The 144,179-nt window shown below is 40.1% G+C and overlaps 1 long non-coding RNA gene across 1 annotated transcript; it reads right to left on the bottom strand.

Annotated features, from left to right (window-relative positions):
* Positions 1-24,918: 24,918 nt before the first annotated feature.
* On the bottom strand, positions 24,919-96,511 carry LOC131408237 (uncharacterized). Its single transcript, XR_009220728.1, has 3 exons — positions 96,419-96,511; positions 31,063-31,150; positions 24,919-25,032 (listed from the first exon to the last, which is right to left on the bottom strand). It is a non-coding gene; the product is annotated as an uncharacterized LOC131408237 (long non-coding RNA).
* Positions 96,512-144,179: the final 47,668 nt, after the last annotated feature.

Raw genomic sequence — 144,179 nt, 5'->3', positions numbered from 1 at the left:
TTTAATTTTTTTTTATTGATGTTTTAATGGTTTCTAACATTGTGAAATTTTGGGTTGTACATTTTTGTGTGTCCATCACCATATATATGACTCCCTTCACCCCTTGTGGCCCCCCCCACCCCCACTGCCCCTGGTAACCACAGTCCAGTTTTCTCTGTCCATGTGTTGGTTTATATTCCACATATGAGTGAGATCATACAGTGTTTGTCTTTCTCTTTCTGGCTTATTTCACTTAACATAATACGCTCCAGGCCCATCCATGTTGTTGCAAATGGGACAATTTTGTCTTTTTTTATGGCTGAGTAGTATTCCATTGTATATATATACCACATTTTCTTAATCCAACCCAAGGATAATTTTGATTGTATGATTTTTACCTTATCCACTGACTTTATCCCTAGTATGGCCACCATGTTTCTTATCAACATCTATTTTCCCCTGCCCACAAAATACCAGTATTTTTCATGGAAGCAAAGTGCCCAGCTAAATAATCATTTTCCCAAACTCCCTTGAAGCTAAGGGTGGCCATATGACCTAGGTTTGTCTAATGAGATGTAAGTAGAAGTCTACTGGAGAGGGGCATTGGGCAAGCTTTTACTGTCCTAATAGGAAGGTACAGATGCGGCTGGTTCCACTCTTTCCTACCTGAATATCAACATAATATCTGGAGCTGTAAGAGCCATCTGCCGACCACGAGGGAAAGGCCAAGAGGATTCAGATATGTTGACCCAGATACCATAAGCCACCAGCAACTGTCTACTATTGGACTTCTTATGGGAGAAAAACGAATCCCTAGTTATTATTTGTTTGAGCCACGTTATGAGAATTCTGTTACTCATCCTTGTCTAAGTGTCAATACCATTCTACCCAAGACCAAGGATAGAGAAGCAAACCGACCCTTTAAGAGGGTCATATTCTTCACCTAACATTTTTGCCGTAAGACAAATGACCAAAAGTTGAAAATCACTCTTACTGTACCTTTATACTCTACTGAAGTATCTTTTCATTGATTGCTGAGTGTAGTTGGGTCTTCCCACATCCTTGCCTTTGCTCAGATGTTTTTAGCCAGAAAGTACTTTTCTTTCCTTTTCAGTGCATCGAATCCTTTAAGGCCCAGCTCAAATGCCATCTTCATAATGAAGCCTGCCCTGGTCCTCTCTCAGTTATCACTAATTGCTCCCTCTTTTGTGCTTCCACATTACATAACTGGTATCTTGGATGAGCATTCATTTCATTCTATCTTGTGAGATGGTGCATTGAGTGTTTCGCCTACACCATAATGTGTGTTACTTCAAGTCAAGGACCATGTCATGAGAGTCTTTGTGCTTTTCTAGACAAGCAGCTAAAAATGAACTTACATGATTTGAATTTAATCTTACTTAAGCAGGAAACGCTGCAGGATGAAAAAGAAGCTTCTGGAGGAGAGAAGTCTGAGCTGCTCAGCATCAGCTATACTACATTGTGACAGCCTTACAATTTTTTGTCCAGGAAAGTAAATGGTTAAGGCTTAGCTACATGGTCTCAGTGGGATGGCCTCCAACAGATCTTCTTTCTAACAGCTCTCTTGTAACCTCTCCAATTTACTGCAGTCAATGCAACTTCCCAGAGCCCAAGTGTAACAGGTTTCTTGTCTGGTTTAAAACCTTTGATGAGTTCCTCTTTCCTACAATAAAAATCACAACTTTTTAACATGACACGATCAGGCTTAACCTACCTTTGTAGCTTCATGGCTTGATAATTTTTAAAAATATTGTGTTTGTCCTCCCCATATTTTTCTCTCTTCTCAATTTCAAGCAGATAGCCAGGCCCTTTGCATATCTTTGATGTTTGTTTGTTTCCATAAGTAAAATGTACTCTTTGTAGTATATAGTTCTACCAGTTTTGATAAATACACAGAGTCAGGTATAAGCAACATAAGCAAACACAGCACCATTTTATCACTCTAAAAATTCCCTTATGCTACCCTTTTGTAGTCAATCTCTCTCCAAGCCCTAACTCTTGGCTCCCACTGATCTCAGGTCTTATAGTGTTGCCTTTTCTAGAATGTCATATAAATGGAATCATTCAGTAGAGAGTTTTGGGTTTGGCTTCTTGCACTTAGCAAAATGCATTTGCATTTCATGATGGAAGGTTTTCAGTGGATTAAAGCAGAATTGCCTTAAATCAACAGCTATTCTGCCCTTTGTCAAGGCCTAACCCCAGTGGAGAGTATGCTGGCTATCCTCCAGGGGAAGAGAAAGAGAAGAGTACCTTAGAAGGAAGCCAACGAGAGAGGCAGATTTTGCCCCTGATTTAGAAAAATTGAGAAATCTAAGGTCATTTGAGGACCACAGTTACCCCTAGGGAAGTGCCAAATTCTCAGAAGCCACAGCTGTGTCTTGGCCATAGCAGTCAGGACCCTTGGCACAGGGGCATAAGCCTTAGCAAAGATTCCTAGGTCCTCTCTATGGCTTGAAAGTTGAGAGTCAGCATACTTTCAATGACTTCACAGCCTGGGAAAATTAGGATAGCAGAGGTGATCTTAATAGGCCAAGGATTAGCAGGCTTGCCCATATTTTCTTGACACATTATATGCTTCCTCCGTTCTTGAGCAACCCAGTAATGATGGAGATGGAATTTGCTACCAGATTATTGTGGGAGCTCGGAGTCACAGTTAGGAAATAAAAGTCATATCAGAGCCAACCTCGATGGCCTAGCGGTTAAAGTTTGCCACGCTCCACTTTGGTGGCCCGGGTTTGGTTCCCAGGTGCAGAACCACACCACCCCTCTCTCAGTACCCGTGCTGTGGTGGCGCTCACATAGAAGAATCAGAAGAACTTACAACTATCCACAACCATATACTGGGGCTTTGGGGGGAAAAAAGAAGAAAAAGAAAAAGGAAGAAGATTGGCAACAGATATTAGCTTAGGGCGAATCTTCCCCTGCCAAAAAACAAAAAAAAAAAAAGTCATATCAATAGCTGACATCTATTAATTGCTTACTATTTGCCAGGGATTTTTCTAAGCACTTCACATGGAGGAACATTTAATTCTCACTGCACCCCTATGAGGTACATGATATTACTATTCCCTATTTTGAGATGACAAACTCAAGTGCAGACAGGTTTCACAGAGGGCGAGTGTGGGGACCAGGATCTGAACTCAAGCAAATCTAGCCGCAGAGCCCATGTTCTCAACTCCCTGCTGAACGTGTTATTTCTTCCATCATGAGTTTGGGAATTATGAGTCATGCTCCAAAAATCTCCTCCTCCAGGAAAAGACCCCCACAGAGTCATAATGTTTGCTTGTACACTTCCTATTCACAGCCACTTCCCCGTTGAAGGGTCATCTAGGTGGTCCTGTTTGAATTGCTACTTGTCCACACCTGACCAGTCAGATTCCAGCTTGAGAACTGAAACTAAGCAACACAGAGGGCAGTGGCGGTGAGTGACAGGTACTGCACAACCACAACCGACACTTACTGAGAAGCAAGCTTAGTGCTTTTACAGATAGAGTCCCTTTCATCTTCATGACAACCCAATGAGTGGAGAAACACGAGACTTAGGCAGGTTAAGCAATAACTTATCCTCTGCTACAAAGCTAGTTAGGAATAGAGCTGGGATAAGAACTCAGATAAACTAGTTCCCCAGCTTACATTTTTAACCTTCAAACACAGATTTGGGGCTGGCAGCCATTTTGAAAGGTATGTAAGTAGTAGCAGCTCCATGAGAAAATGTGACAGAGCAGAGAAAAAAGAGGTCACATGGCCCCTGAGGGGCAGAGGGAACATCTGCATTCTAGGAACTTCCCTGCTGCAGATCTGATGACACTTGACTGAATGTAGATAAGCAGCCTTAAATGAGCTCAGCCTCTTTGAGGAGAAAATACCACTCAGTAGACAGTTCTTCAGTGAATGGAGGTGGAGGTTTTCCGGTTCCCTTAGTTCACTACATTGAGCCCAAGCCACAGCAATTGTAATAGTCTTGAGTTCCCACTTCCCTTCGTCTCCAACATTTGATAACAGGCATCAAACCCTGGCTTGGTACTCAACCAGGATTAGGGAATACAGTGATGGAGAAAAGATATGGCAAAAAAAAAGAAGTTTCATTTTCAACTGTGTCCTTTATCATTGCAAATCTTTGAGACTTAGCAAGAAACAAAGTCTGAAGAAAGAACTTCAAAATAAGATGTCACATCTGTATATGAGGCAAGGGAAGAAGGTCGAACAGTTATAATGTCTTTGCCTTTTTAACATTCCTTCACTCTCCTTTCCATACTAGAACTATTATTTGCTTTGAGGAAACCTACTGGGGCTAACAATTACGTGTTCCTCCTCCCTCCCCCTACCAACATACAGAAGGGAATGTGACCCAGGCTGGCCAATCTGAATATCTGCCTCCCCAGAAAGAGTGTTTACTCCAAGAGCATGGGACCCAAGCAAGGCCAATCAGTTCTTTCCAGGGATTGCCATGGCTGCCTGGACAAGGGTCTTTCTCCTTCTGAGATAATATCTGCTAAGGAGCTGCCTGAAGTAAACCTGTGCAGGAGGAGAGATGTTATTAAAAGCACCAGACCGCCGGCCCCGTGGCTTAGCGGTTAAGTGCGCGCGCTCCGCTGCTGGTGGCCTGGGTTCAGATCCCGGGCGCGCACCGACGCACGGCTTCTCGGGCCATGCTGAGGCCGCGTCCCACATACAGCAGCTAGAAGGATGTGCAGCTATGACATACAACTATCTACTGGGGCTTTGGGGAGAAAAAATAAATAAATAAAATCTCAAAAAAAAAGCACCAGAGTTTGCCATATCTGGAATTTTCAATTATATGAATGAGCACTTTCCCATCTTTCTCCTTTTTAAAAACATATTTTCCTTAAGTCTGATTGACTTTGTTTTCTTCCTTATGATTGGAAGCACCCTGATTAATGCGTTATTTTCCTCATGGGGTGGGGGTTTCTATATCATGGCTGTCTGTCCCTAACACTCCATGTCACTAAAGCAAGGAGAACTGCTCTCTGGAGCCCACAATCAAGTCTGTCTTTCGAGAGAGATCGTTATTCCTATATGACTTCACTTCAAACACCTGCTCAATACGAAATGGAAATCCACAGGGCAACAGAAGCCAGTCAATTTTCACTACGAGACAAGAGTCGTGAAAGCGAGTACGTTCAAAAGCGTCCTTCCGGTCTGAACTGGTGTAAGACACCGTTGAGGGCATTCAGCATCTCTCTCTCTGTTTAACAATCCCGGGGCAAGCACATTTTGTGAGCATTTTATAGCTTTTCTCTCTATTCCTATAAACAGTGCCAATGTCACACAGTAAGAAAAAAGCAGTGTCTATGAGGTCTGAATTATTCAATGCCAAAGAGTACGTTCTTAGATGTTGAACTGATTATCTTTTAAAGAAAAAGAAAAGCAAGTGTCAAAACCCAAATCTGCAGAGCTTTATAGCTCGATTTGGGTATTTGCTAAGTGTATTGTGTGCTGCTTTGTCAATCCAAGTGACAGTTAATCAATACTAATCTGATGCCAGTTGATTCTTCCCTTTCCCTAAACAGGATTAAGGTAGACTATCTATGAATACATTTTATCCCAGTCTGTAAATCCATATGCTTTAACATAAATGCATTAGCATCTCTTTTTAAAAGGAATGCACTGTGTATACAAGGAAATAAGGATGAATTACCAAGTTATTCTGAAAAATGCCTTTCTAATCCATTATGAAAATGTTTCCGCTTTCAAGGCAGTAGTAAGTAGCTCAGGCATTTCTCATTATTTTATATTGTGATCTACATCCCCATCTCTGGGAGGAACTATTAAGTTAACACTCGAATATCTCACAGACATATTGCCCTTTCTGGGCTGAGGCAGGTGGATTTTTCATTTATTTTTTCCTCTGTTTGTTAGTTTGTTTATCCCTTCAGTCAATATTTATTTAGTGCCTGCTGTGGGTTAGGCAATGTCCTAGGTACCAGAGATATAATGGTGAACAACAGTAATAATATCCCACAATTTGCCCTAATATTTTCCAATTTGTCCACAGCCAATTGGGCCAATACACACCTAGAATCAAGCCTTCTTATCCTGGATATCTCAGCATGTTCATACACACCAGAGCTGGGTTGAAGCAACAATGATAATCTTTGAATATCACTTAACAGTTTATGGGGATTTTCATACATACTTTTTTTTTTTTTGCTTGAGGAAGATTCACCCTAAGCTAACATCTGTGCCAATCTTCCTCTATTTTGTGTATGAGTCACTGCCACAGCACGGCCACTGGCAAGTGGTATAGGTCCACGCCTGGGATCCGAACTCGCAAACCTGGGCCACTGAAACGGAGTGCACTGAACTTAACCACTAGGCCATGGGGCTGGTCCTTCATGCATATTTTTAAATTATCATAAACACCTTTATGAAGGGAGCAGGGGAGATGAGCATAAGTGACTCATTTAAGGTTTAGCATCTAACAAGTCCAGGACTATACCATACTACTAATACCTAACGGGCTATGATAATATCTACCTCAGAGGTTGTTGTAAAGCTTCAATGAGAGAACACAGGTAAAGCACTCAGAACAGTTCCTGGCATACAGTAAGAGTGTAATAAATGTTAACTGTGATGATGATGATGTTCTTGTTTAGAAACAGACATAAACCACTATCAATTTTTCCATCCACGTGTTGGTCCATCCATTGGTCCACCCATTTTTTTACCCATCCATCATTTAATGTGTGTCAGGCACTACAAAAGATGCTGAAGATTCAGTGTGGAACAAGCCCATGCTTTCACACCACTCCCAGTCCAGGGAAAGATTTTCAGCCTTTGGAATTTGTATTTGGTATCAGATTTCACAGACTGAATGATGAAAAAGTAACAGAACCAAAGCCTAGAGAAGGGATCTGCAAACTACAATCCAAGGGACAAAGCTAGCTCTCCGTTTTTGTAAATAAAGTTTTATTAGAACACAGCCATACAAATTTGATCATGTGTTGTCTGTGGTTACTTTCCCACTACAATGGCAGAGTTGAGTAGCTGTGACAGAGATCCTGTGGTCCACAAACCTAAAATATTTACAATCTGGCCTTTTACAGAAAAAAGAGCCCTGGCCTAGATTATTACGTCTTTGCATTCTGTTAGCTGTTCCACCTTGTCATCCCTTGGAATTTAAGAAATAAAAGTAATGGTTTGCCTGTATGGGCTAATCTGCTTGTTTATATCTGATGATATGCCCTAAATGCAGAAAAATACTTTATGATTTGGACGTTACGATTTTCTCGGGGGAATTCTTTCTATTGCTCTCTACTGGCAGCTGGATAACCTTGTGAACATATTCTTCCAAGGCATGAACTCACTCTTCTGTGGTCCTACTGCTCTCTTCCTATTTATTGTCTCCTTATTATGTCCCAAATGTTTTCAGCAATCCTTGGCTCCCTTATGATCTCATGCTTGGCCTGATTTTTTCCCCATTATGTGACTCACTGGCAGAGAACACCATTCTTGTGTTTTTTTTGCTAGAATTCTTTTTTATCGGTATTACTTTGGCTTTTATTGCTCAAATCTGTGCTGGTTGATACATTATCAGGCAGTTAGAATTTTTCTTTTTTAAATCTTATTTTGCGTGAGTGTTTTAAACATTCATTTAACTATTGGCTTATAGGAAGCATCCAAGATTGTAACAAGAACAATGATAGACCCTAACATTAAAATCCAGGCACTTTAAATGTATTATGTTATTCAATCATTGTAACAACCCACAAGTTACACACTATTATCATCTCCATTTGCAGATGAAGAAACTAAGGTTTTGAGAGAGTTAATTAATTTTTAAAATGATAAAAAATAGTTAATTTATCGAGAACTTAGTACATATGAGGAACTGTGATAAGCTTTACATGAGTTGTCTTATTTAATTCCCACAATGAATCTCTAGGAAAGCAGTGCTGACCCCTACATTGTGCACAAAAGGCTCGGTAAGGTTGCTGACTTGCTTATGATCCCACCTCAAGTAAGTGGGGTACCACGACTTGATACTGCAATTTGACTGAGATCAGAAAGGTGTGTTCTAAGCGCTCCCACTTGAAGTCTATCCTGTGGTTCATTCATAGGGACACTTATCTCCTCCCTCTGCCTCTCCCTTGAATCAAATGTGGTACCTGCATGCAGCTCTCTTATGGAGTAAATGACTTTAAATGTTCTGGTTATTTGTTTCTGTGGTTTGGTGATTAGAATGGTAGAAGGAGAAGACAAAAGCTGTCATGGTGATGCCTTCTGCTCAATGTAAATCAGCTTTAAGCTCTCAAAGGATGCCTGATTCCAATTATTTCTTTACTACCTCCTATTTTAAAAACAAACCCTAGTCCAAGTTCTGATCAATAGTGGAAGATAAATATTGGAACTCCTATACCTTAAGAAATATATTGTCTAAATGAGAAGTTACCAATGGGTTACTGAAGTTGGCTAAAGACATTCCCAAGAGATAGCCCTTTACATCTTAAACTTCTAAGGTATTTCATACCCTACATTTTGGTAACTGAACCAAACCACTCTTGGCTCTTGCCACTTCATCTTGTACGTGATGGGATGTAGTCTTTCCATATTGCAAATTTTGCTTCTATACTTTACCAAGCAGTGACACAGCGTTAATTTTTAGTAGTGTGGATACTAAAACCTGGGTCTCTAAACTCAGTGTTTAGTTTTTTTCTATTACATGTTGTAGCGTAGGTATTGTTAATATGTTCAAATATTGGGGCTCTTAGCTTGAATTTCTCACCAAACTTACCGTGTGATTCTATGCCTTTTAACTGCTCTGGGCTTAGTTTCTGCATCTATAAAGTGGGCATAATCCACTGCCCAATCTATGGCTCAGGTTTATCATGAAGATCAAATGAGAAGTGAATGAGCTTTTCAACCTGCACAGTAAAATACAAATGCTAGTGACAGTGGTGCTACTCAGCGAATCTCCCCGGATCAAATAAAGACTCCCTTTTAATCTTTAAAAGCCGTGCCTTGAATAAGTAGGTCCCCTTAAAATCAGATTAGTAAGCTAAATATGATTAACTTACAATTAAAGGCAAGACTTCCATCTAGGTCTGTTAAACTCTCTCTCTCTGTTTTTATAGCTCTCGAAAATCCCACTCTAAGGTCCAATTTTAGAGACACTGGACACTAACAAATCAATGATCCCAGTCTCATTTTTCTGAATCTTCTTACTCAGGCAATGCAAAAACTCCTTCCAGATATTCATGACAAATGGAAACAGTTCAAAGAGAAGGCTCACTAAATGGATGAAGCTGACATCCCCTCTAATCCATTAGAGCAAAGGATTTTCAGAGACCCAGGGACCCCACAGAAATCATCCTCCCACCAGGCAATTGATCATAACTTGAGGAATCATTTCAGTATTGGGCCAAATCAGCCTTAAAGGAAGAAAAGGAAATGCCACCAATTTTGGCACATCTCCAAATTTTAAAGAAAGAGATTCAACTATGAGATCACGCCTGTGTTACTGTAGTAGCCTACAAGGCATGCTTGTAAGACTTAACACACAACTTAGCCTTTGCCATTTTAAATGCCTGGGATGACAGGTGCAGCCTGTTCTTTGCCCCAGTAAGAGTAGGTTTCTGTAACTGAGGAAACAATACTGCTTCTCAATGGAAAGGGGTATGGAGGAAGCAACAGAAACAAGTGATGTAATAAATGTAAGGGGTATAAAGCAGTGCTAAATACATGTTAGGCACTCAACATATGTCAGTAATGTCATAAATGCCTTTTAATAATGCCTTATAGTTTCAACTATAAGATGATATAAATAAAAGAATGGATATCCATCCTACAGGACAGGCATAATTTATGCTGTATCAAGAAGTAATGGAACTTCCTATTAGCAATGCCTTGCCCAGGCTGCTACATTCCTTACTTCACAGACAAAGGTAGTGCATCACGCTTCTCTGAATGGGAGGCAGAGATTCAAACCTCTACACGTCACTTCTGTTTTCCCCACTCCAAAGAACCATCTCCTGCAGAGCTCCCATCTTGAGTTTCTTGCTTCTGCCACTACTGTAGGGCCAAGTCTCAGGCTAGAGAGACAGCAGAGTCACTCCTTACTAGTGGCTAACATTAATTATGCACCTGCTGTGTGTATGGCCTGACATCAGGCACTATGGAGGGGGAAAGAACATAATCTACAACCTCAAGAAATCAGAATGAAAGACACAACCTTCCAAGGGGACGGAGGGCACAGAAGCAGAGACACAAGAGTTTAGTTACAGTGAGACTTCACTCAGTATTCTGTATGCCCTCCCTCTGGTCCAGAGCTTCTCAAACTTGGTATTATTAACATTTGGGGCCAGATATTTCTTTGTTGTGAGGGCTGTCGTGTGCATTGTAGGATATTGAGCAGCATCCCTGCCCTTTACCCATTAGATGTCAGTAGTAACACCCCAGTCCCCATAACTTTGAAGTTGTAAAGATCAAAGATATCTCTAGACATTGCCAAGCGTCCTCTGGGGGGCAAAATTGCTCCAGTTGAGAACCATTGTCTGGTCCTAGTGTGTTGTAACATCCTCCCCCTACCAGCTCCAGGCTAACCCCATCCTCAGAATTTAATGATAGAGCTCCACAAGAAACAGGAGGCCCTTTCACCTGATTCATGATATTAAACATGAAATAATATAGACATAACTCAGGGTTTGCAATTACATTATATTCTAGATGAATCCCCAGCTTAACGTAGAGATCATACGTAAGTGCTCACTGAGCCCTTACATTAGGACAGGAGAGCTCACCTGAGGACAATGGACACCAGGGATTCACGGATAGAATTCAACGGGTCTGTGAACTTTGAAGGGGCAGATTTTACATCATTTTCACTAATTTTTAACTGAAATCTAGCATTTCCTTTGATTAAAGTGTAGAAAATGGTCTGTAGTAATTATTATCCTGGGACTTGACCAGTAACAGAAATCACAGATTATTTCATATTAGGGTAAAGTTGTTGCATACTTCTCAAAATATTATTTACATTCAACTACAACTAGATCTTTTTAGATGTTTATAACAAAGACAGACATATATCACAGAATTGTTTTTTATATGTTGATAACTGCACATTGATTTTCTTTGGTAATCTTGAGCATTCTGAATGAGTTAAAAATATAATTCTGAGAAGGGGTCCAGATTCTTCAACAGCCTGACAAAGGGGTCCATGGCAGAAAGAAGAACCCCTGCCTCAGAATGACCGCCTAACATAAATATCAGGCAAGTGTCCAGGGATTACAGCCAACATCTTAGAACTTTCTGTATCATCCCCATGGTGCTTGGGGGAGGGCCCTACTCACAGCAGGGGGCTTAATTTATAATTTATCTTTTATCTTTCAACTGTTCTGGTGACAAGACTAAGTTGTAAACTAAAGTTCAGTTCCCAGGCTGTACCACAAGAGTAGGAGTAGCTTTCAATGTTATCTCCTTCCAATGGGAACAGCGTCTCCTGCTTCCTGTAACTCCACCCACTGATGTCCTTCAAGGGCTAACTCAAATCTCCACTTCTCAGCGAAGGCCTCTCCTTGGAATTTGTGTGGCCCCAATGCTCTGGGCCACTGTTAGTGTACACAGCCTTGTATGAATTTCTCTGGTACATTTCTCATATTTCATACTCCAGCTTAAATTCCCAAAGGAAGGTAGAGACCACGCCTTATAAATCCAAGGCCCTGGCACCTTTTCTTCCTCCACCAGAAATCTTTGATCAGAATTTGCTAAGGAGAGACATATTTTCAGAGTCCTGGGAGGAAGAATCAGGCCAGAGGAACTTGTTCAGGCTGCCATGCAAGGATGCCCTCATTAAACACACAGCTGAATCACCAGAGCCTGAACACTCCCCAATAACCACTCAGCAAGACAGATAGGAAGCCGAGAGGGAAAGTCATTTTCCTTGGCAGCTGAGATGCATTTAACAACCAAAGAAGAAAAGCACATTACCTTCCTCCATAGCTCATAGGCACCCTGCATATTGATTTCATATTAGCTCTCTGCTTTGGTTAAATGCAATCTCTTCCACAAGCCTATGATACAGTACAAGTACTTTAAGTGTGCTTTGACCTCCAATCAGTTCTCATCAAGCAACTAAGTGGGAAGAACAATGCACTGCACTCAGAACTCACGGCCATGTTTGTGCTCTTTCCAACCGGGATAATCCTGACTTTCTCATATGCTCAGCCCATTTCCTTTGGGCTGAGAGTAAAAAAGAGCAAAGTGAGCTGTCTGTGAGCACTGCCAGTCTTGTAGAGCAGGCTGCATAAGTTTCTTTTGGGAATGTCTTTTTTTAATTAAACCACCAAGCACAGACCTCATGGACACACAGGGTCCCATGATTAGTGTATTTGTCCAACCCATACCCCAGCTGATCCTCCTCCCAGCATCCTGTAAATCACAAGTCAGATTTTGTCACTCCCCAGTTTAAAGCCCTTCAATGTCTCTCCATTACCCTTAAGTCTAAACACCTTAATATGATACACAGTACTCACTATAGTATTATGATTTTATATAATAGATTCATATACACAGATATCTCTATAATGATCCATGTATACATAATATTTATCTATATACACATATCATATGACATACATAACTAATATACATACCATACATACATATGAAATATATACTATAGAAATGCACGTGTATATCTGTAGCTATGGGTATGCGATATACGTTAAAAGCATAGGCTCTTTACACTAAAATACTGAATTGCACACTTTAAATGAGTGAATTTTATCATATGTGAATTATATCTCAACAAAGTCATAAAGCACTAACAAACAAAATACAGGCTCTAGAGTCTGCTTATTTGGGTTTGCTTCTCACTTCTGCCATTTAACTTGCTACATAATATTGGGGAACTTACCTCTCTATTTGTCAGTTTGCTCATATAATAATAAAACTTATCTCAGAGGGCTGTCATGAGAAGTGAGTTAACTCACATAAAGAGATTCGAACAGTACCCAGCATAGAGTGAGCATTTAATAAATGTTAGCTATTTATTAAATTACAGCCCATCTCTTTTCATGTCTGGGCACTCTGCTCCTTGATTTTTCTAAAATGTCTTGCTTCCCCAGGACATCGTACGTGCTGCTCCACACATAGCCCTTCCAACTCCCTTTTCCTTGACTAACTCCTATTTATCCTTCCAGTCTCAACTTCATCACTATTTCCTTTGGCAAGCTTCCCTGACTTGCAGAATTAGGTTAAAATCTCCTCATTTTATGTTTCCCTGACATCTTGCACTTCCCTAGGGATAAGACACATTCTTCTCATGTAAATGTTGAAAATATCTGTCTTTCTTGCTTGGCTGTGGATTCCAGAAAGGCAGGGGCCCAGGGGTCCCTTTGGTCAGCACAGCAGTTAGCCGGAGTAAGTGTTCAATTAATATTTGTTGAACGTACTAAATTTCTTAAGTGAGAACTGCCTGTTCCATGGCTTAAACAATGCCAAGAACCTCCCTGTTGATGTCACTTCCATTCTTTTTTGACTCGTGAAAATTCTCGCATCATAAATAACTTCTAAGTGTCTAACTACACTTGACTTTTCTCTGGCTTACAGCATCAAAATCATATCAGATGTTCTCATTTACATTTCAGCCACATCCCGCACAGCTCACTGACAAGAGGGGAAAACCCCTGGGAGGCTCTAGCAGAATCTTGAGATGTTGCCCTAACTCAGGCTTGTGGGAAAGCAAGCAATTCCTTTTTACTCTGTGCTGATAATGACAATCTCGTCCAAAAGATAAATCCACATGTGCTTATTTGCTGAAGAAACAATGGCAGCTCATCCCACTTCCTCTGTGCTCACGGTTCTGCCATCTTGCTGTCTAGGAGGCTGCTGCTTACTCCATTGCATCTGCTAAGTCAACCTCCGCCCCCTCCCCTTACACTTTCCCTCAATTTTTCCTCCGGGAAGTTTCTCTGGGCCGCCTCTGTAGCCTGGGTCTCCTACCCTTGTCTCGAGTGCTTACTGTCAAGTCCTCTCAGCAGAAACTGCAGCCAAGCACTATCTTAAAAACGTTGTTTTTTTTTTTTTTTTTGTGAGGGAGATCAGCCCTGAGCTAACATCCGATGCCAATCCTCCTCTTTTTGCTGAGGAAGATTGGCCCTGGGCTAACATGCGTGCCCATCTTCCTCTACTTTATATAGGATACCGCCACAGCATGGCTTGACAAGTGGTGCATCAGTACGCGCCGGGGATCCGAACCTGCGAACCCTCGGGCCGCTGAAGGGGAGCGTGTGCACTTAACCGCTACGCCACCGGGCTGGCCCCTATATTTAACTTTTTAAGAAACATTTTCACTGCTATTTAATATTTCACTGAGTATGTGTTTTGACATCCCTACTAGACTATAACCTATTTGAGATCATGGAACTTTTATGCTATGTCCTTACATCTTTGCCTTGAGCTTCGGCTGGTGATAGTTGCACAAATGGTGCTCAATAGGAATTTGTAGAAGGAACACTAGTCATAGGCATCAATATACGGGGTGCTTATGATGTGCTTAGCACTGTGCCAAGTACTTTACATACTATATTATGTAGGTACTCTTATTACCCCTATTGCACAGTGAGCAACCTGAGGCTTTCAGCGCTTTAGAAAGTTGCCCAAGGTTGTACCACTAAAGCCAAGAGTGGAAGCCAGTGTGTCTGCCAACTCCATACTCATTTAGCCATTCTGCTTTCCTACACTTGTCCCAAAGGGAAGAAACAGGTATTTGCTTCTATCCTGTGCCCTGAGAGTTCTGGATATTTTCTCCTCTCTGTCTCTCTATTTCTTTTGTTTGGATTCACCCGTGCATAGGGCAGGGTGGGAGGGAAAGCATAAGGAGCTGAAGAAAGTACTTTTAGCCCTCTTTTCTCCCACTCAAATAAGCATAATTAAATTCAAGTCCGTCCAATATAGGAGAGTAAAGTTAATTTCCTTCCTTTTTCCGCACACTGAGAGTTTCTTATTCACATTGTCATCTCATTAAATTCCTAGTGTCACTGTGGAATACCAACATCTCCCTTGGCCTCTGCCAGGAAGAAAGGAAAAGAAAAAGTTCAACTTGGGTGACTTTGGTTACGTAAGAATCTTCTGAAATAGTGACTATAATTAATGAGAAAGGAGACCATATAGCTAGACTGTATGGAAAGTCTCTTTGCGTTGAAGACGGTCTGGTAGAAGTTTATCTCCTCGTTTAAAATACTTTGTTCTTGGTATTAACTGGCAAGAAGAAAACTTTAATGATAAAAACAAACCAACAGATGCTTGAAAGTACATTAGCTGTAGCTTGATAGAGAAATTAAACTTGTGTCAGTTCCACAAACAAAAAACCCAAAACACATCCCTCTCACAGTAAGTGCCGGAATTGGATTTCTTCAAAGCAGCCAAATAGTGAACCTCATCAACTCTCTAATCAAACGAGAGAGCTGACAAACGTCCCCAACTGCCTTTTCTCCTCCTCTCACCCACCACGTGCAACTGAGCGAGACAATGACTGAGCAACTGGGGAGGTCTACTGAGGCAATGCTGCTGGGACAAGCTGGCAACGTTTACACAGAACCAGGAATCCATCATGCTGATATTAAATCACATCTCCCCCTTGCCAAAAGGAAAAGTGTGCGGGGTCCAGCAAATGCCTTTTCCTCCTGCATCAGGAATCAACCCTAAACTTGGGGGGAAAAGCTGAACCATGGAAGCTTATGATGCCTGTGCACAGGGGTGGATGAGGGCATGGAACTAGGCAGTGGACTCACCTAGGCTTTTGGACTGGCTCTTTTTTATTTTTTGGAGAATTATGAGTTGTACTCCCAGGAGCATTTCAGATGAAACCCTATTATTATTTCTCTATTGTAGAACTGTGCTTTTTCTCATTAAGTATCTCTGGTTTATTAAGGTTGAGGTTGTTCATCTGAGACTCTTTTATATTTGGCTTTCTCGCTACATTATTTATGGGAAATGTATCTTTATGATCTAATACATTATTCCTGTATTTCTGTAAATAATAAACTTTGGAGGTGCCAAAGAAGAACTCTACAACTAGCAATTCTTTTCAAATAGTTGAATCCCCAACAGATTGTCTCTGCTGGTGATAACAGAGAGCAGAATAAGGGCACTGGCAAGTTTCAGGTTCCTCTGACTTGTTACCCAAATGTTCCTATTAGATTGGTAAATTCTTGTCTCCTAAGGATCAATGTCTGAATTGTTCAGTTTTCACCAGCACATAGAGGAACTGTGCTCCACTTTCTTCTATAATCCCTCAGTCTCTCTCATGCTTCCTTCCACTCACGGATGAGATACTTCAGAAAGGAAGAGAAAGAAGAGAAAAAGTTGGAGGCAAAGGAAAAGGAAAGAGGAAGAGGTTGTTTATTTAGAACCTACTCTCATTGCCTAAGTGATTCGAGTAACAAAGCCAATAACAGGTAACTGATGGCAAAACACAGCTTAGTCACATCCTAAAGCCATGGGTTCATTCTCATTGCCATGGTGAAACGCAGAGTGGCTTGTGAAAAGCATAAGAATGTGGGATAGGGCCCTCAACTTCTGAGGATGCCTCCAGGGCAGTCATGGCCTCAGGAAGCAGCCCTGGAGCCTCCTTCAGAGAAAGAAATGGGCTGGGGGCTGGGGGCTGTTTGGCTGGCACTGTACTGATGAGCTCCTTTAAGTTCTTGTTCCAGGACACCGTCCTGGGCCATCTCTTCTCCAGAGTCCATCTGTTCGATCTGTGTAGATGACTCTCTGACCCCTCTGCTCAGCGGGGCATCTCTTGTGGGCTTTTTTGCTGGAATTTCCCACTGGACCTTTGGCCTCTCCCTTAGAGAAGTCCTCAGGCAGTAAGACCCAGTGCATCTAAAGCTGAACTATTCATCTCTGATCCCAAACCTGCTGTTGTTCCTATAATTTCTGTTAATGATGCCACAACTGTTTGACTGACAAGGTGCACAACACCAGAGCCTTCCCGACTTCCCTCTCTCTTGACCCTCCACATCCAGTTAGTTGCCAAGTTTCATCAGTTCTACTTTAAGGTGATCTTTCTCATTCATTTTCTCTTTTCTTTCTATCCTAGTTCAGGCCCTTATGAATCCTCAACAAAGGTATTATAATATTCTCTTAACTAAGGTGTAAGGTCTCCCTCCCTCCTTTTCTCTATACTATCAGATTGGTTATAAAATATTCCAACGTTCAAAATCTTTCAATCCTTTCATGCAGCAAATATTACTGAGCACTTACTATGCACCAGGCGCTATTCTAGACTCTGAAGAACAAAATTCCTGCTGTCATGAAGCTTACATTCTAATGAGGAGGGTAGGATGAGAATAAACATACATACACACACTATGTCATGTTATGATAACTGCTCTGAAGAGGAATAAAGCAGAGTAAAGCTACAGACCAGGAATCAAAAAACTTTTTCTGTAAAGTGCCAAATAATAAATATTTTAGGCTTTATGGGCCATGTGATCTGAGTCAACTACTCAACTCTGATGTTGTCGTGTGAAAGCAACAACAGACAATACAAATGAGCATGGCTGGGTTCCAATAAAACATTATTTACAAAACCAGGCAGTGGCTTTACTTCGCCAACTCTTGGTATAGACATTGATAGCAGAAACACGCTCTTTTTATCAGATGGTCAAGGAAGACCTCTGTGATGAAGTGATACTTGAGCCATAAGGGAAGCGGTTCTTTATGCATAGACTGGAAAAGAGGATTCTATGCAGAAGGAAGAGTAAGTACAAATGCTGGGAAGTGAAAATATGCTTAGTGATGAAGCAAGGAGGCCAGTGGATCTGGAGCTGAGCAAGCAAGGGAGAGAGAACTTGCAGAGTATCTCGCATTAATACTTTCACAATCCTGGGTTCCACTTTCTCATGCACAGCGGTCATGATTTTCCATGATATACCTTTGCTTATTATAAGGAATATTTGCTATCTTCTTTGCTCAGCATCCATTCCCTCTCCTGGTAACAATAGCCCGATTTTCCTTTTGAGAACTGACCCCTCTGTCTCACTCTCAGTCATTTCCAACCTTAGCTCTGGCAGTGGGGCTATGACCCAGGCCTTGCTAACCAGCATATCTCATCATCCTGGTCACAATGACTCATTCAGGGATGAGCATATGGCCCCAGTCAGTCCAGTCAGAGTAAAACCCTAGACTTTGCTGGGTTTATATTAGGAAGATAAGCACTCTTTCTGCTCAGAAGCAGAGTTGAAGATAGAATACAAGATTGGAAAACAGAGCTGAGAGATGGTAAGGGAAAGAGAGAGATTGAATTTTGGTCACATTTGAGCCACTGAATTTAGCCTGAAGCTGGCTACCACTGAAGTCTTTCATCACATGAGGCAGTATATCTCCCCACCTCTGGCTCTGAGTTGGATTTACATCGTTTATAACCAACTGAATCCTGACTGATACACATGTGCTATTCCATTTACCAAGCAAGCACTCTCCCTATGTATATTTTTTTCCCTAATCCATACTCAATTTCTAGTTCAAATGCTCCTTTCATTTAAGAAGCTTTCTAAACTCTCTCTTGGATAACACCCCACCACAGATGGATTTTATAATTCTGTAGTCACTTTGTTTCTATCCTTCAAAACAGCTTGTTTCCTGCTTGCGCGCTCAGATTTCTGTATGTGTATGTCATCTCCCCGATGAGACAGACAGCTCCCTGAGAATGCAGGAACGGTGACATTCATCTCTGTATCTCCATGACGCCAGTAGTAGTGATTTGGAGATATCGTACATATATATAAACGTATATATATGACACACACACACACATTTAATGAATGAACACTACGAAGAACACCCTACTCTTTTCATCATAATTATCAATTGCCAGGTTGCAGTAGAGAATTTCATCAAAAACTAATTCAAAAGCCTAAATACATCATCTGATGTGGTCCTAAAAAAGAAGCATCAGACCACATTTAAATTTCTATAAATCTCATGCTAATTCAAATGGCTTTAGATTTAATTAAAAATGTTTTTCAATTGATAATAATGTAACTTGGATAATTAGCATCTAGTGGCATGTAGAGGACATATTTAAAAAACTAATCTAGAGTATAAATAGACCTAATTAACAATTAGAGTAACACTTTATAATTATGCTTTGTTTATAAATGTTATAATGTCCAATTCATTGTTCAATGAAACTGGTCATTAATTAAAATCAAAATTATGTTTTCCCTGGTGTCTCCATGAAGATGCTTCTTAGATGTACTGGCTTTTTCATTGCCTATTTTCTTGCTACTTTTTAAAGACCATTCCTGTCTGATATTTAATAACTTTGTTCTGTAATTAAAGCTAAACTATATCATGCCTCATCTTGCACACTAATTTTACACCTTTTTGGTAATGAAATGGATGGGCCTGACTACAAACCTAAATTCTCTTGTGTCAGACCTAAATAGATACCTTTGTAAAAATGGAAAACCCAAGGCTGGCAAAGACATTCCTGTCCATATGAAGAAAGACAGGGTCTGGTCCCTGAATGAAAGCAAGGTCTTGAAAACTAGGGGAATGGTGGCCCCATACCGACAATTAGGGAAGTGGGTTCTGGAGGGGCAGGGAGTTTGGTAGGAGACATAAGTTCAGCTGTAGGTGATGAAGTGGAAGTGATGGAAAGACACCCATGCAGAAAAGTCCAGGCTGTTGGGAATTTGGAACTAGAATTGAGAAGACAGTTCAAGGCAAATACAGATTTGGGGGTCACCTGAAAAGAGCAAATGTTGAAACTGTATGTAAGTGTGGGATTGCCTCTAGAAAATGTGAAAGGAGAAAAACAAGGACTGAACCTGGGGGGAGTCCACATGTGATGCCAAGTGTGAATCCACGTCATTTACTAGGTGAAAGAAGCGTTAGTGATGGAAGCAGAGAACAGTCAGAAATGTGGGAGAATTGTGGGAATAGCAAGGTCCCCAGAAGCCAAAAAGGAGAGGAATAGCTGGAAAACTTGCTCAGCTTTCATTCATTCTTATGATGATGCCAACATGCCATGGAGTTCGGGGAAGCTGAAGACGACTATGATAGAGGTCATAGAATATAGTGGGTAAGATGCCTGGATTCAGACCCTGACTCCACTAGCTTCTCTCTGTGGAACTTTGGGCAAGTTTTACATCACTCTGTGCCAGTTTGCTCGTCTATATATGAAAGTGATAAGCCAGTGTCCTCTTTGTAAGGTTGTTGTGAGGATCAAATGCATTTATTCGTGGTAAGTGAGTAGTTCAGCATCTTGCATAAAGGAAGCCCTCAATGTATGTTAGCTGTATTTATATTGTAGTTTTTCTAGAGCAAAGTGGTAAAAGCTGAGCCTGAATTCAACTGAGAGCTACCAGCAAAGCTGTGGCAAAATGATTTAGTTGTGATTGTCTTAGGTCAGTCGTTTGCGAACTTGAGTGAGCATCAGAATCCCCTGAAGGGCTAGTGTAAACACCTCGTGCAGGGCCCGCCCCAGAGTTATTCAGTAGGTCTGGGGTAGGGCTTAAGAGTTTCCATGAATAACAAGAAGATCATAGTTGATGCTTCTCATCCAAAAACCATACTTGGAAAACCACTGTCTTAGTAAGTGGAGGGAGAGACCCTACAATTTTGGGAATTTAACCCAGGCCTTCAATCTCTCCATTACCTCAGTCCAACTTGAGAACACACATGTTAGTAAGACGAGCGTTACATGAACCCAGGTTAGTGGGCACTGTAGTACTTTCCAGCCTGTAAAGGTGTTTTCTATTCTGGCCCTAGCTATGTCCAGGAAATCCACTAGTCCAAACTTATCTGATATATGAATACTCCTACAAGTCCTAGCCAATTTCTGAGTATCTTCTTTTGTGAACACACAGGGCTGCATAAAATCTTAAGACTTCTTGGGTCCCCTGAAGCCTGACTGAACCAACAGAAACCATCACTAACACAACAATAGTTAGCACATACTGAGTGATACTGAGTACTATGTGCCACACACTGCTATTCACTCTGCATACATTGTACCATCCAGTTCTCTCCACCACTGTGAGAGCCAGCATTAGTACACTACGTCACAGAGTAGAAGCAAGCCTAGAAAGGTGCAGTGACATATCCAAAGGCACCCGCTGATGAATGACAGAAACCAGGATTATAGGCCAGTGACAACTACAAAACCTGTGCTCTAGGCCTTTCATCTACATAGCTCTTGCCTGCTCTCTTTCTCCCAGAAAAGATGCACATACGTGATAGATCAGCAACTACAGTCCACCTACATTGATTCCCCCACATCTTTTCCTGGATAAAAGTTTCCCGATGGTTGAACCATTCTTTAGGGCTTCTAGTCCCTTTACCATACTATTTAGCGTCCTTTGTGCTCAAGGTAGTCATTGTCCTGATAACTGAATAGGTGGGTGTGGTCATCCAGAGAAGAATTTAAACAACTGAGTTAACCTATTACATTCAAGAGGCATTACCTTCTTAAGCTTATTCCTTATTATTTTTTACTGCTTATTCCTATTCAACTATTAACTAAAATAACTGATTTATTTACATGTTTATTTATATTCATTCATCCTTACTTCCATTCTTTATTTTGCGCCTCTCTCTTTGTCTCATATATGTGGAAACTAAAGCTTATAGAGAAAAATAGACTTGGATAGGGTCACTCAGATCCTAAATGTTTGAGCAAGGATTCAAACCCAGGTATGTTAGACTCCACCATGAAATATGCATCCAGATTCAAACCACCCAAGAGCTTGCACAGCTCAAAAAGACAAACTTCTCATTAAGCTGAAAACGGAATTGCCTAAACTTCTTGTTCCACACCATATGGCTGAATCCCAGCTGACAGGAAGCTCATTTCTGCAACACACTAGGCTCATTTCACTGAGCAGGCTGATGTGAGATTTGTGGGGTGGTCATTTCCCCATCGTTTTAGCATTGGTAGCAGCAGTGGTATTTATTATGATGCTTCCTTTCTGCATTTTTACATAAAAAAGCAAACGTTCTTAATGATGGAGACAGAGAGAGATTTTATCCTAAATTGTTCTCTAAGTGAAATATCACAAGCATAAGCAACAATAACAACAAAAATATCCACCTGCCTTCAAGCGACCAAAAGCTACAATAATCTTCCAGCCCTCAGTCTATGTAATGGTAGGGTGGGGTGGGGGAAAGTTCTTAACTGATACCATCATAGAGTTTTGTACGCTAAGATTAAATTGAAACGTTTGGACATCTAAATTATCCTGTACCTTTGCAAAGTCAGATTTTAAAGCAGTGAGGTGACTCACAAAGCACCAGAGAACTAATGGAAGTGCCAACACCATTTGTACAAAACGATCTTGGCAGGAGATACCACCACTCTTTCCCCTGGGCAATTATTTTAGAGCTGGTATAGCAAGTACTCTTGAACAAGAGGATAACCTGAAGTTTTTGTGTTTTTTCCTCCCCTCCCCAAACTAGAACTAAGGTGGAAAGTGCCATTTCTACAAATAATAGAGAAAAACATTAACTGTTGAGTTGGCAAAGGTCTCAGAATTAACATATTTACATGCAGTTTTGTGCACTGAGGGTGGAACCCACAGTCAAGGACTTGAACATCAGTCCCACTACTTCCTGGCACTTGATCTTGCAAGTTTCTTCATTCTTTCAAACCTTAGTTTACTCATCTGAAAATGGGACAAATTTGAGGAGGCAGCAAAGTAAAGTGCTTGAAAGTGAAGCAGTCTACATTCAAACTACCCGGCAGGAATCCTGGCTCTTACCCTTTACTATGGCTCAATCCTTCCTGTGGCTCAGTTCTGTCACCTGTAAAATGGGGATGATAAAAATGGTGCCCACCTCCCAAGGTGCTGGTGAGGTGTAAATGTAACAATGCATATAAAGCATGGTACCTGGATCATAGCAAGTGGTCATTAGACTTTATTTTAAAGACTATCCACCTAAGAGGTTTTAAAAATAAGTTCTAAGAGGTCTCCAAAGGACATAGAAGGGAAAGAATGAAACTACACAGCTAAGACTCCAATCTCTGACCTCTCCCTTCCAAAGCGCCAGCCACAACCCAGACCAGTCTTGGTCTTTTATATATTTTATTTATGGGGGTTCAGTGTAAAATTTTATTTTTGAAAGTTTCTGTTGCTGAATTCAAAAAATTTATCCTCTAGACAACTGTCATTTTACAGAGAGAAAAAAGCAAGGCCCTGACAGATAAAGGGAACTGTTCTAGATCATGCCATAAGTGAGCGCCTGACCAGAGATTCGACTGCCCCCTGGCTCGCTGCTTCCGCACTCTGCGTACTCACTTCCATCGAGCCCCCTCAGGATGGTCACTTCCATCTTCTGACTCTGCTGAGCCTGATGCTGGTCAAGATGCTGCTGAAGTTTTGAGACTGACAGAAAGGAGCACAGTGGGGCCAGTAAGAGTGACAGGGAAGTCAGGGTGGGAGAGGAGAAGGTGAGGGTGATGAAATGTGTGTATGTGTGTATGTGCGTGTGTATGTTTGACTATGCCAGGCACTCAATATCCACTAAGTTTGAGAGGCTGGTGGAATATCTAGATGAAAAAGAAGACCTAGAACTCAGGCAAGATGCCAGGGCTGGGGATGGAGACCTAGGAGTCACCCAGCAAGGAAGATAGCTATGATCGGGCATTACGTGAGAGAGAGAGAGAGAGACAGATAGACAGTTCAGACAAACTGATTGACTGAGGGTGGAGATGATGACCAGGAGGAGGACAGCAGTAATAGAGAAGAGAGAAGGTGCAGAGTGCAACTAATAATGCAGAGAACAAATAATAATTCCAAGTAAAAATAACTTATAATAATAATAACAATTTAAGATGACAACAGCTAGCACTTAGTGAACACTTACTATTTTTTAGCCAAGCTACTAACCACTTTACATAGATTATTTCATTCAATCCTTCCAACAATCTCAGAATGTAGATACTTCTATTACCTCCATGTTATAGATGAGCAAGCATAGGCACAGAGATGTTAGATAATTTGCTTAAGGTCACATAGCTAGTAAAAGATAGAGATGGGGTTAAAATCTTAGTGGGTTAATTCTGGAGTCTGAGCTTTTAACCACTACGTTTCAGTGACTCTTAGGGAGCAAGAGAAGGAAAAGTCATATTAGTGTTAATTGTAGTAGTGGTGTGAGCAAGAGCAACACCAGCAGCTGCCATTGACTGAGTACTATTTTGCGCTAGGCACTGTGCTAAGCACGTATGACATGATCTCATTTAACCCGACAGACATCTCGAGATGGTAGATGTTCTTAGCCTGATTGAGCAGAAAAGGAAACTGGCTCAGTGATGTTGGTAACTTACCCAAAGTCACAAAGCTAGTAGGTCACAGAGCAGGGATTAAGAGCCAGATCAGCTCCCGCCCCAGGACTTAACCACCATTCTAGACCTTTTTAATGTACGGCCACAGAAGATTAATTTGTTATGTGCTCAAATTCGATGATCCCAACAGTGGGGCCACAGATATTCCTGCGTATGTTTTTACAAACAAATTCTTAGGCCCTCTCACCAGAGCTTCTAATTCAGTAAGTCATGGTTGGATTTATGAACCAAGAATTAAACTTTTCAGAAGTTCTCTAAGTGATTCTTAATTCACAACCTTAATTAGGAATCTCTGTATCACAAATACAGGCCTTGACTGCTTCTAGCAAGACTGTCAGTCTGTGAGGGTAGTCTATTATACTTCTTGGCACGAGCACACATCCCCACCCAAAGCTCAGTGTCAGCAGATGTGACACAAAGATTCATAACTTAAGAAGTTTATACCAGGCTCCAAGGTGGGGGGCGAGGGGTTCATTCGCCTTGCTTTAAGAGAATCCAGGTAATTCGCCTAAATCACTCTTCTACACACCATTTCACTTTTTCTCTAAAATGTACACAGTAGCATCAAACCAATTAAATGATTAAAGCTTCCTTACCTAAAACTCTTAATCTCTCAGCTCCTACTACCACTTCATTGTTATCTGCAGAGAAGAGCAATTTTCCAGAAACTGTCTTTACTTCAAACTTTTTGCCGTAAGCTACTATGGCTTTTGGACCTAGAAGGGGGAGAGAGAGAATACATTAGTCTCATGCATTCAATTACAAAGAGCTTTTCATAGAACATATACATCTGACAAGATTGTACCAGACTTTAATGTAAGTGGATTGGTTTTCAGAAGCCAACCGTGAAAATCAGTCCCGTGACTTTAGCCGTGTCTTGTCAATTACTTTAATCACATGCTGTTGGGCTACGATTTTAAAGATTTTTATTTATTTATTTTTTTCCCCCAAAGCCCCAGTAGACAGTTGTATGTCATAGTTGCACATCCTTCTAGTTGCTGTATGTGGGACGTGGCCTCAGCATGGCCGGAGAAGCGGTGCGTTGATGCGCGCCCAGGATCTGAACCTGGGCCGCCAGCAGCGGAGCACGCGCACTTAACCGCTAAGCCACGGGGTCGGCCCAAGGGCTATGATTTTAAAGACCATCATGTCCTTCCACCAAAATAATGCTTGAATGAGATTTCCCTCAGCTAACCACCAAATAACTGTCAAATACCTGTAAATTTTGGCTTGGACGTATCAAGGCATGGAAAGCTCACCACCTCCTGAAGCAACCAGCATATCTTTGGCCAGCCCTAACTATTGGAAAGGGTGCCTTTAAATTCAGCTGAAATCTGCCTCACTCTGTAGCCTTGACCCACTGGCTGCATTTGACACCAGACAAGTCTATTTCTTCAGTATACAGATCGTTTCCTGGCTGAGAAGGCTACAATGTATTGCAATTAATTGCCTAGGAAGTTGTAGAATGTTTTATGGTAGAATTTCATTCAACAAAAAATATATTTTAGTGGGTTTATCATATGACAACAGATGCAGTTCTTGAAGGTGGGGCTATAGTGGTGGCATCTTCTGATGGAGACAGACAGATATAAATTTAAATATTTACTAATAAATAAATCAGAAAACCACAGAGAGTTTCAGCTACTATGGAAAAAGTAAAACAAGTTAATATGTTAGAATTTCTGGAAAAAAAAAAAAAAGAGAGAGACATTTCAGTCTATCTGAGCTGGAGCTACCTGAATACTTAGAGCTCAGATGGCTCCCAAAAACTGGTCTGCAGAAATGCACCAGAATAATCTGAGGGTGTAATCAATGTCACTGACCCTAGCTCAGATCAAAAGGAATTTATCTTTTGATCTGGAAATTCATACAGAAAAATTTTTGAGGGTAGAAACCAGAAATCTTTTCTTTTTCCAAAACTGCCCAGGAGATTCTGATATAGAATTTTTGTTTCCTTCTAGTTATTTTTCAAGATAGTGTCACTTAATGAAAAGCATTAATGAAAGGGCCCTCAATGCCTTCCAGGCAAAGACCACTAGGAACACACATGTAGGTGAAGAAGTTGGGTTCATTGCAGTGAGGAAGAGCACACACCGTGGGGAACCACAGGGCATCTGAGTAAGAAGAAAGGACTTACATGACCTGACCTTGTGTTAGGTTATTTTGGGCAGGGTTTAAGGAAGTGAGGCTTTGCTCTGGATTAGATGCTGTTAGGAAGTGGGAGTAATTTTATGATTGATATCTTAATAAATCTTATCGAGGAGTAGGGAAGATCAGAACAAAGCTAAGGCTGTAATGGATAAAACAACAGCAGTCCCTCATATTAGCCAGGATAGAGGGACATTTGGTCATTTTTGTGGTTTGGATAAATGTTTCCATTTTTGTCTCTGTTCACACATGATCAGAGTTGTCTTTGTTTTTTGTTTTGTTTTGATCCTTCATGGCCACCAACTGGCCTAGTCTGGTGTTGATGTTCTGTGAAATTACTTATGTTCAAACAGGAAAACACTAAGGCTCAGCTGATGGTGCCAGGCCAGTGCCCAGATGTCCAGGGCTCCTTTCCTTTATGTCAAGACTATCAGACAGAACTCTGATAACATGAGACAAGAATTATGCCCCAAGTCTCTCATTTTCTGGTAATGTGACTTTGAGCAAATCATTTGATCTTTCTGAACCTCATTTTCTGCATGTGTGAAATTGTACAATCACCATTTATTCTATTTACCTCATAGAAAGGTTAAAAGGATCAAATTATACCGTGTTTATAGAAAGAACTTTGCAGGTGGAAAAGTGCTGTGAAATATAGGAGACTGCTCTTGTGATTATCATCATCATTGTGATCATGACCATCACCATCTTTCTAATGCAATGCTCACAACACATTGAAAAGAATTCATGATGAACACCTCTTAGTGCACTTGCCTCGTTCACATAATCACATCAATTTGGCAGACCTGATCTCTTGCCAGGACATCCATACTAGCCCTGTGACAAAAAGAAGGACAACGGAAAGGCTCTTTAATGAGTGGAGGATTGAAATAGCACACATAGCACAGAATTTCCAACTGGCATGGCACTGGACAGTATCTGCTCTGACTGCCTTCATGCTGTAGGTGAGAAGAACAGGTGTCAGCAAGGCCAAGGGCCTTCTCAAGGTTACCAAGTGAGCTCATGGCAGATCTGGGTCCGGAACTGAGCTCTCAGAATTTTTCCATAGAAGAAAAAGTACGTTTATTTATCTACAAAGGAGGAGAAGACTGGAGCCAAAACATGAGGAGCAGCCAGGAGAGAAGCTTCTGGAAAATGAGGGGAAGTAAAAAGCTGGAGACAAGGACCAAAGAGAGATCTTGAAAGAACAGAGATGTACAATGATGGATTTGAATTAGCTTGTTCTGTGAGGGGTAATATGTGGCTGTCTTCTTGATCACACCAAAACCTTCAGTAAAACCTGTATTATTTGTCACTGCTTTGGGGTTGTTACCTTTTTTTTTTTAGGAGGAAGATTGGGGATCAGGAGGTAAAGAAGTGCTAATGCGTGAATGACCTCAGGCTGGGCATAGAGTGAGCACAGCTTGTCCACTCTGGATCTAGTCAGATGGTAAAGTGGCAGTATGACTGGGGGACACAAATGCTTGGACTTTGCCTCCATGGATCTGGACAATAACAAGACACATGGCCCCTGAGGAGTCGAGAACACCCGCCTGTGTATAAACTGAGTTTACTCTGAACTTATGAGCAGTGTTTGAGATAGACAGGAGAGTGTACCGAAGAGACTGCAGCAATCAGAGAACACAAAACACAATTAAGTTATCTTGCTTTTCAGGGCTTCTCAGAACACAGAATGGAATTTACCAAGGGCTAGAACCATTTGGGTGTATAAGGCTCAGTAACTGGGAGTTTCCGCTAAAACCCCACAGAGGGACTGCTGGCTCAATGGTGCAGACGACTTGTCCTTTTGTTGTTTTCACCAGGGGCTGCCAAAGCTCCTTGGACATAGTGAAATCTCAAAAAAACAATTCTAGAAAGAAATGCAAATGGAGCTGGAGACTGCTCAGAGGGTCCCTTGGTGAACACATTGTTCCTCTCTGGGATGGAAAGAAATTATTATTCGTAACCTGAAACTAATCTTCAGATAATCCTCCTCTGTGTGCAGCAGTATATGTGTGAAGTACCTCCTTAATTAATCTCCTCACCAGAAAGCAAGACTGGAATACACCAGGATGCGTCAGCAGTCTCCCAGTTATGCCACTGCCACCAAGCTGGGAGCTGGAAAGGCCTGGAGACCATCCAGCCTAATTTCTCTCCCCAGCTCCATTGATCCTGGGACCCTTCCCCACTCTGGCAAGATGCTGTGGAAGACTACACTACAGCTTTCCTCCTTGCAGGTCAGATCCTGGGCCACCTCTCCACTCTGGAAGAGATGCTGTGGAAGACTACATTACAGCTTTCCTCCTTGCAGGTCAGAGGGTTTCCTGTTTGGACCCAGTGCTGAGATGATACTAAATCAACAGCAGTATGGGTCCAGCATGCATTTGTGGTCTAGCCTGGGAACTTAACTACCATTTAAAGCATTGTTTCATGTGAAAAGATTAGCTGAATTGCTAATATTAGAATTTCTTCTGGGCTTTTGAGACATTCTTTAGGTAAGCAGGAGAACTCTTGAATCCTCAGGATTGCCTTAGCCAACCTGGCCGCTTGGACAGCAGGAGTCATTGCTCTTGGGTAAGTACACCATCAAGTCTAGTAGCAGGTATTGTCTCTTGGAACTGTTCTGTGCTTTCCACCGTGTGTGTAAATGTAAAAGGAGAACTCTGAAGAAAAACTTTAGGGGTGAGTGTGCATGTGTATATGTGCTTAGAATTATATTTTAAACACATCTAGCATCCTCTCTAGAAATCATCTTGAAAGGATTCCCCTGGCTGGTGTTGGGATGGCTTTTTGCCCATCTCGTTTTAATATTAGCTATCTTGTGCCTTACCTAAAGAGATAAGGATAGGTATCTCAGTTCCCAAGACGGACTAACTAGGGCATGGGAGACAGACACAGGAGAGGGGAGGCAAGAGAGAGGAGAAAATGGAAGAGGGAAAGGAGAGAGAGGGGAGGGACAAGGAAGAAGAAAGGGGAGGAGAGAAAGGAGCTCTGAGAGGGAAGAGAGGGAAGGAGAGAGAAAAAAGGAGGGGAGGAGGGAAAGAGAGACAAGGAGAGATGGGAACAGAGGGGGAGAGAGAGAAGAGGGAGCGAAGGGGAGAGAAAAAGGGACTTGGAAGGGGAAGCTAAAGGAGGAGGTGGGGATGGGGAGAGGGGAGGAGGGAGAAGGAGGGGAGGGAGAAATTGACTGACTGACTCTTTTGTTGAACAATAGTCATTTGGGCAGTTCCAGTTTTATCAAAACAAAATCTCTCAAGTAAACCAAATCTCCCACTGCAAATAAATGGCAAATGAGCAACAGGCTAAATAAGTTCTTTTTAAACGTGGGAATCTGGGAGCTGGAGGCTGGATTTATTTCCCTCCTGGAGGCAATTTTCACACATGCTGCTTAAATCATTGCTTACTGAAGCTGTTTATTTAATTATTTAGCATTGTGACTGCGGGCCAGATGTTATATAAGCAGGGCCTACAACCCAGCCGCACGCTGGAACAACATGTTTATGGATTACGGGCTCTGCCGTGCAGCAGTTCCTTCCACCCCCAAGTTGCTCCACTGGTGCAGGGTCTAAGTCACCCCCTGGCTGTCGTCTCCAGACATCCATATGCAGCGCTCCTGCGGGGGAGGCGGAGGCTCTTTCCGCAGCTAGACCCTGGGCACGAAGGCACCTGTTTCCCAGCGGCGTGTTTATTAGTGGGGCCCCAGATGTTTTAGTCATAGCAACGTTTCAGGGCATTTTGGCAACTGGCTTCTCAAAACGTCCATCTGCACACTCCTCTCTCAGCCCGGAAGCCAAACAAATGGCATTTCCTTTCTGGAAGTGTAACAGTGCTGTTCAGGCACTCACCTCTTTTCCCTTCCACTGTAGGGGTACGTAATGGCTCCTGTTTACTGTTGCTCATAACCTACAGAGGGGGCATTAGGCAGACCACTCAACACATTACTATGACCATGAGGCTCGTGTTTATCATTATAATCATTATGATGAATAACCAATCCTTGTTTAAATTTCGGGAATATGCAGCATAAAATCCAGTGGGTGCTTTCCACAGTCGTTAGGAGCAGCTCCGCTATATTAAAAGGAACCACACACACGTGGTTCTGCGGGGCTACATCTGCCTCTTGCAGTTGAGCTAGATTCAAAGTTAGCACATAAAGCAGCTATGGCATGGATTCAAACTCCCATTAAAAATCCCTTTTACCGCCCATAAAGTATGGTGTGCCTGGTTTTGTGTATATTGTGCTTTCTCTCATTTAATCCAACACAGCCAGCTTTTCCTCGAACACTGGAGCAGAGAGCTTTTCCATGGGGATCACTAGATGAAGCAGCTGGTTTGCGTTAGAGCCATGTTACGTGAAACTTGTTTATTTCCTGCCCTAAGTATTATTGGATTTGCATAAGTTAAATGCGTGTATATGATGAGACTCTACTCGTTGGTAGAATCACGGAACACAAGCTATATTCTCTTTCTCTCTACAATAAAATGTGTTAGCAGACATCCTTTTCTTTAGTTCACGTGGTGTTTCACTCAACCTTCGAATCTACATTTTCTGAGTGCTTAGCACGGACCAGGGGCTGCTAAGTTTTGTCTTTTCTTACCTGTTATCAGCTGAGTTAGCACTTTACTCTGGTCATTGAGAATGTTCACTGTAACATTTCTGGCAGATTTGAAGTAAAGGGCATTACCCTGTAACAAGAAAATAAGAGAAACACATGAAAGTGGCAGCAGATTTCTAAACAAAAACCTGTAATCCCAACTCTCCAAGAGGCCGAACTGGTCTTAGCCAAGTTCTAATTGATGTGTCTTTATTTGAAAACTCCAAATGTTTAATGATCCCCACATATGTGATAATTAATTGGCATTCATCCAAGATGGATTTCTCCCAAACAGACACATAGACAGACACACTCAAAATAGATTTTCCTAACACACACACACACATTTATAGTTGAATCAGAGACAACTGGGACATAGAAACCTTTAGATCTTACTGCAGATGTTATTTAATCTTGGTACCCGGAATGGTCAGGAATGACTGATAATCTCCTAATCTCACCCTTTCTAGTTTACAGTTTCTCCAAAGGAACCATGTGGAGTCCCTAATGGAGAGCATTAAGTTTACACAAACTTTCTGCCTCTGGGCAAGTCCACAAGCTATGTGAGTCCAGGTACTCCTTAGGAAGATTGAAATCTTCTCTATGCAGAGATGTTTGCAACACAAGTGTACAAAACCCAGGAGATCTGGCTTCTCCAAGTCAGCCTTTGCCTCCTCCTTCTTCCTTTCCTTGTCTCCAGATTTCTTTTCCTCGAGCCACTCTGTGCCCTCATCCATCCTCCCCTTATCAAAAAGGTCACCCCAATCCTTTTTGCACACTGTGCTAGACATTTCTGAGAATGACTCAGAACAGGGTTTGGCACATTTTTTCTGTTAAAAGCCTCATAGTAAATATTTTAGGCTTTGTGGGATGGATCATCTCTGCAGTAACTACTCAAATCTGCTATTTTGGTGCAAAAACAGCCATAGATAGTACATAGACAAATGAATATGGCTGTATTCCAATAAAACTTTATTCATGGACAATGACATTTGAATTTCATATGATATAATTTTAAACTTAAAATTTAATATAATCTTACTCTGTCATGAAATATTATGCTTCATTTTTTTCTCAATCATTTAAAAACATAAAAACCATGCTTAGATCACTGGCTATATGAGAACAGGCAGAAGGCCGGATTTAGCCCACAGGCCAGTCTGCCAATCCATGGCTGAGATGTTCCCCCTTTCCTGAAGTAAACTAAAGCCATAAACTAAAGGATGAATCTCTGACAGAACATGTCAGTAATCAGAGAGTTATTAGAAAAAAGAAGTGGGTAGTCATTCTCGTCTTTCCAAACCTTTGTTACCACAGGGTATATATCTACCTGAAAATGCAATAACACCACCAAATACAGAAAAACCATCATCCTACGAGTTGTGAGGAAACTGAAGATAGGCAAGTCTTACGTTCACCTGGGAACAATGAGATGGCACACATATAATACCAGGCAGGGGACAGGAAAGGTGATTAGGGAGCTACAAATGAAGTGTGTGGGGAATTTTCCTGAAGAGTAAGACCTTTCATAGCTTGAGGCTATGGAGTGGGAAGCAAAGGAGATGCTAATACTTGAGCTGAGCCCTGAAAAGAATATAGATGTGATTTTATCTAGTTGGAACTGAAAAAGGAGGTCGTAGAGGTAGGACGGTTTTGGACTGATCGTCTCATGTCTTTTTCATTCTAAAACTGGAGGGGTGTAGGACCGGATTAGTGAGCCTAGCCTAGTACCTGCATATGGCAGAGGGGCAGGTCTGCGCTGACAGGCAGCCAACACCAAGGCCTGAGGTGGTTTTTACAATCGGAGGAGAGGGGAGAAGGGGGCCAGCACCAAGGCATTTTACCATAGCCTGACGGTCCAGAGTCATGGTCTCTCTCACCCAAGGTCAACGGCTAAAATGGATGACTGATACCCATGACCCACTCAGGCCGTGAATACCCAGTTAATCTTGGGTGAGAGCTGCTGTCCTAGGATTAGAGAAAGAGATGATGACATCTGCCCCATCAGGGCAGCCACTGATACACTGTAATCCTCCACAATGGTTTAAAATTAAAATTTTGCCTGATGAACAAAGGTTTTGTTTTTTTTTAATCGGGTCAGGGAAGAAAAAATACACTGAATCTAATATTTCCATCCGTTTTCTTTTTTGTCCATTAGGAAACAAATATTAGCCTAAAATAGTTTCTTTGGCATGGCTTCTGACAGTGCTTAACAGTTCTACTTAAAACTTAAAAACAATTCAAGTAATGTGAGAATTCAGAACCTGGAACGTGGATAGGAGGTTATATGTTTCTAGAAGTTAAGGTTCTAAGATTTGTCTTTATATTTTCAGCAACCTGGCACCCCAGAGAGAAGAATGACCTGGAATCAGAGAACTGGATAAATTCCATTGCCACTGATCAGTGTGTGATCTTGAGCAAACCGTTTAACTGTTCTGTGGTTCATTCTTTGCACCATCAACATCGATACCATCAGCAACCTCACAGCTGACATAACTGGCCCTCACTATGTGCCATATATTGCAGTAGAAGCCCTGGGGTCAGCCTACCTAGTTTCTAATCCCCACTTTACCACTTGCTCTTTGGATGACTTTAGGCAAATTACCTAATTGTTCTAAGCTTCAGTTTCTTAATATGTAGGGTGATGCAAATATTAGTTATTACTACATTATTAAAATACATATATTATTGACATTATTAAATTCTACATGTAATTAACACACATGGCTCAGTGCCAGGCTCACAGTAAGTCCTCCATAGTTGATAGGGTAAGGGAGAGGGGGAAGGAGAAGGAGAGAAACTAGGAAGGACTTTCTTCTGCATTACCTAATCCTCACAATCCATCTGTGTGTGAGTCAGGGTTTTCTTCCATTTCCAACATTCTCTGTTTCCATTTTTCAAAGGATCTCCCTATATGTGGCCGGTTCACCATTATCTTTCAAATCCCAGTATCTTCATATGTTACTGGCCTGCTCTTAATATTATTCAAATAATTCTATCATGGAAAAAATCTCCTAACAGCTTTGATCAAGTTTTACAAAGACATATAATAAAGCACCCATTCCTTTTTATTATCATGTCAAAATATTATAATTTAGCATTAATTGTTCTAATATGCTAACATCCCAGGAAACCCAGTCTTTGCTATGTCAGGGTTTAAACAAAGAGTCTCAGTCTAGCCTGGGACACATTGTTGTAATCCTCCCAAATACCTGATAACAGAAAAATTACCAAGAAAAAAGCATGAACCAGCTAACAAATTCTGAAGTGCCTCCCACGGCAGCTGGGTCAGTGTGATTTTATTTGGCTCCCTGGCTCTGCTTACTGAGACTAAATCAGGAAATACCAGCCAAGCACAGTATCCCTGGGGTCTCTGTTGTATTAGAACAAGTAGGCGAAACACTGTCTTTCATGTCTGAGAAGCTCAATTCAGCTCTCTCAGCTTCTCCTTCCCCTGTCTTCCTCCCACTCACCACTGCAGCCTCTGGGCCTGGAGAGGTTAGTTTCTGCCATGGGATATCCTGCTCTGGGGCCAGTGACTTTCACGAGCTGACCTCAAGGCAACCACCCGAGGACAAGGGGCTTGCAGGGAACCACAAGGATGTTCAGCTCTGCCGGGCAGAAAGAAGACTGGCAGACCTGCGGCTAACGATGAGGATGAGACCTCCGGGCCAGGTCAAGTCCGTCTGTGGCCAATCAGCCCGGGATTCTTCTGGACACAGGGTGAGGCTGCGTGGGAGATGAGGAAAGGAGGCGATGCACCATTTCTCCACATTGGGAGAGAAGAACAGGTCTACATCAGAACTCTCCCCAAATAACAAAAGTGTGTAGCATTTTGATGGAGAAGAATCCCCGTCACATTTGTTTCTCTAAAGCAGAACATGTAGAACAGAATCAACCTTTCCTTGATGACTCAAAACCACTGAAATGAACACTGTTTGTTCCACAGTATCCTCCAGGGTCTACTCTATGCATGTGGCCATTTGAACAGTAAATGCTCCATTATGTTGACATTTAAAAATTATTATATCTTATTTTTTAAAATGTATTATTTATTCTTATATCAGTACATGTAAACGTCAAATACTACAAAGCTTATATTAAAGAGCCAGGGTTCATACCTCATATCCGTGCAAGAGCTTTCAACTTGCCAGGATGCTTCTTTAGGTGTTTCTCACCCTCTGGCCCAAAATATGCTTCTATGGTATCTCCTGATTTATCAACTTCAGCCATTATCTATTGAATTTCTGCAATAGTATGGACTCTTCCATACAACTTTGGTTGAATCAATATTCAGAATGTACATTATTATGATTATGTGTATATTGTCCACAGTTGAGCCAAGTAGTGTTCTTTAACTTCATGTTCTTTTTCTTTCTTGTACATTTTTTTCCTTTTCTTAGAGTCAATAAATGCTTCATTTAAAAATATGCTTTATTTTTTTTTCCTCCTAATGTTCAACCCTTTTTCTTTAGGTTCCATTTTCTGGGAAATATCCTCCAATTTAAGTTCCAATCTTTATGTTGATTATTTTTTTAACTTCTATTGTCATACTTTTAATTTTCAAGAGCTTTTTCTTATTCTTTGAACCTCTCTTTTTATATCAGCCTCTCCTTGTTTGATTGACGCATTATCCTCTCTTAGATGGGAAGAAAAAAGCTGGTTGGAAGCTCTGTAGGGGACAGTAGTGGGGATGTGGCTAATTCAATGGAGAACCTCCAAATGTCAATATCTGTGGGCAGTTGGTACCTCTGGGCTAGTTTCATCAAAGAGGAATTTTCTAACTTGTGCCAGGAAGGTGGTGGGTATATCTTTAGCTGTAAGAGTTCTGAGTTTCAGAGGAGAAGAGGGCTGAGCATTTTGCTGTTGAGACAGACTTTCAACCAAATCTGTTTTCAGTGCCTCATTCCTGACTTCATCTGTGTCTAACATCCAAAGCCCAGAGGTCCTCTGGTCAAATCTTCTAGAAAACAATTCTCTGATCTTCTGCTAGACTGGGAAGAGGTACTTGCCTAGCTGGGTCAACTGGGGATGGGATCTGGGGATAGTTGGAGAGCCTAATTGATCTTTATGCAGATTTTTCAACCAGTCCTCTTTTTCAGCCCCACTCCATGGTGCATTATGACTTTTGTGGGCCCTAGGCACTGCACCTAAAACGCCTCCTGGATAAGTGACCCTGGTCCACTCACTCCATACAATGGCTTTCAATCCTACAGGGACATCTAGTTCTCACCTACCTGCTTTCCATCCTTTTCTTTCCATCATTTTCTATCTGTTTCTCTATGTCCATGTAAGTTCATTTCTTTTCAATTTTGTTCTCCATTTACTGTCTTTTTTAGAAAGATTTTTAAGTGAATCAGAGACATCTCATTTTTCTCTGCTATCAGTTTGTCTACCTCTAGAGTCACCTCATACTACTGTGTTCTTAAGAGGGAAGCAGGTTAAAATTGTGTGTAAGTCAAGAACAGGTAGTCTCTTGCCCAGGACCCAAGAGCTTCCCTTAAGCATTTTATATACACTGATTGAGTGCCTAGAACATGTTATATACTGTTCTGGGCCCTGGAGAATGGGAGAGATATGACCTTTATCTTTGAGAAGCTCCTTGTCCAGGAGGAGACTGAGTCGATGCAAAATAACCATAAGAATAATGTGAGATCACTTCAGTCGAGATCTATGCTCTCCTGGTACGAAAGGCACAGATTTTAATATTTGCCTTTGATGGCAGCCGTTATCACCACAGGCTGTTCTGAAGTGATGTGGCCTCCGCAAGTTTACTTATCTTGATAATCCTACAGGGCAGTATATTTTCCTTGCCCTCTGAGGAGCTAACAATCTGATCTGGGAAAGCAGATAAAGAGGGAAAACCACAAGACAGCTCATAAAGAACTTCCACATTCAGGGAAGGCTTTCAACTCTCAGTGGGAATGAAGTTCAGAGAACGAAGAGATCAGCATGGCTGGAATCCTGAGGAGTCTTCCCAGAGGAGAATTTGGCTGGCTTTTGTCTTTTCCTCTCACAAAAACGCAGAGTGGTTCACAATAGCATAGTTTTCCTCTCATGTTAACTTAGATAACGAGGGGTGCTGGCCTATGGAGTAAAGGTTCAGAGGGTGAGCTTTGGAGTCAGACAGATTTGGGCTGGAATTACAACTCTACTTTTTACTAACTGTGTGGCCTTGGGTAAATCATTTACATTCTTTGAGCCTCAGTTTCTATATTTATGAAATGAAGTTAAAGGCTACCTAATGGTGTTGATATGAGGATTAGGAGAGACAATTTGTGTCAAGTGCCTGGCACAGGAGCTATCAAAATACTTCATAAACTATAACAAAGAAACAAAGCAAACCTACATTAGGAGGGCTCCTTGGAAAATAGCTGATTCTGGGACGGGGGCAAGAAATATAAAAGATGAGCCTGAAGTGTCCTGTAGAGCCAGAAAGGAAGGAAGTGCTGAAAAAACAAATAAAAACAAACAAACAGAAAAACACCTCGCAATTATGGCAGCATGTAAAGGGACACAGGAGACAACTGAAAGAGCTCCCAGTGGTCAAAGTTGGAACAATTTGAACAACAAAATAAATAATGTGGTATTGAATCATAACCCAAAGAATAAAATAAATATCCATCAGTCCACAGTGATATAAACAAATGATTGAAAAGATAAATAAATGGAAGAGAATAAACAAATCTCCCATGTAGAAGAATTGCAAACAATTTTCATAATTAACTCCCTACTCCTTAAAGGTGGATTGCACATAGTGACTTCCTTTCAAAGAATGCAGCATGAAAAGGGGGCTAGTAACTCTACAGTGGAGAAATCTGACAAACACGACCTCAGCTAGGTGATCAAGGCCAACACCAACAGTGGTAAGTCATGTTGACAGTTTGCAGCCTTGATGTATGTTAAGAAATGACACTTTACCTCTGTGGTCTTCCTCTTCAAAACCCATAACTCCCATCTAATCATGAGAAAAACATCAGACAAATCTCAACTGAGGGCCATTTTGCAAAATAACTGACCAGTACTCCTCAAAATTGGTAAAGTCATCAAAACTAAGGAAAATTAGAGAAACTGTCACAGCCAAGAAGAACCTAAAGGAACATGACAACTAAGTGTAATGTATTCTGGATGAGATCCTTGGACATAAAAAGAACATTAGGTAAAAACTAAGGAAATCTGAATGAAGAATGGACTTTAGTTAGTAATAACGTACCAATATTGGTTCATTAATTGTGACAAAAGAACCATACTAATGTTACACATTAGTAATAGGGGAGATGGGGTGTGAAGTATATAAGAACACTGCACTATCTTCACAACTTTTATGTATACATAAAGCTATTCTAAAATAAAAAATGGTTTTTTTGAAAGCTATATTAGGCTGCCAAATTCTAAGATCTGGAATTTCAGGAAGAGACTTTGGAAAGTCACTCATCTCTGAGTAGGCATGAAGCTTAATATATCATGGATATATGGATATATGTGACTTCTCTTTGGGATTGATCATGTTACTTGAAAATTCTACCTTAAACAAATCCATTTCCATAGGATTTAGTCTTTAGGAACGCCAGAATAAACAATAGTGTATGGGCCTCTCACAGCCAGTTCTCCACCCAGGGCTCTCTCTACACTATCATTCTTCCTTGATCAGCTTAGAGAAAACAGAGTAATCAGAAGTTACCGGCTTATTTGCGGTAGGCATCATAATGTATTGGCTGCAGTGATCAATGTTCACTAAATAATACTAACTCTTGATATGACCAGGGAAAAAAACCATCACAAACTTAGATTTGTCATTAAAATTATCTCCAAAGGGTAGTTTGTAAGTTTATCTTCAGCAAGCATCAAATGTCTCTATTATTATCATTATTTTGAATAGGATGCTTTAGTTGTCTCTGAATCGACCCTTTTAAAAGCATGAGAAGTATTTAAAAACAACACTCCAGTATGGTTATTTCTATTTTACTTTGGAACATCTTTTTTTAATGATGCTTGGGTGGACTTCTATTGTTTTGAAAAAGTTTTCCAGTCATGAATAATGACCTACATTGTGAAACACTTACTCAAAATAAGCTGGGAACTGGTTCAGTTTTTCCGTGGTAACATTCCTGTTCAGCTACTCTCTGCGCTGTGCCCAAATTTGGGTGCATTTAGGTCTCTCTTAACATTTAACTAAGTTGGGCTGCTCTGTGCAATGATTCTTTTGAGGTGTCATGTTAGCATGTCAACACTGGAAGGGGACTGCCAACTTTTCTAGTGCCTGGCACATTCCTGGCATCCACTAGGCGTTCAATAAATATTTGCTGAATAACTGAACGCGCAGATCAAATTAAGAGTCAAGAGAGAGTGAGAGTTGTCAACAAAAGAAGTAATTAAATGAAAGTTAACATCAACTGTCAAAGAGAGTTTTTAAAAGGCAAGCCATGAAGCATGGCTGATGTAATAGTTTATACATAGAAAACTGAGTGTGGTGGGAGGAGGCAGTACCGATAGATATTCAACCAATCTTTGTTTCCCACCTAATGGCGTGCAAGGAACTGTAGGGGATACAAATGAGAGTTGAGATGTTGAGTCTCTAGATGACAGGGAGAAGAAGGGCACAAATTGTTACCCCAAACTCTTGCTGACATAAAGGTTAAATCATGCCTGGAATCTTCCCTGGGCTCATAGCCCTCATCTGGCATGTGGTATGGAATGTGCCCTCTTTTAATTGCCCTTTATCAGTTCATTACATTAATATTTTAAAGGCATCTTCTAGGCAGAAAGGACTGTGCCAAGTACTGAGCAGGTGGGCTTCTGCTCTCCTGGAGCTTACGACCTAGTAGGAAGACGGATACTAAATAAAGAGTTCCATAAAGGATTATATAATTGCAACTGCAATGAGTGCAATAAATGCAAAGAAGAAGTTGAAATGAGAGCACACGCAGGGAAAACCTACACTAATTTGGGCAGTCAAGGGAGTCGTTTCTAAGGGAGAGATATTTTGGCTGAGATCACAGGGATGGGGGGGAATTAGTTATATGAACCAGAGGAGAAAAAACTTTTCAGACAGAATGATAGACATGTGTACTGGCCCTGGGGCAGGAGGCAGCTTGGTATATTTAAGAGACAGAGAGAAAGGCCAATGTGTTTGGACTTTGATGATCAAAGGAGGGAGGGAAACACATCCCCAAAGTCTGCCATCAGCTTTGTTAACTGTACCCACACTGTCCTCTGATGAATGGGAATGTTTGATTTTTATGTAAGAAAACTCATTTGTTTGTCCTTAAGGATGGTTTCTTGGGGTTTCATAAAGAAATCCTTTCCTGCCCTAGATCATTCTTTATATTCTCTTTTATTAACATTTGAGTTTTATTTCTCATACTAAGTCTTTATTGCCTCTGGAATCCACTTTTGTATACAGTTTAGGTGGAAATCCAAATGAAGCCATCTTCCTCAACACTATCTACCAAGGGAATGTTATTTTCCCCACTGATATATGATGCCATATTTATCATATATTAATTCCCAAATATACGAGTCTGTCTCAGAGCCTTCTAGTCTGTTCTATTGTCTATCTGTTCTTACATTAATATCATACTGTTTTACTTCTGTAGTTTGTGGTATGTCTAAATATCTGATAGATCTGCCCACCTTTGCTCTTATAGGCCATTTAAACGATATTGAACTTTCCCTAAAAATGGAAAGTCATTGAAGAGTTTTAAGCAGGGGAGTAATTTGAGCTGATTTTCATTTAAACATGATCACTCTGGCTACCTTGTGAGGATTGACAAGAAAGAGGCAATACTTGATGTGAGAGGCCAGGTGGGAGACTATTGCAGTCATCCAGGTGAGAAATCATAGCAGCTAGAACTGGCGTGGGGGTGGGGGAAGACAAGTAGAGAGATTAAACATATATATTTTTAGAATAGACAGGGGTTGATAAGCGATTGGGCTTGGGAATGAGGAATGCACAGAGTCAAGGATGACTCTTATGTTTCTTGGCAATTGGAGAGGTAGTAGGCCATTTACTGAGACAGAGAACAGCTGGTAAGAGAGAGAATATTTGCGAGGAGAGTTTGGGAGATGGGAGGTTGGGAATTTAAGAATTCAGCTTGGGAAATGTTAAGTATGAATTCCTTCGGAGTCTGATATATTGGGGTGCAGAGTTGGCATTTCTTTCAATCTTACATCCTATTTTTTAAGTTCCAGTGTACATCCACAATGAATACTAAAAGCTCCTTTATAAAAATATTCACAATTAAACTATCTCAGCTGACAACTCTCACACAAAAATCTTCATTTCTGTATTGATTCTTTCTGGCAGTTTAAATTTTGCTTGCTGCTTTCTCTAGAAATCATCAGTAAGGATCCTAAGAGAGGTTACGACATATAAAAATGTGATCGTTAACTCAAAGGCAACATCCCAAGTCAAATTTCTCATAGTTTGAGGTTATAAAGAATTGAATGAAATTCTTCAGGAAGTGAAAAATCTGTGGTTCTTCTGGTGGGCGGGTGTGTGCATGTGACCAAAGGCTGGTGGAGGTGAGGGGTTCTAATTACACATACAATAAACAACTCAGCAGGAGACATAAAATTATGAATTAATTTTAATTTGCTAGTCAAGGTTCCTGAAATGTAGCTAACTCCATAGGAGAAAAGAAAATGCTGATACATTTTCGTCTTTTAGGCTAAGGTCAGATATGAGGGTTAAATGGGATGCCTTGGCTAAGAATGACTTCTTCTACATCCCGACCAAAAAGCCCAAAGTGACATATGGTAACCTGGACTCAGTCCTGAGGGCTGCAGCTGTCGCAGAGATTGCTTTGGGATGTGTGAAGAGGCAGATGTGTTATCGTTGCTTGGCTGGGGAAGCCAAGGCCCGAGCTCACCAGTCACCCTTCTATGTGGCCAGCACAGCGTGAGCCATTGTAACAGTAGCGTAAGAGGTAGTCAAGAGCCTTTGCTGTGGTTGGAAAGACAACATTAACATTCAAATAACAATCCAAAACCAATAGGAGATCAGAGACAGATGATGAAGATAGCACTTGACAATGTTCAATGCACTCTACTACATATTATCTCAGGTGACAATTTCATCTTCACAGCATATAAAATGATACCAGCTTCAGTAACTGCCTGAACCTTCTTTCTGGTATTTCTTAGTATCCTGTAGAAATCTTTTCCATAATATGAGAATAGCCATTCTTAAAAATAAAAGAAAATAAAAATCTGTCCCAAAAAGGTTTTGTGGGCAAAAAAATTCAGGAAATTCAAAATACCTTCCTCCTCCTTCTAGCTGCACAGTGCAGGTTAGTATGTTATCAGCTCTGAGAAGTCCTACATCAACACAATTTAGTTAGCTTTGTGCACCAACAGTTCCAAGATTCACTTAATCATAGAATTTTTTTCTTAAACTACATGTTGACAGAAAACACGGCAGGACCCATTTTGGGAAATGCTACTTTATTGATTGCTTTAAATACATACATCTCTAACTTGATTTCTTTAAAACCATGAAAGGGCTTAGCAGGGAACCTGACACATGATAGGCTCTCAACAACACCTGCTGGATTGGCTAATGCCTACAATCCTAGTGAGCAGGAGTTACTGCCATTTTATAGATGAGAAGACTGAGGCTAATTGTGGGGCATGACTTGGCCAGACTTGCATGCTGGTAAGTTGCAGAGAGAGAGAAAACTCAGGACTGAGGATACTACACTTGAGCACTTTCCTCCTGTTCTACTGCTGTGGAACATGTAATCTAAGCTGTAAGTGTAAGAGCTGTGATGAAGGAAAGACTTCGGTCCTGGCTGGCAGAGTTAGGGAAATTGCAGAGTGGGAGAGAGGCATGACCAGGGCTTCTGAGGAAGTCAGTAAACAGACTTTGCAGTATAAGGAGGCAGCTCAGTCTTTCCCCAATGAGGTCAAGCTGATTCTAACATTGCAGCATTAAAACTCAACAGACTACAAGATTAAGAGACACTTTTCTCATGGAAGTTTTTTCTTCCCTAATATGGCAAGTGATATAGACAAAAATGGTTCCATTCTATTCTTTGTTACAGAAACTTTGGAGGCCAAACTTGTCTGGCTGTTGGCCACATTTGCAAATAGGATTCTTCCATGCATGGCGTTCGTGAGCACGTCTAGATCTGGGAGCAGAGGTCCAGGCTGTGTGGCTGGCCCCCACACATTCCTCAGTTCTGTTTGCACATGTTTCCGCCCTCCATCAGTGAGGGCCTTTTGCTTTGGATCTCGACCTTTCACAGAATGGTGTGTGGCATTCCAGGAAGTCAAAAAGCATCTCCCAAGAACAGTCTGGGTACAGATGATGTGAGCCTTTCAGAGGGAAACGAGTGCTAGCAGGGCTGGAAGTGCCACATGGAGAGGAAGACAGTTGCTGCGTAGGCCTGGCTCATGCTGTGGGAGAGCTGCCGTGGGATTTGTTTTTGAAGATATATGCCCAGCCTAATGCTGACTGACTTGACGGAGCCATCGCCTCCTAAAAAATCAGTCTAAGTGACATAGCCCCAAACTAGTAACCTTGGGGTGACTCGAGCCTGTCTCTGCAGTGTGCTGTTGTGGTTATGTCCGGCTTTGGAGAAACACAGCCCTCAGTCGAGACTCCAGCTTTGCCATTTCTCAGCTACTATCTCTAGCTCACACAGTCTCAGTTTCCTCAACTGGAAAATGGGGATAACAACGTGCAAAACAGGGATGATAACAGTACTTCCCTCACAGAGCTGAAAGGATTAACTAAAATAGCACATGTAAGGAATTTAGCATCATGTTTGTACCTTTAAACATATATGTTTTTAAAAGTGTGTGAGATCACTGATGTTGATGGTGGATAAGCTCTGTCGGTCCCAACAAACTGACAGAGATATTAGGACGTGAAACGTTTCTGCTTTGTACAGGGTGGTTAAGAGCCTGAGTTTAGGCAGATGGGCTGGGCATCGAACCTGGCTCTTCCATGCACGAGCAGAGTGAACGCAGGCAGGGAACCTAACCTCTCTGTATCTCAGTCTCCTCATTGTAAAGTGTGAGGAGAGGGGCCGGCCCGGTGGCACAAGCAGTTAAGTGCGCGCGCTCCGCTGCAGTGGCCCGGGGTTCACCAGTTTGGATCTGGGCGCGCACCGACACACCACTTGTCAAGCTATGCTGTGGCGGTGTCCCATATAAAGCGGAGGAATATGGGCATGGATGTTAGCCCAGGGCCAGTCTTCCTCAGCAAAAAGAGGAGGATTGGCAGATGTTAGCTCAGGGCCGATCTTCCTCACCAGAAAAAAAAAAAATGTAAAGTGTGAGCAGAACAGCATCTACCTCATAGGTTGCTGTGAGTAGTAAGATAATATAAGCGAGACATACAACATAGCGCCTAGTAAAGAGTAAGAACTCAGCATGTGGAAACAGTAACTGATATTTAAAAATAAGAAGAGTGTCCTGCATACCATTTGTGTCCAGTCAGAGTAAGTGGCTCTCTGGTGTGGTTAAGAAGGCATGGAAAGGCAACTTAACCACAAAAGGTGTCTGAAGGTCCTATGGTTGATGCCGCTCCTTACATGTAAGCCTTCCTCACCAGCTGCCATGAGAGCCAGGCTTGTGGAGAATGAAGACAGGGTAGGTAACTGTTGATTCCAAGTGAGGACACGAAACACTAATTCCACATGAGGTCCTAGCCCAGGTCCACCTGGGTGGGGAATTCAGGAAGGGTAGGCAGGAAAGGGGGTATTCAAACAAAATATTTCATACTTGAGGCATAGTGTCTGCACTTTGTATCCAAGTAGTTACCAGATTTACAGAAAAATTAAGCAGTAATAATCCCCAGGTCACACAGAACCCGACCCAGAACTCAGGCTCAGTGCTGGGACCTTCCTGCCATGAGTCCTTACAGCTCCTAAGAAGGGGCAGATAATATGTGCTTTTAATTTTCTTGTTCTAAAAAAAGAAATGAGCATGCGTTATTTTCACAACCGTAAAAAAATCATGAATATACAATATGTTCATAATCATGAGTATCATGAATATAAAATATAAACATATATTCATAAAAGAATATGACATATTATTAAATTAAAAAGTATTGAAAAATACAGGCAATATGTAAATGTCTTATTTATTTTGTGTGCTCTTAATTTTCTTCTTGGCAGGTCAAATATGTACCATTTCTTGGGCAGGTCCAAAGGGAGAGAAGAAGAGTGACTTTGTAGTCGTCACTAATTTTTTGCAAAGAAAGCTCAGGTCTTGTAAGAAAAGCACGTGCATTCTCCATTCCCCCTCACTTAACTAAGTAATGTCTGCATTGTATTAGTTTAGTTGAAAAGGGGAGATGTCAAAGGAGGAAATCAGCTAAAGTAACCTTTGATCAAATTAGTGTAAGTCTGTATCAGCTCAGAAAGGTATCCTCTTCCTCATTCTGTAGGAAAGTACAGTATCATGTGGTCAGGTACTTTGGATGCTTAACTCAGTTGTCCACTTAAAAAACATGGCCAGAATAGACATGAGGTTCCAGTTGAAATGGAGAGATCAGTACACGCTTTGATGTACCTTGTGCTCCAAGCCTACAGCAATGTTAGCGTAACAATAACAACAAATGGAAAACCAATAAGTCGTATTTGGACTCAAAAATCAGATAACTCTTCACATCCACTAGGCAGCAATAATCATTACCATCATCATCAACAGAAAATAATAAGTGTTGTCCAGGACGTGGAGAATTGGAACCCTCAAACATTGCTGGCAGGAATGTAAAATGGTGCAGCTCCTACGGAAAACAGTTTATCAGTTCCTCCGTAAGTTAAATGTAGAATTACTATATTACCCAGAAATTCCACTTCTAGGTGTATACCCAAAAGAAATGAAAACAGATGTTCAAACAAAAACCTATACACAAATGTACACAAATAATAGCACTATTCATGATAACTAAAGGGTGGAAACAACACAAATGCCCATCAACAGACGAATGGATCAACAAAAGGTGGTATATTGATACAATGAGACATTATTCAGACATGAAAAGGAATGAAGTGCTGATACATGCTACAACATGGATGAACCCTGAAAACATAATGCTAAGTGAAAGAAGCCAGACACAAAAGGCCACATATTATACAATTTCATTTATAGTCATGTACCATATAACAGTGTTTCAGTCAACAGAAAACCGCATATACAACAGTGGTCCCGTAAGATTAGTACCATATATTAGTACCATACCTACTAGGTGTGTAGTAGGCTATACCATCTAGGTTTGCGTAAGTACACTCTATGATGTTTGCACAATGACAAAATCGCCTAACGACGCATTTCTCAGAACGTATCCCTGTCGTTAAGCAACGCATGACTGTATATGAAATGTCCAGAATAGTCAAATCCATAGAGAAAGAAAGCAGATTAGTGGTTGCCAGGTGCTGGGGGGAGAGGGTACCAGAGAGCGACTGCTTAATGGATACAGGGTTTCTGTTGGGAGTGATAAAAAAAGTTGTAAACTAGATAGATGGTGCTGATGCTTGCACAACGTTGTGAATGTACTTAGTGCCACTGAATTTTACACTTTTAATTGATTAAAACGGTAAATTTTATGTTATGTGTATTTTACCACAATGAAAAAAAATGTGGATAACCATCTTCATGGACCAGAAACAGACACACTAAGTAGAGTATGGGCTTCAGCTACAGGCCTGCTGGTACAAAGGTCTAGAAGCAGCCCATGGCGAGTGTGTGTTTAGCTCAGGCCAAGTAGAAGGAAACTCAAGAGTTCTCAGTGACATGAGAGAGCAAACTCCTGCTGAGAGGTTTGTGTGTTATGGGGTGGGGAGAAGAGGAGGGATGTGTGCTAGGGATATTCATGGATAGTTAAAGTGGACTGATGTCTATATCATATTTAAGAGGGAAGATATAATTACTTAATAAGTATACATGTCAAAGATTAAAATGCTCATTTAAAATAACTGAAATACAATCTGTGGTCCTGAACCAAAAGAGATGAGAGAAAAGGAATAGAAAAAAATTAATCCACAAGAAGAAAAGAAAGAATTTTTAAAAAGTAAAAAGCAAAGACAGAGAATACTAGAGAAGAAACACAAACCAAGATGTTAGAAGTAAAACATACCCATAATATATATAAAAAATTAAAGTAAATGCTGTTTATAAAAGAAATATTTAAGATAAAACCATATGCAAAGGTTAAAAATAAAGATATGCCAAAAAGATATGCCAGGCAAATACCTACTAAGAGAAAGCTGGTGTATCAATATTAATATCAGACAAAATAGTATTTAAGGCAAAAAGCACTAATGCATAAGGTAGATACTATACATAAAATAAAAAATCTAACAAGCTATACAAATCATGACTAAATAATGCAATTATAAATGTAGCTAAAAAAGATTAATTAAAAGTCAGAAGCATAAGGCAAATTTGGCAAACTCTAGTGTGAGATTTTAACAAAAATTTGTTAGAAAATTACAGACTCTGTCAAACAAATAATAGCAAGGATGTGAATGATCTGAATAAGAATATTGAACTAATTTGAACTAATGGATATGTAGAACTCTACACCCAACAAATTGGGGATCTACATTATTTTCAAATACACTAAAGCATTTGCAAAAATTGACACTGTGCTAGTTCACAAAGGAATTTCAAACAACCAGTGTCATACAGAACACATTTTATAACTGTAGTGCAATTAAATTATAAATCAAGTAAAACAGATAATTAAAAACCAGCCTATCTTGGACACGTAAAAGTAGCTGTTGTAGTCCATATTGATTTCCCTGCTTCTACTCTTGCCCTCCTGAAGTCTATTATCCCCAAAGCAGCCAGAGTAATCCTTTCCAAATTCAACACAGATTATGTCACTCACCTGGGGAAAAAAACATCCTCCAATGGCTTTCTATCACGACTAGGCTTACATTCAAACTCCTTACTGCAAGACTCTTCATGATCTGGTCTGCTACTCTCTCTTTAATCTTTAATCCCTAACAGTCCTCCCCTACCCTACATTGTTAATTCTACTCCAGGGTCATTGCCCTCCTTCTGTTCTTCAAACAATCCAGGTGCCTTCCCTCCTGGGGGGCATTTGTACTTCCTGTTCCTTATGGCTGGAATTACCTCCCCCCAGATATCCACCAGGCCAACACAGTAGCCTCTTCATCCTCCATCCTTTAGAGAAAGAGCAGAGAAGCATCCTCTTTCTCCATTTCGCTCAGCACAACCTAACATGCATTATGCATCTATTTGATTGTGTTTTAAAATCTGTCTCCCCCTATTACAATAAGAGCTCGATGAGGGCAGGGAACCTTGTTTTGTTCACCGCTGTATCCCCAGTGCCTAAAACAGTGTCTTGTATAAAGTAGGTATGCAAAGTGAAATAAGTCAGAGGGAGAAGGTCAAATACCGTATGATTTCCTTCATTAAGTAGTAGATAATAACAACAACAAACAAACACATAGGGACAGAGAGTGGATTGGTGGTTACCAGAGGGGAAGGGGGGAGGGAGGAGGGCGAAAGGGATAATTCAGCACATGTGTGTGGTGATGGGTTGTAATTAGTATTTTGGTGGTGAACATGATGTAGTCCATGCAGAAATAGAAGTATAATGATGTACACCTGAAATTTATACAATGTTATAAACCAATGATACTGCAATAAACAAAAAATTAAAAAAAAAAAAAAGTGTTTGTCAGATGAATGAATAGCAAAGTTAACATGAGTTCGTCCAGTTCACTGATTGCCACAAAGGTCAATACACATTTAGACTGTGATACGTAAAAAGACGGGCAGATGGTCCTGTTTTACCATGTATAGTCAGAGCATGTCTGGAATAGTGTGTTCAGATCCAGACTCTACACTTTAAAAAAGGAGACAGAAAAAGGAAAACATCCGATGGTAAATACGGTATGGCCATAAAGTCTGTAAACACTGGCGTATATACATAAAAATGGCTTCATGGTATTATATTACAATACATGATGTGCTCAATGACATTATATGATATGTTCAATGTGTTGGTCCTCATTAGCAATGCATAGTTCAATGAACTGAAAAACTGCAGTAAATGTGGTGTATTAACACATTTTCTTTAACCTTGCACTTATATCGGTGATGCATTGCTTCAGATGTTTCTGGTTTCTACTGAATAAACCTGCACTTTTAGCATGTCACAAGGGTTCAAATCTAGCACACAGGTATCCCACTGCACATGTTCACACATCCATTCCAGGTTTAGAAATGATCAACCAAGCAGTCCCTCAGCACTCTGGTGTGGAGTAGTGGGCCATCCTGTGGGAACCACTCTGAGGGACATTCTAGTCAGTCAACTATAGGTATTAATTGGTCATTTAAATGTTCAGTTAGTCACCTATGTTTCCAAACTTTGTGGTCACCCTGAATATTCTACAATGCTTCTCAATGGTTCACTGGGGGAAGACTAGAGGCTAAGACCAAGTAACGGTTATGATATGGACCCTGGAATTAGACTATTTGAGTCCGAATTCTACCCCAACCTCTTAGAAGCTCTATATAAACCTGGACACATTACTCAATTCTTCTATTGCTCAGGTTCTGTATCCAAACAAAAGAAGTGAAAGTGATCCTACTCTACAGGTTATTATGAGGATTAGATAATGTCAGAAAAGCAGTGAGAACTATGCCAAGCAGATAACATACTCCAAAATCACGTTAACCGTTATTGTCAACATGGCTAATAATAATCATAATATCACTATCATCAAACAGCACCCATCACTTACTGACTGCAATCTCTGGGTTGCTTAGTTCCAATTTTCAGGAAAATAATGAATTTGTCCTGTGCAAGGGTCTACAAATTCCAATAAGGTGTATATCATACTTTGGACAAATTACCTATTCTGAGCTTATTTTGTTAATCATGATACTTAATGCATCCTCCTATACCAATGGCAGCGTGATGGTTACGTTTATGTGTCAACTTGGTGGGTGTTTTTTGATAAGATTCATATTTTAATCAGTGGACTCTGAGTAAAGCATATTGCCACATATAATGCTGTGGGACCTAATCTAATCAGTTGAAGCCCTGAATAAAACAAAAGGCTGACCTCTCCTGAGCAAGAGGGAATTGTGTAGCAGATGACCTTTGGACTTGAACTGCACATTGGCTCTTCCTGGGGCCTCCAGCCTGCCAGCCCACTCTGCGTATCTTGGACTTCCTGAGCCAATTCCTTAAAACTTTATCTACCTACCTACCTACCTACCTATCATCTTTCTATCTGTCTATCCATCCATCCATACATACACCCACCTACCCACCCACTCATCCATCCATCCATCAATCCACCAAGATTGGTTCTGTTTCTCTGGATAATCCTTACTAATATAAGCAGTAAAAAGAGTGAAAGAGCAGAAAGTGGGTGAATACCACTGCAGAATTATTTCATATGAGGAAAGACGGGAAGAACTGAGGGAATCCAACCAAGAGAAGAAAAGGCTAGCTTAGATGTAAGAGCTGTCTTCAAATATCCAAAGGGCTGTCATGGGGAGGAGAGACTGAATTTGTTCTGGGTGGCTCTGAAGAGTGGGATAATTTGGGGGTGAACCATAGATACAGATGGATGTCAACATAATGAGAGGAGAACTTTCTAACATCCAAGTTGTTTCAAAAGATGGAATGAGAGGAAGGAGCATTGTTTCCCAAAGTTTTGGACTCACTGGTATGCAAGATGATTTTACGTGTCACAGATCATGGCATTACATATAAGAGAGTCACTGCCTTTCAACTCTCTTCTACCTTTCATAATGTTAAAGATAATGTCTCATTTTGGGCATACAATAACATTAATACTTCTGCAACACTTCCACATTTCCATTTTTATCAAAGACAGAGTTGGCCTCAAGCTTACTATCTTGTTATTTATAGTTATTTTTTATGTCTGCCTTCTATGCATGGGAAATCATGCTGGTTTTTCACTTGGGAGTATTGTTACATCTCTCTTTGAAAGTGTCAGAGAGAAGTCCTATAAAAAGAAAATATTAAGTGAAACTAGGAAGGAGGACACATAGTTATACCCCAAATCATGCCAGAGGTATTCAGATGACTGAAGTTTGGGTAATGCAGGGCTGAGTATGTTTAAGCAAAGGCTAGAGGACCACAGACCACCAAGTGGATTCAGCCCAGGTTGAGCGTAGGGACCAGATAAGTTTCAAGATATGTTTCTTCCAATATGAGATTTGATGATTTTATGACATGCTAAGCTTTTCAAAGTTGGTGTGATCTTATTCCAATAATAGAAATAAAATAATTGTCCTCTAAAACAGGTAAAATAAGCCATGTAAGTAACTTGAAGAAGCAAATACTGAAAATATCTCTATTTTGGTAGAGATCTATTAGTTTTTTAAGACTAGGTTTATGCAGATTTTATTTTAAAATACAGTCTGAATACAAAAAAAAAAAAAATTAAGTGTTTACTTCTCTGATTCATGTAATTGGTCAACAGGCATGTGTGAGACCATAATGATGGATAGGTCTATGATATGAGTTGAAAGAGAATAATCCAAGGCTGGCAGGTTTTTTTCTTTAATTATTGAAATTGAAATGACTTTCACTTATAATTAGTTTTATAAATTCTTTGAAGAACTGTCAAATAGCATTTCCCCAAGGTTAATATTTGAACAAATCTATTACTTACTGTGGAAAGTAAAATTTTCACAAAATCTAAATACAACCCAAAAAGCAAACTATTGTGCAAACAAAATGATTAGCTTAATTTAGGACAAATAAAACATAATAAATGAGATGAGAATGTACAGTGGGAAACACTCCACATTTACGATTCTATGGAAGAAAAGTCAACAGAAATTTCTGCTCTGTGAACTGTGAGACTGTCCTGTTAATTTAGACAAATCAGTTGCTGAGTCCCTCAGATCTCTCCTCTTTACAGTCTAGGAGCACTCAGGAGACTTTCTACTTTCTACTTATAAAATGATCCTATTTCTAAAATTCAAGCAGTTAAGTCAATATGCTATAAGATTCTTAAAATGTATTTTGACTCATCAACAGATGAATGGATAGGGCCGGCCCTGTGGCTTAGTGGTTAAGTGTGTGTGCTCTGCTCCTGGCAGCCCGGGGTTCGGATCCCGGGCGCGCACCCACGTACCGCTTCTCCGGCCATACTGAGGCCGTGTCCCACATAGAGCAACTAGAAGGATGTGCAACTATGACATACAACTATCTACTGGGGCTTTGGGGAAAAAAAAAGGAGGAGGATTGGCAATAGATGTTAGCTCAGAGCCAGTCTTCCTCAGCAAAAAGAGAAGGATTAGCATGGATGTTAGCTCAGGGCTGATCTTCCTCACAAAAAACAAAACAAAACAAAAAAAACAGATGAACGGATAAACAAAATGTGGTATATACAGACAATGGAATATTATCCAGCCTTAAAAAGGAAGGTAATTCTGACACATGCTACAAAATGGATGAAGCTTGAGATGGATGATGTTAAATGAAATAAGAATCACAAAAGGACAAATATTGTATGATTCCACTCATATGAGGTACCTAGAGAGGTCAAATTCATAGATACAAAAAGTAGAATGGTGGTTGTTGCCAGGGGCTGGGAGAAGAGGGGAATGGGGAGTTAGTGTTTAATGGGTACAGAGTTTCAGTTTTGCAAAATGAAAAGAGTTCTGGAGACAGATGGTGAATATGGTTGCATAACAATGTGAACGTACTTAATTTGAACTGTACACTTAACAACAGTTTATTTTATGTGTATTTTACCCCAATTAAAAAATTTTTAAATGCATTGTGACATTGGGAGAGTAAAAAAGTGTTTTGATATGATTGCTTGTTCTTTACTTTTTCTTATTTTCCAATAAATCAATTCACCAACCAACCAACAAACCAGCATCTCAAACGGCAAATTTTTTTCTATCATTAAGCATCACATTTAGGTTCTCATTCTTTGATAATGATCCCAGAGAGGAAAGATACTGAGTGTGGCGAATCTGTCTTTGAGAGTCTGAAAAACGTGAGCGAGGAGAGAACAGTCTATCGAGTCTTTAGAGGACGCCTCACCCTGCACAGACCACATCCTCACAGCACAGCTCCAGAGTCAGACTGACGGGTTTTGACTCCCAGCTGTAACATTTAGGAAATGTGAGACCTTGAATGTATCACTCAGTCTCTCTGTGCCTCCAATTTGTCGTTATCTATCAAGGAGAGTTAATAGTTATACCCACCTCAGAGGGTGGACTGGTACTTCGTGCTGTGCCTATTTCAGAGTGTGAATAATTATCTCTCATCACCATCTGTCTCCTGTTAATAGCTCTTTAAGTTAATTAGGCAAATATTATTATTGCAATCCAAGAAATTAAAGGTAGGTGGAAAGTGGGACCTCTACATTATATTCAGAATCTGATCCCTTCCTACTACCCCATGGCTCAGACCACTATCACCGGTTACTTGGAATTCTGCAACAGCCTCTATCTGGTCTCCCTGATTTTATCCTTGCCTCCCTCTCCCCGCACCACTGTTGTCCTAAAAGAGCTACCTGAGTGGGGTCTTTCTGAAAATGTAAACCAGATAGATGTGTCCTCTTTGCTCGAAATCTTTCAATGTCTCCTCCTGTTCCTCTGAGTAAAACCTAAAGCCTTTACAATGATCTGCAACGTCCTATCACCCATCTGACCTCATCTCCTGCTGTCCTCCTTGGTCACTCTGCTTCAGTCACACTGGTTTCCCTGTTGTTCCTCAACACGACAAGCATGTTCCTGCCTCAGGACCTTTGCAACTCAGCCAGGAAGCTTCTTCCAACAAATATCCTCATTGCTAATTCCCTCACCTCCTTCATGTCATTGCTCAAATGGCAGCTTCTCAAGAGGCCTACCCTGACCACCCAATTTAATTCTACAACCTCCCCCACTCTTCTGCCCCACTCTCCCTGGCCCTTCATGTCCTGTATACCATGCTACATGTTTCTGTTTGCCCCCACAGTAATTATTACCTTTTCACATAGTACGTAATTTACTTACTTTACTATGTTTATTGTTTATTGTCTGTTTCCCCCCACTAGAAATAAAGCTCCAAAGAACAAGATCTTGGTCTGTTTTTGGTCTCTAACGTATCCCAAGTAGCTAAAACAGTGCCTAGCACATAGTCAGTGCTCAGTAGATATTTGTTGAATGAAAGAATAAATACTCATTTATTTATTTATCAAGTTCCTGGCACATACAACACACGTGCTTGGGGCTCTGCATGAGTTATCTTACTTACTCCTCATGGTAATCCTCTAATAGGAGTACGACTACCCATATTTTATTTTATTTATTTATTTTTTTTTGTGAGGAAGATCAGCCCTGAGCTAACATCTATGCCAATCCTCCTCTTTTTGCTGAGGAAGACTGGCCCTGAGCTAACATCTGTGCCCATCTTCCTCCACTTTACGTGGGACGCCGCCACAGCATGGCCTGACGAGCAGTGTGTTGGTGTGCACCAGGATCCGAACCCGTGCCGCCAGCAGCGGAGCCCGTGCACTTAACCACTATGGCACCGGGCCGGCCCAAGACTACCCCCATTTTAAAAAGAAGCTGAAATTCAGCAAAAAAGGTGAAGTAACTTATCCAAGATCATGGATGTAGGAGCTGGGATTTAGACCTAAGTTCTTGACTCTAAATTTAGTATTCTTTCCATAGACCACATCTTAATACGCCAATGAAAAAAAAGGATGTAATGTGTAACAAAAATTGGTCCATTTGTAGATTGCACCCCTACTGGAAGGAGTGACCTGAGGAACCTGCTCAGATACTGGAAAGCCACTTAAATCCATTCAATACCATTAGGTTAATTATTTCTACCTTCAGAGAAGCAGGGGACCCTGACCCCTACCCTAACAGGAACAGTTCTGATCTCTGTTTCTAACTCATCAAAACTAAGTTATCCAAGCATGAATAGTCAGAGAAACCTTCCTAAGAGTGTTACTGCTTTGCTTATTGGACTAACATAAGGCTGGATAAATTTCAGCCAGTCTCTTGCTACTGTCTTGCTGGTTAATTCCTTTCAAAAGAAGAACCATTCTTTATTTCATATATTCAGGTAAGGATAAATATTTCTATCAATGGCTTAAAAAATGGCTTGGAACAATCCTGGGAGAATCTCCAGAAAGTCAAACCCGGAAAAGTCCTCAGAGGTCATTTACTCTAACTTCTTAATTTGCAGAGAAGGAAAACTGAGGGCCAAAGTTGGAAAATGACTTCCAAAAAGGCCTGTAATGTGGAAGAAGAATCAAATCTTGTCAACAGAAGGACTTTATGTTCTGTAAGCGGGTGGGAGTTACAGAACGGAACATCTCTCCAGGTTTTCTTCAATTCAGTCTTATCCTTCATTAAGACTGGCTTTACCTGTGCATTTCTCTCTCCCCCCTGGAGTGAATTCTAATTAACAAAGTTGTTACTGAACCTCCATGGCTAATAACTAACTGCAATAGCAGCTATTATTATAGAGTATATACTATGTGCTAGAGTTAGAGCTTTACATGCACTGGACCATCTCAACCCAATAACAGTCTCACTGTGGACATTATCCACCATCTGCTTTCCAAATGAGAAAACTAAAGATCAAGAATGTAAACTGACTCATTTAAATTCATCCAGGAACCACAGGCAGAGGACAGATTTGAGTTGGTCAGGAGTTTGTCTAACTCCAAAGCCAATGTTCACAATCACTTTACCACACTATATTGCTTCTTATTAAAATTCAGTTAATTTCATTTGGATGAAACATAGAAGATGGGGGAAAAATATGAAGTATTATCCTAAACTCTAATGATTATCGGCATTAACTTACTAATGGGTTGTAAATTAAATCCATCTCTGGATTTTAAACTGTTTTCTATTATAAAGTCTTTCAGTTTCATGGATTCCACAAGCCTCCTTCATCATGGCACAAATACAGCCCGCAGTCGCAGTAATGCCACCACCGTATGGAAACTCATGGTAACACTTAGCAGGATTTCTGGTTGTAGCTCACAGTAACTTTGAGAAATGGGAGGATTTCTTTCCAGATTCCCCTCTTCAACGGGCTGATGAGACATTAATTACATTCCATCGAGAATAAGGGCTTTTCCACTTCCAACCGGTTTTGTTACTGCTTTGCAGCTGAGAATTTGAGGGAGGGTGCAGTTCTGGCGGAGGGAAGAAAAATTGCATTATAGCATGTTTGCTTCTATTAAGAGATATAAGAGGAAACTGTTACATCTGGCTCCATTTCCTTGCCAAATTGTTTTGTAATTTGAGAAAAAACAAAGGTGATGAGGGAAAACTGATGGAAATAACTAACCATAAATAAAATAAGCTCCTGAGAGAATCCTAACTCCATCACCATGGTAATGCATATCTATATTTCCAACCTCTGACCTCTGTTACCACTGGAGGTGTTTTATGGAAACTTTTGATACTGATCTTCTTCCTCTCCTATTCGAGGGAAAAATATAAAGATACTCATAATTTTTACTCCCTAGGATTGATAAATATTATTAAACAGAAACAGACCCTGCTTTATAATAACACAGTGTTCTCAGTACCTTCCGAATCTAGAGCTAAAATTCCTCTTGAGAAGTATTTGGGAAGGTAAATTCCCTTATACGGGCCAGATCTCTTAACAGACTCAAGATTAGAGAGTGCACGTGTTTCCTATGGAGGTTCAGGAACTCAGTATCTTGCCTAACCACCACTGTGACCGAGAACTAAGCAAAACACTTTAACTCTCACAGTATCCCAGAGAGGTATGCATCATTATTCCCACTTTACAGATAAGGAAACCGAAGAGAAGTTAGGTAACTTGCTCCAGTGTTCACAGCTAGAAAGTGGCACATTTGAAATCTCTTCTTAAGTCTGTGTTTTTAATTATTGTTCTATTCTACCTCTTGTGGAAATATCAGAGACATTGTAGGTTTTTTTTATGCAGAAGTTGCCTCATTGGCCAGCCCCATGGCTTAGCGGTTAAGTGCGCGCGCTCCGCTGCTGGCGGCCCGGGTTCGGATCCCCGGGCGCGCACCGATGCACCACTTCTCTGGCCATGCTGAGGCGGCATCCCACATACAGCAACTAGAAGGATGTACAGCTGTGACATACAACTATCTACTGGGGCTTTGGGGAAAAAAAAATAAATAAAATTATTAAAAAAAAAAAAAGTCGCCTCAATATCCATTTAGACAGCACATATTTTTTGCCTTTGTTTTTAATGTTCCAACATGTACTATACCCAAGCTCCACTTTGCAAGATTAATAATACCAACGAGACGCTGCTCTCTGGCTCCCGGATACCCTTCTCACACTGCACAGCCTGAAGAAGCCACGTGGAGACTGAGCCCAGAGAAGGTCAGGGTGGCAGATGGAGGAGTCCCAGCTTGCTGGCTTCATGATGGAGAACCTCCTGGTCTGAGAGATTCAGCGGCATTTTTTGAAAGTGCACCAGTGTTCCTAAGGCTTGAGGCTAAAACTAAAACCAACCCTCATCTTCCTTCCACTAGAAAAAGGCCCGCCTTCACACACTCCCACTCTTGATAGCTACACAAAACCCAGGTGGCCTTTGCTTTCCTCTCGATGTAACTTCCATCAACATTTCAATGCTAATATTTCCTGAGTTCTCACTATACATCAGACACTATTAATACTTTATGCTATCTCATTTAATCCCACAACGAACTGATGGAGTTAATACTATGACCATTCACATTTTACCGAAAAGGAAACTGAAATATAGAGGGGCAGGGGCCCGCCCAAGGTCACCTAGTTAGTGAATGGTAGAGCTGGGATTCAACAATGTCTGTCAGATTCCAGAATAGGACTCTTAGCCCTATTCTTTGCATAGCAAATGGCCTTGGCAATCCGTCCACCAAATGCCAACTTTTGCCTTCCAGAGTACTGTTAGTCATATCACCTAATCAAAGATCAATGAGTACAGAACTTTTTTCTCAGGTCGGAAAACCTGAGTGTTTTGTTGTTGTTTTTTTACTAGGGCCATCTGCACGTGCAGACAGAAACAGTATCTACAGGCACATTGAGGATCTGGAGGTTTCTCTGCTCCAATCACTGGACTCCTGGGCTGGTATCTGAAATTCCTTAGACACAGCGTCATTTCATTTGCTTCGAGTTTTGTTCCCTCAGTATAAAAACGTAGCAGGGAGATCAATAATCCCTCGCGATGATCAATCTCCGACCCCTCTTTGTGACTGCGCTACACATATCTTTCCTAGCCGGCACATTTAGGCTCAGTGTACCAGATTATGAAAGACTTAAGGATCATAATGACATCTGATTCATCTTTCTATCCCCAGTGATTGGTGCAGTCAGCGTATGACACAATAGGAGTCAAAAAATGGGCTGTTCGTAGGAAGGCTATATTCACGCATACTCACAAGCAATAACTCAGAAGTGTGACAAAACCAACAGTGACATGATAGGGAGTTGACTTTTGGTCGAAAGAAATAATGAGAGTTACCAGTAATGGCCATCATATGTTGAATACTTAGTATGTGTCAGGTGCCATGCTGAAACCTCACATGGATGATATAATTTCCTCTTCCACAAAGACAGAGTAGGCAGGTAGTACTGGTATCTCCATCTTACAGGTGAGGAAGCTGCAGTGGGAGAGGATGGGTAACTTGATCAAAGACTCAGAGCTCATAAGAGGTGCAAATGGAGTTTCACCTCAAGAAATTGGAGTCCAGAGACCACACACGTAACCACTATCCCAAACTACCTTTGAAAGAGAGTCAAAAAATATCTTCTTTTTTGTTAATAACTCATTCAATCCATTCATTCAATCATTAACATTTTTTTGAGTTCATTCAATTTTTGCCCTACGTATTAATATTAGGCACTAGGAAAACAAATACGGCAGAGTCCTTCCCCAAGAATGGTAATGGTTCCTTTTCTTGATGGACAACTATCTAAATCAGACATAATGTGAGAATTTTCACAGGCCTAGAGGAAATAGCAGACATAGAAATTATTTTAGATATTAAGTTATTAAAGATAATAAGATACATGCAGTAATTTAGACCTGCCCACAGTATTAGACGAGGACAGGAAAAAAGCATTACACCCAGCTTAATGGGAAGTGCAATGGAAGTGTCATGGAAGGCTTCCTGGAGGTGGTGATACTCTGTTATTAATGATTTCAAATCTAAAATAGACATGTGCCTCACATGAAGGTCATACAAATCTAGTAACAGTACAAAATTTTCTTCTCATAATCTTCTAATATAAGGGTGGGAACTTTGTCTGGTCAGATAGTAAATATTTTAGGCTCTGCAGGCCATTCAGTCTCTGCCACAGCTATTCCGTTCTGCTATGTCCTGAAAACAGTCAGACAATACATAAATGAATGGGCATGGCTATGTTCCAATAATAATTTATTTATAAAAACAGGCCACAGGCTGCATATAATTCATGATTTTTTTTGTGCGTGTGTGTGAGGAAGATTAGCCCTGAGCTAACATCTGTTACCAATCCACCTCTTTTTGCTGAGGAAGATTGGCCCTGGGCTAACATCCGTGCCCATCTTCCTCTACTTTATATATGGGACACCTGCCACAGCATGGCTTGATAAGCAGCGCATAGGTCCGCACCCATGATCAGAACTTGTGAATCCCGGGCCGACAGAGCGGAGTGTGTGAACTCAACTACTATGCCACCAGGCTGGCCCCTAACACGTGATTTTAGTTTGCTGACTCCTATTCTACTATGAAAAGCTAGAACCCGTGATAGCTGTGTTTTAACTTTTCCTGAATTCGCGAATACCCACATGGCCAGCAGGACTTATTGGTACAGAAATCCTGGTAAATCAAATCAGCTTCTGATCCCAGCATGCAACTTGCCTAATTATGACTAACTCCTCCCATCTTTATCTGAGAGAAAACATTCTGGGAACAACAGATGGTGTTGCTATGGAGTCTTCAACATCCTCCTCAGATGCAGATGTAACCATGCGGGTGGCAGGCTGAAAATGATCAAGCAGCTGATAGCTTCCTGGGAAAATATTGAAAAGATAGAAATATTCTGCAGATGGGAAATTCAGAGCCGTGGTTGATTTTCTCAAAAAAAAGAGTACCCACTAGTAAAAAGAGAAAAGTCAAAGCTACTCATCTTCCACAGCCAGAAAATCGTTAAAGGTGGGGAAAGCACTAACAATTAAGAGTTGACACACCAGGACCACATTATCACTCACAATGTCCTCTTGATTCTAAATCCTGTGACACTAGGTATCTAAACAGTAGAAATTATTATGTAATAAATCATTTGACTCCATGTTTATAAATATGACCCTTTGGTACATAGCTCATAACCACAGTTTCAGAAAAGTGAATATTTCCTTTAAGTCTACAAAAATTCTCACATTATGTCCTGATTTATATAGTTTTCCATCAAAAAATAAAATGTCTAAGAAAGGTCTAACATATTTCCCAGCCAAGCCAAGAGTAAAATGTAAAATTTGATTTCACATTGGTTCTTACCCTACTTTAAACTAGCTTGAGTCTAAAGAGATGATTCCTGTCTTGTTCATTTCACAAATATTTATTTAGCACAACTCCAGCAAAATGGAGGAGCCACAGGGATGTAAAAATTAACTCAATGAAATTACAACCCATGAGGACCTTCTTAGCTAGAAGCCATTTTAAGCCATTGCTAACCATGGATGATTTTTCTGATTGTAGATTAGCATTGTGTATCTATAGCACACAGAGGGATACAGCGGAGGAAGAATACTCTCGACCATGGCAGTAGGACAGTAACAAGGAAGGGCAGACCTGCATCAGAGAAGGATAAATTCTCTTGTAAGGTGTTCTCTGCTCTACTAGGGAACACAGTAAGATCGACTGAGCTTAGCTTATTTGGAGGAAGGTAAATAAGTTATGAAGCCTGACTCTGGGCCCATCCTTGCATCTGTCTTTGTTTGGCATTTATGTCAGAAAATGTTTTAGACATAAGGCATTCAAGTCACTGTTCATGTAATTAAACATGTGAGATGTGATGACTGACTTAAGAAATGGAAATTTTCAGGCAGGAAAGATGAATCTTCAAAAGGAGAAATACCTAAAACTTGAAAGATTATGGAAAACAATTCCACTGATAATAGAATACAAAAAAACAGGAATAAATTTAACCAAAGAAGTGCAAGACACATACACTGAAAGCTTCAAAACATTGTTGAAAGAAATTGAAGATCTAAATAAATGGAAAAACGTCTCATGTTCTTGGGTTGGAAAACTTGATATCATCAACATGGTGATATTCCCCCAATTGATCAATAGATTCACTGCAATTCCTATCGAAATTTCAACTGCCTTTTTTTCAGAAATAGACATGCTGATCTTAAAATTCACATGGAAAGGCAAAGGATCCCAAATAGCCAAAACAATGTTAAAAAAGAACAAAAAATTTGGAGGCCTCATACTTCTCCATTGGAAAACTTGCTACAAAGCTGCAGTAATCAAGGGTGGTACTGGTTTAAGAATAGACATATAGACCCATGGAACAGAATCAAGAGTCCAGAAATAAACCCATACATTTATAGCTGATTTTCAGCAAGAATGCCTAAACTGTTCAGTGGGGGAAAAACAGTCTTTTTAACAAATGGTACCAGGACAACCGGACATCCACATGCAAAAGAATAAATTTGGCCTCCTGCCTCATACTATATATAAAAATTAACTAAAAATGGATTGAAAACCTAAATGTAAGAGCTAAAACTATAAACTATAACAATAAAACATAGGTGTAAATATGAATGACATGGACTAGGGAGTAGGCTTCTCACATATGACACCAAAAACGAAAGTAATCAAAGAAAAAAAGGTAAATTGGACTTCATCAAAAAATAAAAACATTTTTGTGCCAAAGGACATTATCAAGCAAGTGAAGACAAGTCACAGGATGAGAGTAAATATTTGCAAGTCACATATCTTAAAAGGGTCTAGTATCCAGAATACATACAGAACTTTTACAATTGAATAGTAAAATGACAAATAATTGAATTAAAAAGTGGACAAAGGATTTGAATATACATTTCTCCAAAAAACATACACAAATGGCTAATAAGTACATGAAAATATGCTCAACATCATTAGTCATTAGGGAAATGCATATGGAAACTACGAGATACCATTTCATACTCGTTAGGATGGCTATAATAAAAACAACAAAAAAGAAAACATTAAGTGGTGGTGAGGACACAGAGCAATTGGAAACCTCATGCACTGCTGGTGGGAATGAAAAATGGTATGGCCACTGTTGAAAACAGTTTGGCAGGTGGTTCCTCAGTAAGTTAAACATAATATATCACATGACCCAGAAATTCCACTCCTAGGTATAAAAGCAAGAAAACTGAAAACATATGTTCACACAGAAACTTGTACATGAATATTCATAGCAATAATATTCATAATAACCAAGAAGTGGAAATTCAAATGTTCATGAACTAATGAATGGATAAACATAATGTGGTATACCCAAAGAATGGAATATTTAATTCAGCCATAAAAAAGAATGAAGTACTAGTACATGCTATGACAAGGATAAACCTTGAAAACACTGTGCTAAGTGAAAGAAGCCAGACACAAAAAGCCACCTATTGTATGATTCCATTTATATGAAATGCACAGAATAGGCAAATCTATAGATACAGAAAGTAGATTAGTGGTTGCCAGTAGGGGGGGGCCGTGGAGAATGGAGAGTAGCTGCTGATAGGTATGGGGTTTCTTTTTGGGGTGATGGAAATGGTCTGGAATTGGATAGCAGTGATGGTTACACAATACAGTGAAAATACTAAAAACCAGTGAAGTGTATGAGTTAAAAAAGAAAATTTTACATTATGTGAATTACATCTCTATAAAAAGAAGGGTCATGAAGGTATGAATGGGATGATCATGGGCTGGTCTTCAAAAGGATAAAATCAGGGGACCTTTTTCAAAGCGTACTAACAAGTGATTTTGGGGCATCTAAAAGAAGAAATGCTTTTGTATAGCTTGGTATCCTTTAAGGTGTAATGAGATAAATATAAAATTAGGCTTGGGAAGAGTTTAGATAAATTAATAGATGAAAAGAGATTCTGAAAAAAAAACCTAAAAGTATTTCAGGCTGATAACAAACACAGAGGACAGCTGTGTTCTACTGCAAAATGGCCAATGCTATTACTATTGTTATTATTATCATTAATAATATTATTGCTATCTCAGAGAGAAATAAGAGGTGGAGACATCTCAGGTTGACTGCAGGAGGAAATTCTCATTTTCTAATGAGCTGATCCTTATTCTTAGCAGGTTAGATATTTTTCCCCTTTCACAGCACCTCCAAATCCATCTGTACTTGAACCATATATATGGTAGGTAAAGAAGTCTTCTGTTTGGATTTGATTCTAATAAAAGATGAATGATTAATAGAAGTATGCTTGCTTTGAGTTAATTAATCAAAAACAAAAATAAAGGATGTTAGAGCCTACCAAGGTAGGGATAGCAAACACAAAATTGTGCTACCACTGGGTCCCCACTCTCGTGCCTAAGGCAGGCATTGCTAACTGACAACTGCCCACCTCCTCCACTGGGCTCAGATGCAGACTCAGTTTCACAGTTTCTCTTCACACAGAACTCCAGGCAGACAGGACCCAGCCACCCGAGCTGGTAAGCAAGAGGAAATCTATTTACACGTACGTCCTACAGGCGCTCACCCTGATGTCATCAGGGGAAAGGAAGCGGGAAGCAGAGTGCTGGAGAGAAACACGTGCTTGCGTGTCTGTGGCATGAGTTCTAGTTTACCTCAACATCTGAATGGCAAATCTGTAGAGGAGAAGACCTGCATACAGATGTCCATGCTGTGGACAAAGGCCACCCCTTAGAGTTAAATAGGCCAAATAAAATGTCCCAGGGTGCCCTGGTCAGCAGAAGTGAAGAGAAAAATAAAGAACTCCATTCATTCCTATTAGTGGGCAAAGGCTTCATGGCAAGATGACATTTTCATCAGGCCTTGGAAGAATGGGGACAAATTGGTAGAAACTATGGGGAAAAGCAGAATGTGAGAAAGCAGAGAATGGAAGAATGAGGAAATGGTGATTTCTGTACCAAGGGTGGCATGCAGTACATTAGCAAGTATCAATGGGGAGATTGCTAGACCAGAATTATCTCTTAGAACTGAAAGTCACTGCAACACGGTTAACCTAACAAACATGGAAACAGAACAATCATGGATGGTTTCTTTCTTCCTTTCTCTTCCTTTCTTCTTCTTTCTTTCCTCCTTCTCTCCCTTTCTCCTTCATTTCGTTCCACTTCACACTTTCATTCACTCAATGACTATCACGTTTTTGCCATGTATCAGGCGCTGTTCTAGGCATTAAAGGTACAGAACACAAAAGAGAAAAGTCCCTGCCCTCTTCCACATGGACATCTACAATCATGGGGAGCAGCAAGGAAAGACAGACTTGACTGTGACATTGTGAGAGCAATAGTCTGGAAGGTTAGAGAAGATCCAGGGGGTGTGCGTGTGTGTGTGCATGCAGGAAAGGATTGCTGGACAGAAAGCAAATAATTAATAAGTCCAGTAGTGATAAGTGCTGAGAAGAAAAATACAACAAGGTTTAAGTATTAGGAATGGCAAATTTTTTATTGGAAGGATACTCTGAAATTGTGAGAATTTGGGCAGAGATTTGGATGAAGGAAGGGGATGAGACAGATAGATATCTTACCTAAAAACTTCCTGAGTAGGAAGAAAAGTAAGTGCAAAGGCCGTGAGGTTGAGGATGCTTGTGTTGTTGGAGGGGCAAGGGTTAAGGACTGATGAGGTGAGCATGGGGACAAGGTCATAAAAGACCTGGGGGCAGGATTCTGTTTAGGTAGGAGGAACAATAGCTGAGCCTAAGTAGGAATACTGGAAGGGTGAGACAGTCAAGTCGAGAAGGAAGATGTATACTAAGTGGGATGCCTTTCTGGAAAAATGCCTTTCTGTATCTCATAACTATTTACCTCACTGAAGCAAAGAAGATGACTACAAAGGCAGGAAAAGAAAGTGAAAAGTCAGGTGCCATCTTTGTACGGCATGTTAATTCCTAATCTTTCAATCCCACATTTAAAAAGCATGTGTCCCAATTCTTAAATTTCTACTTGCTAATCAAGGATCTTCTTTAGTTCACAGAGGAAAAGGTCTCCAGCAAGTCCTGGTCTGAGCTTTAACTCAGAGGGAATCACAGGCCAAGAGAGGGGGCTCAGGGAGAGGGAATCTAATCATGTTTTATTTCAAAGGACTCTTCCACAACTGAAGCCACTTGTCTGCACACGCTAATGACTAAAATTGAGTCATAAACCTCCCTTCACTGACTCTGGGAGCAGGAGTGCTTGGTGATATATCTGTGGACAGAGGAATCTGAGGATAAATCAATGCACATAAACTGAGCTCTCACAGGGCTGCCAAGGTGTCCCAGGCTTGCACTGCACAGGCATTGATGGTGGCAGTGAGGTGGAGGGTGAAAGGGGGAGCAAAGCCATCCTCTAGCTTAACACTGAACCAACTAGAGTGTGAAACAAATACCACGCATAGGCACCAGCATCTCCTCCCTTTTTGCTCACAGCTGGAAAGCCCTTATCCTGGAATGCCCTTTTCCCCATCTCTGAACAACCTAATCCTCCCTGTTCCTCCAAGACGGGAACAAATCTCACTTCCTCCCCCAAGGGCTTCCCTATTTACTCAGACAAGAAATACTATTTATCTGTACTTCTCTTAGGATCCGTGCACTTGTAGCCTTGTAGTATGGTTACCACATATGAGAGGTGTTATATGAGAGGTAGCACGGTGGTCAAGAGCTATAAGAGAGACTTACTGGTTTTAAATCTTGGATTCACCTCTTCCTAACTGTGTGTCAGCTTTTACTTACGTTTTCTGCACCTCTGTTTCCCCATCTGTGGAACTGGTCTAATAAGGGTAGAAACCTCATGGGGCTTGTTGTACAGATGGAATAAGTTAAGGTATGTAAAACATTTGGATTGGTGCCTGGCTTATAGTAAGGGAGGGGTCAATACTCTTAGCTATTGTTTTTATGATGCTGATAATGGTTATTTATGTTCAGTTTTCACTCACCTATGAGACAGTAAATTTCTTGGTGGCAGTGATAATTTCTTGTCCACCTCTGAAGTAGAGTTATTTAGTGGAAACGGTTTGGACACCATAGTCGGAATTAGACATAAGAATTTCAGTCCAACTGCCTATTAGCTCTGAGGTTAGGCAATGGCATAGAAAGCCAAGAGTATGAGAGGCTATTAATGAACATTTAGCATATGAACAAAGTACCTAAAGTTCATGTAACCAAAGAAAAGCTGATGCCTCCATTGATAGTAGACACAACAAACATAGCGTAGTGCAATGAGGTGGCAAAGTGGATTAGACAAAATAACACATGTATTTCTATCTAGCATATCCTATTTCTAGCTCATTTGCTGGAGCAGAACACATGCCTAGTAAATGTGAAATCCTTCTAGGTCTCTATCTTCTACCCCATCCAGGAATCTCTGTACAGGCAACAAGTCAGTCCACGCCTTGCATATAGTAGGTGCTTGACAAATGTATGTTTGATGTAATAGATGAATATTTGTAGCCAAGTCTGTTAAACAGTAGAATAATATTTTAAATAGGTTTATAAAATCCGGGGCTATAAAATGCCACCACATTTGCATCTAGGCTGACAATCTGAGCACATCCTGCTTTGATGATGGACATACTCTACATTCTGTTTTACTGAAAAAACCCCCCATGGAACAGATGTTTTCCTTTAGTACCAATCTGCAATCAAAGACGATATTGTACCTGGGGCAAGGTAATACCATATTTAAATGCTCATGGAATACTAAATATTCTTAAAAACATTGAGTATATTTCCCAGATTTAGGTTGATTTTTTTGGGGGGAGCTTAAATAATTGATTTTTGTCTTTTGCCATAAGGAAAGGAATGAGGTAGTGTGAAGGGAGAGATGGTCTAAATAACTTCCTGTCTGAGCTGGCAAATTTTGCACATTGACAGGACTTTAAATAGCTCAGGGCTGAACTAAATTTTAAAGTGCCGTGAAGCTTACCTGGAGGTGGGGTATTTTAGAACATTATTGAAAGCTCTCTCAGGATGTTGGAGCAGTCCTCTCCTCCCACAAGATCACAGGCACCTGCCCTCCTCTTCCAATGGCCTCTCTTTACTCCTCTCTGCTCACTCCTCTTACACCTCCCAGCTCAGTGACAGTCACCTCACCTCCCATCACCAGTGACTGTTCATTAACGCTCTCTGATGCTCTGTCACTTGGTTCAGGGCTCTGTGTGCACTGCCTCACTTAATCCTTGCACTAGCGTTATGAGGAAGGTCTTACTTTCTCAATTTTGTAAATAAGGAAAATAAAACAGAAAAAGTGTCTTGGCCAAGATCACATGCCCAACAGGTGGCTGAGCCAACTCTGTTTACAACCAAGACCAAAGCTCTCAAACTATTGATTTACTTAATTACCAATATCCCATTTCCTCCAAGGTTATGGTTTTTCACCCTCTATGCCCATTTCCCTCTTTATGCTTGCTCAGTAAATTCTTCCTTTCAGTGTTTTCATGAACCAACTTACATTCAATGTGGTATTTTCACTGACCCAAATACTAAATTTGTATGTATGGTGATTGGCTCAAAATGCATCAAGTACCACCCTGAACTCACCATATTCCATAGTTATCTGATTATCTCTTTTCCATTGAAAGATTGTCTAGGGAATATTATGGTTAAGAACCCAATATCCACTCTACAAAGCTGATCTTACCCACAGTGTCAGTGAGAGGCTTAGGGAATAGGGTATAGGGTAGGGTGCTAAGTCAATTTGGGCCAGTAATACATGAAGAGAGGATTTCTGGTGGTTCCTGGGAAAGAAGCATTATTAATCTTTAGTGCGTCAGGTTATTTGTCTACTGGACACAAATAAGGAAGCAATTAGACACAGTTGCTGCTGGTAGCCATCTCACAACCCAGAGGGAAATGAGCCCAATGCAATGGGTGACAGGCCCAAAGCCCAGAAAGAACTGAGTCCATGATGACACTGAGAACTCCTGAATCAATCAAACCTGAAGTCTGACTTGCCTCAAGACCACCTGTCAAGTGAGCTGTGGGTTTCCTTCTTGTTCAAGACAGTTTAAGTTTGCATATTTGATACTTGCAGCCAGAAGCATCATAGCTGACATTGTAGTTTTCTTCCATTTACATAGGCCTGAGTCCTTGAAGCCAGTTTTCAGTCTTCCTAGTTTTTTTATTTACACAAAAATCATATTAACATTGCCCTATCTTTTAGTACAGTGATTCCTCTTTATAAAACATCTCTGGAACAGTGGGTCTCAACCATGATGATTATGCCCACCAAGGGAGATATGGCACTGTCAGGAGTTATACTTTTTTGGCGCAACTGAGGATGGGGTGCTACGGGCATCTGGTGGGTAGAAGCTAAGGGTGCTGCTAAACATCCTACAACGCACAGGACAGCCCCGGTAACCATGACTTATCCATTCCCAAATGTCAATAGTGCTGAGGTTGAGAAACTTGCTCTAGAAGGATGCACAAGACATTGTTAATTATAACGGCATCCGTGGAGGGGAAATGGGTAGCTGAAGCAAAAGGGTACCAAAAACTAATACAATTACTTTTAAATAAATCATTAAATTAATTATAAAGTACTTATAAAGGTGGGAGCTTTTTAAAAATTTTTATTTTATTTATTTTTTTGGTGAGGAGGATTGGCCCTGAGCTAACATCTGTTGTCAATCTCCCTCTTTTTGTTTGAGGAAGATTGTCACTGAGCTAACATCTGTGCCAATCTTCCTCTATTTTTCGTACATGGGACAGCATGGCTTGATGAGCAGTGCGTAGGTCCACACCCAGAAACCGAACCTGCGATCTCCGGGCAGCCATAGCGGAACACGTGAACTTAACTACTACATCACTGGGCTGGCCCAATGGGGGGTGCTTTTCAAATAAAAGAACTGGGACACAAATGAAATTTTTCTTATGTGAAATCCAATGTATTTCTTCCTGCATGACAATACCTTACTATATCCAGTCACCTGTCCTGGGATTACACCAAAGGCCTCCCACTGATCTCACATCCCAGATCTCTCTCCACTAAAACTCATTTCCCCCACGCTCTTTCTTTGCTCAAAAACTTATGATGGCTGCTAGTGTCTACTGTACCAAGTCCAGATACTTTTCCTGCCCTTCACATCCTGGCTCCAATCCCTATTTGTTCCATATTATTCCTACCTGACAACATTATATTGCACAAATTTTCCAGGTCTACACAAAATTTCATGTATTCCATAAAGCTTCCTCTAACAACCTCAGCCTATCATGATACCTATTTTTTGCCTTCTATCACATTTAGTGCCACAGAATTCAATAAAATAAAACAATCAGAAAATCGTTCAGCATTAGGTCTTCCCTCATAGATAGTCAAGTCCACAGTGGAGGTTAAAGAACTATATTTTATATTGTTCTTCCATTGTCCATAAAATCTACCACAGTAATAGGCACAGTGCTGTTCAAAATACTTGCTAATAAAATATACACACATATATACATGTCTGCTGGCCCTCCAACTAAGAAGGCGAAGTTAATTTTATGTGAGACATAGAGAGATGACAGAAGAGAAGAAAGAAAAATGATCCCCAATACTTGTAGATGTAACATAGATACAACAGATAAATCACAATCTCTCTTTATAATTCCTCAGAAAAACCACACCATCTAATCCTGAATTTCCCAATTGTGTTTCACGGGATGTTAACAAGTATTCCAGAAAAAAAGAGTTCCATAGTCAACTAAATTTGGCAAATGAGTTAAATAAAACTAAATGAGTTTCTTTACTGTAAAGCATCTCAATATGCTAATGCCAATATTTAAAAGGAGGATAGAGTATGCTGTGTTTTCCAAATCTATATCTCTCAGACATTTTTGAAGGATATTCATCCCTGACAGATAGTTTTAGGAATGCTGATCTAGACCAATGCTTCCATTTTTCAAATGAAGAAACTGACACTCACATGACACATTGGATAATTAGTTAGAGAACAAGGAGCTGAAGCCAGGTTTCCTGCTGTGGACTCCTTCGTCATTCCATTTATTTTGTGACTTCAACACTCTTTCAGCGTCCCCCAGTGCTGGACTCCCTCGCCCACACACGCAAGCTTCCATCTCTAAATCCTGTGTGACAAGTTGGGCATTGTGATTCCCATTTGATAGATGACAAAACTGAGGCCCCAGAGGGGCTTAGTGTCTTGGTCGCAGCAGCGGTCGCAGTGGTGAAGCTAGGACTAGAAACCTGAGGCCCCTGACTCCACGTTAACCCACTGCTTTTGTACACTTCTCTTTTCATTGTAGCAATAGAAATGACTTTTGATAAAGTTTGGGTGTGGGGAGGTATAATCTACTGCCCCTTGGCATTAAATTAAAACACACAGAAGTCTCATTGTCTTATTAGGTATTTCATTTCATGGGATATATACCTAAATAAAAAATTTACTACCTAGAAAAATGAAGATATTAAAGCAAGGAGAGACTTGAAGAACTATCTGGTCCATCCTCTTTATTTCACAAAGAAACTGACATATTAAAAGGAGACAAAATTTAGAGTTACTGGCAGAGTCAGCATTTGAAGACGGCACCCAGTCAGAGGACTGCTTAGACTCCTCTGCTTACCAGCTGTGTGTCCTTAGGCAAGTCACTTCGCCTTACTAAGATGTTATTTCCTTTCCTGAAAAGTGAGGCTATTCATATCTAGCTCTGCGTGTTAAAATTAAGGGAAACAAAGTCAAGGCAAGTTAACATGGCCAATGAGAATAGTAATTATTAGTGTTATTGCTACTATTATTATCTTTATGCATGTACATGTTGAAGTTCATAACTTAGAATAATATCAACAATTATCATCATCACCATTACTTCCTGATAAAACATTCTAGTGCCCATATTTATGGGGAAAATGTTCTTTGTCTAGTGTAGCTAATTTTTCTTGGGCCTTTTAAAAAAGCTACCTTTTACCTTCTTGGCCAAGAGTAAAACCATCCTCACCTTTATTTTTGTTTTGCTAGTCGATTTGTTGCTGCCAGCATGCCAGCAGTGTATTTATTTCAAACTTGGTGGAAACAAGACTCAAATGTCTTCATGAGCCAAACAGAAGTGCATGGTGATGCCTAGGACTGATGGGACTATACAAGATTACCTAAAAACCTTTAAATTCAACATTTTGAAGACACTTGGATGGCAAACACACTGCATATGAAGGCCTCATATAGGGGCTGAACCTGAGATGCCCAATAATGAGAACAAGCCATCTTTACTTTTTGCCCTTGATAAACGTCCTTTTCTTTTCTCCCAATTTCTTGCTAGATTCTTCCTCCAGTCCCTACACAACTGTTACTACAATAATGTCCTGTCTCCAATCTGTAGTGGGTGGTTATAATTCAGAAAATTCTACTTTTAGGGAATGAACAAAATGCTTCCTCTGGTCATCCACAGCCGACCCCTTGTTCTGGAACCTTCCGGAGCCCTCACTTTGGATTATTTGGAAGGCTCAGACTGAGAAATGTGGATTGTGGGAAGACCACCACTCATCTCCAGACATTCCAGACTTGCAGGGAAAGAAACAACTGGAAACTAAATTTCACAATTTGGCAGTTCTCAAATAATTCTCTTATTTAATTGAGAGGTAAACTGATATCCAGGTAGGCTGAGTGATCTGTCCAAGTTCCCACAGGAAATTACTCATCCAACTGAGGATTGGAAGGCCAGCCTTTACTAGCTAGGCTAGCTCTCTACTGCATGATAGTCAAATTTCTCCCCCTGACTAGGGAAAGGAAGGATAATGATGCAACCTGCCTGTTACCTCGCTTTGACATTCTCGCTAATATCACCTGGACTAGGGGATAGCACTTAGACCAAGTAACCAACTTCTTGTTAACTTGAAATTCAGGTCCCCCCTTCCTTATGTCTAAATACACACACGTCTTGCTCCTCAAAGAGGAGATTAAATTCGGAAAATCCCTCTTCACTGGAATACACCCAGCTGAGCTTTCCAAGCTGCTTCCTGAAGAGATGCTGTTAATCTCTTAAATCCTTTAACGACAAAATTGCAGTGGAAATGGAGCCAGATCCACCTGACTCCATAGGCTCTATCAAGTTTGCGAAGTTTCCCTACAATTACAGGAGAACAAACACTGCACTCATCCTAAAAGTAAAGCCACAGAAGTGGGTTCAGCAACTGGCAGCTCAGAGCACCAAAGAGTATCTTTGTGTCCCCCGGATGTGACAGACATCAACTATGATAAGGATCACTTGAGCACTTACTACGTGTCTAGCACTTGGCTCAGCCTCTCACTTTTATTATCCCATTTAATCCTCCCAACAAACCCATGTATTAGGTATTATTATTATTATCTCTAGTTGGCAGAGAAGGACATTGCTGCTCAAAGAGAGTTAGTAACTTGCCCAAGGTAAAGATGCCCAAATGGTAAATGGATTAGACCCAGAACTGTCTGTCCCAGAGCACATGTCCTCCAAAACAATGCCATATTGTCCAAAGTCTCCAGACTAGAACTGTAATTCAAGAGTCCTGTTTTACTGACTTCTTTTATGAGAAACACCTGAAGTCACATGATACTTAAAACTGAGCAGCATTTAGCAAGCATCTGTTGAATGGATGAATGGATTCTCTTACATTCTTTCTACATCTAGATCAGTGGTTGTCAACGGGGGCATTTGGCATAGGTTTTCTAATTGTCATGACTGGTGTATATGTGGGGTGCTACTTGCATCTACTGGGTAAAGGCCAGTGATCCTACAGTGCACAGGACAGCCTCTCATAATAAAGAATTTTCCAGTCCAAAATGTCAATAGTACTGAGGTTGATAAACCCTGGTGTAGACGAAGCCAGTCAGGGCTCCTGCAGATATCACAAAAGCAGCTTGTGCCTGGAGAAGTTTCTTGGAATCAGAATCTCCTTTGGTTTCTAGATCCATGAGCTGGCCTTGCCTTCAACTGGATTTCAGTCTTTTGTCTACACCTTGGATACCTGACTCTATTTTCCTGAATTTACATACCTAAGTTACATGGTCTGCAGGTTCTAATCTCAAAAGACTGAGGACTAGTGCACGGCTCTCCTGTTTTTGGAATTCTTGCTTTGTAGTTGCCCTTGATTTGCTGTGGTGCTCTGGACAATTCTTTATTTTGAGCCAGTGTGCTGCAGGGCAGCCAAGCAGAAGTCATGAGGTTGGTTATTATTAAGGGGAGACAGCACAGACGAGAGGGTAAGGCTTGCTTTAAATGCAGAGTGCCTAAGTGGAAATGTTGGTTATGTAGCTTATTAGCTTTAAGACAAGTTATTCCATCTCTCTGAGGCTCATTTTACTGTTTTCTTACCTGTAATACAGGGATAATTATAGTACCTACTTCACTAGGTTGCTTGGAGCATTACATAAATTAATGTGTAATGCATATTACTTGACAGTATATGAAGGAGTGCTTAACTTAATTTTTTCAGAAAGCTGGTTGCATTCATATAAGCTGGTTCCAGAAAGTCAGGTTGCACTCATATAATGCAGATAAATCATTCTGATAAATTCTTGCATTTAGATGTAGAATTCACAGGTGACTATATTTAACACCTCCAGTGCAAACTAAACTACTTTGAAAGGCAGGATAGTTATTGTAAATAGGTGAAATGGTTGGATTAAAGCAAAAAGGAGTGGCAGGGGCTGTGTCAATCTGCAGAATGGTGTACCTTGCCCAAAGGCATTAAAAAATGAACATCCTCAGCTCCCTCTCAAAACAAACACACACACACACTTACACGTGCATGTGTGCATATGTGCATACACACACAACTTCTTCAAATTAGACCTGTTGTCTTACAATTTGTGAACTCCTCCCCAGAGTTCTAATAACTTTTAGTCTATAAAGGCAACCTCTTTTCCATATAAGCTACCTGCAGTCGCTTGCCCAAGGTAAAGATGCTCCAACTCTAAGTGGATTAGACCTAGCGTAGTCTGACCCACAGAGTGTCATAGACAAACATCTACAAAGCCAAATATAACTGAAGTCATCTTTCCAAATACAGATGTAATTCTCTGACCAGCTTAGTACACAGTGAGTTCTCTCCCTTCCAACACCAACTATTTAGCAATCAACCCTGGAACTTCTGTTAGCATCCTTTAACATGGCTTGTATTTAATGTTTTAAATATTTTGGGGGGAGGGGGAGAATGTATGCTTTATATCACCAGTTCTGCTACAAGTTTATTGGGGAGGGGAGGGAGTGCTTGCACATAGTAGGCATGCAAATAAACTTGGTTTTTTTCTAACTTTGCCATTAATAATCTGTCCACTGTTTTGATCAACCCATCTTGCAATACATTGTATTTTTTAGGTTCACTAGCCTTTGAAACCTTTGCCATTTCAATAAAGGCAAACGTTTGCACTCATAATTAAAATCCATTACTTAACCAGTATATAAAGAATATTCAACAGATGCCTAGCATAATGCTAGTCACTTTTCAAAGAATAAAATATAAAGTTATATGGCATTATCTTAGCCCTCAGAAATAGCATGATATTGTAGAAAGAGATGAAACTCTATGAATAGCTCTGGTTTCAATTTCTGGTTTCCTTATTTGCCAACTCTCTGACCTTTTGGTGAGTTATTTAACTTCTCTAAGGCTTCATTTCCTTGTATGTAAAATGTGTATGTCACAATTTTTACTTTATAGGATTGCTATAAAGGAGAAGATTAAATAGCATATGCAAGGTCAGCCTAGTTCCCGACACACTTTAGGGGCTCCATAAATGTTAGACTCATTTCCCTTTCCTGCCTATGAAGCTTCCCTCCACTGCCCTCCACCCAGGCTAAGGACTTAATTTATCATCTCAGCAAGATGAACACACTTCTTTAAAAAGGTATTCCAACAGAAATCCAAGGAGTATAATTGATTCCTCACTTTCTCTTCCCTTCCCTGCTCCCGGTGGTTATCTCAGCAGTTCTACTCCACTGTACCTCCAAAATACTTCTCATGTCTCTCAACTCTCCATTTTCTCTGTCACCATCCCATTCGGAGTTGCCATCATCTCCCACTTGAACCACTAAGCAGATCCCCTCCTGATCTCCCTGCTCCCACTGTTGTTCCCTCCTTTGGTTCATTTTTTTTACACATCAGTCTCAAAAACAATATACCTCCTTTCCCAGCTGAAAATCCTTCCCTGACTTCCTAGCTCATTTAGGATAAAACCCCAGGCCATCAACATTACCTACACAGCCCTGCTTGTAGTTGTACAACTTGCTCAACTGGCTGTACTTGCGAACAACACATGTAGTAGTCAGCTTGTACAACTGTTTCCTTTCCTTACTCCTCCAAGTGTATTAGCCTTCTCCCTACTCCTTGAGAATATCAAGCTTTTTTGCCTTAGAGTCTTTGCATTCACATTCCTTTGATTTGAAACATCCTCCTCCCTGCTCTAGCCATGACTAGCTTCTTTGGGTCTCAGAAATACCCTCTAAAACAACAATGTCTATATTAGACTCCTCTGTAATCTGTCACCATCTCATCACACTTTGTCTTCTTCACAGCTCTTAGAACAATTGATACTTAACTTGTTTTTTGTTGTTTATCTCCTCCACTAGATTATCAACTCCATGGAAGCAGGAAAATGCTTATCTTTTGAAAAACTGTATCCTCAGCTCATAGTCTGCTGCCCAGCACCCAGGGGGTGCTTAATACATCTTTCTGGAAAAAAGTGAACAAATGACTGCCATCAAAATTATGCATGACCAACATGTTGAGTGCAAAGAAATTGGGTGAATACCACACCTCTGCACTACTGCTTCTACCGTGGAGAACATGGCCCATCAGGATTTGATCAGCACTTTGGTATGTGATGAGACAAAGGAGGAAACTAGGATGCAAAGTAAGGATCAATAAATACTCGTTAAATTAATCACAACTTTAAGGTCCACCAACGCATAGAAGCATTTAAGGTCTGGGATTCTCATGTAAATATTCAGGGAGGAATAGGAGTTAAATGTCTATTTAAACGATGTGGCTTAGCTAGAGTTATACATGCAAAATGGAAGCCATCTCTTGGAAGACATCCAAGTACTGCCACAGACGTACGTATGGAGAAAAAACAAAACAAAACCAAAACCATCTGGTATACCAGTTACCTCCCTGAGAGGGAAAGTTGTAATTCTTACCTCTCCCTTAAATAACTTGCTATTAAATACAGAGAGAAATCATAAACAAAATAAATAATAATGCCGTTTGAGTACCTAGCGTGCACTAGGGTCTGTGCTAAGTGCTTTACATTACATTACTTCTATCTTATATCTAGCCGTACCAAGTTTGGCATAATGAGACAATATGACATCACGGTCAAGAATATGGACTTTGGAGTCAGGGAGTCTAGGGTTAAAATCCTAACTGCCTATAAAGCTTTGGACAAATTAAAAACCTCTCAGAACCTGTTTCCTTCCCTAAAGACAGAATTGGCAATCATTCAGATTTTGAAGGGGTGCTGTATATGTAAGAGAAAATGTATTATTCACTTAATGTTCTGCATGGTGCTTTTAATGTTCTTGACTCCATGAACTCATATTCACATTTTACCACTGAAGAAAATGCAGCTTTGACAGGTTCAGCAATTTGTCTGAGACCTATGTGGTCCCAAAGACTGTGATTTTTCCAATACACCTTGTTGCCCTTCAGATGAAATCTATCTTTTAAAATGGGTCAGAGCTGCAACTCATATAAAGAGGCAGACCCAAGTGTGCTAAGTCCAGCAGGCACACTTTCCTTTCTCCTGCAGCTCTCAGAAGCACCATGCAACACACAAGGGTCAGACACAGATATGGGCAGAGTAAGTGGTGTCTTCTTTACCAAGATTCTTCCTTACATGATTTTACTAGGACCACATGGCACCGTCTGTCAGGGTCTCCCCAGAGGCTCTACCAAAGGGTCAAAAAATACTATTTTGATTCTTGAGTCCTCTCTAGTCCTTTGTCATAATGCACACATCCATTGAGTTTAATATGTGAAACTGTTAGCTGTTATCTATAGCTTGATTGGAATTAAATTCCAATTAGGAATTACTTACAAAAGAATTAAGAATGGAACAGAGAAATCGGAAAAGATGAAGGCATAGTGTGAAACTTGCAAAATTGGGCTAGGGCAAGACATCACAGTAGAGGGCGTGCCTCTCTCCCCAAATCCCTTCCTTTCCTCCCCTTCCTCCATTCCTCCTCTCCTTACCTCTTTCCATTGATTCAATAATAATTTTTTGAGCATCTGCTCTGTGCCAAAAAATGTCTCCAAATGCTTAACACAATGCTAAACAAACAGAAGTAGCTCAGCAATGTTTTTTTTAAAGTGTTACATAACAGGCAGTGCCAGGTAAGAAGAAATGAAGGCGGCTTAATTCACATTAAGTCCACAAACCCTCACTAAGTGCCTGCTCTGTATGAGATTCTGGGAGCAAAGCAATCACAGAGCTCTGGGAATAGAGATGAGGGATTGAAATGGCAGCAAACTCATAGGCAGTACCTCCCGTCGATCATGAGAGGGAGGTCTCTAGATACAGGAAGTAAAAGTCACTCTGGCCCCTCATCCTTGAATACTCCAAGATCACAGAGTCAGCAAAGTAAGGTATCAAAAAAAGTCAACAGGGGCCGGCCCCGTGGCGTAGCAGTCAAGTGCGTGCACTCTGCTGCTGGCGGCATGGGTTCGCATCCCAGGCGTGCACCGAGGCACCGCTTGTCAAGCCATGCTGTGGTGGTGTCCCATATAAAGTGGAGGAAGATGGGCACAGATGTTAGCCCAGGGCCAGTCTTCCTCAGCAAAAAGAGAAAGATTAGCATGGATGTTAGCTCAGGGCTGATCTTCCTCACCAAAAAAAAAAAAAAAAAGTCAACAGACACAAAAATGAATATATTCAATTCCAAATTTTCCAAAATTGGAAACAACATCTTTTCATTGAAGTTTTTCTCATCTGCTCTTCAAATATTTGCTTTCTTCCTTACAAAAATAAAGTGAATTGTTCCAAATGACATCCCCATAGCATCCAGTGGTATCAACCTCAGCCAACCACTTAGCTTACCTTACTCAAAGGCAGTTTTTACCAAATGTATTATTCTAAAGACCCTGGGGCTCTGAGAAAGCCAAGAGAGGTTTATTAACCAAGATTCCTTCTGAAAGCGTACCAGAACAGCCCATAGAAACTCAGCAGCAAGGAAATGTACGTCATCTCTCCTTTAGTTAACTCTTATAGGAAGAAAAGTCAGTGTGCTTCTCTGGGCCTTCTGTGGTAAGATGGCAAGGAAAGTCACGAAAAGGCATGAAAGCAGAAACATCTCTCTTCTAGCCACTGGGCTCCTTGTTTTTCTTCCCATTCACTTGGGCATCCTGAGTGGCTGTAAACATTTTCTTCCTTCCATCATGGTGTCAAGAACTTCATATACAGGATAGGGTAGGACTTGTTAAGGCAACACTCCTAACAATTTTACCCTGAAAGTCAGCCAATCACAGGAAATATTTAGGAGGATATTAAGAATAAGGTTTCAACCAGGCATCAAGATATAATTGATGTGAAATTTGAAAGTAAGATATCACATCAAAATATGCAGAATTGACAGAGGAAACATCCAAGACATACTCATTGGTTTTAAGATGCAAGGGCCAAGGATGTGGAGGAGAGGGGATTTGTGAATACATATTTTTGGAGGGTGGCTGCTAGTTTCTAATCTCAAGCCCAATGAGAAGAGGCTTCAATGAATCCACTCTGAGATCTTGACATGTGTCCCCTATCACCAAAGTCATCATAGAGTTCCTACCAGGGAATCTCACGGGTACTGGAGGCAGCAGAGGGCTAATTCAGAAAGAGTGTGTGCTCTCAGAGTTTGTCTGAGGGAAGGGATGTATGACTGTTTGTCACAAAACAGAGGTGGGCCAAGTGGGAGAGAGACTTGTCCTGCAGACATCAGAAGTCCAGCCAATGGGGACTTCCTGTGAGGCAGGAAGTATTTGTGTGGAACAGAAGGAGGGACGAAGTATCCTGTCCAGGAATGGAATGCTTCACTTGCTTTTTCCATAGGAATTGTAGGAGATGGGCTAGGAATCTCCAAAGAATCCATAAAATGCTTCATGAGGGAGGAAATCAGCTTAACCATCTACCAGTTCCAGAGGGCACAAAGTCACCAACCAAGTAACAATTGTCCCATCATCTACCACCACCACCCCACCTCTGTAGAATCTTAAATCAGGAGAAGATGAGAATAGAGACAGCTGAAATGAACCCTACCCCTACTCCCAAAGGTAGGGAGTCACCAACTAAAGGCTGTATCTAAGGAAAAGAAACAAACACTTAACTTTAAATGAGGTTTGAAGTATTGATAAATATCTTGGATGAGACACTTAACATTTCTGAACTGAGCCTGCATTTTGTCCCTTAAAGTACCACCACACTGTTTACAACTTTTAAGTGGGCAGAAAATCCACCAGGAACTGCCCAATTTTTCACGGGGGAGATAGGGGATAAGACCACTCCCAACTCAAATTTCAAAGAATAGTGAAGACAAAAATAAAGTTACATTTTAATTATATTAGGAGTTGTGTTTATTTAACATACCAATTACATATTTATTCAACAAATATTTGTTGAGTGCCAAGCTCTGCGATAGTCAAATGAATACAATGGTGATTAAGTCCTACAACAGGACTCCTGCCTGAAAAGACCTCATTGTGCAGTGGGATAGAATGGGGGCTGCCTTGATATAATATGTTCTCCAAAGTAGATCAATACTGAGATAGAAAACATATGCTTTGGGGTAGTTCATACCTGGATTTGAATTCCAACTGCTCCATATACCGGCTGCAGAAAATTATCTAATTATCTTGTACTTTAGTTCTCCTCACTTATAAAATGGAGATAATATAAGACCGCCAAGAAGATTTAACGAAAATGTACAGAGAGCACATAGTATACTTCTTGACACATAAGATCTCAAAAAGTAGTAGGGGACATTACTGACAAGATAGCCATATGGCTTGTACTCCTTGAGAAGCAAATAGACAAAATAAATGGATATTGCAGTTAAATAGCCCCATTATAAAAGTTAAAATGAAAGATTTAACAGAAAGTGTTAATTCTTCCTAAATAACTTATGTCTCACTACTCTTCTTATACTCTATAAAAATTCCTACTCAACTGATTGTAGTGTTTTGATTTCCTGAAATTTTACTGTATAAATGATCAGTATATATATATACTGTATATATATATGTATATATATATATACTGATCCATATAATCCATATAATTATATGATCCTAGATCCATATAATATAGGACTTAATTGTCTCATTTCCTATGTTTTAATTATCTACTTGCACAAAGTCTTATCTCCCAATTATATTGTAAGAGCTCACAGAAGATGGCAGGCAATAATATTTTGGAATATTTCCTAGAATGTTTTAGATCTTCAACAAATATAGGCAGAATTGAATAGAAAGGACTTAAGTTTTAAAATTTGTCAACCTGTAAAAATGTAGGCTATTCTGAGCTCCCACTGTAAGCACAAACACAAACATGGTAGTCTTTGTAATCTCTTCTTAAACTAGGAACAACTCTCATGGTCAAAGCAGAAACACTTCTTGATACCTGCAAATCACCCTCTAACTGATGAGAAACTTGTTTTGGCCTTGAAGTGAGTTCTACATATTACAAAGACAGGCCGGTAAAGAGTAAACTTTCTCCAACAATTCTTCAAGTTAAATTTCAACATGGAATCTCATTGAGTTTGCCGATGGCATTTCGAAAAGAATTTCATTAAATGTTGCTAACATGTCATAAGCTTCTTTAAATGGAAGGGTAATGGCTCATAACATTTGTAAGCTTTTTAATTTCATGGAATATGAGCAGCATAATCAGGACCTATTAAAGTCAATCAACTGTGCCAAGTGGGGCTACCTACCTTTGCTTTTGTTTCTATTTTCCTTGTGGGTGCACCCCGTGAACCAAGAGGCAACAGCCCCAGTATCATTCTTTAAAGTTAACACTGGGGTGTGATATTCTGAACAACCTCTGGTGAACATTTGCATGTGTGGTTGAATACACACCTCTTGGGAAATGGCTTTTGGCTTCTGGAAAAGAGAGATTTCCCTTTCCATTTTCTTCAGCTCAGAAGGTGCAATTTGGGTAGGATTCAAAATCAGTCATCTGACCAATGTTACTGGAATTAATAAACAGAAATGCACATAAGGAACCTTATTTATATTTTCAATGACACAGAGGTGTCCAAACTACCAATCCTTCAAGACTGGTCTCAGGGTTTTCTTCTACCATGAAGGCTCTAATTACAACAGTGGCCGTTTATAGGGGCTAAGTGCCAGGCACTGTTCTAGGCACTCTGTATATGTTTTCTCATTTAACTTTCAAAACAACTCCATGATACTATCCATTGCCCCATATTACGGATAGAGAAACTAAAGTGTTGAGATGTCAAGTAATACGGCCCAAGTTACAAATTAGCAGAGCCAAGCTTCAAAGTCAGTGTTAGTCTAACTCTAAATCATGTGTATTTTCCTACTACGCTATCTTACCTTCACAATCATCCTGTTACAAGTCTTCCCATGGGAATGCAGATATCCAGAGAGAGCACTTCCACGTGGGAACTAGAGGGGACCAGGCAAGGTGATAATCCAGGATGGCGGAAGGCTATAGAGTCAAACGAGGAGAAGTCACCCCACAGTCAAGGGAGAAAGTATACAACTAAGTTGGAGAAGGAGAACTGAAAGTAAGGAACCAGTTTATGCCAAGGCCACAAGCAGAGGGATGATTTAGAAGTGAGGAAGGCTGCGAACAAGTCAGGAAATGGAGTAGAGGGTGAGCTGGGGCAAGTAGTGTGAGACTAAGACTGTGAACACATGGAAAGGTTAGTTACACTATGATTGTGAACACACGAAAAAGTTAGAGTTCCACTTTTGTGCACTGCTGGCTGTATAGTGTGGGGCACATCTGATAGCTCGATGGAGGTAGGTAGGACCAGACAAGTTCATCATACAAATCTTCAATGCAAAAAAAAAAACCAGAATGACAGGCACATAGATAGTGTCTGCATTTAATTACAAATTATACAAGTGATCAGGAAAAGATTCAGTTATTTCCTAGGCTTCCATTGATGACTACTGGACCAAGAAAATATACAAATTAATAGTGTTACACTGATTGACATGCACACTTAGCATAATACTTGAATGAGATGGAAGAAGAGTATTCATCTTAAAAGGGTAAGAACATTTTATTCAAGGACACTTACCGTATTGGGGGGTTACTTTTTACCCATACTGCAAATATGTCAGTTTCGGTTGATAAGAAATGAAGGAACAGCTCAAGGAATGAGAATGGTAGTGGGATCTTGTACTTACTATATCAGGAGAAATTGAACTGAGAATGAAGATAACAGAATCCTTTCTTCAAAGGGATTCCCAGAGGTAATTAAGCCCTAATGCCCCAAGGCATCCATTATATATGATGAATTAACTTCTCTTACATGAATCTAGGATGGTACTAGATATTTGGAGAATTGGAAGAACTGAGAAAATAATCACTCACATTTTTTGTGCTCCTATAATTTCAGATAAGGAATCAGAGTTAAGAAAGGCCAGATCTTTGGAAATTTGGAATTTCTATAGGTTTTTATAACTTTATATTTGTTTAATTTTGATGGGCTCAGGATGAGAAACCAGTAACTTGTATTCTGAGGTTCTGGACAAAATCCTATTTATAGAACCTAAGATCTCTAGAATATTGTGGCCTTCTTCCTGAGTCAGACTTAATTAGCACGTGGATCCTTGATTATTTCCAAATACATCCTGTAATACAATTCTAACAGAAGGCTATGTGCCTAGAGAGAAGTAATGGTATAGTGGGAGATAGTACAATTTAGGAAATCTGTGGTTTGAATGGAAAAAAAATGGCCTCCATAGGAAGCTGTGACTGCATGAGGGAAAACTACAGAACAGAGGCCATCTGAAGGGGTGTAGGGAATGACCGGAGAAACAGCAATTGGCAGAGAAAGGAAATAAGATGCTATCCTCTTCGTGAAACTGGCAAGGGTCCTGCATGCTTCCTTGGGTTGCAGGGAAAGTAAGCTGGGCCGATAGCACAGGCCAACATCTAACTACTGTCTACTAATCCCAAGATAACATAGCATTCCAGTAAAGAACACAAGTGTTAGAGTCAACATGGGTTGGCATATTAGATATGTTCTTCCTAAACCTTTCGAAGCCTTTGACTGCTCACCTCTAAACAGAAGATCAAAATGATAGGTCCTTCCTACGGTTACTATAAGGAATAAATGAGATAATTTTACATTAAAACTGCGGCTGTTAGGTATGACAGCATGAGGGCCTGATCACACATTATTTAGACTCAAATCCAGCAAACATTTAGGAGCTATTAATATGGGCTGGGCTCTCCACAAGATGCTTTAGCACTTATGAGTGCACTTAGTCTCCGCAACAGCAAATCTTTTAATATGTGTTAAAGTTATAGATATTCAATACTAAAACAGAACAGCAAAAACCCTGCAGTCACTTAGCACACCTTAGAATTTTGTAACCATTCCCCATTTCCTGGTAGCAATTTGTTAGCTATCTCAAGAACAGAATGGTGCAGGCATTTGCCTAGAGTTTTTATTCCTCTGCTGGGCCTAGCCTCAGTGACTCTTCTGGCCATTAAGTTTACTGTACAAGGTTATACATATAAAGCCATGGATACTACACTTTGTGGTGATGTAAGGGCTTTTCAAGGGTAATTTTTAAAGTAGATGCACTTTTTTACCATATGGGCCAACTTTAAAAATCAAAACCATGTAACTTGACCATATAATCAACACTGCTGGATTCCATAGGATCATGAGTCCTGTAACAAGCTGTGGTGCAAGGAACCCTGATAGACACAGTTCCCACTACCTTCACCCCCTGCGAGGGGGCAACTGTTCCCCACAAGCCACGACTGTGTTGGCATTGGCCATTTTTTTATATTAACTCTGTTGTAATCTTGTCAAATCATGTCTTCTTTTCATTAAACTTCCTCCTGTACCTCCCAAACCAGAGTGCTGCTAAGACATGAAGAAAGATACTCTTAGTGATATAGTGATCTCTTTGTGGCAGCAATAGAAAGCATGGGAGTGAATTCTACATCCCAGAAAACTCGCATAATAAGACGAGTCACAAAATTATTGACAATGCTAAGAGATAAATTAAAACCTTGGTTTGTTAGCAACTGAAGTCAGAAACAAACATGGGAACTAAATATCCATCCAATGATATGAATACTCACGCATTTCTCATCTATTAATGAGCTGCTGCTACCTAAGATAATTCATCTTTCCATAACATCCCTCTCATATTTTTTAGCATAACTTCCTGAGACTTAACTAAGAACTAAAACCAATCTACACAGCTCGGTAGTGGCAAACTGCAATTATCGTACCATCTGTATCTGTCTATTACAGTAGAGAGGTGCCACTTTTTATTGCCATGACTCTGATGTTACAAAATGGAAGCTGAGAGAGAAATCTACCTTGTTGCACTAAGCAAAGGAACAAACAAGGTGGTTTGTTTGTCTCATTCTTTCAACGTGTCAATTTTTATTACAGTTTACTTCTCCCTCTTCTCCCTTGAAAATGCAACAAGTACATCTGGAAAATATTTATCAATCTTAAAAGCCTCATTTACTTTGTGGACCATTGGGTATTTGCCTAGAGGCAGAATCATTGCTGATAAAAACAGAATCCTGCATGGAAATGGAAAGTCCTACACTCGTAATTTAGGCAACTGTCATTTAAAACATCACTGGTGGTAATTTATAGAGCACTGCATCAAAAGGTTATGCTCAGCTGCTGATGGAGATCACAAAATCAAAGTAAGCCTAGGTATTTGCTTATAATTTCATAAGGTGAAGAAGTGTTTTTTCAGCCTCTGAAATTACCTCTCCTGAAAAATTATCAGTGCTTTTGACAATGAACAAGTTTTTTAAAATTAAGACTAATAGTACAACACACCCAAAGCAATTATATAAAGCACTGGGTGCGATCAGAGTTGCCAGGAGATGAGGATGCTTTGATTGAAGCATTGAGAAAATAATTTTTTAAAGTGACATTTTTTGCCAACCCTTTAGGAGTGAAGAACAACAAAACTTTTAAGAATGTATTAAAACATCCTTCTTCCTTAAAGCTAGTTTCTCTCTCCATTATTCTCCCCACGTACTCAGCAGGTAGTATCGGCTGTGAGGTGCCACCTAACCAAAGTAGGACACTTCCTACCATTAAAGGAACATAAACCAGACCACAATAGATTCTGGTGTGCACTTTTCACTCTTAAATGTTATTTACAAAATAAGCAAGAAGCAGTCTTGCACCAAGTAGTCATTATAGGCGACTGGGATATTCCTGAAACCAAAAGAGTTAGACGATGCTGATATGCCATAGTGATGATGAAGAGAAGCTCAAAGATATGAAGGGCTAGAAGTTTTGTTCTCTTAAACTTTCCTGCCTGTAACATATAGCTCCCCACTTGGGCACTTTCATTAGCCTGTGGATGGCATGAATCAAGGCTCAGTGCAGAGAAAAACAGCAAAGGAGGGCAAGATGGGTTTCTAGGACCTTTGGTACCACTTCTATTTCTTCCACCTAGTCTGTCCCACTCCCCCATGGCCTCACGCCTTACAGTTACTCATGCCATGCTCTCCACAATCGAATACTTAGTATGCCACTGATATAGATAATTAATCCATCCATAAGCTCCTATGAAAGATAAATTTGTCTTTATTTCTCTGAGAGTCTCTTATAGAATCTTTGAGCCAGAAGGATCCTAAGAGAACATTCAATCATTAAAAAAAAACCAATTTGCTTTCTTTCCATGTGACAGGCACTGGTCTAGGAACTAGGGATACAGTGGTAAACAAAGCAAATAATAATATTAACAAATGTTAATAATAAAGTATTATATTGAAATTTTAAATAATGTTTTAGATTCAAGGTTTTGTTCTATAAACAGTAAAATTTACATAATAAATTTTATATAATTATGTAAAATAAATTAACTCTTAGAATCCTGTAATAAGTTTATGAGGTAGTGCTATTATTATGCTCATTTTACAGATGAGAAGAGTGAAGCAAAGAAAAAGTCAAGTAATTTGGGGGCCGGCCCAGTGGCGCAAGCTGTTAAGTGCATGCACTCCGCTGTGGTGGCCCAGGGTTCGCTGGTTTGGATCCCGGGCGCACACCGACGCACTGCTTGTCAAGCCATGCTGTGGTGGTGTCCCATACAAAGTAGAGGAAGATAGGCATGGATGTTAGCCCAGGGCCAGTCTTCCTCAGCAAAAAGAGGATGATTGGCAGATGTTAGCTCCGGGCCAATCTTCCTCACAGAAAAAGAAAGAAAAGAAAAAGTCAAGTAATTTGCTCACGGTAACACAGCTAGTAAATGGCAGAGGCAGCATTTGAATCGAGGAAGCTGGTGCTCCAGAGCCTGCTCTTAAACATCACTTAGTAACTGCCTTTCTCTCTCCCTGCCATCAAGGAGATTACATAGTAATAGGGAGCAAACAGGAACTATAATATATATGTGTACTATAGAGATATAAATAAATATATCTAGGTAATTGATATGCTATAATATAATGAATAAAAATAAAGCTACCAGGTAAGGGTATATTTTCAATGGAGTGGTCAGGGAAGGTCTCCATGAGGGAGTGCCATCTGAGCAGAGGCCTAGATGAAGCAAGGCTAGGTTTTCATCCAGCCTGGTGGTTCTCATACTGTGGTGTGTGGTACCTCCCTAGGGCCTTGGCATCCTGTGGCGGGTGACAAGGCAGGCAGGGCAATAGGTGCAGCGCCCTATCTCCCACCCAAACCCAGCAGCTCAGCTTCCTTATGGTCCGGATTTTGGAGTTCCAAGTAAAATTTGACTTAAAAAAGATTCCACGGCTTTAAAAAAATGTAGAAAACCAGTGATCACGTCCAACCTCTTCAGTTGACAGATAAACTGAGAGAGAAGAGGAATGACTTGCTCAAGGGCTCAGTGCTGATCAGCAGGACAATACGAAGAGAACTCAGATTCCCTAACATTGAGTCTAGTGTACTTTCTAGAACACCAAACTGCCAGCCTTAACTGTCCTCCCCGTCCAGGATATTGAATTAATCTCTAGAGGGTATAGACAGAAGGTTTTATCCAAGAGACTGTCTCTCTGTTTGGAAACTCCATAACCAAACTCTAACCTTAGCAAGAAAAACTACACAGATGCTCTGGCCTGTCTCCTATATTCTGTTAAACTGCCCCCCACCTCTGCCTCCCATTCTAATTTCTATTTTTCCCGATCTTAACCCATCACATCTTTTCTTACTATATTACGGCACATATTTCTATAAGCTACTTCAAATCCTTTGTGGAAATGTGTATGTACATGGGAGGAAGGAGTATTTGCAGTAGGGGTTTTGACATGAATAAAAATTTCTGTGTTTTCAAATAAATGAAGTTCTACTGGTGGACCTTTGGACACCATGACATAACAGGCAACATGAATGAATTGGAGATCGCCTACCTGCCCAGTGGCCCTCAAACCATACGATTAGACATTCTCAGCCTCATGTGAAGTTTGGACCTACTTCTACCAAAACTCTGTCTGATACAGTCATAACTGAGATCTGACCAAAGCCTTCCATAACTCATATTTCCAGCAAGAACTACATTTAAGAAAAGCACACATAGTCAATTTCTCCCAATTTAAAGAAAGAGCAAAAATCCCTTCAGCCCATTTTAATTCTATGGTAACCAAAAGCCTTTGAATAACTATCTCTGTTTCCCGGATAAACAAACCAACCAACCACAGTAATGTGTCAATCTATTCACAGTTTGTGTGCCTGTTAAAAAAAAAAAAAGTAAGCAGTTGGTTCACGCTACTGTCCAAAATAAATTATAACACTTAAAAAGATAAATACATTTCGGGAATGACAATCAGCTTCACAGTACAGATGGGCTTATAGATGACCCTTCCAATTTTTAATAATCTCTAATTTATGTGTGAGCAAAGAAATGCAAAGATGCCTAATGCACCCCTCTGACTTAGTACAAATCACTTTTATTTACTTGGGCAATACTTCATGGTCCAGTTAACTTCTTAATTAAAGACAGCAAGATGCTCATGTTCCATGCAAGTGGCATGGAAAATACTGTTTTGTGTGCAATATGTTCAGCTGGGAGTTGAAGCTGTTTTGCTTACTGAGGAGAAGCCACCACCATCATTTGGTTTCTAAACTAACCAGAGACACGGCTCTTCTCTTGCAACTAAATTGTCAGTAGAGCCTCTTCAGACAAAGCATGTGCTTGTCTGCCATCCCATGTGACTTCTGTTTTTTTCGCTCATTCAGAGCATGCCAAATCCAAATTTCCAACTGTCTACTCCCTGTCTGCCTCCTCCCTAGTCACGCTTTGTAGTGGTTTGAAGAATAAAGATAAAAAGGAGGTGTGTTCTAGGAGACTTAGGGTGGGGAACGGGTGTGGTAGGCCAGAGGCTCAGCCTCCGGAAGCTCTAAGACTGCTACCCCTGTTCACTGAGCTTGCATACAATTTCAAAACCCACAGGAGCCAGACCACTAGGAGAAACTGGGGCAAGAGAGAAACAAAACGAGAAGAGAACAATGAGTCATGAGTGACTATGAATCTTAAGAAGTCAACCTAAAATCTGAAGTCCTGCATGATGAGATACATACATCCTCAATTCCATCAATCAAGGGCTGCACCCTCAAGGGACTTCAGGGACCCATAATATAAATGGCTTAAGCAGGTTGGGTATGAGACAATAGTGACAGGTAGACACTACGGCAAACTCGAGAACAAATGCCCATCTAAAGGAGGCAGCTGCTACTCAGCTCCAGTCCTTAGGAATGTCAAATCTTTCTGCCAGATTTTCTGTTTTTCCCTAAGAATCAGAAAATATAGACTTTTTAAAAAATATGAAATCTTCAGATATTTAATTATTAGAAACAAATTCACATTAAAAGGAAAATACTGTGTGAGGCAAATAAACTATACCCGTGGGCTGGATTCAGTTTGTAATTTCTGTCATAAGCCTTCATATCACTAGCTTACTTAATGGTTTATAAGGTGGGTCACTTAAGTTACTTCATCTAACCCTCACGATAAATTTATGAAGTAAAGAATATCATCTCAGTGATTATATTAGTCATAATTAAGCTTAGTGTTGTTGCATTATCCACCGTTGTTTCCATTTTCCGTTTTTTAGTACTTTTGAATTCTCTCAGCGACTTAATATGCCTTCTAGTTAGTCCTCACGAGAGGGAAATGGCCATGCATAACTGAAGTTATCATACTGAACACAACGTCATGAGAAAATTAATTACCACATAAACAGTATGTTGATATGGAAGAATACAGCAATCCTGGATTTTTGTTCTGACTTTCGCTTGGTATAACTTGGGTAGGTCATACCTCCTTTCTGGGCCTTTGAGCCCCATCCATTAAATGAAGCGATTGGTCTAATAGAATTCTTAGGGGCCTTCAACTTCCAGCCTAAATATATCTTGGTAATTCAGGCTGGTGGAACAAATCCCATTCACATCACTCTGAAATCTAAATGGAATTTAAAAAACTCATCCTTCCAAAAAACAGAGAGATGACAGATCCAAACGTAAAAATCCATGGTGAGGATGACCAGCTCAGAGTTTCAAGGAGAATACAGGAGTTTCTCAACTTCCATAAATATTGACAAACTTGGGTACCCTCAAACCCCATTTTATACGTACAACTCAGACTTTCATATGAATCAACACTTGGACTGGCTTTTGTAAAACACTGGCATGTGCATGTGTTCTAATCTTTAAATATTTTATTATTTTTTGCTTTTTTATATCATAAAATGAGTGGAAATGTCATTACTGGATCAAAGTGTATAAACATTTTAAGGTACTTGGCATATACTATAAAACTGTTTTTTCAGAAAGAGTGAAAAAAGGAAAAAAAAATAAAAAGAGAGACTGTGCCAGTAATCTATGAGCACCAGGGCTAGCAAAACTCTTTAAGCAGAAGAATGAGAAAAAAGTAAGTAGAACACTAGAGGAATGTAACTCATTAGAGAAAAATTTTAAACTAAAAGCTATTGAATATGAAATGGGTTTCCTTAGAGGGCGCTGAGTTTGTCATTAAGAAGCCATTCAAGAAGAGGATGAAAGACCATTTGGTTCAGAGGAAGTTCAAACATCAGATGAGATTTGGACTACACGATGATGATGTTGCCAGGGAAAACTGTCGTCGTCATCATCATCATCATCAGAAGAAGAAGAAGAATGGGGTGAGAGTAGGAGTTACCATTTCTGGAACACTCACTTTATGTCAAGTTCTGTACTAAGCACTTTACAAATACTATCTTACTTATTTACAACCACTCATGATGCAGGTATTAATATAATTTCAATTGTACAGGCAAGAAATCAAGGATTTGCCCAGTTAAGAAACTGCTCAATGATCATTATTCTGTCAAATGGTAGCACCCAATGGTTGCCACCCAAGTCCAACAATACAGCATATGGGCTTAATCATGGTGCTACGCAGTCTCTTGGTACAGGCAACTTTTAAGAACCCCATTTAGATATGATTTCTTAATTCTATACACAGGTTTTGGCAGGTGAGAACATCTTAAAAGATGTGAGTTTTCATAGGATAAAAGAATTTAAAAGACGTAAATACTCAAGCCTTAAAGAATAATTTTCTACTTTATTCTCTCAAAGCAAATTAATTTTTTGTATCCTTCTTCCAGCTTGTTCTCCGCTCTCCTCTCCTGAACTTCTAAATTCAATATAGCAATAGGCTAGGACCCCTATACTCACCCCAAGTGTAGTTTGAAATGAGTATGGAGATAAATTCACTGTGCAACTTTCCCATTGCTGTAGGCCTGGCACATAGTAGATGCTCAGTAAAAGCTAGTTTCCCTTCCTTTCTCACTTCACATGAAGCTATGCAAAAGCACCAGCTAGTTCCAGCATCATGGGGAGCAAAACAAGAAACCTCTCTGAAGAAGTAACGATCTGCCACTTTATCCAAAATGATACTTTGTGATCAAAAGTCTTTTAGCATTTATTCATTCAGTCTATCTACTAGTAGCTCTTGCCAAAAATTTGTAGTTGTATTTAGCAATTAAAAAGATGCCTACCACACTGAAACTGGGATTTAAACATAGAGTTTTTTGGCATTATATCCCTTAACTTTATAAATTTCTATGCTAGTGCATTCAAGTAGTATTTCTAGGGACATGCTGGTCTTTGGATGTGGTAGAATATTTAATTTAGTGCGTCCTTTTCAATCTATTTTCTGAGCAGCATGATACTTTACCACTTAGAAGCTATGCATCCATGTGGCTAAAGCTAGAAAGTCACAGGGCTTTCATTCAATTCCCAAATGGAGATTTTTATAGAGATGAACATTTTCTCATTAATTTATCTTCCAAAGTGATTGCTATCACACTAATCAATTTGTAGTGACTTTACCAGGGTTGCAACATTCAATAATGAAATCAGATACAGTATTGAACATTGTGTGGATGGCTTAACCAATCTCAATTCCTCTCAGATCAATGAAACACAAACCAAATGAAGTCAAGTGTTGCTTCATTAGTTATCCCCACTTAGAGGGTCTGAGTAATCTTGTTCAATTGGACACTGATCTCTTTTCAATGGGGAAAAAAAAAACAGACGGAGACACCTCATGAAACAGAAGCAGCTGTGATCTATGGAGAAATGATATTGCAGATAATTATTCTAAGAAGAGTCTTCCAGAGGTGGTCTATAAGCAATGGTCAGGTGCATCAGAAAAAACCAATAAGCTGAAGCTGCCAGAGTGGAGAACGGAAAGCTGCTACATGTGAGGTTATGGTTCAATAAGTATGGCAAATTCTATTAATTGCCTACCCAGCAGTCATACCCCCCACCTTCTTTGCTACCAGAACCCCAATTCTGTTCAGCTCTCAATTATCCCTGTGCTTGAGGGCAGGGGAGGCTCTACAGAATAAATCACCAGCTTCTAATTTTGTTTTGCTTTTTTGATCCAACATATCTGTTTTCACTCTTTGTGAAAATTCAAAGAGACTAATTCTACCATTGTTGCCATGCTTAATACATTATTCTCTAATCCCTTCTCAGTGCTCTGATGGCATCAAAAGAGAAATATTAAAGGCCTACGCCCTGAGTCACTTCTAATATCTCTCCCCAGCCAAACCAAGACACAGCTCAATTGCAGGCAAAAAAAAAAAAAAAAAAAAAAAAAAACTTCTTTAAATTAGATATGAAATAGATGGTTAAAAAAAAGATCTTGATAAAATGACAGACAATTTATTCTTAAAATTATTTAGATATGCAAATTGTATGATTTCATTTATATAAAGTTTCTAAGAAATGCAAAGTAATATATAGACAGAAAGCAGTTTAGTGGTTACTCGGGGACAGGGGCGGAGGAAGTAGGGTGGATGCGGCAGGATGGAGAGATTAAAAAGGGCATGGAGGGCCGCCCCATGGCTTAGCGGTTAATTGCGTGCGCTCCGCTACTGGCGGCCCTGGTTCAGATCCTAGGCACGCACCGACGCACCGCTTCTCCGGCCATGCTGAGGCCGCATCCCACATACAGCAACTAGAAGGATGTGCAACTACGACATACAACTATCTACTGGGGCTTTGGGGCGGAAAAAAAAAGGAGGAGGATTGGCAATAGATGTTAGCTCAGAGCCAGTCTTCCTCAGCAAAAAGAAGAGGACTGGCATGGATGTTAGCTCAAGGCTGATCTTCCTCACAAAAAAATAAAAATAAAAAGGGCATGGAGAAACTCTTAGGAATGACAGATATGGTCATTATCTTGATTGTGGTGATAGTTTCACATATATTACGTGAAAACTTATCAAATTTCACACTTTAAATATGTGTAATTTATTCTGTCAATTATACCTCAGAAAAGCTCTTAAACTTTTACATGTTATTTAAATATAGAAAATTTACTGTTAATATATTATTTGGAGGAAAAAAGGTATAGCAGAGTATGCAAAGTATGGTTTTGTTAAAAAAATATACTCATGGAAAATGCCTGAAAAAATAAGCTAAATTGTTAACAGTGCTTGCCCTTGCAAGATAGATTTAATGACACTTACATTTTTAATGATTCATTATTCAATTTCACAAATAATCTACTGAGCACATACTATGCACAAGACATAGCAATAGGGTTGGGAAATACTATATGATGTATGATGACAGTTACAAGATGGAAAAAACCAAGGTGATCCTTTATATGTCGCTGTTGTGCCAAATGAGGAAAGTCTTTCTGAAATGGCAACACTTGAACTGAGACCAAGACACCCAGAAGGAGCCCTCCATGAAAAACATCTGGTAGAGAAGTTTATAGGCCTTAGTGCGGAGTTTGGATTTTATTCCAGGTGCAATTGGAAGTCAACAGAAAATCCTCTGCAGAGAGGTGGACAGACTTGACATTTTAGAAAGACTACTTTAGCTACAATTTGGATTAGGAGGCTAAGAGTGAAAGGCAGCAGAGAGAGAGGAGCCTATTGCAATGGTACAGGTGAGAGATGGTGGCTTGAATAAGGGGTGGCATGTGATGGAGAAGAGCAGATGGATTTGCGGACGTGTTTCAGGTAGAGCTCACGTGACTGATAGATTTTATTATATATGCATATCTGTATATATATGCATGTCTAATAAAATTTTTTTCTTTTTTCTTCAGTTAGAAGATATTTATTTTGTTGTCAGAAACATATAAGGCTAAAAAGCTTTATTTACTATTTATTTTTTGAGAAGAAAATGCTTTCTTCAGAAGGATGGAAAAATAGTCCTAACGCTGTTTTCTTTAAACGGTGATTTGAAAGCATTGAAATTAACTCACTGATTTTTCAATACTAAAATAAGTTTTTTGAGATTATCATTACTTTTTAAGCTTCAATCATGTGTGTCTTTGAGTTGGGATTAGATGACTCTTGATTTTCAGGTAGGCTGCTGACATATTTGCTAAAAGTTCAATTCCTGCATATGGGCCTAAGAGATTACCAGGAACACCTTTTCAAGACTCATAAAACACATTTCTCAATTCTTTTATATGACTCTAATTCTAAACCAAGGAAACTTATTTCAGGATATTTTACTTAACACATATCAACTATTCTACACATGATCTTAAAATCTGCTCTCTTAGGGCCAGCCTGGTGGCGTAGTGGTTAACTACAGGCGTTCTGCTTCCGTTGTAGCCCGGGATTCGCAGGTTTGCAGGCCCAGATCCCAGATCCTGGGCGCGCACTCTTGCACCGCTTGTCAAGCCATGCTGTGGCGGCATCCCATATAAGGTAGAGGAAGGTGGGCATGGACGTTAGCCCAGGGCCAATCTTTCTCAGAAAAAAGAGGAGGATTGGCATCGGATTTAGCTCAGGCTCTTCTTCCTCACACACACACACACAAAAAATCTGCTCTCTTGTACTACATGCAACCTAGCCAGAGCATTTATATATTTATGGAAATACCACTAATATAGGTAAGAGGGGTTAGCAAACTACAGTCTAAAGCCTATTTTTGTGTGGCTCTTGAGATAAGAATATCCTTTACATTTTTGAAGAGTTGTAAAAGAGAAAAAATAAAAGCCTAAAATATTTACTAACTGGGCTTTTACATAAAAAAAGCCAATAGCATTAGAGGAAAATGATCAGTTCAAACTAGTGAGTTAAATAAGTTTAATATAGATAAGATTATTAATCTAAAGTACAACTAATAACTCAAAACGATGATTTAACTAACTAACTTGCCAGGTTGGGAGAAGTAAATACAGATCAAGAGCAATGCATATAACAGGTTGTTTCTTAAATGCTTGAAATCGACTGTCTCCATTCAGTCTCAGGCAGAATCACCACCCAACCCTCATTGTTATAGTCGCATCCCATTACTCCTTCTAGGATGCAGCTTCCTCAAGACAATGGATATGTTTACAATAGTCTTGGTACTTTAAGTACCTAAGCCAGGATGCTATGAGTTCCAGTTAAATTTTATAGTCACCAACTGGGTAGCCAAACTAATTTGCTCTTTTTGATGATTAACGTCATGGCTCCCTCCGTTATACCAGGCACGTGAGGAAGTAAACTTATTGGCAATTCAGTAGTTGAGCCAGTTTAATACATTCAGTAGTTTAGTTAGCATTCAGATAAAATTACCCACTGCATCAAGGTGCTGAATTTCATTAATTACGCAAATCAATGCACACAACACAAATGATGCTTTGGGGAACTTGTGTGTTACTCTTTGCTTACAGGTAGACACAGACCAATTCCAGGCAAAGCAAATGCATTAATAACCCCTTTTTAATCAGCAAATTCCACCACTCCACCAAAAAACAAAAATAAAAACCAAAGAAACAACGACCAGCCCAAAAAAACACTCAAAAACAAAAATTAATTTTGATAATATTGGTTAATAAAAGAAAATATCTAGCAATCACTATTACCATTACAGAAAAAAAAGGGACAGAGAGAGAGAAAGCTACGATAGGAGACTCTTGTTAACAGAAAAGCTTTAGAATTGGATTTTCTGAGTTGAAATCTTTGCTCTCTTACTTCATAAGTATATGGCTTTGGACATACTCTTCTCCAAGCCTCAATTCTCTAATCTGTAAAATGGAGGCAACAATAACCACCAGCCCAGTGGACCAATTAAATTAGATAATGATAGTGCACACAAAGCAGCCAAGTGCACGCAACAGAGCTCACACTCTAGGGTGATATTTAAAATACTATTTCAGAGCATAGTTGTTGATATATTGAATTGATTCTAACTGACCTTGGTTATATTGTCCAAATTCTTAATGAAAAACAAAATTCTAGTTCTTTAAGTTCTGTATTTGCCAAGATGGCCTTGAAGCTCTTGACAATTAAAAAATGATACCACTATTTTCTTGCGTTTGTATAATACTTAAGGCACATTCACATTTATTGTCTTGCCTTACTTGCAGCGTAATCTAGAAAGTTAGTTAGCAGAGGTTATTACCCTCTATTTGACAGGAATGGAAAGAGGCTCAGAGAGGTCACCTCTCTTGGTTACAGTACCACAGCGGTGATTACACCCGAGACTTCTGATGTGAACGCAGCTCACTACCTGCATTATCACCTCCGACCCCAACCCTCTATACTCAGCTGATGGCAAGACAAATTTCCCCAAATTTAGATTCCAGAAGAACAATAATTCCTTCTTCTGTCAGCAGAAACTTACTGGTCGGGACTGGATTTCTTTGGCGTAGAGAGGTTGCAAGAATTCTGAGTCTCCTTCTAGCTTTAGACCTTTTTCTGTGATTCTCAAGTTTCCCATTCCATCCTGAAAGAGACGCACAGAGATAATATTAAAAATGCGATTAGCTAAAATTTCAAAATATCTCAGGTTTTCAAAAATGGAAACAAAGTCATTGCCTTTTTTTTTTTTTTTTTCCCTGAGAGAGTGGAATGAGAGGTGGTCCCAACAAATACACAAAATACTGGGAGGCATTGTTCAATGCAATTATGCCTGTTACCCTTTTTGCCCACTTATTCTGAGAAAATTCTATTCCCGGCAATCTGTAATCCCCCCTAGTCACTCACTAGCATAGATAAAGGAGGTCCTTTTTGCTAGGCAATGCAGAAAGAACTTAGGCATGAGGTGAGCAGGAAAAGAGAAAAGGATGATTCCCCAGGTTAAAGTGAAAGATCCGGTTTCCAAAACTCTATGCAGAAATTACAAACTGGCAGTCTGTTGGTCTAATCCAGCCTTTGACATGGCATGTTTGGCTCACAAAACATTTAAGGAGTCGAATTAGTTACTAACATTTTTACTAGTACTTTATTATGGAAATATTAAAATATGTACAAAAGTAGAAAGGATAAATAGCAAACACCTATGTGCCTATCATTCATGTTCAACAATTATCAATTTATGGCTGTTGTTATCTATTATACTCACCACACCCATCTCCTTTGTTTAAATAACCATAATACCATTACCGCACCAAAAAAAAAATTCATTCCTTAATATCATCAAATACGCAGTGTCAATATTTGAAATTCATTAATATTTATTTTCTCTTTATATTTCGTATTTGAATCAAGTTTCCTACTGAAATTGGTTGATACATAAAATATTTGGTCATCTCCTAAAAACTTCTAAGTCAGTCGGTGATTTTCTCTCTCATACATCCATATATATATGCTTTATTTGATAAACAAAACGTCATTTTACCAATAGCATTGCCCAGAGATTTTGCTGAACCTTCCCATAATTTCATATAATATGTTCCCCTGTCCCTGGTATTTTCTGTAAATCAGTAGTTAGATCAAGAGGCTTGATCAGATTCAGGCTCAGTTTTCTAGAAAGAATACATCCTAGGAAATGGAATATATTAGTTTTCTATTGCTCCCATCACAAATAACCACAAATTCAGTGGCTTAAGACAACACAAATTTATTTTCTTATAGTTCTGTATGTTAGAAGACTGATCCAGGTCTCAAAGGGCCAAAATCAAGGTACCAGCAGGGCTGCTGCATCCCTTTCTGGAGACTCTAAGGAAGAATCCATTTCTCGACTTTTTCTAGCTTCTTGAGGCTGCCCATGTTCCTGGGCTTGTGGTCCCCTTCCATCTTCAAAGTCAGCAATCGCTGGTTGAATCTTTCTCACATCCCTGATACCATTCTGACAATGAATCTTCTGCCTCCCTCTTTCACTTTTCAAGACCATTGTAATTTCACTGGGCACACCTGGATAATCCAGGCTAATCTCTATATTTTAAGATCACCTGACTAGCAACCATAAGTCCATGCATAACTTTAATTCCCCTTTGCCACGTAATATAACATATTCACGGGTTCTGAGATGAGGACACTGACATCTTTGAAGTGGAGGGCATTTTTCTGCCTCCCACATGCTCTATCTTGAGGCACATAATGTCTTTTGCTGTGATATCATCAGCCTTTGGTGATCTTTGCCAAGAGAATCTATTATTTCACTACAGATTTCAAATTGGTGATAAAATAATTCTATTATTTCTACTTAATTTATTAGCTAGGATATTCCATCAAGAGAAATTGCATGGCATCAACGATATGTTTACCCTAAACCATAGTTTATATAGGAACTTGATAGATGCTAGTTTTTCTCTTCTTTATACATTGATCTTCAAAATATTGAATTGGTTACCTAATAACCAAAGATGATCAATGAGGTTTTTATTTTTTTAAATATCATTATAAACATTTTGATTTGTTTTCTTCCAGGGCAGTTTTTATTCCTATTGAAGTTCTAAATGTCCTATCTTTGCTCAATGGAGGCCTCTTTAAATTGACGCCCTAAGTCCTTTTAATATGACCCAGCAGTCTTTGATGGCCCTCTTGCTTCTGGTAGGATAAAATGTTCCAGGGTTATCTTACACTTGTCCTGCCCCAGCCCCAGACCAGCCATTTGTAGTAAGCAGCCCTGGTTCATTTTAGTGGGAACTGGTATTTAGAGACCACAAGCTGAGAGCTGTGGGTGCTCATTGCTCCTGGATTGGCCCTTGTTTCTGTGGACAGAGCTAGAAAATAAGTTGTGTATGTGTGTTTTAAATAGAATACACCATGGTTTCACGTGAAACCTCAGTTCAAACTCAGGACCTGAAGGTTTTCATTTAACCTCATGGATGTTACAATGCTATTACCTTTCTTCCATACCAAAATCTGTGTTCTCAGTAACATCAACATAATTACTCATTTGATTTAACCCACAACACACATAGCATAGGTACAGAACACCAACGCCACTACCATACTAACATTATGATTAAGAACAACAATTTAAAATTTGTCTTTTTAAAAAAAATCTTAGAGTATATCTTACTAGGAAAGTACAATGAAATGACTGGGTTTCAAAGTCACTTGAACTAATTCTGTTCTGTATGGTTAGGCCACCAATCTGATGTCCAGTCAGGTTCAATTGTTTCTTATTTTTCTCCCTCTCAGTGTTTCATGACTGCTTTTTTAAAGTCCAATTTTGTGTGAACTATTTAGATGGCACCAAAGTCAAATCTACAAAACAAAACATACTCAAAGAAGTCCAGCTTCCGTTCTTGTTCCTCCACCGTGTTCCCTCTTCTCCAAGTAAGGGTGTGTGCGTGTGTGTGTGCGCGCGCGTACATATCTGTATCAGGGTTCTCCAGAGAAACAGATCTAATAGGATGTGTGTGAGTATGTACACACACATATACACACTAATTCATTCATTCATTTTGAGGAATTGGTATTAGCAATTTGGAGGGTGACAAGTCCCAAGATCTGCAGTTAGCAAACTGGAGACCCAGCTTAATAAAACAAATCATATATATACACACACAGACAAATACATTATGCTTTTTAAAATTTCATTCCTAAATTTTTCCAATAACATTTGAAAATGGAAAGATTTGAATGAAAAATCCAGGTTTTCAGCTTCTCGTGAAAACCGACAGCCCTGGGAAATCTGAGCCTGCCTTCTCACATGGCCACCATGGGCTGGAGGTTAGTAGCAGCCACTCTGCCTGAACTGTATGCTCTCTGGTTCCCCATAGTTTCCACCCAGCCTATTTCACTAAGCTACATTTTCTCAGACTCCTGAAGTTTCTCACTTGAGTCTACTGTTTCTTCTCTCTGGCACTGTCATGTGCTCTGTATCTTAATACATTCAGTACAGACACCACATGGCGGGGTGTTGAATGACCAAGTGGGAAATGGACACTTTTCCCCATCCCTTCTCCATAACAGCACTTCAGCCTGTGGATGAGAACAGATCTTTCAGGTCAATATTGCTCTCTCGTGGATAGCATGCCATCTGTATACTTCTATTTTGAGTACTTGTGGGGACAGCTCTGACAAGAGGGCCCCAGACTAGGGCATTCAAACCCAGTGTTAGAGGCAACAGGCTGGAGGGCATGTTCATATTACACTAACAGCAAGTAGAAGCCACAGCAAAGGGAAAAAAGAAAAAGAAATATCCACTCAACCCTCCAACCCCCCACAAAAAAGATATGTCAGTTATCTCATTTTGGATTATTCTTGATGATTTCTGTGAGTCAAAGAAGCAGACCTTTTCATAGAAACACATACTAAATGTGACATCTATAAACTGACTAAACTGATTTTTTTATTTGTTTGCATTATGTGTGTTTAGAAAACAAACGAGAACTCCTAAATATTCTTAAATAAACGATTATATTTAGGGCATTTAGCAAACCGATTTCAAATAAAACCTTTCTCCCTCCCTTTACAGTACGTACACAGATCCCCTATCCTAAACATTTATTGATGATTTACCACGTGTCGATTACTATCCTCTGTGCTTTTCATGCTTTTTCTCATTTTCTTTATTATTACTGCAAACTACCATGTTACTTCTTGAATTTAATCACAAGGTAACAATCATATAAATGTTAAAGTACAGGCATACCTCGTTTTACTGTGCTTCACTTTATCGTGCTTTGCAGATACTGTGTTTTTTACAAGACCCTCCACCAGTAGAAAGATTACAACCCACTGAAGGCTCAGATGATGGTTAGCATTTTTTAGCAATAAAGAATTTTTAATGAAGGTGTGTACCTTGTTTTTTAAGACATAATTCTATTGCACACTTAGTAGACTACAGTATAGTGTAAACATGATTTTTATATGCACTGGGAAACCAAAAAATTCAGTTGACTCACTGTATTGTGATATTCACTTTATTGCAGTGGTCTGGAACTGAACCCACAATAACTCCGAGGTAGGCCTGTGTTTGGCTATAGAGCTGTTCTTCACCATGTCAGTCATAAGAGAAAAAAAAAGAACAACTTAGAAACTATCTAAAAGTTTCATGTTAAAAGGGTAATTGCATATGCTATAACAGAATATGATGTAGCTCTTGTAAAGGAATATTTAAGAACATAGGTAAATATTCATATTCTATTATTAAGTGAAAATCATATATAACTATATATGTATATAACTATATATACATCTAACTATATATACATATGCATACACATATACACATATAATCATAACAGGAAAAATTCTAGAGTAAATTTCCTAGGCGAAATATACACTTAAATGTTAATATTGAATATCTTTGCATGCCTAAGATATGAGTACTTTTTATTTTCTTCTTTTTGCTCATCTTCACTTTGTAATTTTCTATAAATACAAGTTATAATAAAAAAAAACTTGTCATAAAAAATTAAGTTCTCACTGGTTTATTTGAAAAACCGACATTTACCAAGAATCTATACTATGTCATATACTAAGTGCTATGCATATGTTATCTCATATCATCTTCTCAATGATCCTATGAGATAGTCATTATTTTCTTTACTTTACATGTGAGCAAATTTATTGTTAAGTAACTTGGTCACAATCCCATAGCTAGTTAATGACAGGATCAGGAATTTGAACCCAAGTCTTTCCAGACTATATACTCTTACCCATTGTTCTAACCCGATCTAATGCATGCAAAAGCAATATATTTAAGGTATCTGCTGGATTTAATGCCACTTTGATTTTCACTTATTTGGTGAGTGTGCTTAGTAATAGTAGAGACGGCCACCTGCTAGCCCAAGACTAATGCCATCCATTCTTATGGTGAATACCTTCATTTCACCATCCCAGGGTCTAGAGGCTCTTTATTACAACCCAACTGCCTCCCCTGCCCAGGAACATAAGCAGAATGAATCACCTGCCATTTCTGGAAAGCCTACTGTGTGCATAATTGTGTGCTGTGAGCCATGGGGAGTCAGAAAAAGAGAAGGCTCCTCTCAACTCTGTCTTCTGAGACAGTTCATAATACAGGTGGCACACAGCCAACAAAGAGTAGTGAGGGTGATATAAGGAAGATCAGCAGTCACCTAATCCAACAGTCAATTAACTTCTTTGTAACAGTAATTTAACCTTTGCTCAAATACCTCTTTTGGTAGGAAACTCACCATAAACTTGCCATGTCTATCATTTCATCCACTTCGTCCTATCCTTGTGCATCGTCACCTCATTTTTCCAGTCTCCTTCCCAATCCCTAGGTCTGCCCAAACGTATTTGGTGGGAACTGTCCACCAAAGACTGTGAATTTTTGTTACTGGCTTCTATTTCCAAAGCATGATGGAAAGCAGATTAGAGCAGCCAACGAAATATGTTGAGACACATCAGAGAGTCCCTTTTACAGCTTTGGAACAATCAGACTGGATTGGATCTACATCAAAACAGCTTGAGAAGAGCCTTACTAAAAACTGTTTCACCGGGCCGGCCCCGTGGCTTAGCGGTCGGGTGCGCGCACTCCGCTGCTGGCGGCCCGGGTTCGATCCCGGGCGCACACCGACGCACCGCTTCTCCGGCCATGCTGAGCCCGCGTCCCACATACAGCAGCTAGAAGGATGTGCAACTATGACATACAACTATCTACTGGGGCTTTGGGGGAAAAATAAAAAAATAAAACCGTTTCACCTTTATGCATAAGAAGCAATGGGTATTATTAAGACAGGAGTTTTAGGTCAGTTTTGAAGCAAAACTTCCCTCCCAGTAAGATGCTAAAGAGGCATTTAGAAGATTCACAGCCATTCCCAACATAATTAGAAAGAAAGAGACCATTTTTTTCCTCTTCAAATGGTAAAACTTCTATATCCTTCAAGGCAAGCATGAAAATTGTAGCAGCCGAACAGCTGGGCTTGACCGAGCCAGCACTGTCCAGTGAATGATCCTGAAGTTTACAAAGTGCACTAGAGACAGAAGTAGGAGGCCAGGATCCCATTGTCATCCCAATGAAGGCAGGGCCTTTCCTGCCCTGCACATTGCAGCATCTCCAGTGCCTACCCCGACGCCTGGCACACAGGAGTTTTCACAAACACATAAGCAGATCCCATTATTTTCCCAGTCCAATTTAGAGTGGCCCCCGTAAGGTCTTTCAGGGGAAATAGGGCCTGGGGACAGGGGCAGAGGTAGGTGCAATCTGGACAATCTCCCTCTAGGCTGGTCCAAGGATAAGGGCATTTGCTCTTTATTCTTTATCTGGTCCAGACTGGCTGGTTGGTTGTTTCGAATGGACAGTTTTTGACAAGATGAGTATAAAATAAACAGAGATTTCAGAGTGGCAGGACAATAGACGGAAATATTAATTTGTTTCTTTCTTCATCTCTCTCTTGTTGGCCTCTAACCCCTTTCATCACCATTTCAGACAGATTCCCAGGCTTTGTAATTACGTGGCTTAGAGATTTTGAGAGCAAAGAAGCAGAGGCAGCCTGACAGCAGTGGGGTTTCCTATCTTCTGTAACAGCAACTGTCATTGAGTGGACTGTGCTAGGTGTGTTGGGAAGGGAGGCAAGAAGGAGAAGAGGAGATATTTTTCAACTTGGGGATGGACAAGAGATCTGTGATTCCCATGCGTTCTAGAGACCACTGTCCTGCCAGTGTCCCCGGGAGGGGTTAGGACCCCAGAGGGAAATGGCTGCAGGGCTCCAGCCTCTCCAAAGTTCCCCTCCCCAGGAATGGCAGATGGGCAGCAGAACTTCCTGACCTAAAGGGACCACGTGAGTGGAACCACAGTTCTCTCAGCCACTGCAATGAAGGACAATGACCTGTGCCCCCAGGGTCCTTCCCACTGGTGCTGGGCAAAACCCCAGTACGTCTGGAAAATCCTGAGCGAGGTGGAACGTCCTGCTGGCCCCTGTGGGAAGGGGGCTGGGAATTAATATTATGTTGATTTTAAAAAAGTGTTATTTCTTGCTCCTCTGATTTTCCTGCTGCATCAGCATCAAACAGGTTTTTAATTCTGTCAGCACACTTTCAAGCTTAAAGTAATGCCAAGTCCTATTTTAGTAGCAGGTCTCCAGACTTTCCTGCTGGAACAGTTTTAATGGCAGGCATTACTTAGTATTGATCAAAGAGAAACAATTTTATCTATACACAGATTGCTCTAGAATGTAAGCCCCATGAGGGGTGGGCTTTTTGCTCATCGTGGTCTCAGTTCCTAACATCGCTCGGCTCATAGTACGTGCTCAGCAAATACTTGTTAAGTGATAGAATTTCTTCATTCCTAAAAAGCTGCATTTTGAAAGGTACTGTGGGGATTACAAAAATGTTAAAACCTAGGCCTAATCCTTGAGCAGACTCCAATATATTAAAGCATGAATTCTCAACCAGGATGATATAGGCCCCGATGGGTGAAAATTGGTGACTGGGGGAAGGTGAAAAAAATGTTACTCTTTTTATGTATAAAGCACAAATACACTTATATACAGAGTACATACACACAGTATATCTGTAGTATTAACATTTCATGGGGGATGGGGGGTACAATTAGGAAAAAATGTCTAAAAATGCTCTCAAGAGAGGGGAGACAATAATGAAAAAAAAAGTTGAGAAATACTGCATCAGAAGGTTATAGATTTTGAGACTGCTCTAACTTCCCTCTCTTTCATCTATAAATGGTCACCTCTGCCATTCCTGTACTGAAGCATCTTCCTTGTAGCTCCTCAGTCTGTAAAATGTAATAGAACAGGAGCAGCACAGGTAAAGAGCGAACTCCTTAATGTAATATTTAACACCTTCATCTGTCACCTGCTCACTTCTCCAGCCTTGTTTCTTGCCAGTGTCCCTTCACTCTGTCACAAAACATGCTAGCAATTTCCCCAAGCTCTTTCCCTTTTTGAGTCTTTGTATATGTCCCTCCTCTGGCCAGCAATGCTCTTGCCAACGCTTCTCTCCAGTCCTCCTCACCATTCCGGTTAGATGTCTTTTCCGGGTCTGGGATCCTTCTCTGAGGTCCCTTCATACTCTGGGTACATCTCTATCATAGCACTTATCACATGGCATTGCAATGACCCATTTACAGCTATGTTCTTCCTCACTGGACTTCAAATTCCTTAGATGAGCGATAGTGTGCCCACTCATTATTCAACCTTCGCAGCCGAGGACACTGTCTATACCTAAATATGTGATCGCAAGTGTATAAAAGAAATAGGCTGAAGTAGAGATTGTTCAGAAAGTGCACATCAATGTAAATTTAAAACAGTAATAATAAAAGCTACCATTCCATATGCATCAGACAAAGCACTTTATCAACATCATCTCCTTTAATCCTCATTATAACTCTAGGGGGTAGGCGCTGTTAGCCTCATTTTCCAGTTGAGAAAACTGATGCTCAGACACCCTGATAGTCTAACTCCAAAACAAAAGTCTTTTACCGCCACACTCCACGCAGCATTGTTAAGCTCTAACTGTGCCCCCAGCCCTGTGCTTAAATGCTAAGTGAGGAGGCATGAAGATAGAGTCCCTCCCTTCCAGAAGCTTCACGCCCAAAGGAAAAAACATGAGTAACACATGTGATGGCAAGGATGTGGAGATACAGGAACTCTCATGTACCTCTCGTGGGAACACAACATGGTGCAAGCACTTTGAAAACAAAGAGTTACCATAGGTCCCAGAAATTCCACTCTTAGCTACCTGCCCAAGATAAATAAAGAGCTATGTTCACACAAAGACTTGCACATAAATGTCCTTAGTAGTAAAATTTGTAATAGCCTAAAAGTGGAAACAACCCAAATGCCCATCAACTGGTGAATAGATACATAAAATATTCTGTATCTCTGTGCAATGGAATACTATTTAGAAATAAAAACGAATAAAATGCTGATATATACTACAACACAGATAAACCTCAAAAACATTATGCTAAGGGAAAGAAGCCAGCTTCAAAAGACTACATACTGTATGATTCTGTTTATATGTAACGTCCAGTGAGGCAAATTTATAAAGACAGGAAGTAGATTAGTGGTTGTCTCGGATTGGGAGTAAAAAGTGACTGTAAATGGGCTCAAGGAATTTTGTGGAGGTAACATAAATGCTCTAAAATTGGATTGTGGTGATAGTTGCATAACTCAGTAAATTTACCAAAAATCTTTGAAATATACACTTGAAAGGGTAAATCTTATAGTACGTAAATTTAACCTTAACAAGGTTGCCGGAAAAAAAGAAAAATAAAAGGAGTAACCGACATGCAATGATGCTCACAGAAAAGAGGAATCCAATTGAGGAGACATGACATTATGTGATTTGTAATTCGCAAAATCAAGAGAGCTGCTTCCGACATGTGTGCTGAGGGACAGAGGTAGCAGGTTAGAGAGGGGACAGGTAAGAGACAATTTTATTATGTGTCTATAGCTTGTGTGGAGTTATTCAAGGAACATTCTGGCAAGAGTTCTGTTCTCATCAAGGACCAAGCCTGGGGAAGGAGGAGCAGGGGAAGGAAGACAGAGCTGAAGTAGACGCAGGAAGTGTTTTTGTGATCAAGGCAATTAAATTGTCAGATAGTCTACAAAGGTAGCTTCTGATCTTCTTTTCCAGGGAGCATTAAACATGGGGCCATCATCAGTGCTGGGTGATTAACACTAATCTCAACTTCATTCATATTCTCTTTCTTTTACCACTGATGTCAATTTATCATATAGTTTGTCTTTCTTCTCATTACTTCCCAGCTGCCACAAAGCTAAAGCTCATATATCGGTTAGAGCAGTGTGTGTGTGTGTGTGTGTGTGTGTGTGTAAAGGGAGGATATAGGACATATATAATCGTCAAAGTGCTTTGGTGCCTCAGTGGGTCAGAACTGTGATTTCTCACTTATGTTTTATAACATCTCATGAAGTTGCTTTTAATGATTTATAGATCCAAGGCCATGGTATTTGAAGCATTCTATAATTCCTGGTTGCCAGTAGTAATAAATGGATGGGGATTCTTTGCTCTATACTTCTCCTGGGGGTGAGTAAATCAACCATAGAGGGGGCATTCTTCCTAAACACATACACACAGGGAATAAGTCTAATTCTCATCATTTCCAAATTGCTGCCTTCCTACTTGCCCTTTAGGGCACACCTATCAGTTTCTTGGGGAAGTCTTCCCTGATTCTCCTCAACGCTTTAGAAACCCATCTTTCCTCAGTAAGTGGAATACATACACACACACACACACACACATACACACACACACACAGTATTTTGGTATACTGGCTAAGAATATGAGCTCTGGAATCAGACTGCATGGGTTAAATGCTGTCTTGAATTAACTTCTTGGTACCCTTTCTAAGTCTCACGCTTCTTATATGAATACTTAAATAATCAAGATAATTATACCTTCTAAATTTAGCCTTAAATCAGACAATGCAGGTGTATAAGTCAAAAGAGGTTAGGTTACACCATGGTAACAAAAACAAAATTCTTAGTGGCTTCAAACAACAAAAGATTTATTTCTCACCCAAGCCACATGTCTATGGGTTTAACAGTGAAGTTAGGCAGGGACATAGGATGATAAAGAAGCCACCATTTTGAACACTTTGCTGCTATGTCTTTGGACACATGTAGGATTGTTTTTCCCCACCCATTTATGATGCTTTTGGCCCCGAGATATGCTGTAGCTTGTGAAATGTGACATAAGTCAATTCAGAGCAGATGCTGTAACAGCCAGGGCGGGCTTGACCACGCTCTCCTATTTTTTTCTGTCTGTCTAGATTGAAAGCTTCTAGCAGGCAAAGGCAGTATCTTACCTGTCTTTTTATCCCAATCAGCTGTCATAATCCCTGACACAGAGTAGACAGATAGTAAATTTTGATTGACTGCATGAAAAGTCTTCTGTCACCCACAAAGAACCACGAGCACAGCTCCCAAATGAAGTTAAGTCTTGCTGAAAAGTCAACGAGCCCTGGGTACCACTTACCCAGACCGTACTGTGCTTGACAGGCATCCAGGAAAACAGCTAGATCAACATAGGGATTGTTGTGTGCCTCTAGACGTTAATTAAAGATTATCCTTAAAGAATGTTTGTGAGGAAACATAAGCGCATCTTATGGAATGACGAGAAGAGTACAGTACTGGGTGCCGGCCTCGACCCTTCCGCTAGCTCTTAGGGCAAACTTGGACAAGCCTAGCTACTCTCAATCTGTTTCCTCCCCCGCATAATAGGTAGCAGAACAGTATAAACATTCAAGTCTTTTCCACTTCAAAAAATCCTGTTCTATGATGCCCAGGAATGGGATGCTCCTTGGACAACAATGAATTACAGTTGTCAGTGGGAACTGGTGCCTACAAGAGAGGCTGCAATTCGGGCATCCTGTGTGATATGCAGTTTTGCCAAAGAAATTCTTGCAAAACACTCTTGCAAATCACTACAAATGTACACCCAGATTCAGAGAAGATTTAGGCATAAAAACCAATGCCAGCATGCTGTTCTGAAACAAACTTGTAAGCAACCTTTAAAAAGAGACATCGGAGGAGGATTTATCGATTGTTGGAAGGGAAGAAAATGAGAGATGGATAATAAAGTGCAAGTTGCTACATCCCCTGTCCCGGGTGAAAAATGTGAGCTTATGTATCCTGAGCTATTGTTGATAAAGGAGGCGACTCATTTATCTTAAGCAGACACATAAAAGAAAATAAGTGAAATATGATTAGGTCTATGCCAAGTGTTCAGATTAAATTCCTACTGTGGCATCTCTGCTACTCCGTGAGTGCTTCTCGCCATAAAGCCCAATTAAGATGCTGGCCTGAGTGATATTAAAAATGCACGCTGTGAAAATCTCTCCCAAAATAGATCCTTTCGCCAGGGTATACACCCCAAGGGAGCTACCTCTCCTGTCTTCTACTTTCATTAGGAAAAGTTGTCAGTTGTACATGACAGTGTCTTTTATGAGACTTCAAGTTACAGCTTCAAAGGGCCCAGAGCCTTTTTGATACTTGTGAGAAAGGTTTCATGGGATAAGTTCAGAAACAGGAAGGCTAGTACACGTACTCTGGCACTAGAGCTGTCTTACCTATTAATTTGGCCCTTCTGTTCAAGTTTTGATGTCCAAATTGGCCTTCCAAAGGATGGTATCAGATGTATTCTCAGTCTTTCCGATGTATCGCCAATTTCCACAATTACACTTAGCCTTAAACCAACAAGAAACAGCAGTCGTCCAGAGACAACGTTTATTGCTGCTTCCCTTATGTGTATCCCTAAGGCCTAATATTCTTCCCACATTTCACGCATGTATTCTCAAAACAGTAGAACGACTGAATACAGTGCAGGGAATCACTGAACCCTTGGAGAATCCTGTCTGCTCAGTCAACAAAAGCATGTACTTGCCTTTTTTTTGTCTCAGAGCATCACACAGCCAGAGCTCCAAAGTACTGTGAAGAAGAATGATACAGCACAAGAGGGGAGAGTAAGGAGGGAGGGTAGGGGATACTTTAGACAGGAGGTCCAAGAAGTTGTCTCTGAACAGAAACCTAAATGAAGTGAGGGAACCAGTCATGGGAAGATCTGGGGAAAGGCAGAATGAGTCTGGTGCATTTGAGGAACATCAAGAAGGCCAGTGAGACTATAGTGGAGTCATAGTTTCCTCTACATAAGGCGGAGAGCAGTAGGAGATGAATTCGGACAGGTTGGAAGGGATCAGATCAATAGAGCATCTTGGGGAAGATGCTACTAAAGAACCTGGATTTTTAATCTTTATCTGATATATGACAATGGAATGTATTAAGGAAGGGAATGTTGGGAACTGACTTAGATTTTAATTGAGATAAATTCTAACAAGACTTCCCTGAAAGTACTGAACAAAAACACTTTGATGAATCCACTACCTTGGAATTAATTCCGAAAATGATTTTCTGAAAAGAGAACTTGTTGATAATAGATTCTGTAATTTTGTTTGACTTAAATAATTTTTTGGAATGTACTTCCTGCTTCCCTTGCCTAGCCAAATCCAGAGAGCACAACAATGAAGACCATGAGTTTTGGAATCAGAAAGACCCATTTTTGAGTGCAGGTCCCACCACTTACTAGTCATCAGACCTTCCTTGAACCTTTTATATCTGTAAAATGGGGATCAGAGTACCCCTCTTTGAGGAGTATGTGTGTGTGTGCATTTGATCTGCTTAGCACAGCACCTGGCACACAGTGACTACTCAACAGTACCTTATCTTGAACCATCCATCACCCCAGCTCCTGGCTCCCACATCCATCTCCTTCTTCCTTCCTTTTCTGACTACCTTTGGTGATCTCCTACAGCAGTCATACTCTGCCACAGAAAATTTAGCACCTGCTTGGTTTGACATACTCCGAGTGGCCTGTGTAAGAGGAAGGAGAAAGAGCGTCAATAATGGGGCTGCCAGTGTCAAGAGGATGGAGAATGAGGAAATCAGGGGCAGATATGAAGAAGCAAAAAGGAGTTTGCCACTAAATTTGTCTCAGACAGTTCCTAGGAGAAAGTGAAGGGATTAGAACTCACCAATATCTTAAAGCCAGCAATCCAGGAAGAAAGGAAAGGAAAGAGGATATTTGAGGGTTTGTCAAAATTAAGGCTGCCTTCCTCTCTGGTCATGATAGTCTTTAAAGATTTCAACTGCAAAGAACCAAATTATCAAATATTAAGAGACTGAAGCTGGTTAAAGGGATTCCATTTACCTTTTATTTCCTTTTAATTACCATGCCAGGTATTACATATACCCCTACCCAGCCTTAATAAGGGAATCTTTAACAGTCTGGACGGTCTCACAGACTCAGAAGTGAGGTAATTCTCTGGGCAAGAAGAACAGACAGCAAAGGAGATTAAAAATCCACAGTGAATCCAATCACAACCATTTTTTAAACCTTATTTGGGATACAAGTTGTGACAATCAATTTTATGTGTCAAGCTGACTGGCCATGAGGTGACCAGATATTTGGTCAAACATTATCCTGTGTGTGTCTGTGAAAGTGTTTCTGGATAAGGTTAACATTTGAATTGATAGACCTGGTAAAGTAGATTGCCTTCCCCAATGTGGGTGGGCCTCATCCAATCAGTTGAAAGCCTGAGTAGAACAGAAGGGCTGACCCTCCCTCAAGTAAGTGCAAATTTTCCCAGATTCGAACTGAAATACCAGCTCTTCTTGGGTCTTGAGCCTGCTGGCCTTTGGATTGGAACTATGTTATCAACTCTCCTGGGTCTCCAGCTTGCCAATAATGATGGGAATCAATTCCTTATAATAAGTCTCTTCATACACACATATGCGCACACATCCTATTGCTTCTGTCTCTTTGGAGAATCCTGACTAGTACAGTAGTAGAGAAGTTTATCCACAAATTCAGTTTATAGAAAGAGAAGTGTATCAATAAAGCAAGTGAGTATGACTTTGAATTAAAAGAAACTTTCAAAAAGGATTCATCCATGTTATATAATATTCACATCTATCACACACCCCTTAAATATGTGACCAAACCACATTCTTGGAGAAGACATAAGACTTTCTTAGCCCTTGCTTAGGAACAACAGTCACCATTGTCACAGCCTCTTAGTCACTTCTGCTTCCCATAAGAAGGAAACTCCATTACACGACAGTCTTAGGAGTTCTCAAGCACCAAGTCAGAACTTTTCCTTGGATCCTTCATAGAACAGGGTGCCAGGCTTAAGACTATGACGTGGTCATGTAAGAATGAATTATGTCACAACTACAAAGAGCTTAGAGTAATCTTGACCTTGCTGGGAATGGGGCTACCACAGTTACTGGGAAATTAACCCCTTAATACAATGTAAACTTATCTGGCATAGTTTGGTAAGAGTTTATAATTACTGCAGCCAACTAGAAGTTGAAAGTAGGGTGCTTCTTCATATTATGTTTGTATTCCACACGCTTCTAGAAGGGTCTTGAGAGATTTGCCTTTATTTTATTAATGGCTCTCTCTATATACATTGGGTATAAGGAAGATATAGTGAGTAAGATTCACTTTTTCCTACATTCTCTATAAACTTGAGTATGTCAGAGAGGTTAACAAGCAAGCAAGCTCCCTCTCTTATACTGAAAACATGGCAGAAAAAAAGAGAGGCATAAAATGAGTAGAAAGAATACAGTATCCCTCGGGTTATACTCAAAAGGTATGGTAGAGGAGACCTCAAGTTAATTAGAAAATGTTCATCAGAGGACCACCTGTTTTTCAGGAATTTCAGATATACGTACTATGGTAAGAACTTCTTACATTTGCAAAACTCTTTATATTAGAATAAAAACTTGCTCCCAAAGGTTACATGGAAGCTATTGCTCATTTACTTTACTAGCACTTTCAATTTTGGCTGAAATCCTACCATTCAGGAGATATGAATTGGCCAGTGGGAACATTTCCAGCAACGATATTTCAGAATCAAAATCTAATTTAACCAAGATGACCCCTGGAAATCACCAAGCTCAGGTAAAAGGAAACCCTTCAATATAAACTGCCATGTATTATTCACTCCATCCAGAGCATGCGGGTAAACTCAGCAATCATTTTTTATCATCTAAGCCACCTTTCTCATCATACAATGCTTTGTAACAGGCAAGCTCTAAAAGAAAGTATGTGTCGCCATAACTAATATATGTGAGAATAAGACCAGGTCTGGGAAACACAAAAAAGCCATTTCAGAGTGGCTGAATAAGAGGGGAACATGAATAGATTGAAAAAATGCACAGTTTAACAAATAATTACACAATGAAGATGTTAGCTTAGGGAATAACTCAATACTTTCTTCCTTAACTTCAGATTTAAAAATGTCTATTTATGCCAAGCAATACAGTAGCAGCTTTAGCATCAAAAAGACCCATTATCCGGGCCGGCCTGGTGGTGTAGTGGTTGGGTTTCCATGCTCCACTTTGGCGGGTTGGGCTTTGCGGGTTTGGATCCTGAACGTGGACCTGTGCACTGCTCATCAAGCCATGCTGTGGCAGGCGTCCCACATATAAAGTGGAGGAAGATGGGCACAGATGTTAGCCCAGGGCCAATCTTCTTCAGCAAAAAGAGGAGGATTGGCAACAGATATTAGCTCAGCGCTAACCTTCCTCACCAAAAAAAAAAAAAAAAGACCCATTCTCATATTCCAATTCTGCTCTTTATTACCTATGTAACCTTGGGCAAGGTACTTAATATTTTGCACCTCATTTTGCTCTTCTATAAAATATAAACAAGCTACCTAGGTGGATGGGTGTGAGTATTTAACAATGTGTTTAACTCGCCTAACCTACAAAGTGGCAAGCTCTGGATACTTTATAAATGTTGCTTCCCTTCTTTCAGTTAAAAGTAGAAAGAGATTTGGCCTTAACATGCTCTGCCTTTTTAGAAAAAAAGCCTTTTGTAAGGGTAGAGCTTCTTGAGGCTAGGATTATTTCAGGTTTTCCCTTTCTTTCATAATAACGTCCTGTACTAGAAAATGAGTTCTTTAGTGGATCCAGACTGAAGCCCACGGAGTTATTTCCCTCAGGTCCAGGCCTGACATGTGGGACTCACCTGAGTTAGTTTCTGTAGATTGGAAAGGCCTGGTTTCTGGGATGTCAATTTCAGACTAGTGGAAGTATTCCCAAAGTTTCTTTCTGTTGCTGTAGATTTAAGCTTCAAATCCTGAAACATATAACATCCAGGCCGAAATAGCCATTTTAACTGTTTAAGGTCACTCCACGTCTCACCTGGATTTAGCTCCAAAGTCTGGGTTATAGTGTGATGACACCTACTCTAAGCTCTGTCCCCAAGTTGATGAGAATGTTAGTTGAGATGCCCCAAAGCAGGCTCTAATCTCCTGGATGATGCCAACTTTGCAAACTTGGAATAGTGAAACACTATAATGAGTAACAGGGTTATATCGAAATTCAGTACCTAGAAACGTGCTTGCTGTATCAGTTATTTAAAAAACAAAAGTGACATCAAAACCAGACATTTTAAACAAACTGGCTGGCTTGGCAGGGAGAGAAGGGTGCATCTCAGTTTAAATGGAGGAAGTAGCATTTGGCTCTTATTCTGAGGGTCGCAACAACATACTTTACTCCCTACACAGCACGGACAAGGTACCAGGCTAGTTACGGAGACTGTTGCTCTCAGGACAGAGGTTAAGAAATACAGAAAAAAAGAAGGAACCTGAATTTCCACTGAGGCTGACTCCACATACAAATGAAGTTGCAGACTGCCTCGACCTTCCCCTGCATTCAGGTGTCCGTGCACAAAGACAAAAGAGGGTAACACGTGAACAACCCGTGTGCGTAGTAGGAGTCAGTAAGCATTTGAGATGGGCACACTGTGTCAACTGCAATGTGTCAATTCTCTCTCATCAACCTCAGGGTGACTCTCTTCTCCCTCACAGTCAGACATCTAAAATTTGTTGTCTTCTAAAAATGTCACATTCTGACTCCTGTTAAATATCAAGCGTGTATATAAGAAAAGGAAGAATTCTGTCTAAGGCAAGTCTATGATCTTGGGGGCTCGGAGGCAAAGTCGTAAGAACACAACTCCACTTCAGCTACGCTGACCTTCTTGCTTGTCCTCTGACCACATCAAACAGGTCCAACCTCAGGCCCTTTGTATTTGCTGTTCCCTCTGCCTGGCATGCTCTTCCTCAAGCTCTCTGCATAGCTTCTTCACTTAATTCAAGTCTTTGCTCAAACATTAGCTCCTTCCTGAGGCCTTCCTGGGTCACAGTATCTAAAGTAGCACCCCTCTCTCCATCTATGCCAGTACACTGCTCAATACCTAACATTCCACTTTTATTTACTTGTATATGGTTGGTACTCCCACTAGAACGTAGCTCCACGGAGAGAGGGACATTGCTGCTTTGTTTATTGCTGGAACAATGACTGACATATAGTAGGAGGTCAATAATTTTTTTTTAAATTAATGTGTTATCTCCAACAAATCACTAAAGCCAAGTCATTTTTTGTCATCCAAAAATTGAAATAATGATATCTAATGCCATGGAGTTTTGAAAAGGAATTAAAATACTTCGAAAAACTACTTGATAAATCTTAAAATGCACTGAAATATTAATAACTGCTATTATCATCTTTATTGTTAACTAGCTTGTCCATCAGAGCCCCAGGTAGTGATGGATTTTGACGTTTTAGCCTGATTTATAAACTTGTCCAAGATTGGGTAAACGCCTTGAAGGTAGTAATCATATTTCATTTTTTTTTTCTTTAGGCCTGACTTAAAGTACACACAATAAATTCTTGTTGGATGGATAGATGGATGGATGGAGTAAACAAGAAGCCTTAGTAGAGATGTCAAACGAAAGGAGATGGCATCAAGTGTAGAGTTCTGACTCATGACTCATGAAGCTGGGAATTAAGACAAAACGCTAGACATGGTTATAGACCAACACCCAAAGACCCCCAAAGCAAGCATCCTGATGAGGGCCTGGATTGAGCCCCAATCCAGAGGTCCAAGCTGAATCACTGGTCAAAAATCAATACAACTGTCATGATTAATCAAATGCTCATAAACAGGAGGTCAAACCTGAGCCATAATCCACTCTGTTAAATAACAGATACAAAGCCCTAGGGAGAGACAGGAGTTCCTGTACCTAAGGGCATGGAAGGCCTGAAGGCATTGGCAGGGGCATTTTGCTAGAGTGGAAGGAAACAAGCTGATGTAACTGGATTGACCAATGTGTGGGTAGAAATGACAGTGGATTCAGCCCCAAGTGGGTCTGGACACTGGAGATCTCATTCAATAAAATGAACATTTCTAATCACATTTGCTTCTCACATTTTATGAAATCCTTAGTAAATACAGGAGATCCACTCATGTACAATTTATTGTCCATAGTTCTGTTTCATGAAGATAGACTAGATCAGAAATGAACTGAATGTATATCCAGATATAAAACTAAAGAATTTTAGAGCAAGAAGAAATCTTGGAGATCATGTAACCCAACCTTGCTGTTGAACAGAAAAAGAAATTGAGGCTCAAGGCTCTGACGTGACTTGCTTAGTCACACGAGTAGTTGCTGGCAGGACTGGAGCCATGATCTAGGTCTCCTGACTCCTTGCCCAGTGCTCTTTCCTCTCTGCCTTTCTATTAGTACTGATACCCAAATCAGTCAGACCTTTTGAAAGTCGGCACAGAACAGAACAATACAAAATGTCAAGCAATGAATTAAAACAAGGATGGGACCTCACTCCAGAGTTGTGTTTGCAGAATCCTAGAAATTGAATTCATCAGGAAGATCATCCCAGATATACAAAAATCTCAACACTCTTCCAATTATTTATAATTTATTTGAGAGCCAGAAGGCCCGTTAGCAATCATTAAGTAAAATTCCATAACTTTACAGATGATGAATGGATCTGAAAGAGGTTACTTTCCCAGTATCATATATGTGGTTAAAACGAAGACCCAATTTTTTAATAAAATTATTTTTATATTCATCTATATAGGTGGTCCCAACTGTCTGGGAATAGGGGTCCCAGGAATGCTTTGAAAAAATTCCTTGTCATTCTAATCAAACAAAATGGACCTGCCAACAGAAATCGGTACAATGAAAGCCAAAGACACCTAGCATCTAGAAAAACACTGTAGAGATGTTGTCATTTTCTCTATAACAACTGAAAAACAATTCTATTTTTCATCTGATGTGTGAATACACATAGGTCAGATGCAATTCCACAAACCAATGTTTAATGTGGGGCTCAAGGCACTGGGGGGACTTGCCCACAGCCTGACCTAGATCAGACAATTTAATGAATTCTTCTTGGATGGATAGATGGATAAGTGGATGGACAGAGTAAATAAAAGACCTATGGTAGAGATGTAAAAGGAAAGGAAATGGGGCCAAGTGTATAGCTCTGATTCATGAAGCTGGGAATTAAAACAAAACACTGGATCTGGTAACAGACCAGTGCTCAAAGACCCCAAATCAGACACCTCAAAGAGTGCCCCTAAACCAGGGGTTCAAGGTAAATCATTAGTTCAAATGAAGAACTAAGGTCTCTAATGTAATAACAATTGACATGGTGGATGTGGAGGGATGGGGAGGGGGGCAACAAACAAACAAAAAACCTTGCTGGGGTAAGTCTCATCCCCACACTTAGTAAGTGAATAGACTGTGAAAAGTCAAGTTTTGGACTAGACTTTATGAAATCACTTTAACTGGTTTTGGCTATAGAGTTTTGGACAGGTAAGCAATCCTGTTCCAAAACATCCTGATATTTGAATATATGAACTGTACCTGGAAACCAAAAAATTAAGATTGGAACAAAAAGCAATGAGTGGGGTAAATGACTGTGGATTGGCCAGAAGGCCAAAGTAGGCCAGCCAGAGGGTGATGACAAGAACGGATACTTGGGCCAGCTAGACAATCCTAGAAGAGTTGGCTCCCATCAAACTCTCAAGTCGATCCACATCAAATATGGGTACAGATTTTAGTAAGACTCCAGGCAAAAACTCCTGTCTCTTATGTCCATCTAGTTGTCACCGATGGCTTGTAAAACATTGCTTGAAATACCAACATCTCCAGCCCAAGTTTTTAACAGAAATGCACTTATCCTTTTGCTCAGTGGCATCTGCATTAGGTCAGCTCTTCCCCATCCTTCCCACGCTCCTGGGAAAGTCTCCTCCTGTTCACCTGCACATCCCTTCTGCTAGCTCCCCATGACTAAATAACAGTACTCTTTCTGCCTCGTTTTCCCACCCTATTGTACTTCAGCGAGTATCGGAGGAAAGAGAGCAGGATTCTACGACAAGCTCTTCCACTCACCACTGTATGGCCACCAACCAACGCCTCTTAACCAGGGGTGATTTGGCTCCCGAAGTGGATATTTGGCAATGTCTGGAAACATTTTTGGTTGTCATAACTGGGCAGAGGGGGAGCTAATGGCATCTAGTGAGTAGAGGTCAAGGGTGCTGCTAACCATGACACGATGCACAGGACAGCCCCCCACAATAAAGAATCATCTGGTCCAAAGTCCTGAGGTTGGGAAACTCTATCCTTGACGACTCAAATATTGCCGGGTCTCAGGCCTCTAACTGACCAAAAGGATACTGCTATCTGCTCTGCCTAACTTGCTATCTTGATGGAAGATCGATGGGTAATGTGCAGAGGAGTGTTTTCAAAAGTACTTTATAAATGTTACTTTTCTCTTTAGCTCCTGATACTTCTCCAGATTATACAAGGAGGCTTAGAAGGCGCTTATAATCCACTCATTTACAATACAATCTTTGGCCTCTGACTTTAGAGAGGATCTTTACTCCAAAGAGAACATAGAGTTTCTTATTTACCAAAGCCTAGTGAGGAAACATTACTGCCCTTGTTTTTGAGATAAAAGAACTGGCAGAAGGAACATCTGACCCTTTCCTGGAGGAGAAAAACCTGGGAGTTACAGTTATTTTGTTCACTGTTTCAATAATTATTATTTGATCTTAATATGTGTAAAACAGTAACAATAACACAATGATAAAATGTTACCTATCCCTCACAATATACCAGACAACGAGCTAAGTGGTCTATACACACTGACTGCTTACGACAACCCCTCAGGTAGGTCCCATTATTATCCACATATGTAGATGATAAAATTAAGTCTCAGAAGCAGATTATTTGCCCAAGGACAAATAACTAGTAAAAATGGTGAGCTGGGATTTGGAAGCAAGTCTGTCTAACTCTAATGGCTGCACTCTAAAACATTATGCCATATTGTGCTGGGCACTAAGTGCGTGTTCTAGGCGATGAGGGGGAGAAGAATGAAAAGATGAATCAGACATGGATGCTGTCCTCATTAGCTAGCAGTCTCCTAGAGGAGAGGAGACAAAAACACAAAGGGAGATGGTAATACCGAGTGTCAAAGACGGAGCAATGACATTCCAGAATGGGATTCTAAAATTGAGGGCATAAGGCAGAAATTCAAAGTACTGAAATCAGAATTAGGGAGAAAACGAAGCAATGGAAAGGAGGCACCCAGGCAAGGTGGGTTCCTCCAGTGGAGAACAATGCTTAATTACCTCTAGTACTTATGGAGCACTCTCAACTCAGATAGTTCTGTCCATACTGATTAGAACACTATCACGATGAGACCAGAGTCTCTGGGTCACCTCGCTGATGGATAAGTTTCTTTTGCCATAATCCATGGCCACAGACTCGACGAAGGATGGCAAATACGGCCGTGTGTGATGCCATCCCTCTTCCGAAATGCAGAGCAAATTCCAAGAATAGGCCACAGCACCCTTTCATACGTTGTTGGGGAAAGCCTCAGAGTTCTTCTCAACCCTGGCTCCAGGCCTTAATGGAGTTGAGTGGCACATGAAATGAAATTTATTTCACCTCTCTAGGTTTCTTCTACCTGTATGTTATACCCCACTTACAACAAAACACATTTGTAGGTGGGGTATAAATGGTATTAGACAAAGCAAGGAATTTGAACATCATGGAGACCCTGAGAGATGACAGTTAAAATTAAGGTCAAAAGAGAGATGCAAAACCTTTTAACAGAGGGTGATTTTCTATTAAATTTAGTAAGTGATTTTCATATAACTGAGGACTAGATTTGTTTCCTGGCAACCATGGCAAAAAGGGAAATACTATTAGTGACTATCCTTGCCATTTTCTGAAAAAGGGGAAGGCTATAATTAGTTATGAGACATTTTTTTTTTTCTTTTGGGGAGGCACTGAGTCACACAAGAATGTTTCTGCATGGTTCTTCATGTATGGATAATTAAGTAATTTTTAATATAAGTCACATGTTTTAGAAAAAATTATTTGAGGTGATAATGAATAATAGAGATTAATTCAGGGCAGCTGCATTGTGACATGTGCTTTTGGCCACATGGAGACCACCTATGAGAGTGTGTGTATGGCTCACTTCAATCTCACTTCTATCCTAATACTGGAGAAAACAGCTCAAGAGCGTGCTTTCGGAAGACGGGCCTGTAGGGTCAGGAAATACTCTTTTCAAAAAATTATTATTGATAGACTTTCTAGCATAGACTCTTGACCCCTGGTACAGTGCTCTTTCAAACGGAGAAGAGTGTGGTTAAGTTCTAAAGTCAATGCATAAAGTGTAATTAAGTAGAAAAAGTAAAAAATAGTTTTAAAAGTCTCTTAAGTTGCCCATACAGTAAAATATGGAATACATAGCATTTGTATATGACGCTATACATATTTGCATAGAAATATATGATGCTTACAGTGATGTATAGCATAAAACAAAGATTACCTAAGCCAAATATTGAGTACTTTATTATTATTTTTTAACATTCTTTTTATTTATGTATTTTGGTATCACTGAGTATGTCTGTTATTCTTTTTTTTTTTTTTTTTGTGAGGAAGATCAGCCCTGAGCTAACATCCATACTAATCTTCCTCTTTTCACTGAGGAAGACCGGCTCTGAGCTAACATCTATTGCCAATCCTCCTCCTTTTTTTTTTTTTCCCCAAAGCCCCAGTAGATAGTTGTATGTCACAGTTGCACATCCTTCTAGTTGCTGTATGTGGGACGCGGCCTCAGCATGGCAGGAGAAGCGGTGCGTCGGTGTGCACCCGGGATCCGAACCCGGGCCACCAGTAGCGGAGCACGCGCACTTAACCGCTAAGCCACGGGGCCAGCCCATGTCTGTTATTCTTAATTACTACGTCAGAGAATCTGCACAGTGGAAGCAGCACGATTAAAAGTACATTTAAAATAACTTCTCTGTATAGACAGGCATAAGCCAGTGCTGTCCAAAAGAAATATAAATACAAGCCATATGTGTAATTTTGAATTTTCAAATAGCCACATAAAAAAGTAAAAAGAAACAGGTGATATTAAATTTAATAACATTTTATTTAACCCAATATATCCAAAATATTATCATTTCATCATGTAAACAACCTAAAAATTATTAATGAGATATTTTCTCTTACTATTTTTGGTACTAAGACTTCAAAATCTGGTATATATTTTATATTGACCGCACATCTTGATGTGGACAAGCCACATTTCAAGCCCTTCATAGCTTCACATGTGACCATGGCTACCATTTTTACCACATTGGACAGTACAGATTTAGGCATTTTCTACCCTTTGGCTTTTTTTCAGGATTTTAATTTCTGAAGACTTCTTCTTGCAAGAACCCAAGTCACTGTGATCACGTGGGCCTGTGCAATCTCCTTTAGCCTACAACACTGGAATCTAATACTTGATCCCTTGGATCTGGTCTTGGCTCAAAGATTGATATTTAGTCCCAGCGGCTTCCCTGATCTCCCTGACTCAACATCTCATTACAGCCTCAGTCGTCAGACTGAGGAGGCCAGGCAGGAAGGTGGGAAAGGAGGAAGTTCCTCCCTCCAGGGGCTGGGACCAGATGGCCTACTCCATGAGTTGTGCTGCTTTCTGAGTCACCAGTCGCAATGGCCCCAGCAGCGGCCCCACGCAGGTGGTGTGTGTGATCAGTCAGGATTAATGAGGTTAAAGGGTCTCGGCCTCTTCACAGACTTGCTAGTAGGAGCCATGGGAGTAGAGACAGCTGCTCTTGGATCCCCCACCTTGGGTTCTGTGGCCAGGTGTACCCCTTATCTCATGTGCTTCTATGAAATACGCCTCTTTACCAATCTCTTCTTATAACTTGCCTTTGGAACAGATCTGAAACTCATTGTAGAAACATTTCCATTCTCCTTCTTCCCTGAATTCCTGTGGGGGCAGGTACTATTGTTATCTCTCTCTTTTGACAGATGTAGATAAGAAAACCCCAGGCTCATGATGTCAGATCAAGAGAATATAATAGCAGAAGTTCCAAACTAGGTGCCTGTGGGTGATTTTGGACGAGCAGATATAGTTTTTGGATGCAGCCAGTGTTCTAAATAAAACATAAAACAAAACAAAAACTAAGACATTTGGATTGTGCGTTTCTCTTGAAAAATCATAAGATTTAGCAACACGGCCCAAATTCCTCAATGACTACAATTGGCTGAGGCTGAGTAGCCATTTTCCTTTCACATGGTCAGGGACTCCAGGTCTAGAGCATCACAGTCCCCTCCCCCCTAAGTCTTTCCTTGGCCCTCCTTATCCATTTGTTACTGGCCAGTCCTTGTAGGTTTGTGAGCTTAATGTATTAGACTTCAAGGGTGTATACATTTTTTTTTTTTTTTTTTTTTTTTTTTACATTTTTATTGATATTTTAATGGTTTCTAACATTGTGAGATTTTGGGTTGTACATTTTTGTTTGTTCTTCACCCCATATATGACTCCCTTCACCCCTTGTGCCCACCCCCCACCCCCACTTCCCGGGTAACCACAGTCCAGTTTTCTCTGTCCATGTGTTGGTTTATATTCCACATATGAGTGAGATCATACAGTGTTTGTCTTTCTCTTTCTGGCTTATTTCACTTAACATAATACGCTCCAGGCCCATCCATGTTGTTGCAAATGGGACGATTTTGTCTTTTTTTATGGCTGAGTAGTATTCCATTGTATATATATACCACATTTTCTTAATCCAATCGTCAGTCGAGGGACACTTAGGTTGCTTCCACTTCTTGGCTATGGTGAATAATGCTGCAATGAACATAGGGGTGCATAAGCCTCTTTGGATTGTTGATTTCAGGTGCGTTGGATAGATTCCCAGTAGTGGGATGGCTGGATCATAGGGCATCTCTACTTTTAATTCTTTGAGGAATCTCCATACCGTTTTCCATAGAGGCTGCACCAATTTGCATTCCCACCAGCTGTGTATGAGGGTTCCTGTTTCTCCACATCCTCTCCAACATTTGTTGTTTTTTGTCTTGGTGATTATAGCCATTCTAACGGGCGTGAGGTGGTATCTTAGTGTTGTTTTGATTTGCATTTCCCTGATGATTAGTGATGTTGAGCATCTTTTCATGTGCCTATTGGCCATCTGTATATCTTCCTTGGAGAAGTGTCTGTTCATTTCCTCTGCCCATTTTTTGATCGGGTTGTTTGTTTTTTTGTTGTTCAATTGTGTGAGTTCTTTATATATTATGGAGATCAACCCCTTGTCAGATGTATGTTTTGCAAATATTCTCTCCCAGCTGGTTGGTTGTTTGTTCATCTTGATTCTGATTTCATTTGTCTTATAAAAGCTCTTTAGTCTGATAAAGTCCCACTTGTTTATTTTTTCTTTAGTTTCCCTAGTCTGGGTAGGCATGTCATCCGAAAAGATTCCTTTAAACCCAATGTCAAATAGTGTGTTGCCTATATTTTCTTCTATGAGTTTTATAGTTTCAGGTCTCACCTTCAGGTCTTTGATCCATTTTGAGTTAATTTTTGTGTATGGCGATAGCACATGGTCCACTTTCATTCTTTTGCATGTGGATGTCCAGTTTTCCCAACACCATTTATTGAAGAGACTTTCCTTTCTCCATTGCATGTCCTTAGCACCTTTGTCGAAAATTAGCTGTCCGTATATGTGTGGTTTTATTTCTGGGCTTTCAATTCTGTTCCATTGATCTGTGTGTCTGTTTTTGTACCAGTACCATGCTGTTTTGATTACTATTGCTTTGTAGTATGTTTTGAAGTCAGGAATTGTGATGCCTCCTGCTTTGTTCTTTTTCTTTAGGATTTCTTTAGCTATTCGGGGTCTTTTGTTGCCCCATATAAATTTTAGTATTCTTTTTTCTATTTCTGTGAAGAATGTCATTGGGATTCTGATTGGGATTGCATTGAATCTGTAGATTGCTTTAGGTAATATAGACATTTTAACTATGTTTATTCTTCCAATCCACGTGCATGGGATATCTTTCCATTTCTTTATGTCATCGTAGATTTCCCTCAATAATGTCTTGTAGTTCTCATTGTATAGGTCCTTCACCTCCTTGGTAAGATTTATTCCTAGGTATTTTATTCTTTTTGATGCAATTGTAAATGGTATTATCTTTTTGAGCTCTCTTTCTGTTAGTTCATTATTAACATATAGAAATGCAACTGATTTTTGTAGATTGATTTTGTACCCTGCAACTTTGCTGTAGTTGTTGATTGTTTCTAACAGTTTTCCAACAGATTCTTTAGGGTTTTCTATATATACAATCATGTCATCTGCAAATAGTGAGAGTTTCACTTCTTCGTTACCTATTTGGATTCCTTTTATTCCTTTTTCTTGCCTAATTGCTCTGGCCAAAACCTCCAGTACTATGTTGAACAGGAGTGGTGAGAGTGGGCAGCCCTGCCTCGTTCCTGTTCTCAGAGGAATGGCTTTCAGTCTTTCCCCGTTGAGTATGATGTTAGCTGTGGGTTTGTCATATATGGCCTTTATTATGTTGAGGTACTTTCCTTCTATTCCCATTTTATTGAGAGTTTTTATCATAAATGGATGTTGTATCTTGTCAAATGCCTTCTCTGCGTCTATTGAGACGATCATGTGGTTTTTATTCTTTGTTTTGTTGATGTGATGTATCACGTTGATTGATTTGCGGATGTTGAACCATCCCTGCATCTCTGGTATAAATCCCACTTGATCATGGTGTATGATCTTTTTAATATATTGTTGTATTCGGTTTGCCAATATTTTGTTGAGGATTTTTGCATCAATGTTCATCAGCGATATTGGCCTGTAATTTTCTTTCTTTGTATTGTCTTTGTCTGGTTTCGGTATCAGGGTGATGTTGGCCTCGTAGAATGATTCAGGAAGTGTTCCATCTTCCTCTATTTTTTGGAATAGTTTGAGGAGGATGGGTATTAAATCTTCTTTGAATGTTTGGTAAAATTCACTGGAGAAGCCATCTGGTCCTGGACTTTTATTTTTTGGGAGGTTTTTGATTACTATTTCAATCTCTTTACTTGTGATTGGCTTATTCAGATTCTCCATTTCTTCTTGGTTCAATTTTGGGAGGTTGTATAAGTCTAAGAATTTATCCATTTCTTCTAGATTGTCCAATTTGTTGGCATATAATTTCTCATAGTATTCTCTTATAATCCTCTGTATTTCCATGGTATCCGTTGTAATTTCTCCTCTTTCATTTCTAATTTTATTTACTTGAGCCTTTTCTCTTTTTTTCTTAGTTAGCCTGGCTAAGGGTTTGTCTATTTTGTTTATCTTCTCGAAGAACCAACTCTTTGTTTCATTAATCCTTTCTACTGTTTTTTTGGTCTCAATATCATTTATTTCTGCTCTGATTTTTATTATTTCTCTCCTTCTGCTGGCTTTGGGCTTTGTTTGTTCTTCTTTTTCTAGTTCTGTTAGGTGTAATTCAAGGTTGCCTATTAGGGCTTTTTCTTGTTTGTTAAGGTGGGCTTGTATCGCTATGAGTTTCCCTCTCAGGACCGCTTTTGCTGCGTCCCATATGGTTTGATATGGCATGTTATCATTTTCGTTTGTTTCCAGATAGTTTTTGATTTCTCCTTTAATTTCATCAATGATCCATTGGTTGTTCAGTAGCATGTTGTTTAATCTCCACATTTTTGTCACTTTCCCAGTTTTTTTTTCCTGGTTCATTTCCAGTTTCATAGCCTTATGGTCTGAAAAGATGCTTGTTATGATTTCAATCCTCTTAAATTTATTGAGGCTTGCTTTGTTTCCCAACATATGGTCTATCCTAGAGAATGTTCCATGCGCGCTTGAGAAGAATGTGTAGTCAGCTGTTTTTGGGTGGAGTGTTCTGTATATGTCTACTAGGTCCATCTCGTCCAGTTTTTCATTTAAGTCTAATATTTCTTTATTAACTTTTTGTCTGGATGATCTATCCATTGCTGTAAGTGGGGTGTTAAGATCCCCTACTATTATTGTGTTGTTGTTGATTTCTCCTTTTAGGTTTGTTAATAGTTGTTTTATGTACATTGGTGCTCCTATGTTGGGTGCATATATATTTATAAGTGATATGTCTTCTTGATGGAGTGTCCCTTTTATCATTATATATTTCCCTTCTTTGTCTTTCTTAACCTGTTTTATCTTGAAGTCTACTTTGTCTGATATGAGTATGGCAACACCTGCTTTCTTTTGTTTGCCATTAGCTTGGAGTATTGTCTTCCATCCTTTCACTCTGAGCCTGTGCTTGTCTTTAGTGCTAAGATGTGTTTCCTGAAGGCAGCATATTGTTGGGTCTTGCTTTTTAATCCATCCTGCCACTCTGTATCTTTTGATTGGAGAGTTCAATCCATTTACATTTAGGGTAATTATTGAAATATGAGGGTTGAATGTTGCTGTTTTGTCACTTATTTTCTGGTTCTTTTGCATTTCCTTTGTTTCTTGTCCCATTTGTTTTGGACTGCCAATTCAGTTTGGTTGTTCTGTCTTATGATTCTTCTAGTTTTCTCTTTGTTTATCATATGTGGTTTTAATTTGATTATTTGTTTAGTGGTTACCTTGAGGTTTGGGCAAAAAAATCTTGTGTATGAGATAGTCCATTATCTGATAGCCTCCTATTTCCTTATACTAAGTCAATTCAGTCACTTTCCTCTTCCCCTTCTAAGTTGCTCTTGTTATACCTTATTCTATCTTGTGTTGTGGCTGTGTGTTTACAGTGATGAGGTTAAATTTATTTTTGGTGAATTTCTTCCTTTGATCTTTGAGTTTAGTATTTAAGTGGTTGCTAACCTATTCCGGTAAAGATCTACTATTTCTCTGATTTTGTCTGCCTACTTTTCTCCTTACTCCAAGCTTTGTGTTCCCTTTCTCTTCTTGTTTTCAGACCTGAGGGCCTTCTTGAGTATTTCTTGTAGTGGCGGTCTCGTGGCCATGAACTCCCTTAGCTTTTGTTTATCTGGGAGAGTTACTATTTCTCCATCATATTTGAAGGATATTTTTGCTGGATAGAGTATTCTTGGCTGAAAGTTTTTGTCTTTTAGTATTTTGAATATATCATTCCAGTCTCTTCTAGCCTGAAAAGTTTCTGTTGAGAAATCCGCTGAGAGCCTGATGGGAGTTCCTTTGTACGTTATTTTTTGTTTTTGTCTAGCTGCCCTTAATATTGTTTCTTTGTCGTTGACCCTGGCTAGTCTTACCACTAGGTATCGTGGTGAAGGCCTTTGTCTGTTAATATATATAGGAGTCCTGTTGGCTTCGCTTACTGGTATTTCCTGCTCCTTCCCCAGATTTGGGAAATTTTCAGCTATTATTTCCTTGAATAGGCTCTCTGTTCCTCTTTCCCTCTCCTCTCCCTCAGGAATACCTATAATTCTTATGTTACATTTTCTAATAGAGTCCGATATTTCTCGGAGTCTTTCTTCATTTCTTTTTAGTCTTAGTTCTCTCTCTTCTTCCATCTGGAGTATATCTGTATTCCTATCCTCTAAAGTACTAATTCTTTCCTCCATATTGTCAGCTCTGTTCTTTAAAGATTCCAGATTCTCCTTTATCTCCTCCATTGTGTTCTTCATCTCCATCAGCCCTGATAGGTTTTTCTTTATGATTTCAATCTCTTTTGTGAAGAAACTCCTAATCTCATTGAATTGTTTGTCTGTGTTGTCTCGTATTTCGTTGAGTGTTTTTATGATAGCTATTTTGAAATCTCTGTCATTTAGTTTATGGATTTCTGTGTCTTCGGGGTTGATTTCTGGTTGCTTGTCATTTTGTTTCTGGTCTGGTGATTTCATATATTTTTGCATTGTGGTTCCTGTGTTGGTTTTGGTTTTCCTCATCCTGGAAGTCTCTGGTTGCACTTTCCACCTGCCGCCACTGTGTGGTGGTGAAGGGCTGTGTAGTCTAAGCCCCCTGCGCTCTGCCCCAGTTTTTCTGCTGCGATCCGCAGTTTTGTTTTGTTTTGTTTTGTTTCTTTTCCCCACTGCGATCCACGGGTCCAGTCCAATTTATTCAGGTCTGCCTCGGACCGCTAGATCTGGTCGAGCTGCAGACTCCGGGTTGTGGGGAGGGGGGAGCTCTCTCTTTTGCCCTCTGGGTCCCTGACGTGGGAGGCTTCTCGTTTGCCCCTCTTTATCCGCTCTCTGGGTTGCTCAGATGTTGATGGTAGCCCTGTGGCTCCTCTGAGCCCTCTGTGCGGGAGTTTCCCACTGGTTGAGAGCGCCCGAAGAGCTGCAGTTTCCCGCCGAGGGCCGCCCCTCCCCCCTCTCTGGGAGCCGCGCGGACCGGATCGCTGATCTGATGGGGAGGGAGCGGAGTTCTCCTTACCTCTCCCCACTTCCTCCGGGGGCCCAGCACGTTCCGCTCTCAGATGTGCGGCAGTGTGGATCCCTCCGCTCCAGCTTTTGACTGTCTGGGATTCCGTTGTTTGTCTGTGGCTGTTACTTTTGTTGTATTTTGTGGGGGAAGAATTCACGGGAAAGCTCACTCCGCCATGATGCTGACGTCACTATCTCAAGGGTGTATACATTTTTTAAACGGAGTAAACTTTAAGCTACAGGAATAAAGGTCTCATGGTGGAATGTCTAACACCAATACTCTAGGTCAGACAAAAATACTTATTTTTGTTATAGACCTTCTCTATGCCTTAATACTATATTCATTATCCTAATCTTTTCCCCAACATTATGGAATCCATTTTATTATTATGTTCTCGATTTGTCAGATGACAAAACCAATACCCAGAGAGATTTAGAGATGTGTTCAAAACCATGCTCATTTAAAACTGTTAGTGGGTGGGTTGGAATTAGCTCCCCGTGCCATCTTTTTATTACTTGATAGTGTCCCTCTCACCCAATTCTCAGGGAATATTGTGACCTTTATCATGTGTAGTGTTCTGGAGGTATGGCCTTTGAAGGCAATAAAATCTGAATGTTAATATCTAATGGGCCTCTTGAAACCCTGAGCAAACTCCTTAACCTCCTGAGATTTACCTTTCAGAATTTTCTAAAAGGCACAACTGATTTTCAGTAGTAGAAATTGCGAGAAAAATAAAGCACCAAGCATTATTCCTGAAAGAGAGTACAGTTTCAGAAAATGCTGATTTTCTTCCCCTTAAAATCTAGTTAACTAAATAAGCTATTAAAGCAGTTACTGTAATTACACATCTACCATATGTGGTAGCAGTCATACAGTTTCGGTAGAATTGACTCTTTTCCCAGTTCCAAAGGAAGACTCTCATTGACTCAAATCCATCAGGGTCATCTGATTCCCCTTGCACAATTATTGGCTCAGGTTGGACATGAGAAATAAGTTGTCCAATCAGAGTGAAGCCCAGGGTTCTTATTCAAGGTAAGACGGAGAAGAGAAGCTCTTTCGTGCTCTGAATGTGTGATATGCAAATGTGTGCCTGGAGCAGCTGCTGCCATTTTGCTACCATGAGTGAAACCATATGAGGAGAAGCCAACTAAAGAGAACCACAAAACTGAGGGAATTCCAGAAGAATGGAATCAGAACTCCTATCAAAACCTCACTCTCTCTGAACTTTTTCATTACCTATCAGTCATGTACATCTTCTCTAATCAAGGCACAGTTGTTAGGTACAGTTGAAACTTATTTGGACTTATTTAAGTGCAAAATAATGACTGTCAGACAACCCTCGGGACCAAGGGAGCATGCTCACCAGAGTACTTCCCTGACTGCCTAGAGCATTTGTGACAGCAACTTGTCTTGCTGCCACGTCAGCCATCCCAGTCGGGGTAGAGGAACGGTATGAGGCAACGCAGTTGGAGGGCTGGCCCTTCCACCCACAGGGGCTCCTACTGGGCCACCACACTCAGCAGCTGGGGGTGTCTGCTTTAGTTTCACGTTATAGCAACTTCATATATTTGGGTCAAAGTAGGTTATTCCTATATGGAAAGTATTGGGAAAATCAGAAGATGAGATTCTGGCACTTCCTGTAGTATCAGTCAGTGACCTGTGAGTGGGTGGTTTGTGTCAACTGTGCCTTCTCCCTGCTCTAGAAGAACACAATCGTACAAAGAAAGAGGAGGAGTGAAGTCATGCCAAGACTTTCAGAAAAGCCAGGGCTGACTGTTTCCTGAGTGCCTCTTCTGTCTCCTCTACTCTTATGTCATTGTATTGGGGTGAAAAGGGAGCTGCAGGTGTCCTTGGAGTTGTGAACACAAGTAAGATACCACAATGGATACGAGCAAAAGGAGTGAATCCTCCTCAGGTCTTAGTGCTTTCAAGTCTAAGGCAGGGGTCACAAACTCAAAGGCCCACAGAGGCTGGGCAGGTGACTCTGATGAATGTGAGTAGACACCCAGGTAGAGGCCTGGAAAGTACAGACCCTGACAGCCAGAGACATGGCTGCTCAGCTCCAAACCTTTTTAACAAGAATCTTGAAATCTTTTTTTTAACGTAAAATTTTCTTAATTTTAAATTTTCATTTTTTTCCCTCTCAAGATTGAGAAGATCAAATAAAACACTAGAGTGGGTAGATTTGGCTCTCAGGTTGAACATAATGGAGGGAGCAGGCTGGATTACCAGAAAGGAGTAATAGGTGGTAGCCTTTTGATTCCTAGGATTACAAGTGGAGAATGATTGAACAAGATGAGGAAAGTGGATGAAAGTCTGTGGTTCCTCCACAGTGGCCTCAGCACAGATACCTCAGAGGAAAAGGTTTCCAATGGAGATGGCTACTTAGATTCCTGTCAGGACTGGAGCCAACCTCAGTAATCTTGGGAGCTTCCACAAAGATGCCTGTGGCTGAGAGTGAAGTGAGGGAGCAGAGCTGCCCGCACAGCTACCTAATCTCAAAAGGACCTCACTGGTAGAGGGTTGACGTCACCAGCAACCACCATCAGGGTGTGTGGCCAAGGCCATCTCCCAGCTTGGGGAAGGTAGCCCACTCAAATTCCTGACATATGCTTTTCATCAATCTTAGTAAGGGTACACTCATAAATTAAAGAAAGATAAATAACAACAATTAAGAAATTTGACATGCCGTAGTCATGACTGCTACAGGCAGAGCTGTTATTTCCACTTGACAGATGAGGTAAGAATCAGAGTGTCTACAACATTCAAAGCTCACACGGCTAGTAAAGGGCATCATTTGCACTTGAACCCTAGGCTCCAATCTCAAGTCCCCACTGATCCCTGCTGCCTCTCCAAGTGTTCTTCCTGTATTTCCCCCCCTTTTTTTTTTCCTATCCTTCATTATTTCACATGCTACCTAGATGGTGGTGGCAGTTTGATCCAGAGATTCCAAGAGTATTTGACTAAAACACTATTTTTTCTCTAATGTTGGTTAACTGTCTATGGAAGGAGTATTGTACAGAATATATTTTGAGAAATGCTGCATTATGCACCAAATGAAATAGAAAATAAATGATTTAAAGGTAAATTTTCACTGCCCATTTTACCTCCATTACTATTAATTCAGTTCATTACCACAAAATTTAGATGGTCTGTGACTGTGACATCACATTTTTCCGTTGCTCTTAAATATTTTTAAACTGTTTCCTGTGAGATTGAGTCCAGTTACTATGTAATCAGAGCCACTTTCCAACAAAAGCCTTTTCAGATTGTGAAATATCCTGTGTTCTAAAATTTGTACCCATGGGGTTTTAATTTATGGAATTGACTGAGTGATGATATGGAGAGGCCAATGTCACTGAAAGAAGAAATTACTACTTACATTTCCTGAGAGATGGGGGCACCATGCCATGCAGGGCCACATGGAGAAGCATCAGGTTTGGGCAGAAGCAGGAGTGAGGGGGGAGCCTAGACCAGAGCCTTTATTGGGTTTTCTCCAAGAAAGGCAATGCAAGGCAGAAAAAACAGTTTAGGATTGGCTGGTTTGCATAATTCCAGTGGGCTTTGGGCTATAGGCATGGTCTCTGGTAGTCTGGTACCTGGCCCTGGGATGATTTCAGGTGGGGGAAATTGGATTAGTGTGTGAGAGATAGATAAGGAGGTGGCTGGGAGTATAGATTTGGGACTGGTTGATCCATACATGAAAGGTGTGCTCCTAGGTAAGTTGTTCCTATCTTTAGAATTAACTAGCCCTGGGAGGGACAGTCTTTCCCTGGGTTTGTAAGGCCCCCAAATGCCAGAGTATCAAGAATAGAGGAAATAATAAAATATAGTTAATATAACTGGCCCTGTGATAAGTGGATGCCAAATATACAAATACAAAATCTATAAAAAATACATAGTTAGAAAGTCATGGCCATCAGCCAGGAAGATGCAGTTGCTAGTATCAAGGAACCAGCTAGTGAGCAAGCCCCACAAAGTCCTCAGGAGAGAAAGTCTCATTAACAGAGGCCAAGTGCAAAGAACACTGGCACCAGCTACAATAGTGCTAGTCAAGGAAGACTCTTCTGCCCTTCCTCCTCTTCTCCCTGGAATTACCAAAATAAGATTGTTTTAATGACTCATATTGTCCAGATGACTCTTCATGATCTGAGAGTGACCAGAAAAGTCATGGGGCCACCCTACATTCATCCAAGGACAGGGGAAACACTGGGTGTATTGAATGGGTTCTATTGAATGGGTTCTAACAGTTATATTGTGTTTGGGAGAATAACCTTGCTGTCTGATTGCATCTTATGAGTCTCAGTTGCTGAATGTACTGGTTCCATTAGATTATCATATAAAAATATATACATACCTAAACAAATACCATATTTTGTTGGTTCCATTCTACTCAATGGGGCTCAACAATACTGAAAGATTCCTTAAAAGCAAAAACAGAATATAGAAAGAATTGAGTCTGCAATGTTCTTTCAAACTACTTTTCAGTTCATTTAGCATTGACAATTGTATGGGTTCCCTTTCTTTTTTTTTTCTTTTTCTTAAGTTCACTGAATTAACACTCAACATCTAAAATCGCTATTGCTTGCAGTTAAGGATATTGTGAGTTCCAACAAAGCTTTCTGTAGGCCCATAAAATATCTTTCTCTAAAAAAGAAATCCCTGCTGAGATCACAGGGTTACGATCTATTTCAGGATGAACCTGTTACTTAGATTGGTGATATCCGCTGGTCCGATGTGTATTTTGTGTGTGTGTGTGAGGAAGGTTGGCCCTGAGTTAACATCTGTTGCCAGTCTTCCTATTTTTGCTGAGGAAGATTAGCCCTGAGCTAACATCTGTGCCCGTCTTCCTCCATTTTGTATACGGGACACTGCCATAGCATGACTTGATGAGCAGTGTGCAGGTCTGTGCCCAGGATCTGAACCTGCCAACCCGGGGTCGCCAGCCGAAGTGGAGCACACAAACCTAACCACTATACCACTGGACTGGCACCTGGATGTGTATTTTTAAAAGGAAAGGATTTAGTTTACCTATCAGATGACACTTGATTAGGATTCCCAGAGTCATTCTTATAACTGAAGCAGCCAGGATGGGTTCCTCCCTGGGGTGACAATTTTCCTCTACACTGATCCTGCTGAAGAAGTTCAGGATTCACCATTCATCCTATTTCACCTCAGTGCAACATTTAGCTGGAAGGATTACACTACACACCTTATTTTTTGAAACCATTTTTCTTTTCTCCAGTTTCAGATATGGTTCTTCTACATCCTGTTCTCAAAATTAATTTGAAATGCCTCTCTTTAAAAGTTTCAAACTTCAAGTCTGCTTATGGCCACGTTCGAATATAATGTTTACACTAGAATTTAGTCTTTCTGGATGTTAGGGGTGAAAAATGATGATTACTGAGTCTTTTATCTCTTCTGATCCACTCTCTTCCTCAGCTCCTCTATCAAATTCATTCTGCTTCCACTTTGGCTGCTCCCACCTCTGCACGCCCAATTCATATCTGGAATGCTTTCTTTTTCACTTATTTATGGATTTTATTAATTTTTCAAAGATTAACTCAGAACTCACTGTTTTTACTAGGTTAAAATGCAAATCCCAGAACTGCACCAGGAAGGTGCCAAGAGCTAGACAGGCCTGCAGGTCCCTGCAAAACCTATGCTATCCTCTTACACCCCAAGTTCAAGAACCAGCCATGCAGGGGACTAGTCAGAAGTTATCCACTTCTTGGTTTGATGATAAATCACGCGGAGACCTGTGCTAGCCAAGCCTGCTCCAGCATTAGTGATGGGGAAGAGGCCACAGCTGACTGCTGCCTTCAGGCAGGGCGAATCACAACAAAGCAGATGGATTGCCTCTCTCTCGGCTTTCTCACTCTGCAGCCCCTGGGAACTTAACCTTCAAGCCCCACTGCACCCTACTCCAAGAAATGTGCTGCCTCTCCAGCACGTCTTTCTTTCTCCTTCTTTCTGCCTTTCTCAAGTTTGGCCACTTGCTTTACCAAGTGCTTCAACAGTTCCTCTTTCTGTGCCTCCGCCCAATCCTCTGGGATTCTAACAGGCCTCCACATAATCGTAACATGCTGAGTTGGGGGCCTGAAGCTGCCAAAGAAATATACACTTCTGCAGAGCCCTCCTGGAGTTGTTTGCAGCTGTGGAATGTTTGGGAGAGTTTGCTTTATTACAGTGGGACTTACTAAAAGTGTTGGCTTGCAGGAGGGGCTGGAAGAAAATGGGAGTCATAGAGTATTTTGTCTTCTCCCATCTTTTGGATGAATTGAAGCCCCTATGGAGAGACAGGCTACAGGAATAAGCTGATAGAACTAGTCAGCACAGATTTCTAAATAAGAGATGGGCTGCTTTGTGGCCTGTAAGAAAAATAAAAGGCACAGAGTTGCAGGGAGATTTTTCTTCCTCTTCTGCATGGATCCTGGATGTGCTCTGACTTCTTCCAATACCACCAGCCTCAGGAGAACCAATAGCCTGAACCGCCAGCATGAGCTTTGGCATTCTGAAGACGTACCATGACAGAGGAGGGACATCTCCCAATGGGTTTGTGGGCAGGGGAAGTCAGCTCAGGCAAGACGGAATAGAGCTGGGGGTAATGGTGGCTGCAACAGAAAGGGGTCCCTCCCTTGTGAGTACGAGGGAGTAATCCCTTTGTGGATGGTTAAAATAAAGATGAGGGTACATGAAGAGAGGCTAACGCAGTAATTAAGACACAGAGCCTGTGCCAACATACTGTTGGCATAAAAAGGAAGAGGGGGCGCATGCTGGTAGAGGCTGGCATATTTTGGAAATGAATGGTACAGGAAAATAATAGCTAATAGCTCTCATTTATTTAGTGCTTACTGCATGCCAGTCACTACACTACAGCCTTTCTCTACGTGCATTAGCTCATTTAATCTTTATAACAACTCTATGGTATTGGCACTATTATTACCACCATTTTATAGTTGAGGAAACTAAGGCTTAGAGCAGTTTATTAAATTCCTGAGGTCACATAGCTAGGAAGTACTGAGCCACTCAGACTCAATGCACATATATCAAGTTAATATTACCCTAATAGCACAGCAAAAAGTAGGCCAAATAGACTCTGGGCACACACTGAGCATCCATCCTTCCTCATATCCTGAGTAATGAGATTTCCTTTCTACCTGTTACCCCAATTATCCTTTTAAAAATTCCGAATTAGAGAGGGCACATCTCTAAACTGGTTTCTGCTTCAATCAGGACCAAAATTAAATCTGTCTCCATTCAAACCCAGCTGGCTTCCTCTTTCTGTGACCAGCTGGAGCATCTCCCACCTCCCAGAAGAGAGCTGTCAGCAGAGCTGGGGTGGCCCACCTTCAGGATTCCCTGGCCTGCTGCTGGCAGATGCTGTGTCAAAGAATGAGACAAGCTGCCACAGGAGTGCTAAGGAGTCAGCCCCAGCTGCCTCCAGGAAAGGAAAGTCTGCAGCCAGCCTGGGGTTTAGAGCCAGGATGACTGTGAAAAGCACACAGGGTAGCCTCACAAGTGTTTGAGGGCAATCCTGACACGTGGTGCTCACACAAGGATAATTCGTTTTGAAGAGCATCTGGGACCACTAAATTCCACATTGTCTATCCCCTGCCTTCTCCACCTTGCACCATTGACGCTTGGGGCCTGACAGTTCTTTACTGTGGGGGCTGTCGTGTGCACCGTAAAGTGTCTAGCAGCATCCCTGGCCTCTACCCACTAAATGGCAGCCACATGCCCCCTCCCAATTGTGATGAGCAAAAATATCTTTGGACATTGCCAAATGTCCCTCTGGAGACAAATTCACCCCTACTTGAGAACCGTTGCACGTTCCCATCTTGACAAAGGTGTGGTTTGATAAGGAGAACTAGATTAGGTTAGGAGTCAGGAGATGTGCATTCCAGGCTCCATGCAGCTCTTGCTACATAATGACCTTGGGAAAGCCCCTGGTGTTCTCTGGGTCTCAGTTTCCACATCTGTAAAATGAAGGGGTTGGACAAATGATCTTTTAATTTAGGGTCTCTTCCTAGAATGCTATCTGAAATTCTAATAGTGTCATACCAAAAAAAAAACCCAAAAATCTAGCCACAGTTGAAAACTGGTGTCAGAGGGATTCAGACTCATCCAGTTTATTTCTTGGCACATAGCATTCAAGCCTTGTGGACACGACAGAAATGATTCAAATATGATATAGATCAGTGTTTCTCAAAAGATGGTCAGTGGACAACTACCTGGAATGTGACTTAGAAACACAGATTCCTTGGCTCAATGCCAAATCTAACGAATAATTATACCTGCAGGAGGAGGCCTGAAGATATATATATTTAATAAACTCCTTGGTTAATTTTTGTGCATGTTGAAGTTTGAGAATCACTGATGTAGATGATGCTCCCAAGGAATTTACAATCTCTTTGAAGAGAGAGAAAACACTTTTAAAACTTAAACCATACATCTTTAAGGAAAGGTGGTAACTGCTGCCAAGTTGCTAAAAGGGAAGGAAATGGCTGAAACAGTCATCCAAATCTTCAGTGAGACTGAAGGTGGAAATTCTTAGTTGGAATTATCCATTTTAGGCACCAGGTAAATGGACTACATGATATGAGATGACTTTATTTGAATCCTACCAGCCATTTTACTGTTTTTTATTATAAGAAAATTTATATACAGTAAAATGTACAGATTGTAAGTTTGTAATTCAATACATTTTGATAAACATACACGGTTATGAAACCACCATCTCAATTAATACTCTCACTCCCAAAAGTCCCTAGTTTACCTTTCAGTATATTCCCACATCCTACAGACATTGTTCTGATTTCTGTCACATAGATTAGTTTTGCCTATTCCTGAAATTCATAAAAATGGAACCAGACAGTATGTACTCTTCTGTTTCTGGGTTTTTTCACACAACATAGTATTTTTAATTTTTTTAATTTATTTTTATTGCAGTAACATTGGTTTATAAAATTCTATAAAATTCAGGTGTACATGGTTATACTTCTGTTTCCGCATAGGTTACATCATGTTCACCACCCTAAGACTAATTACAATCCATCACCACACACATGTGCCTAATCATCCCTTTCACTCCCTCCCTGCCCGCTACCCCTCTGGTAACCACCAATCCAATCTCTGTCTCTACATGTCTGTTTCCTGTTTTTATCTTCTACTTCGGAGTGAGATCATATGGTATTTGATCTTCTCCCTTTGACTTATTTCGCTCAGCATAATACCCTCAAGATCCACCCATGTTGTCACAAATGGCTGGACTGCATCGTTTCTTATGGCTGAGTAGTATTCCATTGTGTATATACACCACATCTTCCTTATCCATTCATCCCTTGATGGTCACTTAGGTTGCTTCCAAGTCTTGGCTACTGTGAATAATGCTACAATGAACACAGGGGTGCATGTATCTTTACATATGTGTGTTTTCATGTTCTTTGGATAAACACCCAGCAGTGGAATAGCTGGATTGTGTGGTAGTTGTATTCTTACTTTTTTGAGGAATCTCCATACTGTTTTCCATAGTGGCTGCACCAGTTTGCACTCCCACCAGCAGTGTATGAGAGCTCCCTCCTCTCCACAGCCTCTCCAACACTTGTTGTTTCCAGTCTTGTTAATTATAGCCATTCTAAAGTGCGTGAGATGACATCTCATTGTAGTTTTGATTTGCATTTCCCTGATAGTTAATGATGTCAAACATCTTTTCATGTGCCTGTTGGCCATCTGTATATCTTCTTTGGAGAAATGTCTGTTCAGGTCTTTTGCCCATTTTTTAATTGGGCTGTTAGTTTTCTTGTTGTTGAGATATATGAGTTCTTTATATATTTGGATATTAACCCCTTATCAGATATATGGTTTGTAAATATCTTCTCTCAATTCAACATAGTGTTTTTTAGACTCATCTACATTGTTGTATGTATCAGCAATTCTGTGTTTTTTTTATTGCTGAGTATAAATACACGACAATTTATCTTCTATTGACAAATATTTGATTATTTCCATTTTTCAGTTATTATGAAAAAGCTGCTATAAACATTCTTTTAAAAGTCTCCTTGTGGACACATTTTTCATTTCTCTTAGTTACTTAGAAGTATAACTGCTGGGTTATAGAGCAGATATACGTTTAAATTCATAGGAAAATATAAAACAATTCTGCTATGTGGTTGTAATGTTTACACTCTCAGCACCATAAGAGAGTTCCACTTACTCCATATTCTTAACATTTGGTGTAGCCAATCTTTTAATTTTAGCCAGCTAGCATGTATGGAATACTACCTCATTGGTGTTTTGATTTGAATATCCCTAGTGACTAATGATGTTGAGCACCTTTTCATGTGCTTATTGGCCATTCATAAATCTTTCGTGCAATGTTTGTCTTTTGCCCATTTTTTAAATTAAGTTAACCTCTGTTGTTGATTGTAGCAATTCTTTATATATTATTGATATGAATCCTTTATCAAATATATGTATTGCAAATATTTTCTCTAAACCTCTTATTTGCCCTGAGGCTTTTTTTTCCACTTTTTTTTTTTTTTTTTTTTTTTTGCTGAGAATGATTCTCCCTAAGCTATCGTCTGTTGCTAATCTTCCTCTTTTTTTTCTTTTTTTCCTCCCCAAAGCCCCAGTGCATAGTTATATATTCTAGTTGTAAGTCCTTCTGGTTCTTCTACGTGAGCCGCCACCACAGCATGGCCACTGACAGACGAGAGGTGTGGTTCCACAACTGGGAACTGAACCCCGGGCCGCCAAAGCGGTGAGAGCACCAAACTTGAACCACTAGGCCATCAGGGCTGGCTCTGCCCTGCCATATTCTTAATGGTGTCTTTTGATGGGTAGTTTTTATTTTGATGAAGTCCAATTAATCATTTATTCTTTTGTGTTTAGTGCTTTTTATGTCCTAAGAAATCTTTGCCTATCTCAAACTCATGAAGATAATCTTGTATGCTCTCTTCTAGAAGTTTAATAGTTTTAGCTTTTAAGTTTTATTTTATGATCCATTTCAAATTAATTCTGTTGTGTAGTGTGAGGTGGGGCTTACAGTCTTCTTTTTTCAAAAATAAGTTTGTTTTGGGGCCGGCCTGGTGGCGTAAGCAGTTAAGTGCGCGTGCTTCGCTGAGGCAGCCCGGGGTACGCCGGTTTGGATCCCAGGCAAACACCGATGCACTGCTTGGCAAGCCATGCTGTGGCGGCATCCCATATAAAGTGGAGGAAGATGGGCACGGATATTAGCCCAGGGCCAGTCTTCCTCAGCAAAAAAAAAAGAGGAAGATTGGCAGATGTTAGCACAGGGCTGATCTCCTCACACAAAAAAATAAATAAATAAGTTTGTTTTTTCCAAAACCATTTGTAGAAAAGACTTTCTTTTTCCCAGTTGAATTGCCTTGGCACCCTGTCAAAAATCAATTGACTGTATATGTGTTGACTATATATGCATGAGTCAATTTCTGGACTTTCTATTCTGTCCTATCATTCAATTTGTCAATTCTTTTGCTAAAACCATGCTGTCTTGATTCTGTAGTGCTATACTAAATTTGGTAGTGTGAGCTCTTCAATGTTTTTCTTTTCCAAGATTGTTTTGGCTATTCTTACTCCTCTGCATTTCCATATAAATTTCAGAACTAGGGTGTCAGTTTCTACAAAGAAAAAAAAAAAAAGCCAGTTGGGTATTTTGAATGTGATTGCATTAAAACTATACATCAATTTGAGGAGAAATGGAAAAATGGTAGCTTGTTGAGTTTTCCAGTCCATGAATATGGTATATCAGTCTATTGAATTGTCATTTTAAATTTATCTTCTAAAAAATCATCTCTCTCCCATCCCATACAGGTCCTGCTGTGTTTGTCCTTCGAAGTGACATCACAGCTTAGCAATGGGTGAAAAGGTCACCCAGCTAATGCCATCTAATTAATTTCCTCTTTTAGAAATTTAAATTTGAGGAGCGAATTCTTCAGATTCAGTATTCAAAAAAATATATAGTTTAAGGTTTATGACTGAGCTCCACAGAGATGATCTAGCTCCAATATTTCTGTAGACCCAGTTGTTAAGCTTTTCCTTTAATTCAGTGAGTTACCCAATATCCTTCCAAACATTTCCCTAAGTAAGAGAAACTGTTGCTTGTGACTGAGAAACTCTAATGCAACATTTAACATTATTACAGATGAACACAATTTCAATCAAATTAATCCTTATTATGATTCCTTTTGAGATACTCTATGTTGGTTCATGTTCAAATGTTTTGATATGATACAAATTTGTAACTTGGCAAAATGTCTTTTTGAGAAAATTCAGAGCAAAAGAAATGATAGAAAAAAATCTCAAAACCTCAGCCACTTTATGAATTGTAGAGTACCTCATTCTTCATTAACTAGAAGCATAGTCTGTGGAATAATTCTTCTGTTTTAATATTCTTTTCAAATAATATCCCAGAAGTGAGCTGAGAAGCTAATAGTGAACATAAAAATATTTTCATATTTTCTCTTTCTTCCAACATGCTCAAAAAATAAATAAATTTGAATTTGGAGAGGGCTTATTCACATCCAGAAAGAAGCTATTTCCCCACAGAAGCTAACTTCTTTTCCCAAAGCCCTCAGCTCCCTAGCCCAGCTTGGGAGTATTGTATGTAACTTATAGGTAACTCCCCGGTAGAAGCTGATTACATCAGAAAATGTGCCTCTCTCTATGACCAGCATGCTTTCTGAATTTATTAAACCAATATGAACTTGGAAGACTCCAAAACTAGCAGCATTAGAGATCTCCACTTGACCTGCCATGTCTGTGCTTCTTTGAATGTGTTTTTTGACAGCTCTGGCCCTCACAGCATCTCTCCTTACAGCAAGTCGAGTCAAGTAGTCATTACTAACAATAGCTAATTGAATCACTTCTGTTTTTTGCAGCTGCTTTCAGTTCCCATCAAATGGTTGTCTAGGAGCTACTTGATACCAACCCAGGAAAGGACTGATCTCAATCAAGAAACCAGGCATAACTGTGAATTATCCTGGGATTGTGTTGAGGACTAAATGGCATAATACACATGAGTTACTCTTTAGAAAGGTAGCTGGAAAATGGTAAATACATACTAGCTATCGCATTTTACTTTTTACCATGGTGATCACTACCCAGAATCATTAAGGAATGGGTTGTTTCAGTTATAGTGATTTCCCAAAGAACTGAAATTCACACATTTAGATTAATTTCATTTTTTTTACATGAAAATTGGTTGTCTAATATCTGGAAATCTCACTAAACTGTATTACCATACATCCTTGGGTATCTCCTTAAATGTGGTATAATAATTTAAGGGAACAAATTCTTGATAACTCGAATTATCATCACAAGCAATTGTGATACAGGCTATGACCGATGCCCTCAAAGCACCTGGACATGTCTAACAGCACAATTTGTAAAGGCTTTTGGGTGATGTATCCCTCTCAGAAGCAGACGAAAGCTATGAAACTTGAGCCCGGAAAAATGCACATATGGACAAAAAATAAAAACAAAATAAGTTCTGATGTACACAGTTTTACGAGGACTCACGTGCCCTTAAAGGCCACCATGTATCTCTAAGGGGATTCCAAACACTCATGCTTCACACTAAGCAACGAGGAGGAGGAAGGGGATAAAACTTTACAATATGCCAGCATTTTGCACTATGCCAGCATTTTGCCAGGCTTTACATACATTATCATATTTAATATTCCCAACAGCTTCATGAGCTATATTCTATTTATACCTATTTATACTCATTTTGCAGAGGATGAAACTCAAGATCAGAAAAATGTGCAGTGTTGACACAGCTAACAATTGAACAGAGGGAAGATTCAAATTTTACAGCCCAAAGTTTTATCACTTATGATTTCTAGATCCTCCCTTCTCTGTTGTCATTTTTCCCAGCAGTAATTATTGCTACCTCTAATAGGAATTAAAATGCAACCATTTATTGAGCACTTTTTTTGTGTCAATCAATGATATAAGGCCTTTACATGTAAAATCTCATTTAACCCTCTCAGTTGCCATGTACAATGTATAAATAGGTATTCTCAACCCCATTTGATAGTTACAAAACTGAGGCTTAAATTAAAATAACTTGCCTCACACCACAGAGTAGGCAAGTAGCAGACCCTGGATTTGAGTTCAAATTTACTCCTAAAGGCTATGGTCATTTCCCTGTTCCTACCTCTAGGAGCCACCACTATTATATACACACTGCCAACAAATTTCGCTGTTGGTTCCTGGGCCAAAATTGATGAGAACTAAAGTTCTGGCCTCAAGACACTGTGAACAGGGGCCTTCCCTTTACAGCCAAGTACATACTTTTAATGCGTGGGATCACGCTCACCTCTTCAGGGGCACATAGTTCTTTGTACCGAGCTGTGGCTTAATCTTTGAGAGGATATTCCTGTCCCTCGTACATAATTATTACACATCCTCTCTCTCTAAGCAACTGCCTGATCTGCCAAAGAAATCACAGGGAGAGACCTTTTACAGCTTCAAACTACAACGGAGAGCTACAGAACATAACTAGGTATGTTGTCATGTACAATTTCTTTCCAAGCATTTGTATAAATACACACATTAATCCTTAATCGAGATTGTTTGCATTTATGAGTGTTTTATTTTTCCATAAAGGTGGTCTCTGGGAACATCGAGGTGTGACCACAGCATTTTGTTATCTCATGCTTGACTTTCTTCTTTAGTACCGTGAAGAAAACTAGGATGGCTTATTCTAGTTAGCTGAATCCTGAATAATTGAGACTTTAATGGGGTTCTTTTATCCGACTATCTTGAAAACCCCAAAGAATATCACTTACCTCTTCCTCCTCTTGCTCACATTCTCTAGGGAATAGTTCACAGATAATTGAATGAATAAAATTAAAATTCATTTCCATAATAGAAGTATTATTTTAATCAGGAGTCAGCAAACTAAGGCCTATGAACTAAATCCACCTGCAGCCTATTGTTGTAAATAAAGTTGTATCGGGACACTGGCATGTCCGTTTGTTTATCTATTGTCTGTGGGTGCTTCCACAACACAGTTACAGGGGTAAGTAGTTGTAGTAGTTGAGAGACCGGCTGGCCTGCAAAGCCTAAAATGTATACTATCTGGCCTTACGCAGAAAACATTTGCCAACCCCCAACATGCCTGCCATATGCCAGTCACTGTGCTAAGTGATTTATACGCATCCAGGGCCCATTGTGACTTTTGGGGCTCCTAAACATTTTTGCCTTTGTGGCCCCTTCCTCCATAAAAAAAATATTCATAATTATATTTTATGACTACATTGGTACAAATGTAAATATATTACATATTAAAACATTTTCCTTGACTTAAAAGTTGATTTTTTTATTCTGATTTTAAATGAAATTAAAATATTTTTATGGTGCTCCAAAAGTATCATGGGCAGTATGCCCTTTGTGCCTATAGAAATCAGCCCTGCCTACATGCTAAGTTGAGACTTCTCAGCAGCCCCCATTATAGAGATGAGGAAACCAAATCTTAGAGCGTCTGAAGTCCTCTGCGTAAGCCCACATAGCTAGGAGAACTGAGACCCAGGTCTTGCCTGACCCTGGAGGGTGAACTCAGTCACTCTGCCATACATTCTCTCTGCTTTGCCTTGTCCTGAAGTGACCATGGGGAGAGTTAGGTAAATGACTCCAGAATCACCAGAAATAGAAGAAAAGCTTTTCCATTAAGGCACTAGGCTTAATTCGGTGCCTGTGCTCCTCATTATTCTTAAAGCTAATAGGCAGCTTAATTAGTGTTTGCAACGTGTTTTGAAAATAAATAGTTGTGGACAAGGGTTAAATATGTTTATTTCTTGGAATGTTTTCGCTCCCTAGAGTCTTTACCAAGAGTAGAGATGAAATGACTTCCTTGTTATCTAGTCCCCCCCTACAGTTCTCCAGTTAAGGAAACACTGAATTTTTATAGTTGCATCTGTTCACTAAAATATATGACTTGGTGTTTTCACTCTCAAAATTTATTGAAAAATAATTTAAGCTGCCTTCCAGTGTTATCTACAACTTGTATAGGACATTGTTGTCTGTAGAGAAAACTCGGGAGGCTGTACAGAAATGAGAGATTTGAAAGATATTGTCCCAATGGGGAAGGAATGAGTATATTTCTTTCTTTTTCTTTACAAACACATACCAACTAAGAACTTCTGAAACAAAAAGAAAATGTCTGTTAGCACGGAAGCCTGATA

Source organism: Diceros bicornis, chromosome 1 (genome assembly GCF_020826845.1).
Source record: "Diceros bicornis minor isolate mBicDic1 chromosome 1, mDicBic1.mat.cur, whole genome shotgun sequence".
NCBI lineage: Eukaryota > Metazoa > Chordata > Mammalia > Perissodactyla > Rhinocerotidae > Diceros > Diceros bicornis.
This window is presented reverse-complemented; position numbering and strand designations above follow the sequence as displayed.